The 144,179-nt window shown below is 37.2% G+C and overlaps 1 long non-coding RNA gene and 3 pseudogenes across 1 annotated transcript; all 4 read left to right on the forward strand.

Moving 5' to 3' along the window:
• Window positions 1-5,766: 5,766 nt before the first annotated feature.
• On the forward strand, window positions 5,767-6,314 carry LOC147996493 (ATP synthase peripheral stalk subunit OSCP, mitochondrial pseudogene; annotated as a pseudogene).
• A 9,934-nt stretch (window positions 6,315-16,248) lies between these two features.
• On the forward strand, window positions 16,249-17,051 carry LOC148006746 (large ribosomal subunit protein eL8 pseudogene; annotated as a pseudogene).
• A 25,225-nt stretch (window positions 17,052-42,276) lies between these two features.
• On the forward strand, window positions 42,277-42,337 carry Rnu2-7 (RNA, U2 small nuclear 7; annotated as a pseudogene).
• A 13,455-nt stretch (window positions 42,338-55,792) lies between these two features.
• Window positions 55,793-100,078, forward strand: LOC108350092 (uncharacterized). Its single transcript, XR_015678279.1, has 6 exons — window positions 55,793-56,451; window positions 58,212-58,385; window positions 85,725-85,874; window positions 87,613-87,818; window positions 99,253-99,384; window positions 99,909-100,078. It is a non-coding gene; the product is annotated as an uncharacterized LOC108350092 (long non-coding RNA).
• Window positions 100,079-144,179: the final 44,101 nt, after the last annotated feature.

The following is a 144,179-nucleotide window of genomic DNA, read 5'->3' on the forward strand; positions in this document are numbered from 1 at the left end:
CTGAAGTGTAATAAGGGCAGAGGTGCTCTAGAAGTATACAGAGACAAAGTGTCAGGAGGCAGAGTCAGTTATGTGGATTTTATTTTTCAGGCTGTGGAAAACCTTAGAAAAACATTCCTTAAGAAAAAGATAAATCATTCAGTCACTCGAGCAAACTATAGACTTAGAGACATACAGTACATCAGGTAAGAAAGAAGTGAGGCTGTGGCTATAGATGGAGGACTTGTTCCAGATGGTTAGTCTTGGGTCTAAGAAGAAGGGAGAGGGGATGGAAAAGCCGGGGAGTGAGAGGAGGAAGCAGGGGTGGCAGGGGCAGCAAGGGCGGGGAGGGTAGTGGAGAGGGAAAGGTAATGGAAGGGAGTGGAAAGGAAGAGGTGGAAGGAAAACACATGTCAGGTAAGTATTTCTTAGCCTGATAGATCAATCTAGGTCAGAGGAGAGGGAGGGCTTATTAAGGTAGTTCGGTATAAGAACTGGAATGATCAGAGAGACATAAATCATGAAGATTTGTGTCCCTAGAGTCTTCTATTCTGCTTGGCCCCAAGACAGCACTCACAATCATTCTGGAGAAAAAGTTAGAAAGTACTTCTGAGAGTAGATCGTGGAACTGCCATGTTGACAGATCTACCTGTTCCACCTGGTTTTCAAATATGTCCTAAACTGCCTCTGCCCATGTCTATGACATCAGTTCCCTTCACTGCCTTCTTTATTCAGTTCTTAAACTAATTATTCTTCATTCACATAATGCTTTATTTCATACACCACTCATCTTTCTCATTTAAAACAGGCCTGTGATGATCCTCATTATGTTTTATGGTTAGCATTGTGTTTCAAATGTCTTCACATTTGTGCTTAAAGAATCTACACGTTCCTTGCTTTAGCTTGTAAGCAGTTAGCTTGCACAAGCTGTACCCTACCAGCTTCCTTCCCTCTATCCCAGAAGCCTGAAGACGATTCCTGTAATTGACTGATATTGTAAAGTTTAGCTGCTGTTATTGCAAGATAATCGGTCACAAGAGTGACTATCGGCTCTGCTTTTGTACGAAAATGCTTGCTTTCTCAAGATAACTGAGGCATCCAGAGATATGATTGTATTGCTATTGTCATTGGTGTTGGCTGTTATTGGTACTATTTGTAGATGTTTCACAGAGTAAGACTATATTGAATTGACAGTTAACTAAAAGCCTCAGGACTTTCCCCATGCAGGGCTAAATCAGTTATATTGTGCTTTTATACCCATGAAAAAAAAAATAAGCTCAGCTCTCGCTGTGTTTTTGTTCTTTTGAAGGTAATAGAAAAGTCTAACATGTGCTTAATACCTTTGGCCTTTATCAAAACGCTAAACAAAAATCAAGGAGGAGAGAGAGAGAGAGAGAGAGAGAGAGAGAGAGAGAGAGAGAGAGAGAGAGAGTAAACAATCTGATTCTGGGTTTGGACATTAATGGATTAGCCTTCGTACTGTTCTTTCAACATCTGGTTTTCTGGAAAAAGCATTATATAAATTCTGTAACTGGATCAAGATAGTCATTTCTATTTTTGGTTCTTAATATTTGTTTTTGTTCTTATTTATTCTGTTGAATGTTCTAGGGAGGCAGTAGGAGATATTTACCTCTTAACATAGAATTAGCATGCCGTATACATGATTATGGTGGCCCCACCATTTTCATGTGTATTGCCTAAGTTGATTTTTATTCCAGCTCTATGGGGCCCACTTTTTTTCTCAGCTTACTGATAAGGAAAATAGGTATATTTCTGTCTCTTACACACACACACACACACACACACACACACACACACACACACACACACACATTAGACAATGTCTCAAAGATGCGAGTTTGAGTTTCCTAACTCTAACATTTAAAATGGCGATGGATTATTTACTATAAGGACCTACATCTCAAGCCGTCGGTACTTACACAGAATAATAAACTCTGGATGGTGGGAAAGATGATGAAAGTGGGAGAGAGAGCCAACTGCCTGGAGCATCTCTCATGTCCCATGAGTTATGATATTTCATTCAGTCTCTAGAGGGAAAGCATGGAAATAAGAAAATGAAACATGAGTAAGATAGCAGGCCTCAAACAATGTGCTGGTATTTGACAGGTTTGCCCAGTTTGCTTTAAAGCTTGGAGTAGTTCCAGTGTTAACACTGGGGTTAGCCTCCTGGTCACTGCACATAGTCTGCTCTCAAAAATCAGTTTTACCATTGTTTCTGGAGAGGACAAGTTAGTTGTGATTCTAAGCATGAATGCAAGGAGTAGGAGTATTCTGCAGGAATCGCTCTTTTTTTTTGTTAGGACTCAGAAACCACACAAACATCAGAATAGAATGTTTCTTAGGAACAGTTTTTTCTTTCTAATTAATTCAAGTAATCTTGATCTTTGATGAAGATTCACATATCTCACAGGCCAAACTTGTTCACTGGCTATTTTCAGTAGTTCAAAATACAAATTAAGATATTAAAAAGTGCTGTAATTTTTCTGGTTAAAACACTCAGAAAGGAGAAAAAATTTAAGTGAGTTAGTTTTGCCCATTATTAAAAACATAGACGGGCTCAAGCTTTCTATGCAGACTGAATATACTCTTGAATTTTGGGGAAACACATTTTGAATTCTGTGTTTGTGTAATCCTCACTTCATTTTTCCTGCATATCAAGTTTGCATTTGTGAGGATTAAAGTTATGTGGTTTTAGCTCTCTGTTAGATCATTTCTGTGTATGCTGTTTTTTTTATATCCCTCTTTAAATGTTTAAAGGAAAAGAGAGGAATATCTGTTATTTGTGGTGGGACAGAAGCAGATGAATATTTTATCAGCAAGTTATAGGACCTTTTAGAGACTTATGCAACAGGTACATGTTTATTATTCAGAGCCTTCATGGAAAAAATAGATTTTTCAACTCCTGAGGTTATAGTGGTGAACATAATTTAAAATAAAACCTGAGAAAAGTAAAAGAGATTAAATAAATATTCATGAAAATGCCCTCTTCAGGAAATAGGGTCATTTGAACAGTCTATTCCATTAAAAATCGCTTTATTTCACTTAAATTGGTTACCTCGCAGGGAAATCGAGACCAAAGACATGAATTTGAAATCCCACCACCAGATTAAACACATGGAATGTATCATTAAAAAAATCTATAACTGATCAGCTATTTTAGCCAGTATATTCAGGAGTTATCAAACGTACATTTGAGTCTTATCTTAAAGTTACATAGAAATTAGTCTTATAATTATATATAAATAGTGATAAACTGGAAATTATACTTCTATATATTATTGATAATCTAAAGTTGCTTAAAGACAATGTACTAACAGCGGCTTATAACGATCAATGGAATGTAATTGCCAGTCAGGACACCATGAAATTGTTAACACCCTTTGATTTTTATTTATGAAAATCATTATCAATTAAACCAAATGATCTTGTCAAATGTTACTAAACTTGAAACTTTACTCTTTTAAATTGACTAGGGATGCCCAAGAGTACTAATCTAAAATAATTTTGGTATTTTCACTCTAAATCCTTTATAGCTAGTACCTAAATGGCTTCTCAGACCTCTGCTTCTCATACTATAGGAGTTTACTCTCTTCTCTTGCCCCTCCTTTCTACACTATGTCTCTTTAACTGGCACTTTTACTGTCTACACATGGTACCAAGTAATTTAGGACAGGTTAAAAGAATCCTAGGAAAGACATGACAAATGAGATTTTTCTAGCTCACTGGTATGAATACCTTCTGATAACCGTAAATGCTAGATCCTTCCTAGCTCAATCACACTGTAATCTCTGGTCATATGACATGCATGATAGAAGCTGAGCAGGCCACTGGAGTGCCCGGAATATATCATAAAGTACCAGTATATGCACTGAATAGCTTTGCATTCCTCACCGTATCCATGATCCTGGTCTTCTTGAGTTGGGAGTGTGTTGGAATGGCTCCAGGGTGTCCTGTTCATCTTGTGCACAAGAATGTCCTCCTTACAGACCTACTGCTCCTAAAGCAAAGAACATGGGGCATTGCTACTTTCCCTATAGCCAGGTGTGCACATAGGATTGAATTAACAATTATCTTAGTATTTCAATTAGGTGGCCTGCTCCAGCTTCTAGAACTTTCCAAAAGCAGTCCAGTGAAGACAAGCAAAGAATTTGGGAGTCCTGGTTGAAACGTAGGTTACATGTTCTATTAAGGAAGAAACCAGGCTTCTGTACTTCTTCACTGTGTATAATCCTTTGGGATTTTTATTCATCTTCAGCATTTAAGACAGTTTAACATGCAAACTGAGATATAATATCTTCACGTGGAAAGTATACATTTTAGTCTTAATAAGAATTATGTGGGTGGCTGGGTATGTTTCTCATTGGATAGAAAGACTTGTAGTCGAAGCGTGAGGACTGGAGTTCAAGTCCTCATACTCACATGAATACTGGTTGGGAATGCTATCCCAACTATAATCCTTTTCCTAAATTATATTTTAATTGACTTATAAGTAGGTTTTTATATAACTGTCTTAGGACTCTGGAGCTGAACTGTGGGCTTCCTGAGGTAAGATTGCTAGCTATAGTAGCTGAGTTACTGTACTCAGAGATACTATCCTTCAATACAGATGGTGAAAAATAGTGAAAGCACCTACTGGTAATTTTACGGCTCCGCATGAATGTGGGCACATAGCTATGTGTACCTGTGCACTAAAAATTACATATATATATATATATATATATATATATATACAGTCATATGCAGCAAATGCAAAAACATATAAAAGAAAGAGGTTTATTTAAAAATACAAGTTCCCTCTCCCCACTGTAGGGCTTTTAATCTAAGGTCCCTCCCTTTGAGTTCTGAGAGTCTTGTAGAACTTACCTCCAGCAGAAAGACAGGGCATCAAGTGAGGGATAGGGTTGCCATACCACAGTCAAAAACTCTGACCCATAATTTTTTCTGTCTGAAAGAACCACAGGGATAAAGATGTAGAAGAGCCTGAGGAGAAGGAGGTCCAGTGACAGACCCAAATTGGCATCCAGCTCAAGAGTTGGCCCCAAGGCCTGGCATTATTATTAAGGCTATTGAGTGCTCACAAAAGGGACCTATCATGACCGCCCTCTGAAAGATCCAACGAGCAGCTGAAAAAGTCAGATGTAGATATTTACACCCAACCAAGGGACAGAAGCTGCTGACTCATGTGGTTGAATTAGGTAAAAGCTGGAAGAAACTGAGAAGGAGGACCTCTCAGTAGGAGCACCACCAGTCTAAATTAACCTGGACCCCTGAGATCTCTCCGGATCACCAACCAGGCATACACCAGCTGAGATGAGACCCCCAACACATATACAACAGAGGACTGCTGGGTCTGGGTTCTGTCAGAGAAGATGCACCTAACTCTTAAGAGACTGGATGCCTCAGGGAGTGGGGAGGTCTGGTGGGTGGGGATGGGGTGGGGGGTGGGGGGACATTCTTGTGCAGACTTGGGTAGGGGGAAGAGGAGGTATGGGACATAGAACAGTTAGTGGGTGGGCCGAGATGGGGATAAGATCTGGGGTGTAAAAAATTAAATAAAATAAAAAATATTCAAAACTTATTTCAAAACTTAAAATCAAGTGAACCTATATCAATGGAAAATGGTGAGCAGATATTTATGTTTGTTTAACTTATTTAATGGAAGTTGCTGGTATTATTTATTACTACAAACTCATGAAATTAAAAACTAGGAAGTACAGAAGACACTTACATGAAGACCTACTACTAAAAATTATAATTTAGGAAAAGATGGCCACCCCAGCAGTGTCCAGTCTGTCCCAACACATGCAGAGTTTCAGTACATCTGTTGTCAGGCCCTTTGCCAAGATTATGAGGCCCCCTGTTTAGAAATATGGCACTGAAGGTCGCTGTACCAGTTTGCTTTTTTTCTGCTGCATCTATACAGAATAAGTTAGACCAAATAGAAAGTAATGGTTGCTACTAAGACAACTCCTGAAGGATGCCAAGGTGTCTCTTACTCTTCTGAGTTCTCACATTAAGCACTGCATCAAAGTGAAATCCCCGAATGACATCACAATAAGATAAAGGTGAATTTACTAGCTGAAGATGGTCCCCTAAGCAACCAGGGAGTCATCTCTGCCTTTTCACCATGAGTGTTTACCCTGGAAAAATGAGTTGCATGGTGACCACATCTTCTCCTTTAGATGAAGCTGTTCTCTTTGCGTTAATGACAGTGCTTATAGACCCTCCCAAGTCAAGGCCAAGTATTGAAAGTTGGTGTTAAGACTGACCCATTAATCATGGATGAGATGGTTGCTCAAATTGCAGAGAACTGAGAAGCAATCATTGATGCTTACGAAGACCTCTATTTAGAAGCACAGTTAGGCCAAGTGGGAATTGCTTTAAAGGCTTCATCACCTGTAAAAGTTCTTATACATGGAGCAACAATAAATTGCTTCCTGAACAAACAATAAACAAAGAAACACACAAACAAACAAATAAGTAAAATAAAATAAACAAGTTAGAAGGGAGATACCTGGCATAGCTGAAAAAAAGCTGCTTTTAGAAGGTATGGAGTATTAAATGGAAGTCCCAGTGCTCGGTGGGGGATAGCTTCTTATGAGTTGTTGGACAGAGGGACTCTGGAGCACCCCCACAAACAATACTGACTTTGACCATTTCTTTTTTGCCTACCAGAACTACATGATAAAACCCTATTGTTGAAAAACAACATATACTTTGGTTGCAAGTTATAGAGTAATAAGTGAGACCTAAGCTGGGACCTTCCTTCTTGCTGGCTAGCTTCCTCCACAGTGCTGCATTTTGCTCTGAAGGGCATTGTGGGAGAAAATTCACCAACCTTATTCAACAGCTGTGAACCTGATGAACTATAGCACCAAGTTACTAGTCACGATATGCTCACTAGTGTAATAGTAACATAACTTATGCTGACAACTAACCATTTTATAATTGGATTTGAGGCTTTTATTTACAGCATAGAATTCATAACTACACTATACTCCTGATCAAAAGCCCCCAAATAGAGAGGTGATAGGCTCTAGGGAGGAGAGATCTTATTACTGCTCTTTAAAAGTATTAGCATAGTGCCTTCAAATTACTTATGCTTATACACACATAAAAAAAATGCTACTCAGTCTTAGAGGAATGTACTTTGTAATGAATGGTATGGCTCTCCAAGGTATTGGGGATAAGGCATTGTAGAGTACTCAATCCTGAAAATAATATATACTTCTTCTTTGCCTAAGAAAATCTTGAGCAAGAGGGTCTGGAAAAAATGAAAAGGCAGGAAGATATGGAGAAGCTCACCAAATACTGTCTTGGGCACGGCACAGCCATTGCAACCATAGTCTCAGCATCTGCAATTACCTACACTAAGCCTAAAAAAAATCTGGCCCTGTCAAAAGTCAAGCTTGGATCTAGGGAGGAGCTCCTTGACTATGGATGGCCTGTGAGATGAGACAGGCAGTAATTGCCTTCTGTGTTTTTTACCCACTGGTAAGCTCCTCAAGATCCAAATGATTGGTCTAAACCCATGGCCACACAGATACCTGCGGTTAAACTCTGTGGTTCCCAAAACAAACAGAAAGAGACTATGAGAAGAATCTTGGGCAGAAGAGGGGCATTGCCAGGAGTAGCAAAGAGGTAAGAGAGATTGGGGGTTGAGAGTAATTAGAATGAATTACACATATGTATATATGTGAAAGGACAAATTTAGTAAGTTAAAGAGACCAGGATGCCTGAATGGTGATAAGTGTGATTATCTTTTGGACTTCCAAGCATTTGTACACACAGTCATGGGTGCCCCACCTCATATATATACACACACACACGTATACCTGCACAGATAGAAATACAACACTTACCCAAAAGAAAATCATCAACCAACAAAATTCCAAAGGCATCTGGTATCTTATACATAGTCACCGCCATGATGGCATGAAAAAATATTTTAATAAACCACAGCACAACTCTGTTCAAAAGCTATGAAATTAAAACTTATGAAGAGTTAAGCAGTGATTCTCAATTTTCCTAATGATGTGACCCTTTAATAAAATTCCTCAAGTTGTGATGACTCCAACCATAACATTATTTTCATTGCTCTATCAGAACCATAATTTTTCTTATGTAATAATCTTTGAGATAAATGTTTTCCATAGGAATTGTGACCCAAGGGTTGAGAAATGCTGAATTAGAGAAATAAAAAGCAATTTGAATACTGACTGGAAGGCAAGAAGGGGACAGCTCTAAAAGCAAGGGGAGTGGGCAGGCAGTTTGAAAGGGGAACCCATGAGGGAAGAGTACAATGAAACCCATGTATGAAGATGTTAAGATAAAACCTTTTATTTTGTTGAAGTGATGGATAGTTTTGCCAGTTTGTTAGAATCTAGATCACATGGGAAGAGAATCTTACTAATCATTATCTAGATTAGTGGTTCTCAACCTACGTAATTATGTGACCCCTTAATATAGTTCTTCACTTTGGAATGACCCTGATGCCATAAAAATTATTTTTGTTGCCACTTTATGACTATAATTTTGCTACTGTTATGGACCATAATATAAAGAAATTTGGAGATAGAGGCTTTCCAAAGGGGTTGTGACTCACTGGATGAGAACCACTAGTCAAGAACAAGTGGTATTAGAGGATATCTGTGGAGGATTTTCTTTATAACATTAACTGATTCAGAAAGACCCAACCCACTCTGTAAAAGCTGAGTTGTAAGCATGTATATAGTCACTCTCTCACTGCTCTTGACTGTGGAAGTAATTTATTCAAGTTTATGCCAAAATTTTTCCCAATAAAAGACTTGCAACCCAGAATGAAAGCTGATCAATGCCTTCTTATTTAAAGTTGCTTTTATCAAGTCATTTTACCACAGCCATAGGAAATGGAACCAAGATATTAGCTAAACTAAAATGACTGCAAGAAATATCAGTTCAAGACATCTTTCTGCTTTTTTGTATTATGATTATTTATCTGATTATAATTTTGAAAACACTTTAACAGCATGATTTCTCATGAAAATCTCAAAGAAAATGTTTCCCTCATCTGAAGTTCTATTGGCCATGATGACTATTCTTTTCATAACCTGGTGTCATTCTGTCTTATAGGATGCAGTATCGACAACGTCCAGGCAATACTGCATTTCTACATTCCTTCTCTGACACAAGGGGCTTTGAAATAGTGATAGAAGTATAGTTTCTCTGGATATCTGGGGTTTCGATGATAGTGATTTTGCTTTTCCTAGCATGGAGCTATTATTTCCCCCAAATAATTATTTATTGACAACCTTTTTTTCCATTAGATAAAATTATCTAATTAGATCTAGAGGATGCTGTAAAGCCTAAGAAGACCTGACCTTGAGGAGTTCCTTGATTTTGTTGCATATTAATTTGCCTGCCACACTTTGCATGAGGGTGAGAATGGCTAAAATATTTTCTAAACCATGTGCTGTTTCAAGAACACACTGCATGTTCTTAAGATGAATATTTCAAAGGGAGTTACCAGAGATTTTGGGCCTGTATGAAGCTGTTTGCTTCAAGCTGCTCATTTTCTTCTTAGATGACTGTTTTCGAGACAGAAAAATTTCACACACGTCACTACATTGTTTTCTGCATTTAGTCAAAATGGAAGACAGGAATTTATATCTTTTTGACACTTCAGAGGTAAAAATGGATTATACCATGAATACTTCAGAAGGACAACTTGATGGTCATTGAAAATACAGCTGACTATAAGGTCAGGCAGGAAACTGGCAAGGAATCATGTAATGGTAAGAAAGAAAAGTGGTATGTTCTGAGGAGAGCATGTCCAGTTTAATGGACAGAAGTGCTTTTTACACCCAGCAGGACAGAGTTGCCAGAATGCATGATAGACCCATAGGATTAAAATTTTTGTATGACAGTTGTCAATGTATCAGAATACTTCAGGAGAGTCACTCTACAGGGCAGAAATTTGCTCCCTCTGGAGAAACAAATTTCTACAATATGTTTCAACAATTATCAGTTGCTTCTCTAAGGAATTGTTCCATTCAGACACTATTAAACAGTATGTGTCAATTCTTGCCCTATGTTTTTTGTCTGCTCTATCCTCAAGGAGGAAAGCAATGACTATGAATCGTTCTCTGTATAAAAATGCAATGCATTTGAAGACTTGAACACCCACGGAGAAACTATTAATCTCCTAGTGAAACGGTAGCAAAATGTTCTTATTACATTGCTCACATACAGTTTCCTCAGGACTTCAGCTAAGAGGATTTAATAGGGCTCTGTTTAAGACTAGAGGAAAGAGCTGTATCTTCTCACAGTGGGGTTTCTCTAAATCACTAAAATAACTCCTGATCAAACTGAAAGCTCTTGATATGCTTAAATATGCTTAATTAGCCCTAAGACTGAACACTTAGTCAAAACATATTGTCATTGAGTGAAACAACCTCAAAGACAAATCCTAATAAGGGCAGAGTCTTTGGACAGAGAATGGGCTGAAACCGTCCTGCTTTCTAGGTTCCTGTGCATGTCCAGACCCAAATTCTGATGTTTGTACGTGATGGAACTCAACTCTGTGCTCTCCCCTTGCAAGCAACATTTTATCTGATTCCATTACTTATCGTTATCTCTGGTCTCACTCAACCATTTTAACCAATGGCAACAATTTGAAGGCTTATGTAGATAATCAAGTGAGTGTTCCTGACTTTAAGAAATCAGGGGAAGTTTCACTAGACACTCTGATAAGCAAGGGTGGGTGCCTAAATTTAACATCTTGAACTCTGCTTCACTATTGTATAACCACGTGTTTTCATTTTATATTTATTTACTTATCTGTGTGTTTGTATGTGTACATGTGTTGTGAGTTTGCATGCTTGCAAATGTGTGGGTACAAATGTGTTCAGGGTTGAGAGTGTCCTTGTGTGCTCACTCATGGAGAAGTTGATAGCTGGTGTTAAGACTCTCCTCACTGTTCTTCCATCTAATTCTTTAAAGTGGGGCCTCTCAGTCAAGCCTAGAGCTTGTCAATATGAGTAGTCTAACTAGCTAGTCTTGGCTTTCAGAAGTTGGGATTATTTTTGTAGCTTAGGGGGTTTGCAACCTCATAGGAAGAACAACAATATCAATCAACTAGATACCCCAGAGCTCCCAGGGACTAAACCACCAACCAAAGAGTACACAGGGAGCGAGCCATGTTTCCAACTGCATATGTAGCAAAGGATGGCCTTCTCAGTCATCAATGGGAGGACAGGCCCTTAGTCTTGTGAAAGTTCGATGACCTAGTTATACTTGAATGCCAGGGCAGGGAGGTAGGAGGGAGTGGGGTGGTGGGTGGGGGAACACCTTCATGGAGGCAGGGGGTGGGGGTTTGGAATAGGTGGTTTCTGGAGGGGAAACTGGGAAGGGGGATAATATTTGAAATGTAGATAAAGAAAATATGCAATAAAAATGAAAAGTAAAAGTTGGGATTTCATGTAGGCCACCTTGTTTACTCAACGTTTTTGTGAATTCTAGAGATTAGTATTCTGGGCCTCTTGCATACATGATCAGCATTTTAGCTGATGAACCATTCACATAGAATTAGTTAATTTTTTTCTCCATCCCCCTACACTGTCCACCTTAGCCATCATTTTGGTCCAGTGCCCATTTTACCCGTTCACTCTCATTATTTTCCATCTTTCTTGTTTATGTTTGTAATAATTTTTTGTATATTTTGTATTTTAATCTGTCTTCAAGAAAAAAATGGCTTCCAATCTTTTCATTTTGTTTCTGTTTTTGTGATAAAATATCTTCAAAAGAAACATAATAAGGGGGGCTACATTATCTTAGTTGCAATCCCAGGTTACAGTCCACCACTGGGGAAAAGCTACATGAGGATATCCAAGTAGCTACTCATGTAATGCTGTAAGTCAAGGGAAAAGAGAAAATGAATGCTCCCAAGTTGCCTGCTTACTTCTGCTGATACTCACTTAGTTTTTTGGCTTTATTCTTTGTTTGTTTGTTTGTTTGTTTGTTTGTTTTTTCACTCTTGCATTTCAGGGCCCAACACATAAAATGGTACAGCCCATAGTCAGGACAGGTCCTCTTACTGAGTCAAGATAACTGCCTATATATATATATATATATATATATATATATATATATATATATATGCCAACTTAAGATTAGCACACACTGAGACACTTAGAAATTACTTTTCAGGTAATTTTAGCTAGTGCTAATTTAACAATTAAAAATTAACCACTATCACACTTTTGGAGAGATGAGGCTGTTAAATCCTTAGGGCATTATAAACATGTTTCTTACTCATATCTGATTTGTAGGAAGCTAGGACAGTCTCTATCATATTATAGAAACAAAGAAGGCTAAATGAATGGAGGGATCCCATCTACACTCTGACCAGGTTCCAGTCAAAGCCTCTTGAACCCAATTTGGATTCATAAAACCCTGTCAGTAGGAACTGACCTTCCAAACAATGGGCCTGCTTTATCTGTTATATTTTATTTAATCAAAAATGAAGACCAGTAAAATTCAATGAGATTAAGTATGAAGACACTATATTCAAGGAGACTGGATTTTATAGTTGGTCAAGACATATGACTGAATGGACTCTTCTCCTCAGTTGAAAGCTAACTGTTCTTTCTAAGCTCTACAAGTGGTGAGTTAAACTAACTTTTGTAGTACCACCTACTCATAAATATACTGCAAGCATGGCTATCAACACAAATGGACCTCAAAGGCATCTGTTATGTGACCAAGCACACTGAGTAAGCCATGGACAACCAGTCAGCCAGTAAGCAGTGTTCATACATGGTCTGTGCTTCAGTTCCTGCCTCCATGTTCCTGCTCGAGTAATGGGCTTTCCCTGGTTACAGATAAATTCTAAAATAAATTCATTACTCCCTGATAATTGTTTTTTGTTTCCTGTTTCTATTATAGAACTTGAAAGCATACTTAGACTGAATTCAAGAATTATTTGAATACCAGTGTTTATATCATCTTTAATTATAAAATATTCATAATAAATACCAGGAGATACAATTCTGTTATGTAGAGGAAGACAAACGCTGGTAGGAAAGATTTTCTTTTTTTCCTGGAAGAAATTACATTGTAGTAATATCTCTTCTGTCTCTCTTTGCCTGGAGAAACTCCTAATTGATAAAGACTGTATTTTAGCTGTTGAAAATTTTAGCTTTCTTGGTAATTGCCTTTATGGAATGTGTTCCAATTGTAGAAAATAAATAGGCAGACAGACCAATGTCATAAAATACGTGTCTTCATAACTCCTGCTCCGCTCACTAGGTTACCATTCCACTCACCACTTTTACTTCAGCCATCCCCTTTTTCTCCATAGTTCTTTAAGAAAAAGATAATATTTAGATGCTTGTAAAGATACTAGAAAGAAGAGTTAGAAGAAATGAGAAAAATGACTATATCTGTGGAGTAGACACCTGTTGTCTTCATGACAATAAATGAGACAAAAAATTTAGAGAAACCAGAATTGATACAACAAATTGATTCCCAAGGAAGGAATTGTGTTGAGGGAGACCTTTTGCTGTATAGTCCAATGGCTTGCAAATTCTTAGCAGTAACTTATAATTAATATACATCACTAATCTGAGTTATCAAGAAGCAAATAAAATTTTAAATATTTCTTCATTTAAGAAGTTAGGAGAATTGCATTTCCCTGATGATTAAGGATGTTGAGGATTTCTTTAGGTGCTTTTTTTGCCATTCAATAATCTTCAGCTGAGAATGTTTTGTTTAGCTCTGTACCTCATTATTTAATAGGGTGATTTGGCTCTCTGGAGTCTAACTTCTTGAGTTCTTTGTATATTTTAGATATTAGCCCTCTATCTGATGTAGGATTGGTAAAAATCTTTTCCCAATCTGTTGGTTGCCATTTTGTCCTAATGACAGTATCTTTTGCTTTACAAAGCTTTGCAGTTTTATGAGGTCCCATTTGTTGATTCTTGATCTTAGAGCATAAGCCATTGGTGTTTTGTTCAGGAAATTTTCCCCAGTGCCAATGTATTTGAGACTCTTCCCTACTTTTTCTTCTATTAGTTTGAGTGTATCTGGTTTGATGTGTAGGTCCTTGATCCACTTGGACTTAAACTTTGTACATGGTGATAAGAATGGATCGATTTGCATTCTTATACATGTTGACCTCCAGTTGAACCAGCACCATTTGCTGAAAATGCTATCTGTCTTCCATTGAATGGTTTTAGCTTATTTGTCAAAGATCAAGTGACCATAGGTGTGTGGGTTCATTTCTGGGTCTTCAATTCTGTTCCACTGGTCTATCTGTTTGTCTCTGTACCAATACCATGCAGTTTTTATCACTATTGCTCTGTAATACTGCTTGAAGTAAGGGATGGTGATTGCCCTAGAAGTTCTTTTATTGTTGAGTGTAGTTTTCTCTATCTTGGGTTTTTTGTTATTCCAAATGAATCTGCAAATTGCTCTTTCTATCTGTATAAAGAATTGAGTAGGAATTTTGATGAGGATTGCATTGAATCTGTAGATTGCTTTTGGCAAAATGGCCATCTTTACTATATTAATCCTGCCAATGCATGAGCATGGAAGATCTTTTCATCTTCTGAGATCTTCCTCAATTTCTTTCTTCAGAGACTTGAAGTTCTTGTCATACAGATCTTTCATTTGCTTGGTTAAAGTCACACCAAGATATTTTATATTATTTGGGACTATTGTGAAGGGTGTCATTTCCTTAATTTCTTTCTCAGCCTGTTTATCCTTTGAGTAGAAGAAGGCTACTGATCTGTTTGAGTTAATTTTATACCCCAACATTTTGCTAAAGTTTTTTATCAGGTTAAGTAGTTCTCTGGTGGAACTTTTAGGGTCACTTAAGTACACTATCCTATCATCTGCAAATAGTGATATTTTGATTTCTTCCCTTCCAATTTGTATCCTTTTGACCTCCTTTTGCTGTCTGATTGCTCTGGCTAGGACTTTGAGTACTATATTGAATATGTAGGGAAATGCAAATCAAAACAACCCTGAGATTGTACCTCACACCAATCAGAATGGCTAAGATAAAAAACTCAGGTGACAGCAGATGCTGTCGAGAATGTGGAGAAAGAGGAACACTCCTCCATTGTTGGTGGGATTGCAAACTGGTCCAACCACTCTGGAAATCAGTCTGGAGGTTCCTCAGAAAATTGGACATTTAACTAACTGAGGACCCACCTATACCTCTCCTGGGCGTATACCCAAAAGGTGCTCCAACATAGAACAAAGACACATGCTCCACTATGTTCATAGCAGCCTTATTTATAATAGCCAGGAGCTGGAAAGAACCCAGATGCCCTTCAACAGAGGAATGGATTAAAAAATTGTGGTCCATCTACACAATGGAGTACTAGTCAGCTATCAAAAACAATGTCTTCATGATTCATGGACAAATGGAATGAACTAAAAAATATCATCCTAAGTAAGGTTACTCAATCACAGAAAAACACACTTGGTATGCACTCATTGATAAATGGATATTAGCCAAAAAGTTCGAATTACCCAAGATGCAATCCACAGACCACAAGAAGCTCAAGAAGAAGGATGACCAAAATGCGGATGCTCTCACTCCGTCTAAAAAGGGGGGAAATATCCATAGGAGAGGATATGGAAACAAAGTTTAGACTCAAGGAATGGCCATTCAGAGCCTGACCCACATGTGGCCCATATATATACAGCCACCAAAACTAGATAAGATTGATGAAGCTAGAAAATGCATGCTGAAAGGGACCGAGTATAGATCTGTCCTGAGAGACACATCCAGAGCATGTCCAATACAGAGGCCAATGCTAGCAGCAAACCACCGAACTAAGAACAGGATCCCCTTGGAGGGAATTAGAGGAAGTATTGAAAGAGTTGCAACCCCATATGTACAACAATGCCAACCAACCAGAACTTCCAGGGACTAAACCACTACAGAAAGACTATACATGGACTGACCCGGGGCTCCAACTGCATATGTAGCAGAGAATAGCCTTGTTGGGGCACCAGTGGAAGGGGAAGCACTTGGTCCTGCCAAGATTAGACCCCCAGTGCAGGGGAATATTGGGAGGGGCAATAAGGGGATGTATAGGTAGAATACCCATATGGGGGAGGGGGGGAAAGAGGGAATGGGAGACTTATGGACAGGAAACAGTGAAGGGGAATAACATTTGAAATGTAAGTAAAGAGGCTCTCGTGATCTCTGTGGCTGCTTACTTATCACCCACAATTCCCTCTTCTTTCTCTCTTCTCCAGCCGAGCAAGATGCCCAAAGGAAAGAAGGCCAAGGGGAAGAAGGTGGCCCCGGTCCCCACCATGGTCAAGAAACAGGAGACCAAAAAGGTGGTCAATCCTTTGTTTGAGAAGAGGCCTAAGAACTTCGGCATTGGGCAGGACATCCAGCCCAAAAGAGATTTCACAGGCTTTGTCAAATGGCCCAGCTACACCAGGCTGCAGCAGCGAAGAGCCATCCTCTATAAGCGACTCAAAGTACCTCCTGCCATCAACCAGTTCACCCAGGCCCTGGACAGGCAAACAGTGACTTAGCTGCTTAAGCTTGCCCACAAGTACAGGCCAGAGACAAAGCAGGAGAAGAAGCAGAGGCTTCTGGCCTGCACTGAGAAGAAAGCTGCTGGCAAAGGGGATGTCCCAACAAAGAGACTACCTGTCCTCTGAGCAGGGGTCAGTACAGTAACCACCTTGTTGTAGAACAAGAAGGCTCAGCTGGTGGTGATTGCCCATGATGTAGACCCCATTGAGCTGGTGGTTTTCCTGCCTGTCCTTTGTCGAATGATGGGGGTGCCCTACTGCATCATCAAGGGCAAGGCCAGGCTAGGGCACCTGGTTCACAGGAAGACATGTACCACTGTTGCTTTCACACATGTTAACTCGGAAGACAAGGGTGCTCTGGCTAAGCTGGTGGAAGCTATAATGACAGATATGACGAGATCCACTGCCACTGGGAAGGCAACATCCTTGGTCCTAAGTCTGTGGCTCGCATTGCCAAGCTGGAAAAGGCAAAGGCTAAAGGACTCGCCACTAAACTGGGTTAAATGTACACTTAAGTTTTCTGTACATAAATATAATTACAAAATTAAAAAAAAGAAATGTAAGTAAAGAAATATATGTAATAAAAAATTAAAAATAAAAGAAGTTAAGAGAAGTATGTAACATGCCACAATTATCAGACTGGTTGCTTATAGGGACATCTGGGTAGCAAATATATTGTGCTACATATGGTCATTTAATTTAAACAGTAATATTTAAATATCTTTAATAGTCACTTAAAAACTAGAATTTATGATTTATTGAAAAAATTAGAAGGAATAGTGATACTGAATTCATAGTTTCCCTCTTTATAATCAATTTTAAAACATTTCTCATATGGCTAATAGGAATAAAAAGGTTACTAGTGTTTTAGAAAACATGTTGACAGTGTTTTATAAAATTATGTGTTAAGTTTGGCACAGATACTGGATTCCTAATTTAAGTAAGAGAAGAAAATGTATATGACCACAAGAAGGATTATATTAGAGTGTATATTAACTTGAATCAGAACAGCATCACAAAGGAAATGGCATTAATGTCCATCAATAGAAAAATGCTATAGCAGCCTGTGTATAGTCACACAGAGGGATGCTGTTAGACAGTGAAATGAAACCAAAAGCAAAATACTACTATTATATATGTAAAAGGTGAAAACAGAAAATGGAACAAATGTAACTATATATATGTATACATGTAAATACATACCTGTATGTATATGTATGCTATATGATTCCAATATTATCAAAGTCCAAGAATTAAAAAATGAGTTCATAGTTGGGGGGACTACAATAAAAACTGATTGGCCAAGAATATTTGTGGATAGGCAAAAATATTGCATATTTTGTTATATGTAACAATTCTAAACATTAATCAATTTATATAATTAAAATTTCTAGTTTTTTTCATCCATATTATACTTCAATAAATGCTATTGATGGGCTGGAGAGATGGCTCAGTGGTTAAGAGCACTGACTGTTCTTTCAGAGGACCCAGGTTCAATAATTTCAAGCACTTCCATGGCAGCTCACAACTGTCTGTAACTCTTGTTCCAGGGATCTGACAGCCTCATACAGACATACATGCAGGCAAGATACCAATGTTCATCAGTAGTGCTTGTTGGAGGGAGGGCAGTAACGGGGGGAGGATGGGGAGGGGAACACCCATATAGAAGGGGAGGGGAAGGGCTTAGGGGGATGTTGGCCCGGAAACCGGGAAGGGGAATATTAATCGAAATAAAAATAAGAAATACTCAAGTTAATAAAGAAAAAAATTTTTAAAAAAAGTGGAAAAAAATTAAGAGCTATCAGTATAGAAATAAATGACTGGCACTTCCTTTCTTCTATTTCCTTTAGCCCACATGACTACATCAGGTACTAAGTTTGAGACAATTACGATTTTTTTTTGTATTACTGACAGGACAACATCTTAGCTATCTGGAAAAACTCAGCTCTTCCTCCCAAACCCTTGAAGGTTCTGAACAATGGCAGGTTTTTACTCTCATTTTCTTCTCTTGCATTTTGCTCAGTGCTGCTCTCCCTACTTGCTTTACTTTAGGCATTTCAGTTGAGTATCTGTGCTAATACACGTGATTAACGGTTAGTATTCACATCACTTTAGACATTTTAAATAAATGGAGGAGCTGTTTTACACAGCAGGTAGCAAGCTACAGAGAAATTGTGAAGCTCATTACCTTAAAGCCTTACACGCATTCAAAATAATAATAAAAAAGAACTACATACCCACAAATACAATTAGATTTTTCAGATCTTAGATTTTATATCATAGCTCATAGATCCATAACATTTTTTAGAAAAGGCTATGTATGATTTCAATTTAATGATAAGGCAGTTAGCAAGCTCTATTTCATAACGCATTCCTTGTTACTTCTATCAAAGAGTAAATGTTGAGCTGAATGTATTAAATTTCTGACCAAGTATGGGGCTTTCATATAAATCAAATTCAGTACCCACTCAAATAAAGTTATCTTATAAAAACGGCATAAATATTGATATTTTCAGAAATTTACATATACAAACAAAAATATAGCTCCCTTATCTGCCAGATTCACTTACAATCAGCAGCACATTTATACTTGGCACTTCGTAGATGAGAATATTTGAGATATTCAAGGTCAACTATTGCACTTGATAGCAAACTCCAAAAGTAGCTCACAGGCAACTCATGTTATTAATTAATGATATGGCTAAGTATTGCGATATTGTGATTGAGAAGAATTTATAGAGGTAAGCATAGCTTCCATTTCTTTTACTTGTTAGACAGAAGTCTTATTAAATAGGCATTTCTGGGTATCTTATCCTAATCATTATTCATGGATGCTTCTACGTTGTTTAGAATTCACTGATCTACTGTGGTACACGTAACTGTGATTTGCTTAGTCATCACCAGCAAGCTGAAGCTGACCACAAGTTAGAAAAGTTGTGAGTTTTTTGATTTACAAATAAATCATAAATAAGTCACAATAACAGATTTTATCCAAGTTCTTCCTTAGTACCCCCTTCCAATTAGAAATATTACAATGAAATCCTACTGCCATCTCATTCCCCCACTCTACTGGTGGGCTTTGTTTATTCTTGTGCCCAGGGTATTAGAGCTCATTGCACCCCATGATCTGGCCCCCAGATGCCCCTTCCTCTTTTTTACTTACAATTGGCCTATGGGTATGTCTGTGTGGGATTGTCTTGATTACAATGGTTAATATGGGAAGAACTATTCTAAATGTGGGTAGCACTTTCTGATGAAAGGATATAGAAGAGGTGGAGCTTTGCTTTCAATAACATTTTTATTCCTTTATAATATGTCTAACGTTTGAAAGCAGCATGAAGACCTTTGAAAGGACCCGTAGTGAGTGGCTCCATTAATTGCCTTCCAAGACACAACTGTGCAGAAAGTGTGGCCTGATCTACATATCTGGTTGTTAATCTTGAGATGCTGGCTTTCAGTGTCTCTTGGGAAACACTAAAAGGGTCTCAATAACCTCCCCAGACATTAGCAATACATAAACTTTCAAAAGCAATTAATGGGGCAATAGGGTTGTGAAGCAATGATGTCATCAAAAGAAATTACACTTCGGTCCCCAGCTCCGAAAAAAAAAAAGAACAAAAAAAAAAAAAAAAAGAAATTACACAAAAGGTTTCCACATGCAGAATTATGCTTCCAAGAGTATTTAACGTATAGTTTACCCTTATAATCAGTTCTTTCTGTGTCCATATGTCCAAGAGTCCTAATTTTGTTTGAGATGGAGAGAGACGTAGATGGAGAGAAAGAGAATGAGGGAGACAGAGAGACAGAGAGTCAGAGAGAGACAGAGACACACAGAGAGACAGAGACACAGAGAGAGACAGAGACATAGAGACAGACACAGAAAAACTGAGACATAGAGACAGAGAGAGATAGAAACACATAGAGACAGAGGGACAGAGAGAGGTAGACAGAGGCAGGGAGAGAGCAGAAAGAAAGAGATCAACAGATAGAAGCTTATACACAGTAATATATCTCCGACCACATCTAAATTCTAAATAACCTCTCATATTTTGAGTTTACTCTGATATTTGACCACCATTTATCTATACAGCGAGGCTGACAGGACTCAACTCACATCTACTTCACCCTTTGATCAGTCTCACTCATCCTTTCCCTTTTCCTCATTCATTCGTGCTTGTTACCTTACCAGGAAGTTCTTGGATCTCATCTCTTCCTGCTTCCTTGTGCACACACAAATTCTATTTCTTTAAAATACCCAAGGGAAATTGAAGTCATGAAATTATTGTTTCCTGCTTTGTTATCCGGACACTTCAGCATGAATATAGGCTGTAAGGAGCCAACATGGCTTGGATAGTGAACAGATCAGCTGGGCAGCTAGCACATCCCTTTAGGAAGGAGATTTCATCAATGCTTTCTGTTCATTTTGACATCTTAGTTTACTTTGAGCTTAAGTCAATAATCTTCTGATTTTAAGTCTTGTTGGCTTGTTTCTACAATTTCATGTAGACAGTGAACTTCCACAGTTGTCACAGAAAGTGGATCAGAAACAGATGGAGAATGAGTTATTTTGTAGAGATGAACTTATTTATTTTATATTTTTACTGAGCTGTTATTATTCATGATTGGCTTTGAACTATAGATGAGATACCATGTGCTTTTTGATATTTCTTTTTCAAAATTCATAGCTATATGGATACTTGTGATAACTCTTATTCTTAAAAGGTCACCAATAACTGAGGGCAACACATTTCTTTTAGAACATTGATGTTAACATGATTCTGTGATCAAGACATAAACGAGTTGTGGAATTTGCTAAATATTAACTAGGTCCTTCCATTAGAGGAAGTGAAGAAAGGTATCGTGTATAGGTGGTGGCAATGAATCTAGAACTTCTCATTGCTATGATATCAAACTCAAAGAAAATTGCAAATTTCAGCCTGTTCTACAGAACATGGAATACACAGATGTTTATTGCTTAAAGATTTCTAGAGCTTGGAGTCTTCAGTAAATTGATAGACAGATTCTCTTTCAACTTCTCTGATTCTTCATCATTAAGTCTGAAGCTCTGAAGGGCTTTTCAGAAATAGTGCTACTGACAGTATTGAGTGAGTATGCAGATCTTACAAAGTCATCTGAATGTGTTTTATGATGATATGGTTTGAAAGGATAATGACAGTAAAAAGGATTTCTGATCTTACCTTGGTAGACATAAATACCCCAGAACTGTATACATTAATTCATTAATTCAAATGTGTGTATGATATATATGCATATATATATGATTATATGTCTATTTATCTATATTTATATTTGTCTATCTACCTATCTAATCTAATCTATCTATCTATCTATCTATCTATCTATCTATCTATCTATCTATCTATCTATCTATCTCCGTCTGAATATTTGACAGTCTCACGGCGACTGGTTGCAGATATGCATTTATTTTTATTTATCTCTGGTATTTTACAAAGGAACACCCTGAAGAGTGATTTTTTTTAACAAAAGAAAACTACCCCTATTGCTGATTGACAGCTGTAGGGTTCTGTCATCTTTAAGAAAAAAAATGAATTCTGGTAATAGAGGAACTTATCCATAAATCTGTGTATTACAAGAAGGGAAATCCTTCTATAATCCTGTACAAATGAGGTAGTGTCACCGCAGAGATGGTTGAAATGTTCATCTAATTTTTACTTTAAACATAATTCCAGTCCCTTACAGAATCTTGAATAAATTAAATTACATGATGCAACTGTAACGAAAATGCATTTTTGGACAGCATTAACAAATGTTCCTCCCATCACGCGTGGAGTTGGTGGCTCTCCTTGGAGCCATTTATTATTTAGTCAGTTTGCCAGCAATCAAAAGCAGGTGCTTCTTAAACAGTTGGTTGGAATTACATTTGAAAGTGGAAAAAAAAGAATAGCTAATCATCTGTGTGACTATCAAAGCACTCGGACTTTTCTGTATTAAGATTAAAGGTATTGAAGGCTATGGTCTCTCTCGGGCTACCACGTCCTGCAGTGAAGCAGCTTTTTCTAAAGTTTCATGAGATCTCTCACCTAAATGGCTCCATCTTACTTCTTCAGTAGTCAACTTGAATTGTTCCGGTTTGATGCACTTGGTTGTTTGTTTTTTTGCTTTTGTTTTCTTTTTTGCTTGTTGTTTTGTTTTTCGGTGTTTTGTTTCACTTAGAACATGTGACCACATTTTCCATCAGAAACTCTTCCTAACTGACCTATGACAATACAATAATTTGCAGTGTATTTTACTTTTTTTTTCTGGTTCGTTTTCTGTTTCATTTTCATCCATCTATAGTAGATCCTAGGATGTGGTCATTTTCTTTTTTTTTATTTTTCTTTTATTAGATTTTTTTATTTACATTTCAAATGTTATTCCCTTTCCCTGTTTCCTGAACATAAACCCCCTACTCCTTCCCCCTCCCCAGTAAGGGGGTTCCTCTCCCCATTTACCCTCCCTTTCTGCCCCCTGACGTTCCCTCACACTGGGGGGTCCATCATTGGCAGAACCAAGGGCTTCCCCTTCCATTGGTGCCCAACACGGCCATCCTCTGCTACATATGCAGTTGGAGCCCTGGGTCAGTTCATGTGTACTCTTTGGGTAGTGGTTTAGTCCCTGGAAGCTCTGGTTGTTTTCTATACATTGCTTTTCTTTTTGTGTATTTAGATGTTTTACCTATTTACATCTCTAGTCATCATTGTTAAGAAACTAGGAAGTTAAAGAAGTATGGAAAGAAAGAAGTTCACAAACTACCCAGAGAATTTGTCTTCTAATTTTTTCTTGAATATTCTATTAAGATCAGAAAAGAATCTCTTCTGAACTTCAGCATTTGTGCAATCAATTTCTAATTACCATGAGTTCTTTCTTTCATCTTTTTCAAATTAACACTTACTTCCCACTAATATCACTACCTCCTGCCTGATACTCCATTGTTTCGCATCATCCCTGGGTCACTGCAGTAGAATGGTAGAAGAATCCGCTACTCTCCATGTGTTTATTTCATTTTATTATGACTAGGTAATCAACCATTCCAAGGTACAAATTGCACCATATTATATTCTTGTCCTGTGCCACAATTCTCCTTTCTTGGCTCAGTATAAGTTCCAGAGACATAGAAAATTTTCTACCTCATTATTTCTCTTTTTTCATTTTTTAGATGACTCTCTGATGAACACTTTTTCAATACGTATTGTTGAATACATGAAAAATATAATTAAACTTCTAAAAGTAGCTTGAGTTACATGTTTTTCAATTTCGTCACAGTATATTTCTTTAAGCCTATTTTTTCCCCTCTTCTTTCTTTGACACCTTCCTTCCAGTAAACTAATTTAATCATATTCTCCAAATCTACTGCATAGGTTCATTCAATCATCTCTTTTGAGAATTCTCAGAATAATTACCTTGTCCTAGATTTTTGCCTTCTAAATTATTTTACTTAAAATCCTGAAGTCTAATTTCATTAATATTATTAGAAAACTGCTGCTCATTTTTGTTCTTGTGTCTATTGAAGGCAGTTCCTTAAGTGCTTTTCACTCACTATTCATTTCCTGTTTGCATCCATCCGGGAGGGTCGTATCAGTTTTACCTATTTAGTAGCTAAGGACATCACAGATATAAGGACAACAATTGGAATTTCATATTGGACTAAGCTCTCAGTTCCTACAGCCTTCACAGGCACGATGTGCTCTTCTGAACTCAGTGTGTGCCCTATGCATTGCTCATTTGGCATTCTTCATGTGCCCTTGCTGGATTAATGGAATTTTTTCATGTATGTTAACCTGATTCTAAAGCAGAGGCCATTACCCTTGAAACCTCCTAGAGACAGTATACATAAAACAGTGATGCAAACAATAATTATTGGAAACCACTCTGTTTTCAAAAGATGTCACATAGACTGAATATAGATATATATGTTTTGCCCTGCTAAGCTAATCAATGCACTGATCTCACCTGTTCGTGGCTTGATACAAACATGAGCGTGAAATCCACTTGAAAAAACATATTTTCTGAGCACCAGTAGGTACAAAATAAGAACACCATCTTATTTATGCAAATAATTAAAAATAAATGCCAGGTATGCCTTATTCCTACTCGTTTAAGTCATTTTAATGATACATGAAACATAGAAGTAGACTCTGCCAAAGGTCCCTTAGGAGAAAAGGGCAGCAACACTATATAAGAAGGATGATCATGCTGGGGCAGACTTGAAATGAGTTGGCATTTATACAAAATGCAATTTACTCTGACAGTAATTTTCTGAATTTCCCTGGTTATTATTGAAGATCTATGTGTGTTTAAATAAGAATGCTCCCTCTTTTCTCTCTAGCCAGCTGCTCTGTTTGATCCTGCAGTGAAGTCACCATCCTGTGTTAATGGCTTCACAGTTTGTTCCTAGAGGAAAAAAAATGATTATGATGTCATAGATTTGTCATTTTGACTTCACCGCTGGGTCAGGCTGAGGGAGAAAATGGCTTGTAGGGGATAAAAATCTTTCAGGTAGAAACTTTCTTTTTCTTATTATAACAAGAAGTAGATAGTGTTAGGGCAGGTACTTAAAATCAAATAGATGAGAGAGTTCATGGCTTTCAGTATTCACAAGTATCACTTTAGAAATAATCCATCTAAAATTCTTCTACTTTTTAATGATAACAGGTTAATTCTGTATATGCTTGGGACAATCTTTCTCACTGCTTTTCTAAATTCACCAGAAAGGGATGGATCAATTTCAAAGCTGACTTTTCTTTTTTTTGGAAGTGTGTGCGGGTATATGTGCCTGCATGTGTGTGTGTGTGTGTGTGTGTGTGTGTGTGTGTGTGTGTGTGTGTGTGTCCTTGTGTTTTCAAAGTCTGAACCTGTTTTAGGAAACAACAGAATGTCATCCTTGCATCATTATCAACTTGTTACATTATCAAATCCCTTTTCAAATGTGTACAAGTGAACTTCAGCTTTCCGACTGCCGAGTGGAGGCAGTTTTATCTTCCCCCCTTTTTTAATCTATCAAAAATAGTGGTAAGAAACCTTGAAATGAAGGCATCATAACTTGAGGTAAAAGGAAACAAAGAAATAAGTATAATGTCAAACTATGAACTATTTGCACTTCCACCAAATGAAATGAAATCAGGAACCAAACAGGGCAGGATGCTGAGAGATGGTGCACGCCTCCCTGAACATTAATGGGTATAGATTTTCTGAAAAGGAATGTTATAGTCTGGAAAGTCATATACAATGGTTCTTTGATTAATATTGACAGGTTCCAAGGGGTACAGAGTTTGCTGAAAAGAACAGGCTCTATGTAGATTGCTAATAGCATGAAGTGGTAGGGAAGCTAGCACCAGTGTGGGAATCAAATGGATGCTCCCTGTTGTTATTGATAAGAGTTCTAACTTCTGCCTGGGGAGAAGTGGCCAGGGAGATTTAAGCTAGGTTGATTTCTTATGAGGCACAATGATTCCCTGTGGCGGTTTGAATATGCTCGGTATAGGGAGTAGCACTATTTGGAGGTCTGACCTTGTTGGAATAGGTATAGCCTTGTTGGAGGAAGTGTGTCACTGTGGATGTGGGCTTTAAGACCCTATTCCTAGCTGCCTGGAAGCCTGTCTTCTCCTACTGGCTTTAGATGAAAATGTAGAACTCTCAGCTTCTCCTGCATCATGCCACCCTGGATGGTGCCGTGCTACCACCTTGATGTTGATGGACTGAAACTCTGAACCTGCAAGCCAGCCCCGAGTAACTGTTGTCCTTATAAGAGTTGCCTTGGTCATGGTGTCTGTTCACAGCAGTAAAACCCTAAGACTTTACCTCAACACTAACGACAGGCCTGAGTTCAGGGAAACGGGTGCAATTCATTTGGAATGAGGGTGTTGCGATCACAAATTAGGTCTCTAAAATTCTTATTTGTAGCTCTTTCTCCTCCCTCAGTTTTCAGCAGGTAGGTAGTACTATTTATGTTTGAAGAAAAACTAGACAGAAGCAAATATTAAGTGGAAAAAATAAAGAAATTAATCTCAAGTCTTAAAGGATAGCTAAGAAACACATGCTATGTGAAAGTGTAGTTTCTTTAAACACAGAAAAAAAATCAATAATTTCCTGTTTTCAAACACAACAGAAAAGAAATTTAATAGTTTAAATAATATCTATTTATATGTCACAAGTACCTGAAAACTCCAAGCAGGCTGCTAGTACTCAGAGAAGATGAAACGGATGAATAACATGTATTGGAAATGAAGCTACGTTAAAGGAACTTTAGATAGAAAATGACTAAAAATATAGTTACATGTATAGTGAGCACAGTGGAGAAAATATACACGATTAAGTGGAAGCATCAAAGGGGCAACACTAGGATGCTGGCATGTGAATGTAACTCATGCATATCGAATGTTTCTGCAGAAGAGAACACTGAGGCAAAGGGGAAAGAAACAGTATTCAAATATCCCTATTAAGAGGAAGGCTGTATTTATGGTTCAATAGACAGCTTGCATCTCTATAAATAACAATACAGAACCGTCAATGTGTACCTTGGTAGAAATCATGACTAATTTCTTTATCAAAGAATCATGTAAAAGCACTGGAATAATGTAAGTTAACAAGTATATGTCTCACCAGAAACTTTGCAAAACAAATCCAGGCCAGGAATCATGTTGTTATAGTCACCCTAGGGAGACACCATGGTCCATGCTTCTAGATCTAATCTTGGTGTATTGTACATATAGAAAGTAATTGGCAGAAAGATCTCAGATACTGTAAAAAGAAATAAACATTTATTTATTACTGGCATTTATCTATAAAAAGTTTTTCATGACATTTCCTTACATGTTCACCAAATACTGTGCTCATATTTGTTCCTCGTTATCATCTCTTCTCCCTTCCCTATCTCCTTACTCACTGATATCTCTACTTGACATTTATGCTTTATATAAACATACACATACCCATACCCCCCAACCTCCACATGCAGCCACATATGTATAACTTAAAATCAACTTGCAGTTGATGGAAGATTACAACTTTTAAAATATTTTTGGCATCTTTATTAAAATAATTGAGCTGTTTCAGGAGCTACTGTGTACTGAAACCCCTATGTCATTAGTTCTCATTTTATTTCTCAGTTTTATTCTCAATTCCAAACACAAATTTAATTAATATTCATGATAAAATAATTTATATGGTGTGATTGCTTTCTTCCAATATCCTCATTTAAAGCATTTTTATTTGTGTGCATCTAATCACCAAGAAGTATTCCAATAGGCTGTTCAGACAAGTTTTCTAGCATTGACCTTTCCATCCTTACAATCTTCAGCCATGTTCAGTCAAAAGAAATGACTCAAATTAAATTTTCTAAAATTAATGACGGTTATTCCTAGCCTGGGAGATTTAGAGTGTTGTTTTACTTTCTATTTGTTTCCATCACGGTTTGACCTTTTCTTTTTAATCATGATTTTCTTTAAGCCCACAATGGAGGTGTGGAAAACAGCAGGAGAATGTCATCTCTATTTCTCAAATATGTAGGAAGGAAACGGGATTGTTCAGTTTGAAGAGACAGTCCTGGGATGCTGCTAGATGCAGGCAGGAAAACTGAAGGGATTTTTCACATTGTTTTGTACCCACTGTCCACATTCACCCTGTCTTGGAGATTTCCCGTTTCCCCATTTCCAGACTCCAGATTTAGCAGTAGCTCTCTTTTCTCAAGCACAGATTCCTGCCACTTACATACTTAATTTTGCTCTGTGCGATAGGATAACTGTAGGAAAAAAAAAGTCTTCTAAAACATTGGTTTTCATTTGTAAGGTGATCAATCTTATAATTTTTCCAGCCCTTCTTTTGAACTCTAGTATTTCTTGTTTATCTATTTGGTGCATATATTTATTTTAAACTTTTGCCATTTTCCTCAAATCATATTGGAAGATGCTTAAAATCTAATTATCATTGTTTACATCAAACAGTGAAAGTTTGTACACACACACACACACATACAGACACCCCAATGTACAGCATTAGTGAAGAAATTGTTGCCCCTTTCAAATTATTACTTTTATTAATACTCAGTAATTGCTGAATATTTTAAATGGACCAGTAGCTATTAACACTTAAGTTAGTCCCTTCCCACACAATTCTAAGCTGTCAACAATTTGTGGTTGTTTCTTTTTTTCCCTGAACTTCTGTCAGAGTCATTAAATTTATCTTGTTACTAGTCTGATATCACTAGTTTTAGACCCTGTCCAACCCTTTTTTAAAAACTTGATTAGTAGTTTTCAATAGTTCTTTGAAATCTTCATGCACGTACACAGCATATCTTGAATATATCTGTTGTGGATTTGATTCAACGCTTGTATTATGTTAATTGGGTTCCCAAAAATTTTTAAAAGAGAATCCCGCAGGTAAGATGCCGTGAGTCTCTGCTGCCGGTTAGTTCTAATTAGTAAATAAAGTTGCTAGCCAACTTGACCTGGCAGTAGACAGGCAAGACTTTAGATTTCCGGGGCATGGGAACTGGCAAGAAGGATTGAGAACCACCATGCCAAGGAAGCAGAAGGCCTGGACTTGAGAGTTGCAAAATGAGCACACGTAATCATGTAAGAGTCAGAGCAGAGCGGGGCCCAGCCTCTCTCCCCAGAATTGGGTCTACTGTAGTAAAGACAGAATATAGTAAGTGATATTTTAGTAAATAAGTTTAGTAAGAAATAACTTAGGAGTATCAGAGGGACAGAGTCAGCAAAGCAGAAGTTTGGAAGTGGTTCAGCCGTTGAGTTGATTAAGGCATATAAAAATAAGGTGCGGTATGGGTGTGTGTGTGTGTGTGTGTGTGTGTGTGTGTGTGTGTGTGTGTGTGTGTGTGTGTATTTTTCTTTTTTGTTGTTTTTTTAAAAATATTTTGATAGTTATTTTATTTATTTACATTTCAAATGTTATCAACTTTCTGGTTTCCCCCTCCCAAAACCCCCTATCCCACCCCCTCCTACCTGATTCTATGAGAGTGCGCCCCCATCCACCTACCCGCTCCTTCCTCACCGCTTAGCATTCTTCTCTGCTGGAGTATCAAGACTTCACAGGACCAAGAGCCTCTGCTCCCAGTGATGCCAGATAAGGCCTGCTACATACACAGCTGGAGCCATGGGTCCCTCCAAGTGTATTGTTTGGTTGGCTGTTTAGTCCATGGGAGCTCTGGGAGCTTTGGGTGGTTGGTATTGTTGTTCTTATTGGGTTGCCAACCCCTTTAGCTCCTTTAGTCATTCCCCTAACTCCTTCATTGGGGTCTCAATCCTCAGTCCGATGGTTGGCATCTATATAGGTAAGGCTCTGGCAAAGCCTCTCAGGAGATGTACATATCAGGCTCCTGTCAGCAAGTACTTCGGGGCATCAGCAATAGTTACTGGGTTTGGTGGCTGCATATGGGATGGATCCCCAGGTGGGGCAGTTTCTGGATAGCCTTTAATTCAGTCTCTGCTCTCCTCTTTGTTTCTATATTTCCTTTAGATAGGAACAATTCTGGCTTAAAATTTTGAGAAGGATAGGTGGCTCCATCTCCCAACCAGGGGCCATGTCAAACGTCTGGATATGGTCTCTACAGGTTCCTGCTCCCCTTAGTGGGGCATTTTAGCTAAACTCATCCCTTTTGGGTCCTGGCGACCTCTACTTTCTTGGCATCTGGGACTTTCTGATAGTTACCTCCAGTTTCCCATCCCCCACTGCTACACACCAATGTTGAAATTCCTGACCCTCTGTACATTTCCCCTATCTCCTCCCACACCGGATCCTGTCCCCCTTTTTTCCTCTCCCCCTCCTCTTTTCCTCTCAAGTCCCTCCTACCTTCTACCTCCTATGATTTTGTTCCCCCTTCTAAGTATGCTTGAAGCATCCACACTTTGGCCTTTCTTCTTCTTGAGCTTCATATGGTCTGTAAGTTGTATCATGAGTATTCAGAGCTTTTTTTCAAAATATTGACTTATCAGTGAGTACATACCATGTGTGTTCTTTTGTGATTGGGTTACCGCAATCAGGATGATATTTACTAGTTTTATCCATTTGCCTAAGAATTTCATGAAGTAATCGTTTTTAATGACTGAGTAGTACTGTATTGTGTATATGGAGTGTACATCTTCTATATCCATTCCTCTGTTGAGGGACATCTGGGTTCTTTCTGCTTTTGGCTATTATAAATAAGACTGCTATGAACATAGTTGAGCATGTGTCCTTGTTATACGTTGGAGCCTCTTTTGGGTATATGCCCAAGAGTGGTATAGCTGGATCCTCAGGTAGTATCATGTTCAATTTCCTGAGGAACTGCCAGACTGATTCAATTCTATTCCATTGATCCACTTGTCTGTATCTATACCGTTACCATGTGGTTTTTATTACTATTGCTTTACAGTACAGTTTGAGGTCAAGGATGCTGTTTCCCTGAGAAGTTCTTTTATTGCTGAGAATTGTTTTTGCTATCCTGTTTTGTTTTGTTTTGTTTTGTTTTTTTTGGTTTTCTATATGAAGTTGAGAATTCTTCTTTCCATATCAGTGAAGAATTGTGTTGGAATTTTCCTACCTTTTTAGTTGTACATTTGGGAAGGATATACAATGAAATACTGAATGTATGGTATGAACATTTGAAATTTTATGGGGAACAGGAAAATTTTTCAAATCCCAACAGTGGAATATGTCAACATTTGCAATGGAGCAGGAAAATAATTAAAAAAGAAATGGCAGTTGCTCTAAGAGTCAATGAAAACAATTTATGAAGGCAAGAAAGAATGGGCTTCAAAGATGTCATATTCAGAACGAAGGTGAAACAAGATGGAGCCAAAGAATTTGCAGTGAAATCTTAATTCTCAGAAGTCTCAGTTTCCTTTGCTAGGAATGGCAGTAGATGATTGAAAGGAAACTAGTGTGAAACTGAGATTTAGTACTGAAGAGAAGTCGAGAAAGCTTTATTTTCTGAGAAGATTTAATTTGATTCTTGCATTTGAAGACTACATATTCAATCTTATTTGACTAATTGATGTCTTATTCGAATCAGGGCTCATGGATTTTATAGTTCCAGCTTCCCTCCTCTCCAATTTCTCAAGTAACCTCAGATACAAAATTCAAGATAATTTATATAATCCAAGTTTATACATAAGAGACTTGGTTTTATTAATGAAGTGTCAGCTGTTTCATCCCTTGTCTTCAATGGCAATTTCAAAACATCTCATTCTTACAAACAATTTGCCCATACCTTCCATCAATCTACTCAGTAAGAATACAAACCATCAGACGTGATGATTCTTCCATATTTGTAGAGAGAGAATAAGCAGCTGATTTTAGTGGGATTGCTTCAAGTTTATGTGAGTTTAATATGATTTTGGCTGTTGGTTTGATGTGTATTGCTTTTATTATGTTTAGGTATGTGCTTTGAATTCTTGATCTATCCAAGACATTTAACATGAAAGTGTGTTATATTTTGTCAAAGGTCTTTCAGCATCTAATGAGATGATTATGTGATTTTTTTCCTTTGAGTTTGTTTATATAGTAGATTATGTGGATGGATTTCTGTATACTGAAACATTCCTGCATCCATGGAATGAAGCTTATTCCATGATTATGTTGATCATGTTGAATGATCATTTTGATGTGTTCTTGGGTTCAGTTTGTGATTATTTCATTGAGTATTTTTCCATCAATTTTCATAAGTGAAATTGGTCTGAAATTAGAGGAAGGACTGAAGGAGCTGAAGGGGATTACAGCTCTATAGGGAGATCAAAGTATCAACTAACTGGACCCCTCAGAGTTCCCAGGGACTAAGTCACCAGCCAAAGAGCACACATGGGCTGGTCCATGGCTTTTGATACATATGTAGCAAAGAACTGCCTTGTCTGACCTTAGTGGGAAGATATGTGTTTGGTCCTTTGGAGGCTTGATAGGTGAGTACCCTCTTAGAGGCAAAGGGGAATGGGTAAGGGGTGGGGAATTTGTAGATAGGGGAAATGGGAGGGAGGATAACATTTGAAATGTAAATAAATAAAGTGATTAATAAAAATGTAACAATGTTATTGAGACCAGAAGCATCTACAGATTTGATTCAATCCACATCAAATTTCAAACATAATTCTTTACAGACTTTGAAAAATATCCAACTTTATATGGTAAAACAAAATACCCAGTAAATTATAATGTTATGTGTATATAATTGTATACACACACACATATATATGTGTATATATATATATATATATATATATATATATATATATATCAGGGGTATTGCCATTTCTTATTTACAGCTATACTACACAGATATGGTAATAAAGGCAAAGGACACCATCAATAGAACAAAATGGCAACCTACGGAATGGGAAAAGAGTTTCACCAATCCCACATCTGACAGACATCTAATATCTAAAACATATAAAGCACTCAAGAAATTGAACATCAACAAACCAAATAACACAATTAAAAATGTGGTACAGATCTGAACAGAGAATTCTCAACAAAGGAATCTCAAATTGTTGAGAAAGACTTAAAGAAATCTTTGACCTTCTTAGCCAACAGGGACATGCAAATGAAAACTGCTTTGAGATTTCATTGTACATCTGTCAGAATGGCTAAAATCAAAAACACAGGCAAAGCTTAGGCTGGCAAGTATGTGCAACAAGGGGAACACTTCTTCAGTACTGATGACTGTACTTGTATAGCCACTATAAAAATCAATTTTCTCAGAAAATATCATATTGATCTACCCCGAGACCCAACTATACCATTCTTTGGGAAAATACCCAAAGGGTGCTCCATTCTAAGACAAGGACACTTGCTCAATCATGTTCACTGAGGTTTTATTCACAATAGGTAGAAATTGTAAACAACCTAGATGTTCCTCAACTGAAGGATAAAGACAATGTCATACATGTATACAATGGAGTATTACTCAACTGGTAAAAGTGATGTCATCATGAAATTCACAGGCAAATGCATGAAAGTAGAAGAAAATAATCCTGAGTGAGGAAACCTAGACCCAGAAAAACAAACATGGAATGTACTCACTTATAAGTGGACTTTAGCCATTAAATAAAGAGCAATCATGTTACAATCCAGAGACCCAGAGACACTAAATAGCAACAAGAGGGCTGAAGAGGGTATGCATGGATCGCTCTGGGAAGAGGAAATAGAATAGTTTTTGTGGGTGATCTCAGGGTGGGTGGGGATGGCAATAAGAGATCAGGCAGTGGGTGAGAAAGATAAGTAGATTAAGGTACTGGGAAAAATGACTGGAATTGGGAGTGTTTGGGGGGCAGGGGTAATGTCAAAACCTAGTGCAGTGGAAACTTACTGGGATCTATACTCCTGAAATCTAAAAGAGTGATCATAGTGAAGTAAGGTGTGATGTGGACCCTGAACCTGCCATCTTCTAAAACCAGGCAAAACTTTTGGCTGTGGGCCTGGGACATCAACTCAGACACAAAACTCATCCAATGATCTGTTCTGCCTTCAGGATGTGCTGGGGCAACGGTAGCACCCACACTGTGTGCATGGCAAACTCATGACTGGTCCAACTTGTGGCCTATTCCATGAGAGGGATCGCATGGTTGGCATTGCTTGCATAGTCAGGAACCGGAAGCAGGACAACCCAGAGACCCAGGATAGAACCAAACACAACTGACAAAAAAAGTTAATGAAATCATTCCTAATGATTTCCTGTTATAGCAGAGATCAGTGCCTACCCCAATTGTCATCAGAAGGTTGCCTTCAAGGAATAGATGGGGGCAGATGCAGAGACCCATAGGCAAATACTAGGCAGAACCAAGGGAACCCTACAACAGGAGTGGAAGGGTTGCAGGAGCCAGGGGAGTTGAGGCAACACAAACCGTAAGATCAACTAAGCAGGGCTTCTAAGTTTCACAGAAATTGAAGCAACAAATGTGGACTCGGTATGGGTCTGAGCTCAGTCCTCTGTATATACCATGTGATTATGTAGCTTGGTGGTTTTGTGGGACTTCCAACAATGGGAGAGAAGGTACCTCTGACTCTTTTGCCTATACTTAATACTCTTTTCTTTCTAATGGGTTGCTGGTTGCCTTGTCCAGTCCTGATGTGAGGGTTTATGCCTAGACTTACTAGATCTCCTTAGGCTATGTTGGGTAGGTATGCCTTGCAGGGGGACCTACTATTTTTTTTTAAAGGAAAATAGAACAAGAGTTGACCTGGGGCAGTGGTAACATGGGGGAATGACTTGGAGAAATGGACAGAGGGAAACTCTAGTCAGAATGTAATATATGAGGATAGAATTAAAATTAAAAATAGGTTTTGAGAATTGGAGGAAGGGAAGGAAGGAGAGGATGGAGCAAGGAGAAAGGGAGGGAGGGAGAGGAGGAGGGACACACAGAGAGTTATATTTCAACTAACCTTTAGACCAGTATCATAAAATTAAATAACTAATAAAAATGTTTTAAGAAAACATGAAATCAGTTATTTTTTCTCAAATCCAACCAGTTCAAGAAAATGTAGCCTCTTTCAAGTTGACCTCATTAATTTCATGATCTTTGGATGGCACATAGCACCCCAACTGTGCAGATTAGTTTGTACTTTTGAAATCCACCAGCATCATATATCTCTAAAGATTAGGAAAGAAACTTAACATAGATCTCTGAACTTGTGTAATTAAAATCTAAGCATTTGTTCAAATGTTCTTGCATGAAGCCTGAAAATAATAATTTTAAAACCTTATTAAATACGTGTAAGGTGAAACAGTCATTAAACACCCATTCTCTGGAGATGGCTATTCCTAAAGACCAGGGATGGGAAATGTGTTCTGTATTGTTGCTGGGGTGGCACATGTGCATCTCTCTGCCATGACCTTGACACTAACATGGAGTCACCACTATTTCAAGCTTAATACCCTTGAATTGCCTATGTGCAAAAACTTCCCATTTTGCTTCAGTCGTTCAACAGAGCAATGATTATATGATATTTACTGCAATCCCCTGAGTTGTACAAATTTGACTAATACTGCTCATCATAGATCTTTAATAGGCCTTGTTACAGGCTCATGGATACTTTCCTGTCTTTATATACATTTTATCTTTCATGTTTCTTCTCCAATAGTCTGATTACTGGATTTCTGTAAAATGTTTATACAAGTAAATGTTCCCCCCACACAAGTAAGTGTTTTAATTGAATGTTTTACATTTAGTTCTAAAACATGTTCTCAGGAAAACCAATTTTACAAAAGGCAGGCAATTTGCACGACAGCTTTTTGCCTTTTAAGCCTGAAATGAGTTTGGATATTTTCACCTTATTATATGTTAAATGTAAATGTGGGAAGTAAAATGTGTAAACATCCTTCATGATTTGAGGTTTAAAAGTTGTGGGAGACACCCTTGATTTATCTTCCTAAAAAGAATACCACTTTACTAAAGAAGGTATCCCTAGCCATCATGAGAGGCATTATCTATCTTCCTGGGCTTACGGCCTGGTGGTTTCTGCAGTCCATGGATGATTACAGAAATGATCAGTTAGTTCTGGTATAGAAAGGGTAGGGAAGTAAGAGTTCAGCCTTTAAGCCATGACTCTGGGGTGCCATACCATCAATGCTATACATCAATGTCAGATAATTTTCTGCCAGTGACTATATTGCTAGCAAGCCAATTTTCTCTCCCAGAGTTGCACCCTAGGAAACGACTCCTGATTTTTTTGAAAATCTTGAATTTTTCAGCTAAAGGCTTTCTTTTTCTAAACAAAACCATCATACAGAGTTTGCATATGTATAGGTTGGTAATCTAGAATTATCAGTTCACAAAGAACAATGTAAGTTTTCATTTTATAATAACTCCTAATGAAATAGTAAGTAGGAAAAAGTACTAGTCACTGGTTGACAGAAAGGAAGAATGCAGGCACATACATTCAAATAAACTAAAAATTAAATTTTCATGATTCAGCAAAATGCCAAAATTAACCAAAAAATAAAAAAATAAAAATTAAAAATACATTTGCATCATCAAATTTGCACTGAATGAATTCTGACATTTATATTTCTACCTAAATCCCAGTGATTTGTTACATTGCTATAATATTAATGAGTTTGCAAATGAATAGTCATTGGGATAAGAAAGCTCTGTAGATATTGGTTAATGGACATCCATGGCTTTAAACATGTTAGTTGTTAAGTACACAGAATTGCAAAAATCTTTTCAAGTTATGAATCTGGTAGAAGATTCATATCTAGAATATATAAAGAACTAAGAAAATATAAAGAAAATAAACACTCCAATAAAGAAATATTCTGATAAAATGAAGAGAGAACGCTTGAAGAGAAAATATAATTGCCCAAAACAAGTAGAAAAATACTCTGTCCCTTTAGGTATTTGAGAAATGCAAATCAAAGACATTGAAGTTCCAGTTCATCCTGCCATAATATCAGTCTTCAGGAGAAGAAATAGGAATAAATTTTTGTGAGAAAATGAACAAATGGGAACTTTATATACTGTAGGGATGCAAATGATTGTAATCACTGCCAAAGTCATAATGGAAGTTTTCAAAGAATGACGTCAAATGGTATATAAAACAACCATTTAACTGATGTGCTCTTTTATTCATTAAATTCTTTCTAGGTTACTTATACCCAATACATTATAAATTCTATATAAATAATTTTGCTACATTGTTTAGGGAGTCATTCAAGAAAATGTCTGTATGTGTCTAGCAGGTGATACTTATTTTCTGATTATTTTCTATTCTCATGCAGTTTTTAGAAGTCCATTTTACTCACAGATTTCTGTCATGAGTCATACATGACGTGGTAGTCAGATTAAATGACCTGTTAGGAAACAAAAAAAATGCATCTACTGTCTAAACTTTTTCACATAGCCATATTGAAACACAGAACTGTATATTATACACAAGCATATACACAATCATATTTTACAATATGCATGTTGCATACAAGAAAATATTTTAAATTTATTTTCCTTGTATTTGAAGTTTTGGTAATGTTACCAACCAAAGAAGGTAGAGAACAGTAGCATAAAAAATTCTAAAAGTTTATATAACAATATTATCATGGTTTTTCTTAACTTGACGTAAACCTAAATATATCTAGGATGAAGGAATCTCAATTAAAGAATTGCCTTCATTAGATTGGCCTGTGGGCATGTTCATGGGGGGCATCTTCTTGATTGCTGGTTGATATAGGAGGGCCCAGTCCACTGTGGGTGGTGCGATCCATGGGAACTAATGGGACTGGCATTTTTAAGCTTGAGCCTTGGAACAAGCCACTGAACAGAGTTCTTTGTTTGTTTGTTTGTTATTTTTTTATTTATTGGATTTTTTATTTAAATTTCAAAGGTTATCCTCTTTCCTAGTTTCCTGTCCATAAATCCTCTATCACATCCTCCCTCCCCCTTCCTCTATGAGGGTGTTCTTCTACCCATCCACCTACCTTTTCCTACCTCCCTGCCCTGACATTCCCTATTTTAGGGGGGGGTCCAGCCTTGGCAGGACCAAGGGCTTCTTCTCTCATTGGTGCCCAACAAGGCCATCCTCTGCTACCTATGCAGCTGGAGCCATGGGTCTGTCCAAGTATAGTCTTTTGGTCGTGGTTTAGTCCCTGGGAGATCTTGTTGGTTGGTGCTGTTGTTTTTATGGGGTTGCAAGCTTCAGCTCCTTCAATCCTTTCTGTAATTCCTCCAATGGGAGCCCCGAGTTCTTTGGTTTTATTTCTCTTTTCTGTGATAAGGTCCTCTTGTGAATTTCCTACATGCAGGACGGACCATAATCTGTAATCCAAATAAACCCTTTATTTCCCCAAATTGCTTGTAGTCATGGTAGTTTTGCTGGCAGTTGAAAGCAAACTAGACCAGAAATGGGCCATCTCCAAAATACAATCAAGTTTTATAGCTCTATGAAACTGTGCCTATAAGCTAAGGTGCGTTTCCTAAAACAAAAGTGACTCATGAACATTCTTTGTTTTATAACTTTTGAGTTGAAATATAGAGGATTGAAGAAAAGCCTTGAGAGATGTTTGATTAATCAAGTCTATGTCTGGCCAAAATGCAGAAGAAGCATTCAGTAACTCTCTGGGAAGACATCGTAAGTTCTTTTGACTAGTGGTAAGCTAGTGGTCTAACAAGCAGACCACAGCATTTGAAACCATGTGAATAAGAGTTGTCTTACTGTGGGTTTTGTGTATTTCTTTTTGCTATTTCTTTCTACTTTATTTTTTGGAAAGAATGCATATCAGGTTTAATCCACTTTGGGAGTCCATCTGCAGCCTTCCCTAGCAGCCAAATGGATTCACCTTACTGGAAATAAGATCTCACACAAAGTCTCATCCTCACTTTGGGTCCATCAAGGGACCTTGGGAGATTGTTGGAGTTCAGTCCTAAAAATTTCTCTGAAGAATTTCCTAGGTCGTTTGCATGATCCCAGAATGTTTTCCCTTCCTTACTCCAGAGCTAAAGTGTGGTACTTCTCATATACCATCACATTATGTTGGTTTTCTAGAGCAAGTAAATAAGCTCTGACAGGTTCTAGATTTTCTATATTTTTTAGTTTTAAGTAAATTTATTTATTCAATTTTTGAGATTATGTAATTACAAAATTGATCCTGTTTCTTCCCCCAATCTTTCCAATATATTTCTCCTCATTCTCCTTCAAATTCTGTCTTTTTTCACTAATAGTCATCATATGCACATATATGTGCATATATTCCTAAATACAATACTTTCAGTTCATATAATGTCATTCTGTGTATGTTTTCAGGTCTGATCAATTGTCAGTGGACAACCAAATGGTTTGTTTTCCCTTGACAAAGACTACTTCTAATCTCAGGTTTTATCCTTGCTCGTAGATTTTTTTTTGTGAGGGTTGAGGCTTCCTGGGCTTTTCCCCTTCTATTTCGACATGTCCATTTTTGTTATCTTTTTTGGTAATATTTGTGAGGTTGTGTTGGTGAGACTTTAGGATAGTAGCTTCTGTTATTAGTTGGAGACAAAAATCTCATAATCTATTTTGGCTTTTATAATCTTTCTGCCCTCTCCTTCATGGAGTTCCCTGAATGGGAGCTGCAGAAGTGTTTTGGGATATACCCACTGTGACTGGACTTGGATGCTCTGTGGTAGTGAAGTCAAGGTTATTGGATGGAAATCTAAGACCACTAACTCACTAAACCAATATAATTCCTAACAACAATATATAAACAATTGCCTTATGCTCCCAGATAAGTGTGGTCTTCATTGCTTATAGCCATAGATGCCGATCCAGGTGTGGCCTTGGTGGGGATAGAGTAACATGGTTCCTTTCCCTGGTACATGGTCCCTATGTGAGCCTCCATGAGGTTGGATGGCTGCAGTGGGTGTAAGGCTTGTTTGTGTGATAATATACATATTTTCTGGAACCAGTATTAGCAGTGGAGGACTCTTTCCTTCTATGGAATATCCTCCCTGCTAACATTAATGAATACATGATAATCAGACAGCACAAGTCCAGGAATCAGCGCTGTGGCTATGTCTCAGCAAAATGGTAAATTCTAGGACCTTCAGGACGTCTCCTAAGGCTGTGCAAAAGAACTCTGAAAACATGAGTATAAAAATGTATAATTTCTCAACAATGTGAAAATATAGAGGCAGTATGAATTATGAGAGGTTTCATGAATTTAAAAGAACAAAGACATCTAAACTATGAACCAGCTTGTCAGAGAGCTAAAAGACAGGGAGAAACAAAAACAGGTAGATTCCAGGGTTCAAGTTCAGCCTGGGACACAGCTAGTCTAGGCCAAGGTATGGTAGAAATGATAGTTTCAGGATAGGGTTCCACCCAGCTAGTTTATAGTCTGTGTTTAATGGAGGCAGGAAGATATCTAAATTATTTTGATATGTTAAAAGAAAAATGTGTGTTTGCCTTTTCCTAAGAACTAAGTGGCTGGGTTCATGGGGAGCTGATTCAAGAGATATTCAAAGGGAAACCTGAAGTAAATGACTGAATTTATATGTAAATAAAAACCTGTACTTTTGGTCTACATGAGGTGAGTGATGGCAATTCTTTAGAATTTATTCTAGAGACAGCTGGAATGTCTGGAGATCTTTGGAGAGTGAAAACAGCTCTTCAACAATCTTTTCTAACAGAATTTATGACTAGGTTGTAAGATCCGATTTTTTTTTATAGCAACTTTTTCTGACTTGGTCAGAAAACACATAGCTTTTTACAATTTTTTACGAGGAGAGAGAGCTGTCTCAACCAGAGAGTTCTTAGAATAGCAAGAAAAAGCTGTCTAGAGCAGAACAGAACACATATGAATACACACACACACGCGCGCGCGCAGACACACACACACACAAACACACACACACACACACACACACACAGAGAGAGAGAGAGAGAGAGAGAGAGAGAGAGAGAGAGAGAGAGAGAGAGAGAGAGAGAGATTGAGAGCCAACAGTCTGAATAGCCATCTCAGCAGAACCTAGGCTGCCAGCTTGGACCCACAATTTGACTTCAAGTCTTTCTCAAACACCTTCTCTCAGAAACCTCTCTCCCTGGCAGATAGAGACTGCTACAGAAAATCACAATCAATCAAAATATAGTTTTGATAATTGTCAGCTTCCTGTTTTCAAATTAGCGTCTTAGGGAAGTCATCCCTTAGACTCTGGGATAAGTGATGTCTTTTTTTGTTTGTTTGTTTTACATATTCTCTTCACTTACTATAAGTATCTTTCACAGCACTTAGAAAGTTGGCAATAAGAAAGTTACTTGCATAATTATAATGTTGTCCTCCACTAAGCTGAATGCCTGTGTGACCTGCCCAATTTCCTTTTTACACAAGGTGTTGTGAGGGCTCTTTGTGTAACTGGTCAACATCTTCCCTGTTCAGAACACCCTGCTGCATTTTTTTTCTATGTCCTTTACTGTAATGCTAGATTCTTTAAGGAAAGGACCAGCCACATTCTAACCATTATTTTAGTAAAATGCTTAAAGTTGTCTTCAGTGACTTTGTAAAAAATATGTAGTTAAGTACTAAATACACTCAAGTTGTAGAGTAACTGCACCAGCGTCTGTCTCATCCATTCTTTTTTATTATGAAAAAAGAGGAACTCAATGCTTACTAAAGATTAATTCTCCCTTTGGCTTTCCTCCAGGTTCATGCATACTGGATATTCAGCGTATCCTCCTCTTGAAGGGAGAGCATATGTATATATATATTTTACACTTCACATACCTGCTTATGCCTTCATGCACAATTAGTTTCCACCTTTCGGGTATGTGGATGATGATGCTACCGTGAACTCTAATATACAAATATCTCTTTGAGACCTAGCTGTTGGTTCTTTGGAGTAAATGTTCTTGGGTAAGTGGTAATGTCTTGTTGAGGATTCCTGGGTCCGTTTCCCACGCACAGCTACAGCATGCTGCATGTCCACCATATGCTGTATTGAAAGACGTACCGCACCCTTGCTACTCTATTTTATAATATTTTTATAGCATCCAGTATGATAGGAATTAATTACATCACAGTTCCACTTTGCATTTTCTTAATGATGTAATGTTGAGCATCTTTCATTTTCTTGCTGGCCTTTTTAGCATCTTCTGACAAATGCATATTCAAATCTTTTTTTCTGACTTACATCTACAATTATTGATGAATTTCAGAATTCCTTGGAAACATCTTAATGTGTTTACTTTATCAGAGATATCATCTACTTTTTATTGATTTTTACTTGTTGCATATTAACAGACAATTTAAAAGTCCAACATTTCATCGCTTCTCGGCCTTTTGGCTAAGATCAAGTGTAGTATCAAGTGTAAAAGTCCAACATTTCCCCTGTGACTGCATTGTCATGTCCTCTAACGGATGGCTCTTGCTCATATGTTCTTTCTTTACCCTGACTTATTATCTCAATTAATTGTATAGTTATACATTTTACATTCATTTCTTTGAATCAGCTTGCATTAAAAACTATTTGTAGTATTTGAATTAATGTTCTTTTTACTATGTGGATATCCAGTTTCCTCAGTCATTTTGTAAAACCTGTCAATTCCTCCTTAATTGATCTTTGTACCCCAGTGAAAAACCATTCAATTTTGCCTAACTTTGTTATGAGTTTTCTTATGTATTCTTTTCAATTCTATTAGAGTATTGCATTAGAATAGAATGGTTTATGGGTCTATCCAGTATCATATTGATTTCAAATACTCTAGCTTTGCACCAGATTTTCAAATCAGTAAATTTGAATGTTATGGCCTTTTGAGTTTCTGTTTTACAGGATTAGTTTGATCATTGAGGTCCCTAGACGTTAGAAACAATTTTTATAGTATGTTCTCTCTACCTTTGGAAAAGATGACCTTGGGATTTAGGTGGGATTGGTTTGAAATAGGAGACTACTTTGGAAGATATTAGCACCTTAACAATATTAAGATTTTCAACTAGAAACATGAAAGATATTTTCATTTAGTTATACTTTCATTTTTTAGTAGCAGAAATATTGTATTGGGGGTAGACCATTTACAATCATGGGAGGAGCTTGGCAAAAGGCAGATAGACATGATGTTGGAGCAAGATGTCTCACATCCTGAGATAGCAGTCAAGAGGCAAAGAGAACTAAGTAGGAATACTATGAACTTCTGAAAGCTCAAACACTAACCACAGTCATACGCCTCTTCCAAAAAGCTCACACGATGCTAAAATTCTGCTCAAATGATTTGAATGAGAATGCCCCTCCAGAGGCTCATATATTTGAATGACTCCACCAGTTAGTGGAGCTGTTAGAAAATGATGAAGGTATGTGATCTTGTATTTATGCTTTCTTTAATTTATTCCAGAAATATTATACAATGTTCAAATTTTCTGCCTCCTCAGTTAATTTCTGAAGATTTGATCTTTTTTCATGCTACTAACTTTGGTAACTTTGTATAGGGCTGTCTTACGTATTCATTTCTTAAAATAAACAGGCTTTTTCTGTGTGTCTTTTGAAGAGTTTTCCATATCTAAGACTATATCATATCTGAGCATTCAGGATTTTATTTTCTCTTTTCCAATTTGTGTTTTTAAAATTTACTTATTATTTTCTAACTCATGTGGCTACCACTTTAGGCACATGTTGAAAGGAAGTGGCAAAATTGTCATCCTTGCCTTGTTAGTAAACAAAGAGAGGAAGCCCTCAATCTCTCAACACTCAGTGCGATGTTGGCTGTAGGCATCTTGTGTTTGCCTTTTCTTAATATTGGGTAGCTTCACTTATTCCTCACTGGTTGACATTTTTATCATGAAATTATTTTGAAATTTTATGAAATGTTGCCCCTCACCTTAATGGAGTTCAATAATATCTGTTAATATTTTATGGAGTATTCTTACATGAATGTTTCCATAGGAAAATCAGTCTTTAATGTTATTCTTCTCAGGAAGATTCTGGCCTCTGAGAATGAGCTAGGATGTCTGATTACAATATGACTTCATATGGATCTGTTTGAGTTCATTTTAGGGTTTGCTAAATATATTGGATGCTAATATAAATTTTTTGAAATCAAAGTTTGGAATTATTCACTTTTCTTTCATTAGTTCATCTTCCTCTCTTCCATTCCCTCTCTTACTTTAGGAAATACCACAACATGTTCATAGACCCATGTGTAAAGTCTTGATCATGTAGGTACCTTAGGCTTTACTCGAGTTTCTTCAGTCAGCTCTTTCTGTTTCCTTCTTCCAGGGGACCTTGTTTCATTGTTTGCTCTGTCACATTATTGATCCTTTTCTCTGTCTGCTTGAACAGGCTAGTGGGTGTTTCTCCTTCATTGCTCCTTTCGCATCCCAGAATTGCCTTTGATTTATTTTCAGGGTGTCTTTCTTCATACTGATAGATAATCTTTCATTTATACAATATTTTCTTAACTTCCTCCTTATCTCTCTTTAGTTTTATTAGAATAATTTTTTTCTCTGTAATAGCCCTGGCTGTCCCAAAACTCACTTTGTAGACCAGGCTGACATCGAATTCATGAGATCCCTCTGCTTCCCAAGTGCTAGTAATAAAGGCAGGAGACACCATGCTCTGCTGTGTTAGCATCTTTAAGAGAGGGGTTTTGTTTTGTTTGTTTGCTAAACTCTTGAGTTTGTGTCCTTCTGTAATTAGAACCTCTAATCACTGAACAGACTTCACATTTGCAAGGGTAGAAAACAGAGTTTTTCCCTCCATACACCCAGCTGCTTGACACAGGAAGGAAAAGAGGTAGCTTCTGTTATTTTGAGAAATAAACATCTGGTTATCATGCAAACTTTCCATTGGAGATTGGGATCCTGCCATACACTCCATAGTTCCAAAGTAATGACATCAGACAGATGCTGCCCGGGTAGGCACTGCACAAATGGGAACAAAGATTCCTGTTGTTTCTCACCCTTCTAATCTCTCTCTTCCAGGAATAAACACATTTTAACCATTAAACAGAGTAATTGGAGCATAGCAGAGCTATCCATAAATTCTTGATAAATTAATCAATAAATGGCTATCACATTGGTATGATTTGTTATATAATTTATAGAGTAGATCATGATTCTCGAATTCATAAATATGTACAATACTGGAGGTTTTTAGTATTCTTCTTAATTTTTAAATAAGTTGTCTCCTATTGTTAGTGTCCAATTTCACTAAACTTGCATCAATATTAAATGTATTTGAAATTATGTTATGATTACCCTTTAGATGGAAAAATTTTGACATTGGCCTAAGCAGAGATTTCTCAGCTTTTAAACTAAAGATATGATGTATAAATGAAAAAGATTGATAAGTAAATTTTTATTGAAATAGAGACTTTTATTCTATGCCTAGTACTATTAAAAGTACTACAATGAACTGATTGAAATTATTTCAGTTTCATAAAGAGAGAGGCCTGGCATGCAACTTATGTTAAAAACTTTCATAACCATCAACACAAGTTTTCAAGTGAGCAAAGGGTTTGAACAGACACTGAACCAAATTGTAAGCAGTTGACAAGAGGCATAACATTTTCAATACCTCAAAGTTCACTATGAGAAGCTTTTTAAAAAACCCACCAAACTAATGGTTTCAAGTTCTATGAGAAATGGAGACATTAAAATTACTGCACTGATTCAAAGACCCACAGTGAAAGAGGGAGAGGATGAGAGGGGGAGAGAGGGGGGAGAGGAAGGAGAGGGGAGGGAGGGGTAGAGGTAGAGGTAGAGGTAGAGGTAGAGGTAGAGGTAGAGGTAGAGGTAGAGGTAGAGGGAGAGGGAGAGGGAGAGGGAGAGGGAGAGGGAGAGGGAGAGGGAGAGGGAGAGGGAGAGGGAGAGGGAGAGGGAGAGGGAGAGGGAGAGTGCGCTAAAATTGGAGATCTTCATTGGGTTCCTCCACCTAGAGCTCAGGGAAGCCTGGCAAAAGATGGGGAGGAAGGACTGTAGTAGCCAAAGAGTTCAAATATAGCCAGTAGAACATGGCTCACAGAATCAAATAAGTAAGCAGGACTTACAGAAGCTCACAGAGACTAAAGTAGCAGTCAGAGAGCATGCATGGGTCTGTGCTAGGTCCTCTGCGTATGTTATATCGATTAGCTTGGTGTTTGTATAGGACGCTGAACAGTGGAAGTGGAGTTCTCTCTAACTTTTCCATCTGCCCTTGGGGCCCTTTTTCTTACTGATAAGAGGATTTGTACCTAGGTTGGTGTTTTTGTTTTTGTTTTGTTTTGTTTTGCTTTTATTTGGTTTGGCTTGATTATTTTTTTTGTGTTTTTTTTTTTTTTTGTATTCTGTTATGCTGTGTTGGGATGGTATCACTGGGAGGAGTGTTCTTTACTGAAGGGAAATGGAGGAGTCATGATTCTGAGGAAGAGACGAGGGGAGAGAGGTGAAACTGAGGTCAGAATGTATTGTATGAGAGAGAAAAAAATAAATTAAGGGTGAAAATTAAATAACAACAAACGACCAAACTCCTGCACCCTGTTTGCAGGAATGTGAAAGTGATGCCACTTTTGAGAATAGCATAACATGATTTTAAGAATTCAATGTGCACTTAGATAAGTTTGCAGTACCGTAGGTAGGTATCTCGAATGCACAGTCTATCTACTGGCCAATTCTGTTCGTGTGCCATTTTGGGAAAGACAAGACTATGGGAATACAATTGTTGACGAGGGATGACTCAAAGGACACGTGGAATGGAGTAGCAAGGAAAGGTGAGCTTAGTGCCCTGTTCTTTACATTCTGGTTCCTGTGAGGTTGTGGTTTTAAAAGTTCAAGAGTCTTTAATGAAAAATTATGATTTCACTGTGTGCAAATTGTGAAGTTGTTTATAAAGTTGTTGATAGTGCATTTCAGTGACCAGCACCTTATGATTTCCAAGGCTAGGTGTGACCATTTGTTTCCTTCATTAAAATATAAATAATGTCAGCATGCCTGCGGGTACAGTGAGTCTTGAAGAAGAAGAGACACAGGCTGTGGCACAGATTTATATAGTGCTGGACATTATCTCGATGTCAAAGTCATTAAACGCTATTTGACTAACAGCAGCTTGAAAAAGTTTCTAGAGTCATGCTAGAGTACTGCACTGCTTAGTGGCTAGACTCCAGGTAAAATGATTGATCATGTTACTGAGGTACACATGCTTTACTGGCCTACCTATAAATTACCTTTAGCTCCAGGGCTATAGTAATAGGTTTTCATTTTAGAACATTTCCCTCCATTTATAAGTTCATGATTTTTCAGTCAGATCTTATACTCATTTTTATCTTGTTCATTTGTGGAAATAATTTCGGTTTTCTATTATTCTGTGAGAGAACTACCATTATGTAGACGGGCCTAAAATGCTGGGACTAACTATTTGAATGACTGATTTTTGCAGCAACAAAAAAGAATGTGGAGTTCTTTCTTGGCACATTCTCATTTCCTGGGGTAAGGTCAATAATTCAACACAAATCCTATTTCACATCTCTATTAGAGGGCAAAAAGGGCCAAGCATACTCATACACTGAAAAAGCCTCATTCCATGTTATAGGAAAGAGCAAAAAGCCTCACATGTAGAAATGACCTTTAGCGATTGAGGATGGATCATTTATATACACACGTGTGATGCATAAATCAGAGATAACTAGTCTTCCAAATGATGAAAGTTCATCATTCACTCCCATTTCCTGTAAGATTCCCACATGTTCCCAAGAACCTTTAGCTTTTGGAATGCAGAAGAGTGTTTCTGAGTGACCACCATGCACGAGTATCATATATTAGACAAGTAGAGCAGTAATTCAATTATCTCCACCAAGCTATCGAGCACGTGACTCTTTTGTCATAGCCTATGCCCCCCCCCCCGTAGATCCTTTAGCCCAACCTTCCTATCTAACACGTACAAGATACATATCTATTCAAAAACCACTCAAGATCCTTTCTTTATGCAAATCTTAATCGGTGATCGAACGTCAATATCCGGTAGATATGTATTTGGGCTCGTGGATCACTATCATTTAGAAATCAAAATATTTCACAATGGCTGAAAGCTTGCAGAAATTCTCTGTGAGTGAGCTGACAGGAAACCGTCATCAAATTGTCAAGCAGTTGCTCCAGCTGTGGCAAAGTGAGAACGCTAGATTACACGTGTCAGCATGTGCAGATAACAGCGGCACAGGCACAGTGAGCTGAAGGCTTGATGGGAGATGGAACCGTAGCACCGCGAACTGCATCCTGTTGTAGACAGGAACGCCACCTCAGCACTGCTCCATTCACGTAAGGGATGCTTATAATCAATAACAGCTCTCCGTTCAACCATTTGCAAAGTGTTCTGAAAACTCCCTTCCCCCACCAAAAAAAAGTTCTGTCGATTAATGTGTGCTGATTCACAAGCTAGAGTTAAACAGGCAAAAGTTTTTAAATGGAATCCTATCGGTCTCTTTTCTCAGATTGGACCTGGTTTATTAATGCATTGAATAGGAGGAGAATATTTTGGCAAGAGAAATAATACTCTTCCGCGAAAATGGGTGAAGTTCTTATCAGGTATCCCAGTTCAGAGTACTGAAAGATTTATTACCAATTTCTCCTCTAGCTTCCTCCTGCTTGCCACAGACCCTTAAGGTTCCTGAAAACTCGCCGCTGCAGTTTCCCGGGCTCTAGCAGGGCTCCTGATGATATCCATTATTTAGTGCTTCTGTGTGCGGCTGCTGCCTCCCTTGTGCTGCCCGATCACGATCAGTTGGGTCTTCTCTCCCAGAGGCAGGGAAGCTGAGGAGTTGGAGGTCAAGGTGTGTTGGCTCCCTCACGCTTTTGTTTGTCTTGGCAGTCACGTATTTTTAAGGTGCTGTATTTATTATTCAGTTTCAACACTAGGATGATTTCTTCAACTGTTAGAAGATATCTGTGACGACTCAATGAAATAAGGTTTTGTGACGTTCACTATTTTTATTTTTCATTTTTTATTAGTTATTGTATTCATTTACAGTTCAAATGTTATCTTCCTTCCCAGTTTCCCCTCCACAAGCCCCCCATAGTCCCTCTCCGGCCCTTCCCCTGCCTCTGGGGGTCTTCCCCCACATGCCCACCCACTCCTGCCTGAGCACCCTAGCATTCCCCTACCCGGGGTCATTGAGCCTCCACAGGACCAAGGACCTCCCCTCCCATGGATTCCCGCTAAGGCCATCCTCTGCTACATATCTAGCTGGAGCCATGGGTTCCCCATGTGTATTCTTTAGTTGGTGGTTTAGTTATCAATTGTTCTACTTTTTGGTATTTTTTTTTTTTTGCATTTTCCTTGCCCCTTTAAAACTATCTTCCTTTTATCATTACCATGACTGAATTTCTTTCTGCATATTAGTCTTAATATTCTGAATATCAAAGATATTCTCTAGGACAGATTGTACAGGCTGGGAAGCTTTATTTCAATTTCTGGTTACCATTTAGTAATTGACTGTGTTACTACCCAGAAAAAGCCCTTGACCATCTGCAAGTTGATCACCTCCCTCAAGCACTATATTTCCTCCTAGAAGTAGTTATGTGAGAAGGATTTGAAATCAATCATCCACAGATATCTACAATATACCAACTATATTTAATTTGATGTGTTTTTCATTCTTTGTTATCTGCTCTGGTTTGGGCTTATTTTTTTGTGTATTTATTCATGGCTATGAGTAATTTCATCGTTGAGAATGAATTTGACTTTGGAAACTCTGTTTATGATTTGGTGCATATATATATATATATATATATATATATATCCTATCTACCCTATTCCAATCAGTGTTCTTCTTTGAGGTGACCCAAATGCTTTGAGATATAGGTGATAATCTCTGTCTGTTTTTGTGTTTAAAACCTCATAGGAACACACATTTATTTGTATAGCACTTAGGAAGCCAAGGCAGGGGGACCCCAAGTTTGAGGTATTCAAGGGCTGTAGATGGAGGTATTAAAATGGAACAAATAACAGTTGCAACAGTGATGACAGGAAATCACATATAGGCTATAGTTTTTACATAGAGCCATGGTACCCAGAAGATGATGCTCAACATCCAAGGTCCTCTGATACAGAGGTAACTGGACAGTGCCAAGCTACTGCTCAGGAGTGTGGTCAGGACAGAGAGTCAACTGTGATAGTTAATTATCTGTTGCTTTGCATTCTCTGCTTCCAGTATCCTGCTCTTGTTCCCTCCCCAAGGTCAAGGTTATCATAATTAACATGGCTTTCGCCATCTTCCTGGTGCCTTAATGTTGGTGACAATGTAGTATTAATGAGGTAATAATAGTTTAACTATTTTATAACTGCAAAACAGTTTGGGTTTTGTGAAAATCGATGATTTTTATTCCAGTGAGATAAATATCAGGTACAGAACAGTCATGATTTAGGAAAAAAAAAGATAACTACTTAGAAAATGTATTCTTCAAACATATACCAATTTTCTTTAGAAGCTTTATGGAGCCCTCTTCTTTTTCAACTAGACTACACATGATCTTTGTCCAGGTTATAGAAACAATGTCCTCTACTCTACCTTCATTGTTGCGAGAAAAATTTCAGTCCATTCTTGTAATCTATTGACTTGATTTTTATTTATGCAGGAATCCTCATTGCTTTTGTGAAATATGGAATTTCAGGGCAGAAAACAAATCTTTCTCCTTTGTATTATCTTGTCCACTGCATAAAGAAACTATTTTCAAATGTTCAGTTAATGTTTCTCTGAATTGAATTCTGGGTGATTACCTAATGCAGCATCTCTTTATTAAATGCACTTTAAGGTGAGGATCTGTATTGAACAAATACCCTTTACTTGTATAGATCCTAAACCCATATTCTCAAAAATATAATAGTGTATAGTGATTTGTACTGTTGGGCTAAGAAGCTTTCAACCTGAAAACTGGCTTAATTCATTATGGGTCAGACACCTATACCTTATTGATTACAGCCTTAACCAGCTTTATTTTCTGTGACAACAGATAAATATAAAAATAACAGTTTTGAACATTATAAATTTAAGACTGTGAAAACGTTACCCTCTGCAAATGTGGCATAAAAACCACATTATGAAGCTGCTCACGGCAACTGTGTCAGTGTTCAGCAGAGCATTTGTTCTTTAAGCAAAGTTGTTTATGATAAAGGGAGAAAGATAACAGATACACAAGTCCTCAAAAGGGGATGAATTTGCTAACACAGTGATATAGCTTGAACAGCTTTTGATTTCAATGCTGAAGCAAAATTCCCACCTTTCCTGGTAATATTTTCTTTTCTTCCCACTATGAATCTCCCTTGTGTTTTTCTACCCACTCAGTACAGTTTATAAATTATTGTTTCATAATGTTTACTAGTTATCCTGTGTCATGTATTTTAATCATGTTCACCCCTTTCCCCAGCATCTTCATATTCATCCTCCTCCTTACCTGCCCAATTTTGTGTCTGCTTTCTTTATTCTTTAACCCATCAAGTCCAAATTGTGTTGCACGTATATTCCTGGATAGGCAGTCTCCCACTGGAACAGAATTGACTTCACAGGAGCAATTCTCTTAAAGACAACTGATTCTCCATCTTCCAGCAGCTATGATGAGTTGCTCAAAGCATTTTATTTGGGGCTGGCCTTGGTGCCCACATCCCATCTCCATGAATGGCTTTTGTCTGGTTGTATTTGAGTACCTCTTGCACACGCCGTCATCTGTACAACTGTGTTCAATAAAGTCATCCACCATCCCTGGTTTTTGCAATCTTTTTGCTCCCCTCTTTCAAATAATTTCCAAGCTTTGGGGAAACAGAGGTAATGCAGATGTCCTATAAGGTTAACAATTATTCTGTATTATATTCTCTGCACCTTTACCAGTTGTAGGTCTGTGTGTTAACTGCCACCTATTTCAGAATGAAGACACTGATCAAAGTTGGAAGGTTCACTAGCCTATGAGTATAATGGTAAGTTATTACCACTCAGTTTACTACTATCCCATTTATCACAACACTAGTGGTAGTTCTCCTAGAGCTCACAGGCCGCACAATCACAAGTTTAGGACCCTGAAAATGGTTCCATTTTGTAGAATAGGCATTAAATCCAATCAAAAAATGTCTGGTAAATGTATTACTTTAACATTCAGGCCACTATATATCCTTGGTCAAGTCTTGCCAGGCCAATCACTAGTGTAGCTCACAAGCCTATAGTTATCTAAGATTGGTGATCTGCTTTCTCTTTCAGTAGCTTTAAAGCGCCCTCCAATACTATGAAAGTTAAACAGTATAGGGAAGGTTACATGTAAATACAAGCTTGATTCCCCTTTGGTCTATGACTCAATTCTGTGGTGTCTTCAGCAATAAGGCTTTGCTGTAAAATTCTGGAATATAATCAAGAACACTTGAACTAGTCTGTAATTTTTAGTCAAATCTCACTGGCTAATAACTACTGAGGAAATAACCCATTCCTGACACTAATCGTTTTACTTGTTAGTTTGTAATGTCTAGTGTAGTCATTCTCTCCCTTTTATAGGATGCTTCCATTTAGTCTCTGCTTTTATATGTATGTATGTATATATATATATATATATAAATTAGGAAGCATGTATGAGAGTAGGTTTTCACAGGACTTTTTAAAAGGTCTTTAATGTTAGCTTATACTTTCCCATAATCCCTCCTCTATCCTACCCTCCAATGCTTAAAAATATGGTATATTTACACAACAGAATATTTTCCAGATGTTAAGAAAAAATATTATGAAATTTACTGATAAATGGGTAGAGGTGGGACCATTCATTCTGAGTGATATGATGTAAACCCAGAAAGACAAATGTCATGTTTTTCTCTGTTATAGATATTATCTTTGTACTCTCAGATTTGCATGTTTCAGTTGGAATAGCAGTGGAGGTTAGGGAATAAGTATGTGGCCAGATGGGAGGTCCTTAAGTGGTTTAAAGGAATAAATAGGAACATGAAACAGAGATGGTTACATGAGGCAAGGGATTATTTAACAATATGAATTTCCAGATGATGTGTGAATAATGCTCATCTTTACTGCATTACTTGTATTAGTTGTTGCTCACAAACATCATGCAATAAAGTCTTATGGCCACCACTATACCAATTATAAGTTAGAATGGAGGATGAAAACCTTGCTTGTGTGAAATATAATTACTAACTTATCACTATGTTAAGTAATTCATAACTTAGGGGGTCTTAAAACTCTGGGAACTGCATCTGCTTCTAGTTTGTTTCTCCAGAGACCACTCCACACTTCTCAACCATACCTTTGTAATTCTTCACTCCACAAGATAGGTGCATATCCCTCCCGACTCTTTTGAGAAATGTTTTATTTTCTTTTCCATTCAACAAAGTTAAACTATAACCAACAATGAAACACACACACACACACACACACACACACACACACACACACACACACACACTTTCCTTACATGGAAGATATCATTGAGTAGCCATTTCTGATTTATTTGCTTTTAGAATGTGTTACATAGTTATAAAATGTCAAGAGCCATCTAGGAAAGGCTAACGGCTAGCAGGTGATCTTCCTGAGATGTTTCATCATGGAACTAAAATGAATGAGTCTTTGGAGGCAGGGCCCAAGGGACAAATCTCAGGATTAATTTCTGTAGCTGATATGCCTTTTCTGTCCTTTTAAAATTAATATTATAATCCCTGGGCATTAGCCGACTCTATTGGGCAGATTTCTGCAGATCAATGAAGATGTACTGTCTTCCCCTTCCTTTTAAAAAGTATTTATTTTTCTTTTATTATTTTATTTATTTACATTTCAAATGTCTCTTTTCTCTGGCCCCCATCTGCTAGCTTCCCCACTCCATCACTTATTCCCTTGTAGTAATGCTATATAGACAGATGATTTCTTAATTACTAATGATAATTTTATAAGAATTCCTAAAATTATACTAATAAATATTAAGTTCTTTATAATAGGACTGTTATTAATGTCCTCTTTGATATGAAAATAGCAATCAGTACTCTGCCAGGATTCATGTGTCATGAGTTAATTGCTTCTGAGATAGAAAGCAGGCATTTACAACATAGAATACATTTCTCAAAGCTGTAAAACAAGTAGCCAAAGGTCATAAAAAGAAATGATTTATTGTAGGTGCAAGGATAGAAGATAAAATATTGATAGGGTTTATCCATACAAAACTTCAATGCTAATTTAGACATGAAAATTGTAGTTTTAAACTCTCAATGAACCTATGGAGCTAGTGACAGATAATGAATATCTAGCTAAATAACAAGTCTTAATGTAAACACATGTAAACATCTCTGTTGTGAACTTCTTATTCAATTTATGATTTGAATTTTTGTTTGAACTTTTAGTGAACTATATTTTAAAAATGATGCTTATAAAATATGATCTATTCTTCTAAAAAAGGTACTAAATACTAGGAGTGGTATCATTAGGGCAGAAGCTGAGAGCAGAATGCAGAATGTAGAAAGAGAATTAGAAATTAAGGTATAGTAAAATATAACAAAGCGTGAGAGAGAGATGAGACCAAGAAGTCATAGGGAAAGCAGAAAAAGCTGGCAATTATTTCCTTACCATGGGATGATACATGTCTTAATATCAAGACTCACTTAATCTTACTAAAGAGGACAAGGCTTTTTCCTTACAGACATGGGTTTAATTCATTTAGCAATAAAAAGGAAGGATCTTTTATTTTTCTCTATGCAATAAAAATTGGACTTCATTTTTCATCCACAATAGGTGAGTTCTTCTGCACTGTCCCTTGGGGTTTTGTTCCATATGTACATGTAAGTTTGGATTCATGTGTGTGTGTGTAAATATAAGTAGCTAAACCCAGTACGAATGTATGAAGGTGTATAACTGTGTGTGCATAAATGGATATATGTATGTACATGTGTTTATGAATATTTGTTTGTGTAAAAGTTTTTCCTTCACCTAGCATGTCTCTCTTCTCCTGGCTCTGCTTTTTGCTCCAAATCTCTACCTCATTTGACAAATGTGAGGCTAGGCTTCTGAGAAAGAAAGAAGCCCCAACAATTAATCCTTAACTTAATCCTGCTGTTAAGCAACAAGTGTCAATAGGTCCAGAGGCTTGCAACTTCTGATCTGACTAACTGAAAGTCAAGATGTGTAAACCTTATTTTAGAAAGCAACCTTCCAAAATCTTACAAAACCAAGTTTTCCTCTGCTGACACTCTTTCCCCTCATGTATCTGCAAAAGAGAACTAGAGCTCTGGAGCTTATTCTCTGGCAATAACAAACAAAACAAACAAACAAAAACCCTCCTTATTGCAGTTTTGTTTGTTGGAGTATCTGCCCCAAGTATATTGTTGTGTGTCCTAGTTCTAAAGGTGGACTTGAACATCTGGTTTCATTGTAATTATTAGATACTTCTCTACTTTTCCCTACTCTTTCCAAGCTCAAATTGGAAGACCATTGTCAGTTGCATCTCCTCTGATTTCTTAGGATAGTGCTGCCTTCAAGTAGGTTTGTTCTTCTTTAAAGTTAATTTCTTTCTCACCTTATGTACAATTTAGTTAGTTGAAAGTTTCCTACTATTGGCTGTGATTTTTCTTTTCTCTCTTCCTTAATGCTGTTCACCACAGTTATTTCTCTTTCAAATCCTTGCAAATAACTTACTTCGAGAAACTAACAAATTAAATGGCTAGAGGAATTTCAATAACAATAGCAGATGAATCCATATTCAATAAGAATTTGGATGGACATACCTAAACAAAATGAAAACATAAAAATTGGATTTTCTGAAAATAGGAGAGGGCATCTCTGGGATGACCTATAAACTCAGAACAAGGGAACCTTCCAGGAATCTATGTGGTGTTGCTAAGACTCCTAGCAACAGGGGATATGGAACTTGAACTGGCTGCCTCCTATAACCAGGCAAGCCTTCTAATGGGGTGATGGGGACATCAACTCAGCTATGAAACTTTTGACCCACAATTCGTTCTGCCTTCAAGATGTGCAGGGATAAAGATGGAGCAGAAATTGAGGAAATGGCTAACCAAGTACTGGCCGAATTTGAGACTCAGCCCACGAGAGAGAGAGAGAGCCAACCCCTGACTCTATTAATGATATTCTGTTATTCTTGCAGACAGGAGCCCAGCATAACTGTCTTCTGAGAAGCTTACCCCAGAAGCTACTGGAAACAGTAGAGACCTACAGCCAAACCGTAGGTGGAACATGGGGAATATTGTGGAAGAGGAGAAAGGGTTGAAGTAGCCAGAGGTCAAGGACAGCACAAGAAAACCGACAGAGAAAACTAACCTTGGCCCACAGGGACTCACGGAGACTGATCCAAGTAGCATACATGGAATGGACCTACATCCCCTACCCATATGTAACAGATATGCAACTTGGTCTTCATGTGGGACTCCTAACAACTAGAGCAGGGGCTGTCTATGACTATGCTGCTTGCCTTACAGTCCCTTTTCCCTAATTGGACTGACTAGTCTAGCTTCAATAGGAGAAGATGTGCATCCTCTTACTGAAACTTGATATAGAAAGGTAGGTCGATATCCATAGTAGGCCTCCCCTTCTCTGAGGAGAAAGGGAGGGGCACATCAAGTGAGGTGAGTTGAGATGGAGGGACTGGGAAGAGAGGAGGGAGAGGAAACTGTGATGGGGATGGACAACAAATAATCAGTTAATGAAAAACTTGGAATTCCTACGTTATTCACTCTTAAGAAACTTTTATCTCTGCTCAACTCTAAATACCTCTGTCTTCCTAATTTTTAATTCCTGTAAGTTTCTATTATTTGTTTCAGTCTTCTCAGCTTTATTATATTCTAAGTGAATGCTGGTCAATCTTATATATAATAATTTTTGGAAATAGAATGATACTGAGAGAATCTGTAGAAAATAAATTTGTAGAGGCTTTATAATATTTAGCCTTTATAATATAGATGCCATATTTTCATTCACATTTATCTTTCTTAGCTAAATTTACATAAGTCATGAGTTATTCTCCAAATCCTTGTGGGTGTTATGTCATTGACAAGTTGTCCATGGCCCAATAGAATCCAAGCGAAGTTTTAAAGAGCTGGTAGCTTTGAGAGGTAGATCTTAGGAAGATTATTTGAAATAATAGTAATCATTTGAGTAATGCTCTGAAAGGTATAGAGAGAACTGGTGGGTACAGGAGTCATGGGAATCTTCCATATAACTCTACTACTATGAAAGAAGTTCATGGTACAGAGGAGATCTTTGTGAAGATGCAATGAAATGTAAGATAAATGTAGAAAACGATACTAAGGGTTGTAATTTATTTTATGTGTGTGTGTGTGTGTGTGTGTGTGTGTGTGTGTGTGTCTGTGTGAATTTAGAACACGTGCATTCTAGAACTAAGTTTCATTCATGAGTCACTGATGTGAGTGCTAGGAACTTAGGTCCCTGAAAAAGCAGTAGATCTCATACCCACCGAGCCATGTGTATATATCTTTTATAATCCTTATATAATTTTGAATTAACCACAAGCCACTAAACATTCTTATAAATCATAATATATGCTAAGTGCTCAGATAAGTGCTATAAAACTCAAGGTAAAGAATAAACACTCCTGTAGCAGCTAAATACAAGAGCACTGAGATATCTCTCCCCTTCTGTAATCTTTATTCTTATAGTTGTCAGTGCCTGAGGAATAGAATTTTAATTTAGCACAATGTTTATCAGCATATACACATCACAATGTTAAACAAAGATAAAAACTAACAATAACGATATGCAGAATAAAACATGATGCCTTGTATAGATCAGAGCTTCAAGTAAGATTCCTTATCCAGACTTTCCCAGGTGGTAATGTCATGAATCCTGCATATTAGCAGTGATGATCATTCTTAAAGTGTGGAGAATTTACATAATGTAATGATTATAGACATACAATGATTGGCAGAATATTTGAACCATGTATAATTGCTCATTTTAGGCTGCTGAATAGAATAACTATAGTTTTACTCTTTCATAATTCTAAGTAGTTTCCATGACCATTGATGTCTTAGTACAGACACATTATACCATTTCCCTCTGATCTGACCACCTATAATGATAGTCAGGCTTTGAAAGTTACAGGGAAATCAAGGAGGAAGGAGGCCGTCAGGATAGAGTTTGGTTAAAGCCTCTTTACAAGTGAGAATCAAGAATTTCAGCATAGTTAACAACTACTTAATGCGTGGTTTTTCTTCCTTCTCTCCTGAAAACCAGGAATTTTCTAGAAATATTACCAGACATCCTCTGTACAATTCTAATGGTATTTGGTTTTACCTTAACAGATTTTAATGCCATCCAAAGTATCTCCAGAACTACGCTATAATCTTAGTTATTAAATGAGGGTGAAGAGCACACAAACGTTTCTTACCAACATTTGGAGATTTGCAACTAATGCTAAAACAATTAATTGTGATATTGCCATGAAGAGATATATACTTGGGCATGAATTACATTTCGTGAGTACTTTCCTACCCTTATACCTTGTGTTTAAGATCTATTTTTTCTTCTCTTTTGTTGGATATTTTCTTCCGTCCTTTCTTTCTTTCTTTCTTTCTTTCTTTCTTTCTTTCTTTCTTTCCTTCCTTCCTTCCTTCCTTCCTTCCTTCCTTCCTTCCTTCCTTCCTTCCTTCCTTCCTTCTTTCTTTCTTTCTTTCTTTCTTTCTTTCTTTCTTTCTTTCTTTCTTTCTTTCTTTCTTTCTTTCCACACAGAGAGGTTTAATGAGAGGACATGAGACAAGGGAGAGTGACGAGAGAGTAGAGTAGAAGAGAGGAGTAGAGGCCAGCCATGAGCATGAGGAGAGAAGTGGGGAGGGGAATGGCAAGAGACAAAGGGGAAAGAGGGAGGAGCAAGAGAGAACAAGAGCAATAGGAAGAGCGGATATTTTCTTTATTTACATTTCAAATGTTATACTATTCCCTGATTTCCCCTCCTGAAACCCCCTATCCCATCTGCCCTCCCCCTGCTTCTATGAGAGTGTTCTCCCTCTCACCTACCCACTCTCTTCCTTCCTCCTCCCAATCCTGGCATTCCCCTCACTGGTGCACTAAGACTTCACAGGACCAAGGGCCTCTCCTCCCATTGATGCCCTACAAGGCCATCCTCTGCTATACATGAGGCTGGGGCCACCGGTTGTTCTATGTGTACTCTTTGGTTGGTGGTTTAGTCCCTGGGAGTTCTGGGGTGTCTGGTTGGTTGATATTGTTCTTTAAATGGGGTTGCAGACCCTTCAGCTACTTCGGTCCTTTCTCATTGAGGACCCTGTCAGTCCAGTGGTTGGCTGTGAGCATCCGCCTCTGTAAAATATCTTTTAGTAAACTCTACTTGGTGAAACCCACTTTCATGTTCTCGGGTGTGTTTTGCTTCTTTATCTTGATGCCTTTCTTCTTATTTTTAATAATACTCCAACTCTGTTTCATGTTTTGGTTATTGTTGGATGTTGAAGCCATGAATCCTGGAATTATGCTCCCAAAATATGTCTCAATTAAGGTCCCTAAAATATCAATGAAATTCTTCATGCTACTTAAGGTGTCAACATAGAGCTGTCTTGGGGATGTCAGTGCCCATCGATCCATCTCTAGTCTGTCTAGTTAATTATTCAGCTGTGGTTTCCTTTCAAGGGAATACCCTGGATTGCCCACATGCCAATTGTTTTACATTAGTCAGAATTAGATAATTTCTTTTAATTCCATTTTTTCATCTATAATAGGAAAATAATTAAGTCATCTTACTGGTGGGATTATTGTAAGAGTACATAATCTTCCAAACCCACTAGAAAAATGCCCATTACTTAGCCCTGGCCATACTCAGCAAGTGCCAAGAATTAGGATTATGAATCCAATTATTATGAACACATAAAATTTAATTGATGTACAATATTTTTCAATTGTATTTTTTCTTTCTTGTAGAATGATTAGAATTTTTATGCCAACAGTGAATTAATCTGGTGTTCGATTTAATATTAAAATAAGTTATCTTGTTTCTTCAAAACAAATAATAATGAATCAAGACAAAGAAGTAAAAAATATACTTTGAGTATAAAAGGAAAATAGGTTAAAATAGTTATAGAAATTAATCTATTGTGTTATATGTCAATACCTAGTAAGAATATTTTATAATTTCTCATTTGTTATGGTAAATAAACATCAACATATATAATTTTCTCTTTTATATAACATCTTTATATTTTAATAGAATATTTCAAAAATTTTATTGACAGGTATCAGTGATAATTTTAAGTTATTTTTTCTCTTTCACATTTCCTTTTTTATTGGATATTTTTTATTTACATTTCAAATGTCATTCCCTTTACTGGTTTACCCACCATAAGTCCCCTATCCCATCCCTCCTCCCTCTTCTTCTATGAGAGTGTTCCTGCTTCTACTCCCCAACTACCCCCCCACCCGCCTTGACATTCCCTTACACTGGGGGTCCAGCCTTGGCAAGACCAAGGGATTTTCCTCCCATTGGTGCCCAACAAAGCCATCCTCTACTACATATGCAGCTGGAGCCATGGGTCTGTCCGTGTGTACTCTTTGGGTAGTCGTTTAGTCCCTGGGAGTTCTGGTTGGTTGGTATTGTTGTTCTTATAAGTTTGCATGCTCCTTTAGCTCCTTCATTCGTTTCTCTAACTCCTCAAATGGGGACCCTATTCTCAGTTCAATGGTTCGCTGCTAGCATTTGCCTCTGTAGTTTTCATGTTATTGTTTCTATTTCCATTTTTAGACCCTTTACAGATTTGTTCAATTCCTTCACCTGTTTGGTTGTTTTTTCCTTTAATTCTGTAAGGAATTTTTGTGTTTCCTCTTTAAGTGCTTCTACTTGTTTACCTGTGTTGTCCAGTATTTTGTTAAGGGAGTTATTTATGTCTCCCCTTGAGCTGGATTCCATTTTGGGCCTGTTGCTGAACCTCCTTTTCCCCAGGTTCTTCTCCATTTTTGGACCTGCAATTTTTTCAGACAGTTATAATTATGGGTCAGAATTTTTGGCTGTGGAATGGCAACCCCATCCCTCACTTGATGCCCTGTCTTTCTACTGGAGGTGGGCTCTACAAGTTCCCTCTTCCCACTGTAGGGCATTTTATCTAAGGTCCCTCCCTTTCACTCCTGAGAGTTTCTCACCTCCCAGACCTCAGGCACATTCTGGAGGGTCCCCTACCCCACCTCCTACCTCCAGAGGTTGCCTGCTTGCATTCTTTCTGCTGGCCTTCAGGGCTTCAGTCTTGTGTCCCCCACCCAAGAGGGGATCATGTTCCACTCTTCCCTCCCTGTTCCCTTTCCCACCTAGATCACTCAGTCCCTGTTCTCTGATTGCTTTCTTCTACCTCCGGAGTGGGACTGAAGCATTCTCACTTGAACCCTTTGACTTGTTAAACTTTTTGAATTACGTGGATTGTATTATGGGTATTCTAGACTTTTTTTTTTAAGCTAATATCAGCTTATTAGAGAATACATACCAGAAATGTCCTTCTGGGTCTGATTTACCTCACTGAATTTTATTGAGAATTCTTTCTTTCTTTCTTTCTTTCTTTCTTTCTTTCTTTCTTTCTTTCTTTCTTTCTTTCTTTCCTTCCTTCCTTCCTTCCTTCTGTCTTTTTTCTTTCTTTCTTTCTTTCTTTCTTTCTTTCTTTTTCTTTCTTTCGTCTATTTGATTTTTTTATTTACATTTCAAATGTTATCCCCTTTCCTGGTTTCCTGTCCATAAACACCCTATCCCATCCCACCTCCCCCTGCTTCTATGAGGGTGTTTCTCCCACCCACCCATCCACCCCTTCCTGCCTCCCTGCCCTGACATTCCCCAAGAATTTTTGCATCTATGTTCATAAGTGAAATTGGCCTGAAGTTCTCTTTCTTTGTTGAGTCTTTGTATAGTTTAGGAATCAAGGTGACTGTGCCTTCATAGAATGATTTATATAGTATTCCTTCTGTTTCTATTTTGTGAAATAATTTGAGGAGTATTGGTATTAGCTGTGCTTTGTAGTATGGTAGAATTCTGTACTACAACCTGGGCCTTTTTTGGGTTGGGAGACTTTTAATGACTGCTTATACTTCCTTAGGGTTACGGGACTGTTAAGGTAGTTTACAAGATCTTGATTTAACTTTGTTTTATGGTATATGTCTAGAAATTTATCGATTTTGTTCAGATATTCCATTTTTGTGGAGCTTAGGCTTTTGAAGTAAGATCTAATGATTTTTTTTATTTCCTCAGTTTCTGTTGTTATAGCTCGCTTTTTTATGTCTGATTTTGTTAATGTGAATACTGTTTCTGTGTCTTTTAGTTAGTTTAGCTAAAGGTTTATCTATCTTTTTTATTTTCTCAAAGAACCAGCTCTTGATTTTGTTGATTCTTTGTATTGTTCTCTTTGTATCTAACTGGTTGATTTCAGCCCAGAGTTTGACGATTTCCTGCCATCAACTCCTCTTAGGTGTGTTTACTTCCTTTTGTTCTAGAGTTTTCAGGTGTGCTGTTAAGGTATGCGATTTTTCCACTTTCTTTATGAAGGCACTTAGTGCTATGAAATTTCCTTTTAGCACTGTTTTCATTGTGTCCCATAAGTTTGGGTATATTGTGTCTTTACTTTCACTGAATTCTAGGGAGTCTTTAATTTATTTATTTTTTATTTCTTCCCTGATTAAATTATTATTGAGTAGACAGTTGTTTAGTTTCCATGAGTTTGTGGCGTTTCTGTAATTTCTGTTGTTTTTTGAAGTTCAGTACCAGTTCACAGAAATCTGATGGACTGCAAGGGGTTATTTCAATTTTCTTGTATTTTTTGATGTCTGTTTTGTGATTATACATAGTCAATTTTGAGTAAGGTTTCCAGAGGTGCTGAAAAGAATGTTTATTCTCTTGTTTTTTTCGGTAAAAGAGTTCTGTAGATATCGTTTAAATCCATTTGGTTAAATCCACTTCTGTTAGTTTTATTGTTTCTCTGTTTAGTTTCTGTTTCAATGACCTGTCCATTGGTGAGAGTGGGGTGTTGAAGTCTCCCAATATTACAGTGTGGGGTGAAATGTGTGTTTTGAGCTTTAGTTTCTTTTACAAATGCAGGTGCCCTTGCATTTGGGGCTCAGATATTCAAAATCGAGACATCATCTTGGTTGATTTTTCTTTTGATGAATATGAAGTGTTCTTCCCCATCTCTTTTGATAACTTTTGATTGAAGTCTATTTTATTAGATATTAGAATTTCTACTCCTCTTTTTTGGGGGATCTGTTTACTTAGAAAATGTTTTCCAGCTCTTTACTCTAAGCTGCTGTCTATCTTTGCTGCTGAAGTGTGTTTCTTGTATGGAGCAGAATGATAGATACTGTCTATGTATCCAGACTCTTAGCCCACATCTTTTCATTGAATCCATTGATATTGAGAGATATTACTGACCAGTGATTGCTAGTTCCTGTTATTTTATTGTTGGAAGTGAAATCCTGAAATCCCCCCACCTCTCTCTCTCTCTCTCTCTCTCTCTCTCTCTCTCTCTCTCTCTCTCTCTCTCTCTCTGTGTGTGTGTGTGTGTGTGTGTGTGTGTGTGTGTGTGTGATTCTAGGTCTCTTCTTTTTGGGTTTGCTGTGAGATGATTAACTTCTTATGTTTCCTTGGGTGGAGTTATCCTACTTTTGTTGGAGTATTCCCTTTAGTATCCTCTGTAGGGCTGGATTCACAGAAAGATATTGTTTAAATTTGGTTTGTCATGAAATATTTTGATTTTTCTCATCTATGGCTATTGAGAATTTTGATGAGTTTAATAGTCTGGACTGACATCTGTGAACCCTTTAGGGTTTGCAAGACTTCTGTCCTGCCTCTTCTGGCTTTTAGGGTCTCTTTTGAGAAGAAGGGTGTCATTCTTATAGATCTTCATTTATATGTTACTTGGCCTTTTTCCCTTAATATTCTTTCTTTGTTCTGTCTATGCAGTGTTTTGATTGTTATGTGATGAGATTTTCTTTTCCAATCTATTTGGTGTTCTACCAGCTTTTTCTATGTTTATAGACATCTCTTTTTTAGGTTAGGGAAGATTTCTTCTGTGATTTTGTTGAAGATATTTTCTGGCCCCTTGAACTGGGAATCTTCACCTTCTTCTATTCTTATTATTCTTATGTTTGGTCTTTTTAAGGTGTCCCACATTTCTTCATTGCTTAGATTTAGGAACATTTGGCATTTTCTTTGTTCAATGAATCTATTTCTTGTATGATATCTTTTTCCCCTGAGATTCCCTCATCTATCTCTTGTATTCTATTGGTGATGCTTGAATCTTTAATTCTTGTCCTTTTTCCTAGGTTTTCTCACTCCAGGTTTACATCCATTTGTGTTTTCTTTAATGCTTGTATTTCTACTTTTAGGTCACAGTTATTCATTTCCTTTATCCATTTGACTGTATTTTCCTGGGCTTACTTAAGGCACTTATTTGTTTCCTCTTTCAGGGCTTCTACCTGTTTTATTTTGCTTTCCTGTATTTAAGGGAATTATTTATATCCTCTTTAAGCACCTCTGTTATCTTCAGGAAATGAGATTTATTGTCACAGTCATGGTTTTGGCCCTTCTGGTTGTCTCTGGTATTGGTTGGCCTGAAAATTCCTTGTTGGAACAGGCTACCTGGAAATCAGGTAAGGCTGTGTGTCTTCGGTTTGAGCAGCCCTCCTGTGTGTTACGTTAGAGGCCTCTTGGGATGCTGGCAGAGCCATGGAGAGGAGCATCATCTTTCCTGTTCTGTGAATTCCGCTGGTTCAGGTGTGGACTGGAAGGAAGATGGAAGTCCAATCTTCATGGCAGAGCCCAAAGCTGCTAAGCTTGTTGGGGTCTCTGGTGGCAAAGTGTTTTGGGTAGATGGGTGGGTTCCTTATCTGTGTGTGTCATATAGATCCAGGCTCTTGGAAAGCAGGCAAAACTGTGGGTTGGGTGTCACACCCACTGCTCTGGGGTTGCTGCTGTTGGAGTAGACTGGAAGTCTGAAAACTTGATACTATTAATCAAATGTTTTCTACTATACAAAAAGTTTTTAAAAGTAAATTAAATATTGCAAAAACCTAAATCTTATTTATAGGAATGAAGTGAGTATTTTTTCATTGCACTTTGGAGAATCCTGTGATTTCTCCATTCCTGATCTGGAGTCACAGCTCATGCATAGAACAATAATGCTATTTTTTGCACAGAATATTAGTAATGAATCACAAAAAAATCAAAGAAAATTCTTGGACCTTTTATTTTTTCTTAAATTATTTATAAGTTTTAAAGATTGTTTTACCCATCTATTTCTGCATAACAAATCATAATGAATAAAATGATTCATAACAACAAATGTTTTAGATATGTTTAATTGTGGTATATGGTTTTTGTTTTTAAAATTATAACTTTTTCATAATAAAGGATAGAATAACATACTTTTTTGGATTTTAAATTTTCTTAATTTTTTTCTTTTTTTCCCCATCTTTATTATATTGGGTATTTCTTATTTACATTTCAAATGTTATTCCCTTTCTCAGTTTCCAGGCCAACATCACTCTAACCCCTCTCCCTCCCCTTCTATATTGGTGTTCCTCATCCTACCCCCATTACCGCCCTCCCCTCCAAGAATCCCGCTCACTGAGGGTCCAGCCTTGGCAGGACCAAGGGCTTCCCCTTCCACTAGTGCCCTTACTAGGCTATTCATTGCTATCTATGCAGTTGGAGCCCAGGGTCAGTCCAGGTATAGTCTTTGGGTAGTGGCTTAGTCCCTGGAAGCTCTGGTTGGTTGGCATTGTTGTTCATATGGGGTCTCAAGCCCCTTCAGCTCTTTCAGCTCTTTCTCTGATTTCTTCAACACGTGTCCCGTTCTCAGTTCAGTGGATTGCTGCTGGCATTCGCCTATGTATTTGTTGTATTCCGGCTGTGTCTCTCAGGAGAGATCTACATCCGGTTCCTGTCAGCCTGCACTTCTTTTCTTCATCCATCTTATCTACTTTGGTGGCTGTATATGCATGGGTCACATGTGGGTCAGGCTCTGAATGGGCGTTCCTTCAGCCTGTGTTCTAAACTTTGCCTCCCTATCCCCTCCCAAGGGTATTCGTGTTTCCCTTTTAATGAAGTAGTGAAGCATTCACATTTTGGTCATCCTTCTTGAGTTTCATGTCTTCTGTGCATCTAGGGTAATAGCCACTTATCAATGAGTGCATACCATGTGTGTTTTCCTGTGATTGGGTTACCTCACTCAGGATGATATTTTCTAGTTCCCTCCATTTGCCTATGAATTTCATAAAGTCATTGTTTTTGATAGCTGAGTAGTACTCCATTGTGTAGATGCACCACATTTTCTGTATCCATTCCTCTGTTGAAGGGCATCTGGATTCTTTCCAGGTTCTGGCTATTATAAATAAGGCTGCTATGGACATAGTGGAGCATGTGTCTTTTTTATACATTGGGGCATCTTTTGGGTATATGCCCAAGAGAAGTATAGCTGGGCCCTCAGGTAGTTCAATGTCCAATTTTCTGAGGAACCTCCAGACTGATTTCCAGAATGGTCGTACCAGTGTGCAACCCCACCAACAATGGATGAGTGTTCCTCTTTCTCACATCCTCGCCAGCATCTGCTGTCGCCAAAATTTTTGATCTTAGCCATTCTGATGGTGTGAGGTGGAATGTCTGGGTTGTTTTGATTTGCATTTCCCTTATGACTAAAGATTTGAACATTTCTTTAGGTGCTTCTCACCCATTCGACATTCCTCAGCTGTAAATTCTTTGTTTAGCTCTGAACCCCATTTTTTTTTTTTTACCCAGGAGTCCGACTTTATTAATTTTCCACTGCAGGCCCCTCAGAATATACACCTTTTCTGCATATAGAGAAAACAGAGATTTTCATCACTTCTAGGCAGAATTTTGAATCATTGTTCACAATGACCTTCTTGTATACAAGCAATTTCCTCTGACAATCACAAGACAATTGTGAACTAAAACATTAATCACTCCACATATAACCACAGACCAATTTCAGGTTGATATTCTCTCTCTCTCTCTCTCTCTCTCTCTCTCTCTCTCTCTCTCATTTGAAACATAGTATCTTTATATAGCCTGGGTTGTTTTGAACTCACTCTATAGAGCATGCTGATCTAAAAATAACACAGAGATGTTCCTACCACTCTCCCTGAGGTCTGGAATTTAAATGTTTAACTTCTTTTTTTTTTATTTAGGCTTATTTATATTTTTCATAATGAACTAAATTATTAGAAAACATAATTCATTCTAGCATCACACGATTAATCTTATAAGTTATACATTTTTACCTAAAAAGTATGAAAACACTGAACAAAAAAAGCAGTGAAAGTTTTTGAGACATGGTACTGAAGGGTAAGATCAGTAATGTAAATTCCGCAATTAAATACACAAGAAAATATTTTCCTTTCTTCAAGTACAAACAATTCTATCAAAACATGTTTTTATTTTGTATTGTTTCTAATATGTGATTTGATCTTTTTGTTATTGCTCTGAAACAACCAGATATTCTAAAGGGAATGCATTATTGATTCATATGTGATCTAATACTCAGTAGAAATTCATTTTCTATTGAAAATAAAAGGAAGAGAATGCTAATTATCAATTTATCATTGCTACTCTTAACTTTATAAACGTAACTGTGGAGAATTGATTAAAACTTTGAAGTATAATCTATCCTACAATATATCATTACCAGAAATTACTGTTGGTTTGTTTATATAATTGTCTTTATTTTTTTTTAAGTTTATCTCATATCTTTTTTTAATTTTTTTTTCATTTTTTTCTTTCATATAGAAATAATATATAATTGCTTATACCATAGAGTTGATTTGGAAGCTAAATAAATTAACAAATGCTTAACACTTAAACATAATGATTATTAGCCATTGCTATTACCATTACAACTGGTCTGTGGTCACAGTGGATACCACCCCTTTGTGTCCATTTTGAGTCCAGCTCTGGTGACAAGTCCCAGCTTACTAGTTCTGAACCCCATTTTTTAATAGGGTTATTTGTCTCCCTGCGGTCTAACTTTGTGATTTCTTTGTATATTTTGGATATAAGCCCTCTATCAGTTGCAGAATTGGTAAAGATCTTTTCCCAATCTGTTGGTTGTTGTTTTGTCCTAACAACAGTGTCCTTTGCCTTACAGAAGCTTAGTAGTTTTATGAGATCCCACATGTCGACTCTTGATCTTAGAGCGTAAGCCATTGGTGTTTTGTTCAGGAAATTTTCTCCAGTGCCCATGTGTTCGAGATTCTTCCCCACTTTTTCTTCTCTCAGTTTTTTGTGTATCTGGTTTGATGTGGAGGTCCTTGATCCACTTGGATTTAATCTTTGTACAGGGTGATAAGAATGGATCGATCTGCAGTCTTCTACATGCTGACCTCCAGTTGAACCAGCACCATAGAATAACTTATTTTAGGCCCGGGTTCGATTCCCGGCCAATGCATGCGCTACTTTTTTTCTTTTTTTTCTTTTTTTTTTTTTTTTTTTCGGAGCTGGGGACCGAACCCAAGGCCTTGCGCTTTCTAGGCAAGCGCTCTACCACTGAGCTAAATCCCCAATCCCGTGCATGCGCTACTTTTGATCATGGGCTGGAGAGATGGCTCAGCCGTTAAAGGCTAGGCTCACAACCAAATATATAAGAATAACATATTTTCATCCACAAAATATTACTATATTTTGATTTCTGATCTGTGCTCCTTGGCAAAGAGCAAGTCGTGAAGTTAACTGTAACCAAATTTTGGGACAGTTTTGCTTTCTCATCCATAAATTTGACTGGAGAAGAGTCACTTCAATGTCTAATTTCTTTTATGGGTTTTCAACCTGACACTCTTTTGAATGATTTTTCTGTGTGTAAACTTATGTTTATATCTCTGAAAGGAAACTGGTAACTGATCAAAGCAATGACTACTTTCACATGTAAGTCTTATTTAGGGTTTCTACTGTTGCAGTGAAACACCATGATCACAAAGCAAAGCCAGTTGAGTTTATTTGGCTTATAATTCCCCATGGTTAATAAGGACAGGAACTCAAAAAGTACTGGAGTCTGGGGCAGGAACTGATGCAGAGGCCATGAATGAGTGCTGCTTACTGACTTGCTCTCCATGATTTCCTCAGTGGAATTGTTTCTTTTTGTCTGTTTTTAAATTTTTTATTGATTCTTTATAAATTTTACATCATGTACACCAGTCCAAATTATCTTCCTTCATATTTGCCCTCTGCCTTGCAGCCTCCCTTGGAAAGAAAATAAAAGCAAAAATAAAAATAAAAAACAAACATACAAGAATTTAAATAAAAACAACAAGAATAACAACAACAAAACCCACAAAAAAACTCTATCTCACCTTAGAAGCTACAATGCCTCGTGATGTGTCACGTGGTATACCTATCTGTTCAGACAGCTTTACTTGCAATGGATCATTGGACTGATTTGAGGACTCAGGCTTCTGCTACATAATCAATACTGGATCCTCATGGACTCCTTGTAATTATTCTATTGCTGTCCTATGTCATGGAGATCCTACAGGTTTAGTTGTGCAGGACTGGTCCCTTCATGGGCTCCAGCAGTTCACAGATGGGAAGATGTTTGGGTGGGTTAATTAAATCTCTGGTTTTGGACCTAAGTAATAGCTGAGTTGGTCAGTTTGCTAGCTATCCTGCATCAGTGCTACCTGGGCCAGCTTATCTGCTTTGCCCAGGTGAGGGGCAAGGCTCTCCAGCCTTCTATAAAGAGCTGTGTCTACTCTACCTTAACCACACTGCTCCATGGTCAGTGAGGAGTGGGACCAATTCCCCCACACCTACCTCCCTGGAAGCCAGCTTTCCCAAGTTCACAACAACAAGGCCAGCTCTACTGTGCTGCCTAGGCAAAGTATAGCACCTTAGTTTGCTTTCTCACAGAACCCAGGGCCACCAGTTCAGGCATGGCACCATCCAGAATGAGCTGGGTCCTCCCCATCAATTGATAATATAAAAAAATGTTCTATGTCCAGGTCTTATGGAAGCATTTTTCTCAATTGAGGTCATCTCCTTTCAGGTGACTCTAACTTGTGTCAACTTGACATAGGACTAGCCAGCACAGGCAACACATGTTTTGATTGGTACTTGTTTCAGAGTATGCGTGTCTTAAATGTACCTGAATCACTGCAAAGCTCATCCCAGCAGGCTTTTAAGTAGCCAGAAGTGTTTAATGAAGAGGCAGTGGCCATAGACACTCTCCATTTCATTTATATATTATTGCATGGAAGGAATGTGTATAGGCCACGACTAAGACAAGCTTAATCTGTTTCCATAAACTGCTCTGTAATTCTTTCACACCTTTGGTGAACTACTTTAAAGCCCTCCAGAGACTCATAAATCTATTTGATTTTCTGTTATTTATTTCTTCTGAAATCTTGCTAAATCTTTCCATATTTACCTTTGAGTGACAGGAGAAAGCCCAGCCCTTTTGTGCTACTTCTTGGGTCTGTAATATCTTCTTTAACTTATTATCCCTTTCATGGATATCAAGAAGACAAGCTACCCTGAGACTCCCCAGAAGGATCCTTCATCCATAGATATTTTACCTTTGATTGTACATCTTATTACCTATAGAAGTGGCACCCAACTACTACTACAATAGAAAAGAACAATATTAACCCATCATACACTGGAAAATGCAACTGTATCATGGTTAGATCCACAGGTACTCTACCTTTGTTAGAATATAGTCAAGAGCATGACCCATGGCAGCACAGTGCCTTGTGAAACTGAGATAATAAACTCAGAAGTGCAAGGCAGAAGGCCATATCCAGAATCAGGGTACTCTGATCAGACTGGGTTCTACAGTTATGTTCTGACCTTCAAAAAGAATAAACATGTCTTATAAGTTACATATAAATGTTTAACATAGGAAGAATGAAAATCATATCCAAGAACAATCCAGAGAACAAAATGTACCTGAGGTAAAAGGTCTTCTTCCACATTTCTGCAGCCTCTCTTACAGTTCCCCAAGGCATTGTTCATCATGGGACATCATTCCTTTGACTATGTTCCAACATACCTTCAGTTACTTATCTTATTATCTGTGTCAGAGGTTATGTTGTGATTCCCCCCAAATCAAACTAAGGTTCTGTCTGTTTTAGTTTGGGTACCAATCATATTGACTTGTTTTCATGAGAGACATGAGCATATGCCTATTCACCACAAATAGGACATTGATGACAAGCAAATGATTCTACCCACGTACAGTTGTTAAACCAAAAAATGTATTGGGTTCACTTTTAGGAATATAGATGACTGAAAGGCAACTGTCACCAGACAACCAACATTGGTCATAACTCATCAAACATGCATTCCTATACAAGATGCAGTCAACACTATCAAAGAATGTCCCTTTCCCTATCAATTATTTACTTTTTCAAGAATCTTGAAGAGTTGCCTTCTGAGTTTTATTAGATAATTTTCTAATGAGTTGTATAAACAATGTGAACCTCCCTCTTATCTCCTGGAAAGATATGTAAATCAAGAAGAAACAGTAACACAACAGCCTTAGTATCTTACAGGTTCTGGGATATAGTTCTTTCTCAGTTCTATGCTACCTTAATCTCTCACAGGGTAGTTCATTCTGTCCTAGATAATTTCTCAAGGAAAAAAGAGAATGGAAAAGAATCAGAAAACAAGTCTTAGAATAATATCAATCCTTCTTCAGCCTACTACTGAAGTTGACATTCTATCACTTGTGCTGTAATATAGTTGTTAAAACAAGTTACTCTTGAAACCCATATTAGAAGAAATATTACAAATGAACACAACTGTCAACAGTCAGAAAACACCATGAAATATTTTAGAGCATATTTACAACAAAGGTTATGCTGCAAGTTCACTTTGCCATTAATTTTGTCTCACTGGGTCACCAGTAAATCATTTCCAGCCTCATAATCATAAACCTTTGTATGTTTCTGAGTTTGACTTTTTTCTTTAAATGGAATTCTACTTTGGCAGAAAATCTTGCCTTCACTACAAATATAAATACCAACCTTTAAGGTTTTTCTCATGCATCTTCTCTGTTACCCTACATTTAGATCTTGCCATCCTGTACCCAGATTGTAGAAATACTCCCCTAATTTGTTTTCCCTCTTTGGTATTATTTACCAAAGCCCCTTCTCCTACAGAAGCAGGAATTACCATTGTAGAACTGAAGAGGGTGGCACTGTCTACCTTTGTGTTGGATATCCATTTCACTCAGTACAGGAGCAAAGGTTACACTGCCCCATGGAGCATTCCATGAACTGGCTAAGCACTGATTCTGAGTTCTTCTACTTCTCTCTTTGTCACATATGTCACTGCAACGCAACTGATGTATGCTTTTTTCAGACTCCATGTTCAGTCTCCCCATACGACCTTACAGCATTCCCTTTTTCCTGGAGGGATCTTTCTTGGGTATCTGCTTGCTACCTTTCTGTACTATACAATGCATTATTTAAAAACTCATTTTTGCTATTTTTATTTGTGCATATGTATGGTGTGTGTGTAGATGTGTGTGTTTGTTTGTTTGTCTCTGTGTGCACATGAGTGTGCCAGAGGTATTAGATCCACTTGAACTGCAGTTACAAGGCTGATATTCTAGTTATTATTTTTTTTAGCATGTGACATAAGTCAAAAGCAAGACTTAGTCAGCTGAGGCAAATCATATTGGAGTAATACATACTTCTAATCTTATCGCTACTGTCATTATAAAACAAGAAAATATTTCCCAGCATTGTAGTACACATCTGTAATATCAGGCCTTAGATAATGAAACCTAACCAACCAAGTTTTAGCACAGTCTGGACTCCAAAAGAGAACTGCTGTCAGTAAGTAAACAAACAAACAAACAAACAAAAGAAAGAAAGAAAGAAAGAAAGAAAGAAAGAAAGAAAAGAAAAGGAAAATATAAACTGTGAACAAAGAAAAGTTCAATGTAGATATGCATATGGTAAGAACACTAGATGGAGATTTAAGCAAAGGTTAAAGTGAATTCTATTCAAACCAAGGAACAACAAAATGGCCAAAAATCCATAGAAACTACAGGAAAGGCATAGGGCAGAGTCATCTTTATAGCTCTCTAAATAATAAATGATAAAAAACAAAACAGCAAAAAAAACATTTTACTCTGGATTTATATTCCCCAAAATATGAGAAAAGTACTGTGTTTAATGCACTTGGTTTCAGCACGTCTTTCAGTTTATAATACTTGTTATTACAGAACTTTGTGTCATTCTTTAATGTTATAATAATTTCAGGAGCAGGAATTTTAGATGTGTACGTCATTGGTGAAGAACTGTGCCTGTCATGTGTTAGGCTCAAAGTAAATATTTATTGAGTGAATGAATACAAATTCTTCTTATAAAGTCACTTATGCAATACTAGGTTATACATGAAAACTAATTTCAACATTCTATCATATACAAATATTGATTCCCTCTGTTATTACATACTTGTGTGTTTTTAAATTTTTATGTTTTAATTTAACCATAATTTACTCATTTCTTTTTTCACTTTCTTTCTTCTTATCCCTTCTACATTTGTGCCATCCACTGTCTCCCAAGGTATCTTCTCCCTCCTTTTAACCATAGTTACATATACATTTAAATCACTTGAAATATAAATACAGCATGCTGTGTGCATTCAGTGTTAACTGCATGTACATAATCATAGGGCTCGCCACTTCATCAACAAATCAAATAACTCATCCCAAAGAAGATTAATTCTTTCTCTCTCAGCCACTGTTAATTTTATGTAGGGCTAATTACACGTTTATGGTTCTAGAGTGGGTCTCTCTCTCTCTCTCTCTCTCTCTCTCTCTCTCTCTCTCTGTGTGTGTGTGTGTGTGTGTGTGTGTGTGTGTGTGTGTAAGCACACACATGTATGTAAAAGGACAACTCATGGGAATCAGTTCTTTCACTATTGCTTTCCAGGTATCGATCTGGAGTCCCTACAGTTTATCTAAGTAATTTTACCTGCTGATCCATGTCACCTTTAAAACTGACAATATACTATATAGAATCATTTATACAAAATGCATCAGTCAGCTTTTATTACTCTAACGAAATGTCTAATGTGTGTTATTGAGGACTAAAGAAATAACTTTTCATAGTTCCATTTTGGGGATTCAAATGGAATAGTGTAGAGTCTTGTATTAGGGTTTTCTAGAGTCACAGAATTTATGGAATATCTCCATATAGTAAAGGAAATTATTGGAATGACTTATAGTCTCTAGTCCAAATAACCCAACAATGGGCAGCTATGAATAGGAAGTCCAAGATTCTAATAGTTGCTCAGTCCCACGAGGCTAGTTGTTTCAGCTGGTCTTTTATATAAGCTGGAATCCTGCAGAAGTAGGCTCTAACTGAGAAGCTGGCAAGTAGGTGCAAGCAGGTGATGAAGAAGGCCTTCTTCCATTGTCCTTATGTAGGCCTTCAGCAGAAGGTATGGCTCAGATTAAAGGTTTGTAATACCCTAGCTGGATCTGGAATTTGTTCTGTCCCAGGCTGGCCTTGAACTCAAGAGATCTGCTTGCCTCTTTTTCCTGGGATTAAAAGTGTATATTATCTTTGCCTTGGCCTAAGCTTTTTATGGCCAGTACACTTCAAGATATTCAAAACAGTGTGTTATCCCATGTCAAGATCCAGATCAAAAGCCTCTGTACTCCAGCCTCCAGATCTGGTTCACAGGTGTGCCGTCCGTCTTTCAATTGTAGTTAATTTCAGATGTAGTCAAGCTGACAGCCAGGAAGAGCCACCATGGGTCTGTAACAGGGTTTCCCCTTTCACTTTGTCAAATTAGAGTGGAGAGCAATGTGCAGTTATATTTCAAGCCAGGAGCAGAATGGACAAACAGTTCTTTCATTACTCTCTGGTGAGATCTCCACTTCTGGAAGGTTGCACAGAACTTTCCATTACTTTTTACAGGAACAACTCTTCAATCACATGGACCTTTGAGGGTATAAAATTAAACCATATACAAACCTTACCACAAAAGAAAGTGATATGATTTATATAGCCACTGCACACATGTTAGGTGACCAGAAAAAAATCTCATCAGTAACTTTTCATAGATTGAACACATTTCAGTAATAATTACAAATTTCAAAGATTTTCTAAAGAACTTAATGTGTTCTATAAAACATAAGAATATCTACAGGAGATACACATTTGAAAATCATTGACTACTTCAATACAAACTGGATAATTCATAAATGCTACATATATCTGTGTTCTGATATCTAGAAACATCAGAAACAAAGTGTAAAGGCTTTTGGATGCAATTTATATTAGAAATATGAGACTTGAGAAATTCACTCTTTTCTTCACAGTGTTGTTTTTGATCCAGATATTTGTTGTAGATTGAAGTTTCACATTAAATGATATTATCAAAATGGTGAATCTAATAAAATCCAAGTTGTCCTCTCCTGCCTGTTTTTAGCTGTGTGTGAAGGATGAGATCAGACAACATTCTCTGCTGTTTTACACAGAACTGTGTTGCTCTTCCAAAGATAGACTTTTGTGAAGAATTTATTTGCAAGTTGTGAGAATCCAAAACACTTTCTCCAAATAAATCTTATGTTGGATATTTTTGAAACATGACTATGGGTTTGATAAAGTTTACATTAGTTGAGCCCATAAAAGAATTAGATGAAAAATGACAAAAATCTCATGAAAATGTGGATTGATATCTATGTGCAGGTGAGGGCAGGCAAGGTAAGGCAAGACCTGTGATTGGGCAGTGAAAAAGAAAGGTGGGGACAGAGTTTTTAAAAGTGTGAGAGAGGAAGAGAAGAGAGAAGAAGAGAAGATAGAGGAGGAGAAGGATGGTCCACCCCCCCCCCCGGTGTGGCTTTAATTAGCCACAGGTAGCTATGGATATCATATAAGAGATGATTACAGGACAATTTGTCTTATCTAGGTGGGCAGTTTATATCAATATCAATTGACTCTGAGTTTATTGTATGGATGTTTTGTTGACTGGGAATTTACTGTATAAATCTAACTGAAAAATTATAAGCTCTTTGAGTTTTGATTTTACCAGGACGTTGGGATTGTGAACAGAGTTCATAGCAGAGAGGTCAGAGTTCACAGCAGAGAGCCACAAGAGGGCAGCTGCAGAGGGTAGCAGGTGCTATCGTGGGCTAGCCATCAAGGTGGAGAGACCACTAGGAACAGAGAGCAACAGCATGGTGTAGTGCCTGGTGCCCCGCATCACATCATTTGTTTATTATTTATCGTGACTTAACTATATTCATTTGTGTATGTGTGTGTTTATTCAAAATACATAAATAATCCATGTTTACGCAATATTGTTTCTAGTATCGATATTGTCAGAGCTAGCTGGCTGACTGTTGGATAACCAATCAGAGGGCTCTTCCCTGAAAAGAACTATTTGTCTCACTCTCAGCATTTTCTAGTTCTCTATATTTCTTTGTGTTGGGTGGATGTTTGGAGAGATGCATCAGATAAAGACCAGTTTGACAACCAGAGATACAATGTAGCTGATTTTTGACAGAGTCATTCCCCAAAGGAATGTTTTTATTCCAAAGCTTTCAGCACAAATTTTTCTCATAAAATTTAGTTTTAACAGTTAAATAATGTCACTTTTGGTATGTTTAAGACAAATTATGCAAAAAGTCCCAAGTTCACAGTCAGAGAATGCTTCCTTCAATGTTTTGCTGTGTAAAGTAGTCTTCATGTATTGTAAAAGAAAGTATGCATTTTAAAGATGCCACTACACATGTACAGCGATTAATAGACTTTATTTCATTAATTCTTTTACCAATTTGCAACAAAATTGTGAGAAGATAAAGAGCTTTTCTACAACCCGGCCGAGTTCTGTAGAAATACAGTTTCCATTATTATCAATGTTTTCAATTACAGTGATGTACTTGTTAAAATTAATGGGTAGATATTGACCCATCCTCCTCACCCATAATACATAAGCTATATCAAAATGAACTGTTGGTGCTCTACATTCTATTGCACAAAATTTTAATGAAACTATCTATAGTTATCACAGAATTGTGAGGAATTTCACTGTCCTGAAACTTCTATGTTTCTTTTGTTCATAAATTTTTTTATGAAAAATTGATTATAAACACTGAGTATAATTTATAGATTAAACTGTGTCTATTAAAGTAAATTTAGTTTAATAACTGATAATTTGAAATATTTTACTTAAAATAGTCTTTGTCTTATAAACAAAAATAAGTGAATATCTTTCTCATAAGTCTGACTCCAGGATGAATTGATTACTACTGTGTCTTACCTCTTCAGTATTGACCTTCATTAAAAATTTCAAATTAGTAATGATAATATTACTAAGCACTAAGTATAAATCCATTAGCTTTGTGAACACTTATTGAAAATGTCTCAATGTTCTGTCTAGTATAGGAGTCTTATATTCCTATTTGCCTATACAGGTGGTAAATAGACTTGAGATACCAAAAATTTAACTCATCCATATGGTAGAGCCAAAATATGAATTCAGACTTTGTCTTTGAAGGCTTGGCTCACAAGTATGTGGTACTATGCAGAATCTAAATGAAAAAACAAAAAGAAGAGAAGAGAAGAGGTTTCCATTAGAGGGCAAGTGGACTTAAGTACTTTTCCATTTTCTGTTCTTTTGCACTAAAGTGCAATAATTTATTGAGTTATCAAATATTTTTCTTCCATGTGAAGGACTATATGAAGAAGGTCTCAGATATTGTTTTCTAACATTATTTCCCAATAAAAGGAATCAGACTCCTTGGAAGAATGGCTTGTCTTGGGCTGGGTAACAAGTATGAACTCTGGAAGAAAGTAAGGAGATGTTTTCAGAACAATAGTAATGTCATCATAAATGATAATAGGGCATTTCAAAAGCTCACACAGCCAATGTGAGCAGAGCTTGGTGGACAAACTGATCACTGTAAACCACAAAATAATTAACACAATATTACTCAAATAATCACCATTTGTGAATCTATAATGTTGTTAAGTAAATCAATAGCAAGTCAATCAGAGAAAATTTTGTAATTTTCTATTATTAGAAATATATATATCACATAGCTCCCTTTACTCTAGGAAGTATGAGTCAATCCAGCATTTTCTGAGCATAGGCTAGATTGAATGACTAACTTTTATATAAGACATATGGAATGAAGATCAAATAAAAGTTGATGTAGTCTACTTTGACCACAAGACCAAGGTGAATTTCTCTGGTGATAACTCATTGGATTGCAATATTTTTCCTAACACTGTGGTTGAGAGGGGAACTTATCACTAGAGAGAATTAGAGAAGGGCAAACTGTGTATCAGTCAATTGAATTCAGTAGTCTTCAACAATGGTAACTCAATGGAAAAAAAAAGGACAGACAAAAATGGCATCACAGAGCAGACAAGAGAGAAGCATGGGGAACACATGCACTGTGGGCCTCTGGTTTTATTTTACAGCAGAAAAGCAATACTGGTGTCAAATTGGTAAGATCTGAGGGCAATGAAACTTGCATGATAAGTAAGTTCATTGCTAGTTTAAAACCATACACCATAGTTATATAAGTTCTTAATATTAAGGAAGATGCATGAGAATTTAAAAGAAACATACTAGTTATGTACATACTGAATAAATAAAAAGTATCCCACTTTTTACTATCAAAATAATAATGTAGCATAATATTCATTTAAGCAATGCATTTCCTATTAAAGCAATGCTTACACCAAAGGGGAAAATTGGCTAAAGGGTTATAAGCGCTGGTTATTTCTGGCTTTAGAGATGATAGCTTAATTTTTCCCTTAATATCTGTCTATAGTTTTCAGTAACCTATAATGAACATATTTGACTTTCATAACTAAAAATGTAATGAAGAAAAAAATGTAGTATAAACAGAGCTTGTGAACAGAATTTGTTAGAGTTCTTGGAATGTTAATTAATGCAAATGAGAATGTGAACTTATTTTTTAAGTAGTCAAGAACAAGGACTGTGGGAGCCAGTGCGATAACTGAGTGAGGCATCTGGAGGGTAGAAACGAGTTTCTGTTTCTCATGTTCCGAACTTTTGAGAAAGAAGTCTTAGTATTGTTGATATTCTCTTCTCATTCTCGTGAAACATGAATTAACTTAACAAATTGTTGGGTTAGTCTGACTTACAGGTTCTTTGTCTGGAACCAAATGAAGAATGACAGCTACTAGACAGATGGGAAATGGAATGTGCCCATAGTACATATGTGAGGGGTAGGTAACAGTTAATGATGAATGTCAATTTGACAGAATCTAGCTTCACCTGGGAAACAGGGTCTGAGCGAGCCTAGGATTATCTTGATTTTGTTATGATGCAAGAAAAAGGGTCCCATTGTGGGTCACACCATTTCCTGGGAGGGCGGGTCTGGATAGTGTAAGAGAGGAATCTGAGAAGCAGTATGCATTGCTGTTCTTCAACAGCAGAGAACTTGCTTCAAGTTCCTACTGCCTTGAATTCCACAACATAATGGTTTATACCTTGAACTGTGAGCTAACACAAGTTCTTTCTCCTGTAAGTTGCCTTTGCCAGAGTGTTTTTATCACAACAACAGGAAAAGAGACTATAATAAAGAGGTCATCATTATTATCAATATGACTATTAGGTAGGAGTAATACAGTAATAAATAGATCTAATTCATTAATAAAATGGCTCATTGCATTGTGGCATCTTGTATTGCTCCTCCTGGAACAGAAGACTATAATCGGAAGTTATGTTACATATATCAGTTCCTCTAAAGAGTAATTTATTTTATATTAAACATATTGTTTCTTGAAGCAAACTATAAGGTTCAAAGAACAGTGAACACCTCTCCTGCTTGTTTGTTTTTATAGACTGACAAAAACCATTTACTATTTGTGTCATGCATCACAGCCCGATGTTTTTTTTCTATCAATGATACTGTGTCTTAGAGTTATGCCTATCTAAGCAGCCATTATACTCTAAGATGTTTCTTTGAGTCTTTTTTCCCACTGGTCTTGGTTTTTTGAGGACACCTACCTTAGATGTGATTAAATTCTCATCAGCAACCAAAATATGTTTTTCCAGCATATATTGTGCTCACAAAAATTACTACACTGAGTTATTTGTATATTATTCAGACAGGTTTAGAGTTTTGTTTCAAGGCCCTTGGAAAAGAACCAGATTTTAGAGGGTAATAACATTCTCATATAAGGATAATACATTCCAGAAGATCTATTTAAATGGTGAAATGCTTCTTCTTGACATCATAAAAAGCAAAGTATTTATTAATATTCAGTGAAATGTTGGCAGGAATAGGAAAGTGAACGTACAAATTTCTTGCCCAAGCAGGAGAATAATAAACTAGTATTATTTGCTTTTAACACCAAGGAGCTATGACTTCTTAGGATGTCATTGAGAAAGGATGAGCTATCTGGCCTTAATGCAGTCTTCATCACTTGTCAGCCACACCAGGAAACCCTTGCTGGTTTTCATTTATGACTTCACCTACTCAAAATGGGTTGGTTTAACCTCCTCATATTTCCATTGCAGAAGTAGGTTAAGAAATGTCAATTTGCTTAAGGTCACACAGAGGCACATAAGGTCAATTTGACTTTTCATAGTAAAATAATCAGCTCTGTGTGTGTGTGTGTGTGTGTGTGTGTGTGCGCACGTGTGTGTGCGTGTGTGTATGTGTGCTAAAACTCTTGGTTCATAGCTCATGAAACAAAGTAGTAGCAATATTTGCCAATAAGTTAGACATCTGTAGTGTTAGACACTACTACTGGGGAGACATGAACAAACATCTACTCACACAGATAGGGAACTGATGATAGCCCTAAGTAAGGATACCGTCCCAGTTTCTCTTGGTGAGCTAATGAGAATAAAACACATAAGGATAAAGACTCACAGGAGCAGAGATGAGTCAAAGATAGCTGCATCACAAAATATTACTCCAGCATGAGTGACAGCTCATGAAAACTGTTAACCTGGAGCACACTGCACAACATTCATCAGAACAGGCTGGACAGTGTCCTTTATGCATGTCTCAGTTGGACTGAGCCACTTCCAAATAGCTCTACTGGTTTCTATTATTTCCAGGTGCCTCAATGGTCTCAGTCATACTAGCAATCTCAGCATTTCTGATAATGTATCCCAGCTGTAATTACTGCTGTTATATTCTTAGCAAAGGAGAAGCCCAATGAAGTTAATGAGTTTTAGGAACTTCCTGAAGCCTTCAAGTTGTATATTTCCCAAGCTAAAACTTTTTCCATAGGCTGGAATATCTATCTACTCTATCTATCTGTCATTCTGTTTTTTCACCTTCATTCTAACATCCTATGTGTTAAGAAGGTTTCCTCCAAGATTGACAGTTTTAATCTCAAGTAAAATGTTTGTACAATATCATTTTTGTTATTTCATTTTAGTGATAGGAAATATAACATGGAGTCCATTCTTATCTCCCAAAGCTTCCATGGGTAAATATTATCATATTGGCTGTTAGAGGAACAACATGGATTTTGGGAAAAAAACAGACATTCCATACATAAGACATAATAATGGATTTATATAGTATCAGCATTTTGTTTAAAGATGTGCATCTTAAGACTTTCAGATAGGCACTTTTAAAAGTTCTACTTTTAAAAGGGTACAGTCAAATATTTCAATGGAGGAAGTAAGGTTCTCGTAAATAGAAAGAAAAAACACAAGGGCCTTATGACTTAAACTAAAATCAGATAAAAAGCAAAATTTATAATAGCAGATTTGAAAGTTTTTTTTTAATTCTTCTAAAACTTGGGCTTCTTACCAACTTGTAGCTGCTTTCATTAGTCAATTTCTATTCATCCTGTTGACTGTCTTAGAGTCTCCCAGGAGTTGCTGGCTCTATGCTCCTTGGCTAACACACTGAGTTAATAAAAGTGTGTTGAGTATTGAACTTAACAACTTCAGCATTTGGCCACTTTCATGTATTTTCAATGATTAAATAGGTAATTCCCAGTGGTAGATCTCAGTGTGCTCTCATATTAGATGCAGAATAAAGTAAAATAAAGGAGCCAACATGACAATTTAGCCTGGGCTGGAGACTCATCACTGGGGTTTCACTTCCTTACATCTATAGTTTTTGTATAACACTGTACTTCAAATTATGTTATGAGTGTTACATTACCATTGAATATCTTGTCTTTTAAAAGGCTTTGGAGTATATGTGTGTGTGTGTGTGTGTGTGTGTGTGTGTGTGTGTTTGTGTGTGTGTATGGTGTGTGTTTGTGTGTATACACATGTGAGCATGCACATGCGTTTGCATATACATGCATATGTGTGTGTGCATGCATGAATACTCACACATGTGTTTGTACTTACCTATGTGTGTCTCTGTGTATCTATGTCTATATGTGTATATGTGCATCTCTCTGTGTGTTTCTATGTGAATGTATGTATGTGTGTGTTTATGGGTATAGGAAAAATGATTGGAAATTGTTCCTTGTGACTTTGTATGGATGGAGTGAATGACTCTCTACAAAATTCATAAGTTTGTGACTACTATTCATTTGACTCTTGCATATTTGGTTCCATATCTCAAGATAGACTTAAAGTGGGAAACTTAATGAAAGGAAATCCTCACATACATCTATTATTCCTTCTCTAATACCCTATAAATGAAAACTCACTGTAAGCCATAAGCTTAATTTTTGTGTTGGAAGAAGAAATCATACTGTTAATAAAATATTAAACCTTACATAACAAATTTCCAAAGCATTAGAAAAAAAAGATTCAAGCACAGAGTTAGTTTCAAGGCCTTTGATGAAAATTCTGTTCATCTTTCAACAAACTAGCCTACAATACTCACTGCTTTATGAAGCAATTAGACGAAAGCATCATTTAGGGAAAGAATGCTGCCAAATATTGTGTAAGATGACTCTTGTCTTAATTAAATCTTACAATCCAAATTTCTACTCTCATAGCTACATAAATGAGAGTATACAATAGCCCCCAATGGAAATAACAAAACAATGCTTCAGGTTGCACAATGGAAAGATTCCAGAAATATCAGAAAGCAACAAGTTTTTTAAATGATTAAGAGTGATTAAGTCTAAGCAAGTAAAACATTTAAAACCCAAATAATTAGTTCAAACATAAACCATATTTGAGCCAGATGATGTTAAAAAAAACTTCCCACAGTGGATTATAAGTGCCATACATATTACAGTCTGCTTCCAGATCTTGCCCAAATAGAGAATTTACTCGAAAAAACAAATCAATGGAGATGGTTTGTATGAAAATACCCCCCATACATTCATATATTTGCAGGCTTAGTCCTCTTTCCTTCCCCTTCTCTCTTCTCTTCCCTTACTCCCTCTCCCTCTCCCTCTCCCTCTCCCTCTCTCTCTCTCCCTTCTGCCTTTAGATCAGGATATAAAACTCTCAGCCACTTCTCCAATGCCGTGACTACCAGCCTGCTCCCATGCCTTCCACCATGATGATAAATTGACCAACCCTCTACAGTTGTAAGCAAGCCCACAATTAAATGCTTTCTTGGATAACTGTTGGCTTTGCCATGGTGTCTCTTCACAGCAAGAGAATCAAAAGTAAAAGAAAAGTCAAAACTAAAACCTGGTCCCTGGCCAGAGCAAAAGCTCCTTACTTAATTTGGTCATGATCTAAGGCTTGATGCTTCGCTTACTCAGTGTTCTTATTGTCAGTGTTACCGGCTGATTTTTGTTCCTTTAATGCTTTTAAGTACATTTGGCTAATTCTCTATGCTTGAAAAGAAATAGTTCATGGAGTTTTTTCACTAGATTGGTACACTATGTACTCTAGATACTAAGGCATTGTGCTTAAAGCTGATCAAGTGACTACTCTGTGAGTAATGGTTTTGGACTCATGCTTTACACTGTGGGTTCCGAGGAAAATACAAAGTTGACAATGAGATTAACATTTCATATTGAATATAAAAAATAAAGCCATCTATTAAAACAGCAAAGCATAACAAAATTCCTTGAAGGCATTTCTAAAACATTACAAAAAGTAAAGATTAAAGCTGAGGAAAGATATTAACCAGACCAATGCATGGTAGCCTATAATCCTAGAGCTGGGGAGGAAAGGCAGTCAGATTCTTGAGGTAAGGAGACTAGTCAGTCCCACCTAAGTCAGTGACCTCCACACAAATAAGAGAGACCTAATCTCAATATCACACTGAACAACACTATAAACGGAAAAACTTCATGTTTTTCTCTGTCTCTCTTTCATATACATCAACCCATATATGATCATAGACATATGTACAAATGTAATACAAAATATTATATTAAAAACAATCTAGGGTTGGGGATTTAGCTCAGTGGTAGAGCGCTTGCCTAGCAAGCGCAAGGCCCTGGGTTCGGTCCTCAGCTCTGGAAAAAAAGAACAAACAAAAGAAAAAAAAACAATCTAAGATACAAATATTTAATGCATTTAGGTATAAATTCCAATAAGCATGATATTACTTATTCATTGAAAACTAAGTTTTGTTATACTCTAATGACAATGTTACTTTAAAATCCAACAATTTTTTCTTGATTAATTAATTAATTAATTAATTCATTCATTCATTTTATATCCGGATATCTTCCCCTCCTCCCAGTCTCCCATATATAACCCCTCTACCTTCCCTATTCTTTTCTACTCCGAGAAGGTGCCCTCTACCCTGGCAGATCAAATCTCTTCAGGGCATGTTGCATCCAATCACACTAAGGCCAGCCAAGGTAGCCCAATGAGGGAACAGAATTCACAGACAGGCAACAACTTTAGTTGTTGGGGGACCCACATGAAGACTGAGCCACGCATCTGCTACATATGTGCCAGGGGCCTTGGTCCAGCTTGTGTATGCTATTTAGTTGGTGGCTCAGTCTCTGAGAGGCCACAAGAGTCCAGGTTAGCTGACACTGTTGGTCTTCCTTTGGAATTCCTATCTCCTTTGGGACCCTCAGTCTTTCCCCTAACTGGGCCATAAGAGTCCCTGAGCTCTCTCCGATGTTAGGCTGTGCGTCTCTACATCTGTTTGTCAGCCACTATATGGAGCCTTTCAGCAGACAGTTATGTTAGGCTCCTGTCTGGCAAGCATAACAGCATATCATTAATAGTATCAGGGATTGTGAAGCAACCAAGACCCAAACAAACATGCATGGTATGTAGCCATGAAGTACAGCATACCCACAATACATTCTCCAACTCCACAGACCCAAAGAAACTAAACAAGAAGGAAGGAAGATGCTTGAATCTCACTTAGAAAGAGGAATAAAATAGTCAGAGGAGGCAGATGAAGGGAGGAAAATGGGTGGGAGAAGGGACAGAGAAGGGAATGGGAGGATGGGGGCTGTAAAGATCAAGTGTGGGGAGAGACAGAAGAGAGGTCAAGAGGGCAAGGAGAATGAGTGGAAATCTGCAGCTGGCAGGTCGTGGAGATCACCTCAAGGACATGGAAGAGATTTAGGATGGTGGAGGCTCCCAGGAGTCAATGCAGGTAACCATAGTGAAGACAAATAACAATGAGGTATGGTACCTAAAGAGTCCTCCTGTTGCCAGGCAGGACCCCCAGTGGAAGGATAAGGACACCAACCCTCCCACAAAATTTCCAGCCCAAAATTTCTTCTGTCAACAAGAAATTCAAGAACAAGTATGGGTTAGAGACTGAGGGTATGACCAACCAAAAAACTGGACAAAATTGGGACCCATCCCATGGGCAAGGACTTCTGGTTTCTTTTAACACAGTAGTAACACAAGCCCTTCAGGAACCATGGAAGACAGAACAAGGTTTCCTCCTTCCTGGCCTTCACTTGGATTCCTTATGTAAAATATTTTACTTATAACTTATTTTTTCTTTTCACAGTTTTATTTTCCAATATCATCAACAGACTACTTAGCTGGAAGTTTGCTCAGAAGGAAAGCTGTAGTCATTGCTGCAGTTTCTTGGTTTCCTCCCAGTTTCTGTTACACTGAATCTTTTTGACATCGTCAGAAGACTACAAAGCAAGTTCATGTAAGAAGGAAATCTCACATGCAAAAAGTGCCTTTTGAAAGTGGGGCTGGAGTGATGACTCAGAGGTTAAGAACACTGCTCATTCAGAGGACCTGAGTTTGAATCCTAGCATTCATGTGATAACTTACATACTTCTGTGAATCTAGTTCTGCACTTCTCAGACACCAGATGTACATGTGATGTACAGATGTACACACAGACAGGATGCTTCTATTTGTAAAATAACAAAATAATACAAAAAAATTAAAAAGAAAATCTTCATTCTTGAAGTTTAAAAGACCATTGGATACACATTGTTTCAATTAGACAATATTTAGCAACTAATTTTCAAAGCATGAAAATCACCAGAGTGTATAATTTTTATATTGAATACTAACATTACTAATACCTGTTCTCAAAGAAATGCTATAACCACAGAAAGTATATATTTAAGGGTCAATGAAGACAAAAATAAAAGTAAAACTACTTAATTCTTTAATGGATGACAGAAATCTTGAATTTGATTGCAGTTGATATGAAATTAAACATGAATATCCATACAAGTGAAATATGCTTATGTTAGGTTTGCTTAATTTTTTCTTCTTTCTTCTTCTCCTGCTCTTTTTCTCTTCTCACCTTTCACCCACCGAGTCCCCAGCTTTCTTTACATTTACATGGAAACTTTAAAATCTGGACACTTGTAGACAATTTGATTGCTTCTTTAAAGGCTACCAGACCTTCTCTCTCTCTTATGGCTAATCTGACCTAATGCAAGGTCTTGGCTAATTAATCTCAGGAGAGTCAGGTGGATGAGTTAGTAAGGTAGATATGAGAAGAAAGCTGGTGGGCAGTGTCCCCAAGAGCAGAGAGGCTGCCCTGAATTCACTGCCTTTGAAGTAGTTTTCTGCTCCAAATGCTTGGTGCTACTAAAGTTTTCTTCAAATTAAACTTGAAAGTTACATAAAACTCTACCTTTGGATCTTTACTGGGTTGAAGTTATAAACCAAATTTGAAACTTCCTCTCTCTAAACATCTTTCCACAAAAATATCATTCAGTGTTTTTAAGACCAAGGTGGTAGATTTCTGCATCAAAATTAAATTTAAAAAACTCAGTTTTTTCATCACATAATGATTTTATTGTTTTTATTGGATTTATTTCTAGTATGTAAAAACACCAGACATTACAATGTACATAAACACATCCAAAACATCCCAGAAGTGTTTATTTAAAAATAGATGGCAAGAGTGGAGAAGGGACTCAGGAGTGACAAATACCTGGTTGTGCCATCCTGAGAACAGCATCTAGTTCCACACATCCATATATCAAACTGGGCATCTAGCAAACACTTGCAGTGCCAACTACAATGGACCTGGTGCCCACTTCTAGCATCTGTGCACATAGTTACTTCTACCTCTTCATACACATTACATAATCTCATAAGGACAAACACATATCCATGCATTTTAAATATAATTAAAGGTAGATGAGAATAATTCACAGACTTCTGAGTGTGTATATTAACATAACATGAAATGATATTTAATCACAAACTATTCTACATATTTTTTCTATAAGAGTACCAAATATACAGAATATGAAAGAATTCAAAGCTAAAAAGTATACATTTTTTAATTTTTGAAATTTCATATAAGAAAATATAATTGTATCTATCTAACATTCCCTTCCTCCAACACCTGCCATGTCTTCCTCCTTATGCCCTGCTTCCAAATTTCTTTCCATCTCTTTCTCTTTCAATAGGTCCAGTTATTGCTGCTCAAAGGTCCATGTGTTTGGGTAGTAACTGGAGTACCTGAATCCTACAAGTTGCCATATCCTCATAAAAGAATGATTCTCTTTCATATGCAACTCTCTGCTGCCAATATTTCTCCAATAGGGGAAGAGCCTGGGAGAATATTGTCTACACAAGAATTTGAGTGGCTTAATCTTGTCCAAGTCTCATAAAGGTAAGCATAGCAGCGGTGAGTTCATGAGTGCAATAGCTATGCCGTGTCTGGAAGACAGCACTGGGCCCTGTCCTCTTGGTTCATACATTATTCCGGTTCCCTTTTACATTGTGTTCTCTGAGCCTCGGTGGTGATTCTTCTTGGGGCTGGATAGCTTGTCTTTTGTTCTTAGTGTCTGACAAGTTACATATCACTCTGCTAACCTCTGCTAACCTTGAAAGCAGCTTTTCTGTCTACAATCTTAAAAACAGCCAAAGTTTATGAATAAGAACGTAAATATTTACAAGTGAATTTGGCAGCGTGGGTAAGTTTCAAAATAACACTAGCTTCTACCTTATGACCTATGACCTCTCCAACCATGGGCTTTTGCAAAGGATGATAGTACCAACTATGAAATTCCCTCCCATGGAGGAGTTCTCACCACAACTAGAAAGAAGAAGGTTCACTGTGTTAGTCAGGCCATTATTAGACCAGAGGAACTTCTTATGCAGCAGGCCTTTATTGCAGCATGCAAGTACAGCTTTGAGTAACCACATTGATGTATTCACTTCCCATCAGCCTGATTGATTTGTTATTGATTTCTCAATTTTCTGAAGTCTAATTGTGCTGTCTTCAGCAATAGAGGCTCACCATGTAGCTTTGGTGAATAAGGAGAGGTAATGGCATTAGCCTGTGTTCTTTTGTACCTCCCTTAGACTTTTCTGACAAAAAATTCATAGGAAATAATCATGCCTTGTGCTATGATCTTCATTTTCCTCTATGTTTTCTGGAAGCAACCTGTCTACCCATGCATAGAAATTTGGTTTCAATTCTTTATTTGAAGTTGTTTTGAAAATATGTTATTAATTTGTGGGTTTCCATAAGGGTTTTCACAGCTCTTTAGTTTTAGTCAGTTCACCCCTACTCCACTCTCCCATACCCCCATTCCTGATTAATCCTTTAACTCTCATTTCAAATGTATTCTCTAGCCTTATACTTTTTAGGTTAGGTTGTAAGAAAGTAAGCTTTCACAAGAGTTTTTATCCATTTTCACATTTAAAAAATTGATTTTCCTCCCTTAGCTGCAGTCTTGGGTTTGAAAAAATATAATTAAAAAGTTTACACCTCTGTAATATCATCTTACAATCTGGATAGATTGGAGAACAATGTTCAGTGTCCACTGAGATGGACAGAAATTCCTGAGCAAGCTGTGCTAGCCTGGCAAAGTACTGAAGGATAGTTGTTCACATGTCAGTCCTTGTCCAGGTTGGTCTTTCTTTCACATTCTTCTCCTGAATTCTTTCAGGATATGATGTCTTTCCTGTAAATTTCTCCCCTACTTCACCTATCTACAATCTCCCTATTCTTATAGGCAAGAACTTTATATAGAATATCTATCTCTCTATCTTTCTCTCTATCTCTATCTATATATCTATATCATCTATTATCTATCGTTTTATCTATCATCTTTCTATTATTTATCTCTCTACTACATATTTATGTATCTATGTATCTATCATTTATCTACCATCTGTCTGTAATCTATTCTAACTATATCCATCATTATCTATCATCTATGTATGAATCTATTATCTATCTATCTATCTATCTATCTATCTATCTATCTATCTATCACCTAAAGTGTCTATGCCCTATCCATCTGTCATCTATTTATATATTTCTGTTTATTACTGTCAAATAATCAATGTTTAAATTTACTATTCACAAAATCTGATAGGAGCAACAATATTTAATTCCTATTTTCTTCTCTTGTCATGGAAGGCATTGCCTATTCAGTGACCATAGTGTTATACTTAGACTGATTCTCTACTATTTGCTTGCAAAGCTACTAGTCAGTGGCTTTATGGTTTTAATATGGAATGTACACGATAAACTCATCCATTTGAACTTCATCTCCAGTTGGTGGCACTGTTTTGGGAAGTTAACATTTGGGTAAGGTGTTAAGGTCTTAATCCTGTATTCCTTTTAGATCATATTAGGCCTCTCTTAATCCTTGTACCTCCTTCAGCATAAGCCTTGGCTTCAACTTTAAAATTTTTGATGTGTTTGTTCTCTTTTATTTTTTCTCTTTAAACTGTATTTTTGAACTTCATTTGTTTCATTTGGTCTTTTTCATTGTAGATGAGCATAAGAGTGATTGACACATGGCAAGAGTCAATTCTAGGCTATCTCAAAGTTTCTTCCACCAAAGATAATATTCCATTACTGTTAAATTTACCCTCAGGCAAATTTCAATGACAATGGCAGAAATCAGCCACATTCTTTATCAAAGTATGACAAGAATGGTCTATAGCTCAGTTGCTAATGCTTTCCCCCCTGAAATGTCTTGAGCGGGGCCTTCACAGTCTGCGTCCCTCTCAGCACTACAGTCTTCTAAGACTCTACTAGGATGGCTCATTAAGCTCTGCTACAAGGGTTTAACTACTTTCCTAATGCAGTTTCCATATTACTCCAAAAATATAGCATAGTTAGGTCTTTATCATCAAGAGTCCACTTCCTGGTTCCAACTTCTATCTTAGTTACTTTTCTACTGCTGTGATAAAACACTATGACCACTATAACTAATGCAATCTATAAAAGAAATGGTTTAAAGGTGATTCTAGTTTCAGTTTTTGTGTCCATGATGGCAGACTAAAGAAACAATTGAAAGCTCACACATTGATCCTTTGACAAGGCCACACAATCCTAATTTTTCCTCAATATTTCAAACTGGTGACTAGGTATTTAAATATATTAGGCTATGGCGGCAGGGGTTAACATTCACACAACCATACATATGAAGGTTATTTTTATCCACACCATTTATAAAACAATATTTTTGGCAAACGTCTGATGAATCCTTGGTTAATAGGGATATTTGTATATGATATTCCCCCTTTCTGGTGTGTTTGTGTGTGTGTGTGTGTGTGTGTGTGTGTGTGTACTCACTTGCCCATGTTGCCTTGTGAAGGCCAGAGGTTTACCTCAAGCTTTCTTTTTTGAATTCGTCTATAACATAATAATAGCAGTTATTTTGAGTCTCTCACTGAACCAGAAGATAGTTATTGTGGCCAGACAGTTTAGCCAGAAAGTTCCTGATATAATCCTGTTTATGCTCTTGAGAACTACTGTCAAGGGACACACAAAACTTAGATTTTCCTGGGGTTCAGGGGAATCATATTGACTTTCAGATATTTTATTTTTCTTCTTTCCTTTAAAGACTTTAATGATCAAATAAAAATATATAATAATTTGAAATTTTTCAAATTTTAATAATAATGTACTCTAGCACATTTTGCAAATCCTATATAATACACAGGATTTTAAACTCATTGATCGAATCCATCAAGAGATAATACAAGTAAATAATTTCCTTTTTAATTTGTTGTCAAAGAGATTTTTTTTATTATTTTATAATTTAAATGGGGTTTTGTTGAGGTTTGGTCTGTTGCTATGTACTGCAATGCTAAATTCTATACCTGAAAGTCAAGACCTTGTGACTTTTTATGTTCATAAGCTTTTATGGTGTGTAAACCTTCCTTGATTTAAAAATATTGGTTAACCACAGTTCACTGCACCCAAATCTCATGGAGAAAAGAGCTGAACACCCAGAAGTGCAGACCTCCTGAGACCGCAGGACAGACTGCCACCTCTGCTCACATCCCTGGTCCAAGGGGAAACTGCACAGTGCCTCTGGACACAGGAATATAGGAACAGTCAGCCGCTGGTACCCACGGTTCTGGTCTGTGCACAGGACCGAACTGAACCGGCCAAACAGCTCCTGCACCCAAATTCTGTGGGAGAGAAAACTGGACCCTAAGAAGTGTGGACAGTCCTGAGAAGTCAGAGGAGACTACCCTCTCCCCACAGTCCAGACCCAAGAGGAAATTGCCTAGTGCCAACTGTGCCCCATGGGTGCAAGGACCTAGTCGCAATCACGGGCAGGACCCTTTGATTCCTGCCCAAACCTAGAGCTGGAAGACAGTCTCTAGGAGCACCAACACACCTAAAATCAGAGTACATGTTCTCAGAAAAGGCTGAAAGAGAACAGGAAAACAGTTCTACAGGAGTGCTGACACAGAGGCCTACAGCAGGGTCAAGTCACTCTCACAAACAGTAAGACAAGCAAACACCAGAGAGAACCCAGTGGCTAGAGGTAAGTGCAGGAATCTAAGCAACAAAAACCAAGACTACTTGGCATCATCAGAGCCCATTTCCCCAAACAAAAAAAAAACCATACTGGATACCCAAACACACTGGAAAAGCAAGATTTAGATTTAAAAATCACATTTTTTGATAATCATGAAGGACTTTAAGAAAGACACAAAGAACTCTTTTAAAGAAATGCAAGAAAACACAAGTAAACAAGTAGAAGCCCTTAGAGAGGAAATAAACAAACAAACAAACAAAATCCCTGAAAGAATTACAGGAAAACACAACCAAACAGGTGAAGGAATTGAAAATGGAAATAGAAACAATAAAGAAAGCACCTTGGGTATAGAAAACTTAAGGAAGAGATAAGGAGCTGTAGATACAAGCATCAGCAACAGAATACAAGAGATAGAAGAGAGATTCTCAGGGACAGAAGATACCATACAAAACATTGACACAACTGTCAAAGACAATGTAAAATGCAAAAACTCCTAACCCAAAACATACAGGAAATCCAGGACACAATGAGAAGATCAAACCTAAAGATCATAAGAACAGAAGAAAGTGAAGACTTGCAACTTAAAGGTAAATATATTCAACAGAATTATAGAAGAAAACTTCCCTAATCTAAAAAAAGAGATGCCCATAAACATACAAGAAGCCTACAGAATCCCAAATAGATTGGACCAGAAGAGAAATTCCTGTCATCACATAATAGTTAGAATACCAAATGCACAAAACAAAGAGTATTAAAAGCAGTAAAGGGAAAGGTCAAATGACATATAAAGGCAGACCTATAAGAATTACACCAGACTTCTCACCAGAGGCTATGAAAGCCAGAAGATCCTGGACAGATGTCATACAGACCCTAAGAGAACACAAATGCCAGCCCAAGTAACTCTATCCAGCAAAACTCTCAATTAACATAGATGGAGAAACCAAGATATTCCATCACAAAATCAAATTTATACAATATCTTTCTACAAACCCAGCCCTACAAAGGCTGATAGATGAAAAACTCCAACATAAGGAGAGAAACTATACCATACAGAAAGGAAGAATATAATTTCTGTGCAATGAAATCAAAAGAGAGACATACAAACATAATTCCACCTTTAACAACAAAAATAATGGGAAGCAACAATCAGTATTCCTTAATATCTCTCAACATCAACCGACTCAATTCCCCAATAAAAAGACATAGACTAACAGACTTGATATGTAAAGAGGACTCAGCATTTTGCTGCATGCAGGAAATACACCTCAGAGACAAAGATAGACACTACCTCAGAGTAAATGTCTGGGAAACAACTTTCCAAGCAAATGGCCTGAAGAAACAAGCTGGAGTTGCCATCAAAATTGTCAAATAAAATTGACTTTCTACCAAAAGTCACTAAAAAAGATAATGAAGGACACTTTATATTCATCAAAGGAAAAATCCACCAAGGTGAACTCTCAATCCTAAATATCTACGCTCCAAATGCAAGGGCACCTACATTCATAGAAGAAACCTTATTAAAGCTCAAAGGACACATTTCAACTCACACAATTATAGTAGGAGATTTCAACACCCCACTCTCATCAATGGACAGATCATAGAAACAGAAATTAAACAGAGACAGAGAAACTAACAGAAGTTATGAACCAAATGGATTTAACAGATATTTATAGACTATTCCATCCTAAAAAAAGGGTATACCTTGTTCTCAGCACCTCGTGGTACCTTCTCCATAACTGACCATATAATCTGTCACAAAACGGGCCTCAAAAGATACAGGAAGATAGAAATAATCCCATGCATCCTATCAGAACACCACGGACTAAGATTGGTCTTCAAGAACAAAAATAATGACAGAAAGCCCACATATACATGGAATTGGAACAATGCTCTACTCAATGACAGCTTGGTCAAGGAAGAAATAAAGAAGTTAAAGACTTCTTAGAATTTAATGAAAATTAAGATACAACATTCTCAAATATATGGGTCAGAATGATAGTGGTGCAAAGATGAAAACTCATAGCTCTGAGTGTCTGCAAAAGAAACAGGAGAGAGCATATGTTAGCAGCATGACAGCACACCTAAAAGCTCTAGAACAAAAAGAAATAAATAAACCCAAGAGGAGGAGAAGGCAGGAAATAATAGAAATCAGGACTGAAATCAACCAAGTAGAAATGAAAAGGACAATTCAAAGAATCGACAAAACCAGGAGCTAGTACTTTGAGAAAATCAACAAGATAAATAAACCCTTAGCCAGACTAACCAGAGGTCACAGAGAGTGTATCCAAATTAACAAAATTGAAAATGAAAAGGAGACATAACACCAGAATCTGAAGAAATAAAAAAAAAACTCATTAGATCCTACTACAAAAGCCTATATTCAACAAAACTGGAAAATCTGAAGGAAATGGACAATTTTCTAGACAGATACAAGTTACCAAAGTCAAATCAGGAACAAATAAACCATCTAAAGAACCCTTTACTGCTAAAGAAATAGAAGCACTTATTAAAAGTTTCCCAACCAAAAGAGCCAAGAACCAGATGAGTTTAGTGCAGAATTCTATCAGACCTTCATAGAAGACCTCATACCAATACTATCCAAACTATTCCATGAAATAGAAACAGACGGAGCACTACCAAGTTCCTTCTATGAAGCCACAATTTCTCTTATACTGAAACCACACAAAGACCCAACCAAGAAAGAAAATTTCAGACCAATTTCCTTTATGAATATTGACACAAAAATACTCAATGAAATTCTTGTAAATTGAATTAAAAACACATCAAAATGAGCATCCATCATGATCAAGTATCATGATCATGCAAATTGATTCATTCTTATCACCATGTATAAAGCTTAAGTCCAAGTGGATCAAGGACCTCCACATCAAAACAGAAGTCCTAGCCAGAGCAATCAGAGTGTGAAAGGAGGTCAAAGGGATATAAATTGGAAGGGAAGAAATAAAAATATCACTATTTGCAGATGATATGATAGTGTACTTAAGTGACCCCAAAAGTTCCACCAGAGAACTACTTAACCTAATAAACAACTTAAGCAAAGTGTCAGTGTATAAAATTAATTCAAACATATCAGTAGCCTTCCTCTACTCAAAGGATAAACAGGCTGAGAAGGAAATTAAGGGAATGACACCCTTCACAATAGTCCTGAATAATGTAAAATATCCTAAAAAATATAAAATATTTTGGTGTGACTTTAACCAAGCAAGTGAAAGATCTGTATGACAAGAACTTCAAGTCTCTGAAGAAAGAAATTGAGGAAGATCTCAGAAGATGGAAAGATATCCCATGCTCATGGATTGGTAGGATTAATATAGTAAAGATGGCCATTTTGCCCAAAGCAATCTACAGATTCAATGCAATCCCCATCAAAATTCCTACTCAGTTCTTTATACAGATAGAAAGAGCAACTTGCAAATTCATTTGGAATAACAAAAAACTCAGGATAGCTAAAACTATACTCAACAATAAAAGAATTTCTGGGGGGATAAAAACTGTATGGTATTGGCCCAGAGACAGGCAGATAGATTAGTGGAACAGAACTGAAGACCCAGAAATGAACCCACACACCTAGGGTCACTTGAGCTAAAACCATCGATAGTATTTTCAACAAATGTTGCTGGTTCAACTGGAGGTCAGCATGTAGAAGAATGCAAATTGATTCATTCTTATCACCATGTACAAAGCTTAAGTCCAAGTGGATCAAGGACCTTCACATCAAACCAGATACACTCAAACAGAAGAAAAACTGGGAAAGAGTCTCGAACACATGGGCATTGGGGAAAATTTCCTTAACAAAACACTAATGGCTTATGCTCTAAGATCATTAATTGACAAATGGGATCTCAAAACTGCAAAGCTTCAGCAAAGGATACTGTCATTAGGACAAAACGACAGCCAACAGATTGGGAAAAGATATTTGCCAATCCTATGTCTGATAGAGGGAAAATATCCAAAACATCCAAAGAACTCATGAAGACTCCAGCAAGCCAAATAACCCTATTAAAAATATGGGTACAGAGCTAAACAAAACATTCTCAGCTGAGGATTATGGAAAGGCCAAAAAGCACCTAAAGAAATGTCCAACATCCTTGGTCATCAGGGAAATTCAAATCAAAACAACCCTGAGATTTCACCTCACACCAGTGAGAATGGCTAAGATAAAAACTCAGGTGACAGCAGATGCTGGCGAGGATGTGGAGAAAGAGGAACACTCCTCCATTTTTGGTGGGATTGCAGACTGGTACAACCACTCTGAAAATCAGTCTGGAGGTTCCTCAGAAAATTGGACATTCCATTACCTGAGGACCCAGCTATACCTCTCCTAGACATATACCCAAATGATGCTCCAACATACAACAAAGACACGTGCTCCACTGTCTTCATAGCAACCTTATTTGTAATAGCCAGAAGCTGGATAGAACCCAGATGCTCTTCAATAGATGAATGGATTCAAAATATGTGGTACATCTACACAATGGTGTACTAGTCAGCTATCAAAAAACAATGACTTAATGGAAATCATAGGCAAATGAAATGAACTGGAAAATATCCTGAGTGAGGTAACCCAATCACAGAAAAACATACTTGGTATGTACTCATTGATAAGTCGATATTAGCCCAAACTTCTAATTACCCAAGATGCAATCCACAAACTACAGGAAGCTCAAGAAGGATGACCAAAATGCAGATGCTCCCACTCCTTCTTAAAGGGGAAAAATATCCATAGGAGGGGATATGGAAGCAAAGTTTAGAGCAGAGACTGAAGGAATGGTCATTCAGAGTCTGCCCCACATTGGCATATATATACACCAGTACTAGATAAGTTTAAGTAAGCTAAAATATGCATGCTGAAAGTGACTGGATATAGTTCTTTCCTGAGAGACACATCTAGATTATGTCCAATACAGAGTTCAACGCTAGCAGCAAACCACTGAACTGAGAACAGAGCCCCTTGTGGGGGGAAATTAGAGGAAGGATTGGAAGATTTGAAGGAGCTTGCAACCCCATAAGAACAACAATGCCAACCAACCAGAGCTTCCAGGGACTAACCCACTACTGAAAAACTGTAAATGGACTGACCCAGGGCTCTAACTGCATATGTAGTATAGAATAGCCTTGTTGGGACACCAGTAGAAGGGGAAGCCCTTGGTCCTGCCAAGGTTGGACCTTCAGTGCAGGGGAATGTGGGGGCAGTAAGGGGGATGATGGTGGGAACACCCATATGGAGGAGGGTGAGAGGTGGGAGCTTATGGACAGGAAACTGGGAAAGGGAATAACATTTGAAATGTAAGTAAAGAAATATATCTAATAAAAAATATTGGTTAAATAAAACTGGCCACAGTCAATTACTGAAGGGAATAGAGGTAGGTGGACTTGGAGTGACCATGTTGGAGGAGAAAGAGGATAGAAAAAGAATAGGAGAGAGAGAGAGAGAGAGAGAGAGAGAGAGAGAGAGAGAGAGAGAGAGAGAGAGAGAGAGAGCAAGCAGGAAGCCATCACGAGGAGAGATGGATCATAAGCATACGACCAGGAGAAACAGCAAGTATCTGGGGTATTGTGCTTGGTAGGTAGCCAGGCTAGCAGTTAGAAGAGTAGATTAGGGTTACCCCACACACACAGATATTGCCAAAGCTGAACAAAATAACCATAGTCTGAGTCTCATATATTTGTAAGCTAGTTTGGGATAAGCTTAAGTTGGTTGTACTACAGGATTTCTTGAAAAACATTACACATTCTAAATATTACTTCTTTTATGTCTATCAGGGAAGAATGTAGTCTTAGGAAAGTATAAACTGGTGGTAATTAGAATAGGACAAACCAAAACTGAAATAAAAGCCCAAATGTTATGTTTTTATCAGAAAGAATTTTGGTTTTATATAATTGAACTTTTCAATTTTGTTGGGAAACTTACCAGAGTAACTCAGGGAATGAAATATTACTACCTAATGAATAATCAGCCATCTGAAAAGTGAACCTGTTTATAAATGAGAGGCCTTAATGTCACTAATAAATAGAACAAACATCTTTTATTAGCACTGGGGAGGACTTGCCTTGTGTGTGAGTTCTTTTTAAATGCTACTTCTCAGTGCTCATGGTGGTCCAGGGAGGAGTCTCTGACAGCCCCTTCATCCTCCCATCAGTTAGAACAGGTTTGTTGTTAGTTTCATATATTCTTGTTCTAAGTGAAAAGTATAAAAAAGTCTCCTACTGATTTAATAACATTTGGAAACTGCTAGTCAATATTTCATGACTTCTTGGGTTTGGCTGTGCATCAGAATACCTTGGAGACATTCATAAAAGTACTAATTTCTGGTTTCTTTCCATATCTACTAAATCTAAATTGATGGGCTGGGTTGTAATATCTATATTTTTACCAAGCTCTTGGGGCAAGTTTTATTCAGCTGGCTTTTCAATGTAATGACCTCTAAGGCTCTTTCCAAATTTTAAGGTTCTATAATTCTTACTAAGTTAAGTTAGATTTATAACTAGAAAATTTTCACAGTAACAAATGACATCTACTTTCACATTGTAGATCATCAGGACAAGTGAATTAAAGCAAATATATGTATTTGTGTGTGTGTACGTATGTCTATCTATCTATCTATCTATCTATCTATCTATCTATCTATCTATCTATCTACATATATGGCTTTATATATCTTATAAGCAAATATAATTTAGCAACATACAAATATACTGATTGCTTATATAAATAATGATTGCTACAGAATAAACAATCCAGTCATATGTGTTCATCGTGTGTGTTTGTTTGTGTGTGTATGTGTATATGCGTATGTGTGTATGTGTGTGTGTGTGTATGTATGTATGAAAAGGAAAATCACAACCTAAATAAAGGAGATGTCACCATATGATTGTAGAGTTTCTGAAAGTACAAAACTCAATGTTAGGATTATAAACTGAGTATTATATGAGAAGTTGTCATATGTTTAGTTGATTAACAGCAAAGGTAAAAAACATTAGAAAACAAAATCTAATCTCTTTATTTTGTATGTCTGTGTCCTTTCCTTTGCCTTTCTGTGTCCATCTCTGTCTCTTTTTCTCTCTCTACACACACAGACACAGAGACACACACACAGGCACAGATACAAACACACACACACACAGACACACACACACACACACACACACACACACACACACACACCTGCCTCTTTGCCCCTCTTCTTCTCTCAGAAATCATATAGAAATAAAATGCAGGAAAAGAAAAACATAAAGTCAAAAGAGTTTAGAGTTCCTCTAACGTTTATACTTCTTCCATTTCAGCACCACAGATACTGAGAGGCTCAGAGTCTCATTTGGACGAAAGAGCAAGGGATTTGGGCAGAAAAATCTCAGTGCATGCCCTGTATGTGACTTTGCTCATCTCCACGATGGGGAACAACATGACAGCCACAGGTATTATGAGGATTAAATGAGCTATTTTACTCTTTGTTTTGCAGCAATGAGACATTCGAGATGCGAGCAGTGATACCAGATAATGTGGAAGAGTGGCACTGTGCTCTCTCCTTTTGAAAGGAATAATGTCTGCCCAAGGCAAATCTAAGAAGTAGCAGGTTATGCATGTAGTGTGCAGGCAAATGTGGGTGCAAGGTTTTCTCTCATTCACCAATTCACCCTGCCAGTCACGCATGACTTACGTTACTGTACACATTCTTCGTACTCAGGCATATTCCAGTACTCAGGGCTGTACACAAAACAGAGAATGGTTCCCACATTAATTCTAAGTTGGATAAATGAAAATGTATAAGAACTTTTAAAAATTCACACTGGGAATAAAATAAGGAACATCTCAGAGCAGAGAGTGTGTTTAGGGATGAAGTTTTGAGAAAATGCTATTTGAACTTATAAAAAAATTTTAAAATTGTTGTTTATTCAAAATGTTCTGTTCATATTCTTTTCTGTCTTTCAACTTCTCCCAGATCCTCTCTATCTCCATCTTCTCCTAACTTCATGATACGTCTCTCAGCAAACGTCATCAAGAAAGACAACAAGGATCCCAAAATGAAAATTGAAACAGACAAAGAAACAAAAATAAAACCATGAAGATAAAATACACAAACACAAAATTAAAAGTGAACAAAAAAACTCATGCAATCCACTTTGTATTGGCCAACTAACTGGGCATAGGGCCTGATATGTCTGCTGCTACTTCACTGGAGAAAACCTTGGTCTCCCTTTCCCAGCAGCTACCAACTACACAGAACTTGTCAGTGAGGACAACTGGTACAGTCAGTTCCCTTTTATTTTGGAGGTTCTGGAAATCACACTTAGGTCGTCTACTTGACAATTTATCCACTGATGAGCTATTTTACTTCTTTTGTTTTTCACTTTAATTGAACGTCTAATGTCAACTCAACTTCTAATCATTTTTTTTTTGTGATTAGACCTTTAATATGTAGCTCATACTGGTATTGAATCAGTCTCCTGAGAATACTAGTCTGAACTTTGGTTACCCACACTGTCTTTTTCACTATATTTTAGTGTAGTTTGTGGATATTAAGAAAATTTATATTGCTGGTGCCTTAATTTCTTTTCATGTTTCTGTGACAAAAGCAACTCAATGATAGTGGTTTATTTTCTCTCATAATTCAAGGATACAGTCCATTATAGAAGGGGAGTTGAACCAGCAGGGCTAAAAGCAGCTGGTCACCATGCATCCAGAGTCAGAAAGCAGAGAGCAGTGATCAGTTCTGTGCTCACCTAGCTTTCTGCCCTTTAGACAGTTCTGGACCCATGACCAGGGAATGGTGCCACCCCTTTGAAAGTTAAACATTCTATACTCCATCCTTTCATTTTTTTCCATTTCAAATTTATTATTCAAAGTGCTTTACATAAACTCTCTTAAATCTAAGAGCAACATTGTTTGTTTTATTACATTCTAATAGTGCAGAAGAGCTATGCTTATATCTGTCAAACACAATATTCAAAATATCCTGGTTTGCCATAGATACATATCCATGAAGGACATAGGAACATAGGAGAGAGGAGAGAGAGAGAGAGAGAGAGAGAGAGAGAGAGAGAGAGAGAGAGAGAGAGAGAGAGATATCAGAGGGTGGATGGGATGCTTACGAATATATCCATACATATATATATATGTATATAAACAAAAACTATATTTTTCTCATTGCTTAGGATCCAGACTGAAAGTGTCTTTGTGTACTTTAAGAATAAATAAAAGGTCAGAGTCTCAACTTATGAGGATTACTAAAAAATAAGAATGCTTAACCCAGAAAAGTATGAATCTTCTTCAAGTATTAAGTACTGTATGAATTGTAAGCATTCTAATTGTTGCCATTGACTGACTGACATAACAATAGTATTAGCCAGAAAAGCATGTAATGAAGATGTCTTCATTGGTAGTCGAATGTAAATGACTCTAGGAAAGGTTTTGGTGGTTCAAGGGAACAATGCTGGGAAGAATTATTCTCTGAATATGAAGTTTATTAGAAATGTTAGCACTGTAGACTACTTCTCAGGGGCTAAGAGGAAAATTTAATCTCATAAGGCAAAGTGGGGTTTCCTCCTTTTAGCTAGGTAAAGAAGTCACAGGCTATAACAATTAACAACTAGCCAATCCTACTGCTAGAGTTAGGTTGCCTCTGATTCTGAGGAGGCAAAGAAATGGAGGAGGGTCTGTTGAATTTGCAGTGTCACATTGCCTGTCTGCTCCTACCTACCTATTGAACCATCTTCCCAGGCTGGTGCTTTTTGGAGTATGCAAGATTTTCTTCAGTGTGGCATAAAGGTAGGTCAAGGATTCGTGCAGTTCTGTATGGCCACAGAAGCCAGCATGGCAGAATTTACAGGGACGTCAGTTTCTACTTGCAAGTGTTTTCAACTGTTGTTAGTATTGAACACTGGATCAAGGCTGCCTCCTGAGATGGTTGTCCCTCATCAACTGCATACATAGGTAAAATGAACCCCAGAAAGTGAGGTTTCAAGAAGAGTACTGTGTGACCCATTGTCTTTTTTACAATCTTTTTAACATTTCCCCAGAGATCTGAAAGTATGTGCTAAGGACCTAACTGAAGGCAAAGTGTTTATGTGGAAGCTTGTTTTGCAGGGCCACGGGGAAAGTGACAACTAGTTAGTCTTGAATGTGAACAGTGGGTCAGAGCTCATAATTACACATCCATAAGTTCCATTACTCATTTGTTATTGTTAGATGCTGGTACCAGTCAGAGGCAGAGTCTAACGGCTGCCCTTAGACCATGGGTCTGATTAGCCGCATTAAGGCTTTGGTTCTGAATTTAGGATGCTGCTGAAGGCAAGTTGGGAGTGAACCTCAAAGAGAAGCAACAGAGCTGCACAGATGTAAAATGCTTTATGCCCAGCAGGCTAGTTCCTTGCCCTGACTCTGTCTGGAGACTGGGTGTCCTGAGACATATCCACTTCCTTCAAGGAAGCTGCCTGACCTCTGCCTGGCACTTCAGTGTTTAATGCATTCATTATGTCTGAGGTCGGCTTTAATTTTTCAGGTCCTCCTCTTAGCTGCCTAGGGATAAATGTATAAAAAGCTTATCATCAAACATCATGCCCTCAGTCTCTGAGTCATCGGGTACCCTCTTCAGAATTTTAACAGCACAGACAACATGCAAGTCGTATTTTCCATCCATTGTAAGCATTTTTTCTTTGCTTTATAGTAGGTGCCAAATTTGATTCCTGTGACAATCCGTATTGCACAAAGTGAAAGGAAGTGTTTCAACCATATTTTTTCTTTTTCTCCCATATGGCTGAATTGATTCATCTCCCACTACAGACCCTTTCTCTTACTAAAATGTGATCTTTGGTGCTTTAAATGAATACATCACGTCTTAAATTGTGCTGCGTAGCATGGTTTCCATTTCAAAGCACAGGCCACAGGATCAGGAGACATAGATGGAAACATGACCCTGCCTTCTTCCCAGCTATAAAAAGAGGTCCCTGGAATTCTCTGGACTGTCATTTCCTTAGCTATCATATCAGAGTAAGTCTGACACAGCCAAGCCAACATTTATCAAGCAGTCTTTATTTGACCTAAGTATTTTATATGTCATTATTAATTTGCAAAAATTTACTTTTGTGTTGCAGTCATGTACTAACTACAAGTGATTAGTGGTGGATGAGACACAATAAGCCTTGCAGTTAGGGACCTTAAACATTATAAGAAAATTTATCAGGCCATTATCTAATTTATCATTTAATTATTACCATGAGTCATGTCTGGGAAGAGAAGCCTGGGAGCATGAATAAATGATTGACAGGAAAAAGCACATATGATCATGAATTGGAGGGGACAGGTGTGACAAATTATACCTAAGTTTGTTTCATCCATTCATGTATTTATTTAACAAATATTTACTAAATACTGTCATGGCCCAGGCATAATGGCAGGTTTTAAAACCACGTGGAAAGAAAAAGAGAGATAATTCTCTGAAAGAGTTTAACATCTAAGTGATTTTTTCCAACTTCATTTGCAGTTCAAGATACATTGTTGGAGACTTGAGTGGAATTTGTTATGAGAAAATAAAATGGAGAAGGCACTCTGAGGTGAAGGCAATGGCATTTATTTTATGGGAGAAAAGAAAAACAGGAGAGAAATTTAAAGTAAGTTAGGATAAAGCTTTGGCTAGGAGGAATATGGAAAAGAAAAATTTATGTGTGAAACTCGGTAATTTGTCTGGGGAACTTAGCTTGATGCCAGAATGCGTTCTGATGAGAATATTACTGAGAGCCATTACTCAGCCTTCTGATTTGGTCGGGTGCTTATTTCTTCCAGAATAAATGGCCACATTGCTCAATAGCTTGCAGACTCAATGACAAAGAGAGCAAACCACATGATCTGTGAATCCTTTTGTCAAATTCAAATAACACCCGTAGCCATTTACAAAGTCAGAAGAAATTTTCCTCATTGTGGATATTCAATCTCTGCTTAATGACAGAGGCAATTCATGCTGTACTTGGTAGGCAGAACTTTGTTAACATGTAAATGGGGCCACAGTATCTGTACTTACAGATGCAGCAATCATCAATTTGCCTGCCCCATCAAATGAGTGCCGCATAAGGATGCTCAATTTCTCAAAAGCTTGCCACCTCTACATCTAAATACCAAAGTATTAACTCCTTTCACTAAGGCAATTTTCCCTAAGACACAGCCACCACTATACTGAAAAAACTGCAACGTTCTGTCCATCTGTGCACTCCTTTCTCTCAATGTGTCACCTTCTCCCAATGGGTCTTCACACTATAGCCAGAGAGACCTGTTCAGTAGCACAAACCTTATCAACTATTTCCTGCATACCGTCTCCTAGGCATTGACAGCAAGTCTCTTTAAAGATTTTGTGTGTATGTATATACACACAAAGTCTTTAAAGCACATTCTAGAATTGTAGTTAATACATTTTGTTTTTAAATAGTTTTAATTCATAGTAAAATTGAGCAGCAGTCAAAGATAGGTTCCATATATCTGCTCTCTCACACATGTTCTTTCTTCTGGTACCAGTGTCTGTCTCTAGAGTTTCACATTTGTTACAGTCACTCACTCCATCAACAAATAATCCTGTAACCTCTGTGGGTCACATTGCAATGCAGCGTTGATGCTGTGCAGTGATAAGCTTGTCACCACTACTGTAGTATATGGAAGAGTTTCACTCTCAGAAAATCTCCCTGTTACTCTTTCCACAGCTACCCTGCTGCTCAATGCGTTTACTTTCCCTGGTCTTTGCGTTTGTCAGATTGCTGTGAAGTTGGAATTACATAACATTCAGTCTTTCCATCTCTCTTTCTTTAGCTTACTGGATTTGCTTAAAGTTTTCATCAAGTCCTTTCATGGATATTTAGCTCCAGTATACATGTGTGTAACAATACTCCATTCTGTACGTGTACAATGGCTCACGTATCTATTTACCATAAGAAAGAGCATTCTGGCAAACTTACAAGGTTGAGAAAATATATTTAAAAGCCTCTGTGAACTTATCAGGATAGGTTTAGATATAGGCATATGTTTTCAAGTTGTTTGAGCACAGGTCAGGCAGTGCGATGGTTGGGCTACCTGACAGGAATGTGGCTGGTTTTCTAAGAAATGACTAACTTTTTTCCAAGCAGCTGTGTCAGCTGCATTCCCATAACCAGTGGACACTAGTCTGTGTTTCTCATCCTCTCCATTATTGGCAGATGTAATGTTCTAGACTTTGGCCATTTTAGAGGATATGTAGTGGTATCTTATCATTTTTATTATATTTTAATTCACATCTGCTAATTTGTCTAGAAGCCCCTTGATGCATATCTATTATTTTGGTGATGTATCTTTTGAGGACTCTGTTCTCTTTTCACAGTCTAGCTTTCCTTTGACAATGTTTTAGAGTATATACTATTGTTCATTTTAATAAGGTTCTAGATATTAAATCTTTCCCTTTTGGAGTAAGCTTTGGATATTTTATCTGAGAAAGCATTACTAGGAAAATGTTTCAGACAGTCAAGTAACTTCTCTTACAAGTTTGATGACTTGAATTTGATTCCAGAACCCACATGAAAAGTTGGATGTGGGCTCAATTACACATCTGTAATTGCCAGCATCTCTACAGTAAGACTGGAGTTAGAGATAAGAGATTTGTCCAGAAGCTGTCAAGTTAGTGTGGAGTAAAAACTAAGGGGACAGGAACAAGAGAAAGCCAGCTTCCCAACAAAGCAGAGGGGAGAGAATCAACTCCCAAACATTTGTCCTTTAACCTGCACATATGTGCTGTGGCATGTGAATGCCTGGAAACACGTAGAGGGATTCTCTCTCTCTCTCTCTCTCTCTCTCTCTCTCTCTCTCTCTCTCTCAACCCTCCCTCATATTCTCTTTCCAAATAAATAAGTAAATGGTTAAGATAAAGCATAAACAAGATTCAGATTGTCTCAATATTCTTTCTGTATTGTTGCCTCAAAATTGTAGAGTTCTGTATTTTACTTTAAAATATATTGAACCTAATTTTATGAAAATAGAAGTTCTGTGACTAGATAATATCCTGTTTTGGTTTTTGTTTTGTTTTGTTTGTTTTTTTAACATGAGGATGCCTAGTTGCTTCATCCTCATTTGCTGAAAGCTTCTTTTATTTATTATATTTCACTTGTTAAATATTAATGGATTATTTTTATGTGAATTAGATTTTGGATCATTTCTTCTGCACTATGGATCAACTCATCATTTTTTTGCTTCTGTCGCAGTCTATTTTTGTCTGTTTTTTTTTAAAATGTTTTGTTTTTGGGTATTTTATTGAATTTTTTATTTTTATTTCAAATGTTATCCTCTTTCCCAGTTTCCCATCCATAAAAACCCTATCCCATCTGCTTTGCTGCTGATTCTATGAGGATGTTCCCCCAACCACTCATCCTCTCCTGCCTCCCTGCCCTGACATTCCCCTACACTTGGGGTGGGGTCTTGGCAGGACCAAGAATTTCTCATTCCATTGATGCCCAACAACTCATCCTCTACATGGACCCATCTCATGCATGGAGCCATGGGTCTGTCCATGTATATTCTTTTGTGGGTGGTTGAGTCCCTGGGAGCTCTGCTTAGTTGGTGGTGTTGTTCTTATGGCGTTGCAAACGCGTTCAGCTCCTCCAATCCTTCTTCTAACTCCTCCATTGGGAACCCTGTTCTCAGTTCAATGGTTGGCTGTGAGCATCCACCTCTGTATTTTCATGCTCTGGCAGAGCCTCTCAGGAGACAGTTATATCACGCTCCTGTCAGCATGCACTTCTTGGCATCAGCAATACTGTCTGGGTTTGGTGGCTGTATGTGAGCTGGATCCCCAGGTGGGGCAGGCTCTGGATGGCAATTCCTTCAGTCTATGCTCTAAACTTTGTCTCTGTATTTCTTCCTATGAATATTTTTTTGTTTCCCCTTTGTCCCAGCCCATGGGAACATTAACAGAGACCCTGGAGAGGAGAGTGGGATGGATGGGACAAGAGGCAAGAGAAATGGAGACCATACATTATTCTGATCAAGTCTCATTTAATCAAGCAAAAAGCACTTGCTTTTAAGCAGAAAAATCACACAACACAAACTGGTAGTAAGGGTAATGATAAACATACATCACATCAGAAACCAATGGCATAAGTTTTGATTTCCCAAAAACTTCCTACCTAAAATAAGTTTCAATTTCTTGAAGTTTCTAACTAACAATAGAGTAAAACTCATTCTTGTTCAGAAGCAAGGTACCAGGAAGTCTCCAGTATTCTTGGCTGGTGGAAACCCCCCACGTATGATATTTGGAAACAAGGGCCCATGAAATGGAAAGCACCTAGCTCAGGCAAAGAAAGGCATAAGCAGGCCAGATGGCCCGGGCATCCACACTTTGGTCATTCTTTTTCTTGAGTTTTATGAGGTCTGTGTATTGTATCTTAGTAATTTTAATCCAAGCTTTTGGTCTAATATCCACTTATCAGTGAGTGCATTACCATGTGTGGGTGAGTGGTGGTTTTTCTTTTTTTCTGTGATTGGGTTACCTCACTCAGGATGATATTTTTCTACTTCCATCCATTTGCCTATGAATTTCATGAAGTCATTGTTTTTAATAGCTGAGTATTATTCCATTGTGTAAATGTACCATATTTTCTGTATCCATTCCTTTGTTGAGGGACATCTGGGTTGTTTCCAGCTTCTGGCTATTATAAATAAGGCTGCTATGAACATAGTGGAGCACGTGTCTTTGTTGAATGTTGGCCATTCTTTTGGTTATATGCCCAGGAGAGGTATACAATGTCAGGTAGTACAATGTCCAGTTTTCTGAGGAACCTCCAGACTGATTTCCAGAATGGTTGTACCAGCTTGCTATCCCACCAACAATGGAGGCGTGTTTCTCTTTCTCCACATCCTTACCAGCATCTGTTATCACCAGAGTTTTTTAGTTTTAATCGTTGTAGTTCTCTGGTCAGTTGTGAACATTTGCTCCTCTCAACTGTCCAAATTTACTTGTTCTCCTTCAACAGGTTATGCCCTTTAGATCTGCCCTATTCTAATGGTGAGAAATTATATGTTGAAAACACAAGTTTCTATATCTTTTTTGATTTGAGTTGTACTCGTTCTTGTTTTACAGTTTGTTGTTTTATTATTATATTCTTGCACATTAGTGATTGATATATTCTGTGATAAAATGCAGGCTTTCATCCTGTATACTATATTTTTCTTCATAACTATAAGTTTTTATGACTCCATTAACTTTTAGTACTCTCAACTCAAAGACTACTTTAAATTTGCTCTCTGTATCAGTTTCAAACTTCATTTTTGTTTATATACCCTTCTATCTCTTCATATTTCAGTTCACTAATGATGTACTCCCAAAAGATTTTAATAATGTCTCTCATTTCTCAAAAACTCTTTTTTATTTAAATTATCATAGAATCCTTTGCATTTTCCTTAATGAATTTTAAACTCTTCGTATTTTACTTTTTAGCATTTTATATCCATTCTCTTTTACTTCTGGCCAATGAAACAGAGAATTTCTGAAAGTTTGCAAGCTTTGGCTAATTTATTTTAACTTATGGTAGTAAGATGGAAATAACAAGTTAACTGCACAATGGTTATCTACTAAAATGTGTTGATACATAGATTACTCTTTCTTTTTAATGAGCCCAGAACTTGCAACATGTACAGCAGAATCATGAATATTACATAGTCCTATTGATCTGTTCTTAAAAGGTGTATCATTCTGCTTCTACCATATTTTCACAATTATTTCATTCAGTTAGATGTTACTGTCCTCACAAATAATAGACTTCAAACTAAAAATAATCAGAAGACATGAAAGTCATTTCACATAATTCACAGGAACAATCCACCAATAGGACTTTGTAACTTTAAGCGTATGTCTTTAAAACAGATTTTCCCAACTTCATTAAACATACTAATAGATGTAAAGGAATGGTAGTAGTAAGAATGTTCAGTTTTCCATTTCCCACTCTTGAAGCAGAAAAACATCCCAGTAAAGTAAAATTGTAGATCCAATGAACTAAATAACTAAATAACAATAACTAAAACTAGAAATCCACAGCAAGAGAAACTACAGAAAATGCATAAACTCATGGAGATGAAACAATTCAATATTGGACGCTGAATGAGATAACAAAGATACCAAGAATGAAAATTTAAATATTATAGAATCGAATAAAAATGAGGCACCAGATACTGAAATCTATGGAATATAACAAAAATTTTCCTAGGAGGAAATTTTATAGTTAAAAATACCTATATTAAAGAGATAGGAGAATTCTCATGTAAATTATGGTGTAACTCATGCCTCACAAATATAAAAACAAACTAAATCTTAAATCAATAGCTGGAAAAAAGAATTGAGTTCAAGTAAACATTAATGACATGCCGTAACACACCAACACACAGACAAACATAGATGCATGCATACAAACACACATAGGCACTCTAAAACATACTCACACAGAGACACACATACACACACACACACATGCACACACACACACACACAGAGAGAGAGAGAGAGAGAGAGAGAGAGAGAGAGAGGAACTACTTAACAAAACAGATTTGTTTCTTTGATAAATAGAATTGAAAATCCCTTAGACAAAGTAGATTTAATAGAGGGAAGAAACGATTAATACAATTTGTGGTAAAGATAGAGAACTATTACATTAGATACCATTGAAATTCAGAGAAATCATTAAGTCACACCTCAAATAATACACCCCCTATACAGAATAATCTTTTTAAAAGGATAAAATTCTAAATGTAAGCCACCTTCAAACTTAAACCCATTGAAGCTTATTTATGTCAGGCAAGCAATACTACTAAAGCAGTAATTATAATTAAAAAGTACCTGCCATCTAAAAATCACAATCTCGGACAGACCACTCCTGAAACCTAACAAACCTTTTAAAGAATGGGTATTTCTCAAACTGTTGCATAAATAGAAGAGAAGGTTACCAAACTGTCTGTACAAAGACAAAGTCAGTATTACCTTCAAGTTAAGTCAAATGACGACAGAGCAACAACACTAACAACGACAGAAAGAAAACAACGTGTATGGCAGGAGGCTGTGGTGGCCTGCCCGGTTATTTACTCTAAAGGCAGAGATAAGGGAGCAAGCTGACTACCTAGACGAGCCACGTCAGAGGAATCTGAAGTCCTCAATATGTAAGGAAGAAGCAAGCCAGAAGCCCCTCAGAAGCAATCTCTGGCCTCTGCATACAAATAAGCACAAGCTACTTGCACACATGAATGCCCAGTAGTTGGAAATCACGAGCGTAAGAATTATGCTGGGGTATCACCATGCCTGGATTCTAAGTTATATTCTAGAACCACAGCAACACTGGCATCATGTTATTGGAAGAAAATAGACAAGTAGGTCAGAAGAACAGAATGGAGTACCCAGACTGCCCTTGTAGCCAAAGCTACCTGATTTTTGACAAATACATCAAAAACATACATTGGGGTCTTTTCAATGAATGGAGCTGACAAAACTGGATATCTATATGTACTCTAATGAGTGATTATCTCCTTCTTGCCCTTACCTCAAATAAACTCCACATTCCTGAATGCATTTAACGTAAGACCTGTACATCTGATATTGTTAGAGGAAAAGCAGTTCACTACATAGCCATAGACATGGACTTTCTGAATAGAACTGTCTTTGTTCATGAAATAATTTCAACTTCTATCAAACCGAATTTCATGAAATTAAAAAGCTTCTGAACAGCAGAGAGTTATGAAAAGGGACAACCTACAAAATGGAAGAAAGTCTTTGTTAATATTACCTGTAACAAAGAATTAGTATCTAGATTATAAAAAGAACTCAAAATAAAAACAAGAAAATGAAATTAAAGTGGGCTGATTAAATGAACAGACTTTTTTAAAAATGAAATATATACAGCAAGTAAACATGGACTTCTAATTAGTGCTTCTAATTAGTCAACATGGAAATGCAGGTTAAAACATGTTGAAATTGAATCCCCAGTCATAATAATACTCATTAAGCAAGCAGATAAGAACAAATGCTGTTGGGTATGTAGACCTACAAGAGCACTTGCATACTGCAATGGAAATTATTCTAGACATTTTAGAAACCGGAGTGGAAGTCTCTAAAAGAACTAGAGAGACTCCTCCTGTGAGTGAGCTTTACCACTTCTGAATATTTTCTCTGAGGAATTCATATACAAGAGATACTTGAACTTAGTGTATATAGCAGCCCCTATTCAAAACAGCTAAGTTATAGACAGAGATGGTTTTAGTCAGAGTTCCTGCTTCTGTAAAGAGGATATCATGGAAACTCTTATAAAAGAAAGCACTTATTTTGGGCTAGCTTAAAGTTCAGAGGTTTCGTCCATTATCATGGCAGGAAGCATGGCAGCATGCAGCCAGACATGGTGCTGGAGAAGGAGCCAAGAGTTTTCTATCTGGAGCAGCAAGTAGCAGGAGGAGAGAGTGAGCCACTGGGACTGGCTTGAGCTTCAGAGACCTCAAAGACAGTGACACATTTACTCTGGTAAGGCCATGTCCACTTCAACAAGGCCAGATGTCTAATTCTTTTAAATAATGCATTTGAGATAGAATTATCTCCTTATGAGATAACGGGGGTCATTTTCATCCAAGCCACCACATTCCACTCTCTGGCTCTCAAATCACATCACATATCATATCATATTATATATAACATATCATAACATATCATATATATCATATCATAATGGAAATTTATGGCAAATGTAACCATAAGAGAATGCAAATTGCATTTAGTACAACTTCAGAGGTTCCCATAATCCCAATTCCCATGTTCCATAAAAAGTTGCAGCACTTTTTAAAGGATCACAGTTCATGTCTCTGATACACGTAAAAATCTTGTATCTTTAACCACCTGTAAAATCAAAATAAAACATCAGATCACATACTTAAACTACAATGGCACAGAATATATTACTATTCCAAAATGGAGGAAAGGAGAATAGTGGGGCAATGCTGTGACATCACGCAGGCAGATGGTGCTGGAGAAGAAACCAAGAGTTCTCCATCTGGATCAGCAGGCAGCAGGAAGAGAGAGTGAGACAACGGGCCTGGCTTATTGTTCTGAAATCTCATATGTCCTAATCCTTTCAAATAACACCACTGGCTATGAGTCCATGGGGCCATTGTCAATGGAACTATCACAAATACCCAATCCAGCAATTCAACAGCAGAAAAATAAAGAAAATATGTCATGTGTCTATACACAGAGTGGTTTTTTGTTGTTATTATTAAATGGTGTGGTTAATTTTGCCATAGAGAAGGTATAATGTTTCAGGAAAATGAAGATAGTCTTATTAAATGCAGTAAATAAGCATCAGAGAGGCATGTGTATGTTTTCTACTATTTGAGAGGTCCTAGTTTTAATATACATCTATACAGTCATGTATGGTTATGATATGTCAATGGAAGCAAAGCTATATTTAGGGTTATTAGATGAGGAGAAACCAGAGCAAGCAGGGTATATGAAGAGAGGGAACTCAATATACCATATACATTGATATGAACATATCCTTATTATCATTTTAGAATATACAATGAACACAAGCAATTAAAATTGTTTCAAAAAGAAAATTTGATTGCATGAAGCAGTGAAAAGAGAGGCCATTCACTTAAAAGTAAGGGGGTAGGTAAGTGGTCTGCAGGTGAGTGTAGGGAGAAAAGGAAAGGGAGAAATGATGTAATAGTATTATAATCTCGAAAAGTAGAATTCTCTTATACTTATAGCCATTATTTTCCTATTACTATGTACTTTATTTTTCCCGAGAGAGTATTTGTCTTGTCAGTTTATACAAATTATTTATAGTATATGCATAGTGCACATGCATACATGCAGCAAATACTCACAAAATAAATAAATCTAAAAGAGCATTTAAAAGTAAAGAAAATATAAAATTAATAACAAGCTGCAGAGAACACTGGAAACCATCCCGTCCACCTTCAACTGTGATCTACACACACACAAAGAACCAGCTTTGTTCTAGGAACACTCTTAGCAGCAGACTTCATATCTAGGAAGAAATGTTAGAATTACAACATAGAGTTACTGCATCTGGTTCAATAAATTCCTTCCCAATTTCTTCACTTTCAACGTATGTTTTCATTCTTCTTTGCAATTTATGTCAAGCTATAATTAAAAATTACTACTCCTTCAAAACCCCATAACTATCCATCTTTTCACATTCTCTTAGTCATTGTAGTTCAGTATACTTTATTTTATATGCATCTCAAATAAAACTTGAATATAATTATTCAGGTTTGTTAGAATCCTGTTCCTACACATAACCTTGACACCCATGATTCACACTTAGTTACCTTGTATTGGTATGTCTATCTCTGTGTTGGTGATGTTTACCTAAATTAAGCTTCAGTTTTGAATTTAAGATGTGGTTAAAATTTGTGGTTTCAAAATTCAAGTAGGAGCCAAAGATACAGGAGTCCTAGTATTCTCATGGTCTAGATTCCTAACACAGGGCTTTAGCTCCTAAAAGCTTCCCTCTGAGGCAGTGGTGCTGTCACTTTAATCAACTTTAATTTTCACTTAAAGCATGTCATATAATTAGCCTTAGAATTTGTAGAACATTGGCGTGCTCAGTCCAATCAGGTGAAACTATGTGTTGTGGTAATTGCAATTATTAATATATCCTCAACCATGCTCCACTTCGAGATCTATACTTCTCTTTGGCATAGAGTATAGACAAAGAAAACATGGTCATTCTAACTAAGACACATGATAATTAATTTATAGTTTTTTTAGGGTTCCATGTGATATTATCCAGACACCATGATGAGTAGCCTTTCTAAATCAGAGTGCAGTGGGTTAGGGGAAAGGGAAGGACAGTGTCAGGGGCATGTACCTTTAAAGATGGAATGATATGCATAAAGTAAGATCTAGAGTCATAATATTTGTCATAAATTTTAATATTGACATCAGTTCTGAAATTTTCAAAGCCATTTTGTCTTTCTAAAGTTCATTTCCTACATCTAAGAAATGATGTTAACAATAGTACCTCTCTCTCTCTCTCTCTCTCTCTCTCTCTCTCTCTCTCTCTCTCTCTCTCTCTCTTTCTCTCTCCCTCTCTCTCTCCATGTGTGTGTATTTGTAAGCACCTCTGGACATATAAAATAATATAAACCTGTCTATAACACTAAAAATCATCAATAAATATTGGTCATTCCAAATTTACAGTTCCATTGTATACTGCATTTTAAAGAAAGACTCCTACCAACTTGACTCAGCTCTTGACTCAGATGAACTATATTGTTAAATAATTATTTTAGTCTTTGAAAGTTTCATATGCTTATAAATTGTATATTGTTCATATCCTTCTATTACTACTTATTTTAGTAGAGGCTGTCCTTGTAAAAATGCAGAGTCCACACTGAGAGTAATGTTGTTATGTTATCAAGGATTCTAAATAATTGAGATGTTAAAATGATTTTATAGCTGGTTACACTCTTCATGTTACAACTTTTTCCATATATTTTTGATTCAAACTTATACTGATTAGTGTTGAAGTTTTTAACCTGCTGGCTGTCTTGCTAAGTTCAGACTTGTCAACACTTACCACCATGTGACATAATTCACTACCATAGATTTCTACTATGTTTCTTTTGCAAATGAAAGCATCATTCTTTTCTTTTTCTGTGTTATTTGTTTCTGTGGATAACCATTAGTTATAGACTATGTTTTTGGTCAGAATGTCTACATGACCAATTTATAAAATCTCACTATGTTTGCTTTGAAATACAACGTATTCATGTATGTAGATTTTTGCCAACTAATTAAACAGATCACTAGATGTTATGATAGCATCTTTGAATATACCTGTGTTGCTGAGCTTCAGACTGTTGAAATACATAATTTTTATATAGCCCAAGGGTTTTGCAAGCCACATGTTGTAGTGCACACCTGTGATCCTGGAGCTTGGAAGGCTGAAGCAAAACCATGCAAGTCCAGTGTCATACTGAATGATTTACGTAAACTCACTCACAAATTCCAAAACTTTCCCCCATGAGATTAAACTTCCAGTGATAGAAAATTTATTCTAGTTTTTATGAGTAAGCCCACCATAAAACACCTTATCCTAATAAGAGGAAGCTAGAGGGATGACAGAAAATGCCATATGACGAGAGAGACAGGATGCAGAGACAATATCTATGAGGCCACAGAGGGAGCAGTAGTTTAGAACCTGGAAGAAATGAGTGAATTTATTCTAGAACATCTAGAATGGAAATTCTTCTTTTTTTTTTTTTCGGGGCTGGGGATCGAACCCGGGACCTTGTGCTTCCTAGTGGAAATTCTTCTTAACATCTTGATTTCATTTTTAAAAATATAAAATGATAAGTATCTGCTATTTTGAATTAGTAAATTTATTGCATTTTGTTATATTGACAACAAGGAAACCAGTGCATTAAACATATCTCTAGTTCATCTCTGTATTGAAATAGAGATCTCTGACGCACATATGAGCAATTAGAATTATGGTAGATTCCAGGCTCCAGATAATGCCATATGACCTGTCTTAGCAGAATTACCTGGGTAGAGTAGACCAGACTTATCAAAACTTCTTTGCAGACATTAAGCATCTATGTGAAGGGTGTGATTTCGCAGAGAAGTATAATAAATGATCATAGTTCTGCATTTTTTCCAATTTTCTTCTCATTGTTTCTTTAAGGAACACAGTAAAGGATGAGGAATGTAAGTAACGTGTTGATTTAGCAAAGACATTTTGAGGAATAAGCCGTTTGGTAACATCATTGTGCAAGCATTACAATACTGTTACACAAACTAAGATAGCTACACCAGCATGGGCCATATCACCTTATGGAGTGCTCTGTAGCAATTTCCCCTAAATTGAAACATTCCCCCCAGAATGTCCACAAAGTGAGGAGGTCAAGGGTAGTTGAAATGTTCAAGATTTAAAAGTTCGATTTGCTGGGAAGAGGAGAGTTGACTTACAGGGCAGCCTGTAAGTTGCATGCAGCTTTTAAGAATCATCACCCATGAGGGATGGATCTTTCGGTGCTCAACTATCTTTGACTACATACACTTCTGGAACCAACGTGATAAACTCACTCAGGGACCATTAGGTGGGCTCCTTTATTTGGTCTCTTATTGATACCTTATCTAGGGTAAATAGATGCTTGCCCATTTTTCTTCAGGAAAAGTCACACAACACTGGTCTATAGCGAGATGTGTGATACATCAATACTTTCCCTGTTGTATGGCCCATGGCTTAGAGGCTGAACCTTAGATTTTACTTAGGAGCTGTTTTTAAGTTTTGAGAAACATTTGTCCACTGTTGTGTCTTTACTAGACGCAGTACCTTAAACAGCTCATTACCTTTCTCTATACCAATATTCATCCTTTATTTTTTTGATAATAGCAATAATAAGGGATGTGAGGTGAGATCATTTTTGTTTAATTTGTATTTTTCTGATGTTAAGCACCTTTCAAATACCACTGGCTATTTATTTGTCCTTGGAAACATGTTTGTCCAGGTTATTCATTCATGTTTTAAGAAGTTTTCTTTTTTCTTTTTCTTTTTTACATTTATAGAACTGTTGGGTTGATGTCAACTCTTTATCCATATGCTTTGCAAATATTTTCTACATTCTGTGGACCACTATTTCATTTCATTTCATTATTTTTTTTCCATTGAGAATAAAATCTTCTTAGTCTGACAAAGTCCAAGCTGCTTATATTTGAATTTTTGCTGTCCTCATGGCGTCATACTCAAAAATTTGGTGCCAAGATAATTCCCTAGGAACCTTTATCTTTTTTTCTAGGAGTTCTAAGTTTTCAGATATTACTTTGAAACATTTATCCATCTTGAGTGCATTTCAATTATCAACCCAAGTAGAATTTAAAATCATTAATAGAAAAGCTTTTTTTAAAAAAAAATCACCAATGTAAATTTTAAACTTTCAGAATTCAATTAAAAATCATGAGATAACTAGAAAGTATGACTCATTACAAGGAACAAAATTAGTTAATGGATGGAGATCTGGAAATAACAGATGTTAAAATTATTAGAGAATGATTTTAAAACAACGATGATAAGTATGTTAAAAGAGTCACAGTGGAAAAAAACACTAAGAAGGCAGAGTTAACTATGAAAGAAAACTCTACCTGAATTTAATTAAAGAGTTCAAAACACAACTCATTAAGTGAGCATGTGAAGAAGGAGGAGTAGCAGAGTTTAAGGACTGCAGAGAAAAAGACCAGTGATTCTGAAGATCTAATTAAAATGCAAGTAGGGCAACAAGCTGAGGTAGAATGAATGACACCAAGTGGTCTGATATAAACAAAGGGAATCTAGTACAACTGAAGAGAAGCTGAGCATAATGGCACCTACTTGGGATATCAGCACAAGGGTTTGAGGCAAGTGATCCCAAGTCAAGATTAACTTGTAGTACAAATGGAGATCCCATCGCTAACAACAACACAAAGGGGCAGAAACAATGCGAAACTTTAAAACCTACCTAAGAAATAAACTGTATAAATTCCACACTCTTTTCTCAAGTAATGAATAGAACAAACACTCAACTCCACAGATATCAACCAAAGAGAACTGACAAGACAACAGATTATATGAGATTTAGAAAATATTACAAAGCTGATGAAAGAGAATGACAAAATGTAATGATGCGACTTCATTGGTACACATTGGAAAATTATACCACTAAACAGATTACCTTAGAAGAAAAGGAAAGCAATCTAAGCAAGATCATCTAAACTTCAACGGAAATTAATAAATGTGAAACAAATTAAGTAAAACAAATCAAAAGGCAATAGTGGAGAGAGTAAAGGTAAATATAGCAATAATGATAACTAATCAGTAACACCTGAGAATGAGGTAATAACAGAGCAGACCATGATCGAAGGAGAAAAACAGAGGAGGAAATTAGTTACATCAAGTGTTTCTTCTTATAATAACGCAGAAAGCATCAAGCTAAATAGAAAAAGAATAACTGATTTCAGTCACAAACATGGAGATATTGCTGCAGATTCTACTAGACCAACAAAGTTGGAAAAGATGCAATGGATAGATTTCATGAGGGCTACAATATTTAAAACATAAGTAGAGAGAAAACACTTTAGTAGTAGCATAACTATCCAAGAGGTTAATATTATAATCACACCTTCCTCATGAGGACACATCCATCCAAGATAGCTGTGCTTGTGAATTATAGGCCTGTTTAAAACACACTAGCAGTCATCACTCACAAACTTGTGTAATGCTTAAGGAAAGATGCTCCTAAATTGTTTTGTTGTGTGAAAATGACAAAATTTAATATTAGAGATTCATACCATTTCTTAACACAACAACAACAAAATCCTTAAAGAATGAATTATCAGAAAAGTCAAGTCCAGCAGTGTAGGAAAAAAAATATGATACAAAATAAAGGCAAAGTTGTGTTACAGCATGAAAAAGTGATCAGAATATTTGATCACATTAGGAGAAAACATTTATAAAATAATCTCTGTAGATAAAGAAAAGTAATCTAGCAAAATCTCAATAAAAATTTATAAAAGTTCCAAGGAGACTAGAAATAGTCAGGAGTACCTTCAAAATAGGCAAGGAAACCTACAAGCCCATTCATCTAACATCACATACCGTGACTCTAAGAGTGGTTGAAAGGTTGAAGACTTTCATTCCCACTCCTATGTTTGCATGCTTTGGAAACATGACTAGAGGTGATATTGAATCAAAGAAAGAACAGACAAAAAAAAAAAAAAAAGAAATGACAGACTCTTGAGCCTAGAAAAGCTGTGCTCTGGTAAACCGAGCTATTGCATGGAAAAGCCAGAGTACCCAGAAACTTAAGAACATTTATTATATACAGGTTAACGGGGAGGCACATTTAATGCATACAGCAGCACTAACAGGAAGGGTTATTATACACAGATGAACAAGGAAGCCATGTTAACTAATATGAAGCATGTTTCTGTAGGAGAGCCCTCTTGAGGCCACATATTTGGGGGATGGGAGAGATTATTTTCTGCGTCAACATTCATACTTGGACTGAAGGAAATCTTTGCCAAGCCTCTGAGCCTTACCCTGGGAAGGCTTTGCCGATCCCATGTGCCTGAGTCATTATGGTCCTGGAGATGGCTGTGACCATGTCAATAACACAAATTTGCTTGCTCACCACACCAGTACTGCTCTTTGTTCCCATGCTGGAGACCACATTTTCATAATGGAAAAGGAAAATATAAGCTCTAACAGTAAGTGCACTTGGAAAGACTGAGGTAAGTGAATGTTTTATTTACAGATGACATTACAATGTACAGTGAAGGTTGCAAGTCTATGAACAAAGTATTAAGATATCACTGGATATAAACTGGACATGGAAAAATCAGTTGCATTTCTCCATATCAACAAAGAACAATTGAAAAGAAGACTTTAAATGCTACATAAATGTGCCGTCTCAAAACTGACATATGAAACTATTTAGAAATGGGCTTAATTAAATATGTACAAGAGTTGCACAGAAAAAAATGGCATAAATTTGCTAAGAGAAATTAAATATCTAAATTAAATATCTAAATAAATGGAGAGTCATGTTTACTTAACTTTCGTAATTAAAACTTCCTTGTGAAGAAAAATGTAATCCAAGATAGTGTTGCTTGTGAATTCAAGACAAGGTTTAGGCAGAAATAATGGTCATCGCTCACAAACTCATGAAATGCTGAAAGTAAAAAGGATCACTCTAAATTTATTTTGTGATGCTAGAATTACAAAACACAAACTTGATTACAGCTGCATCCCTTTTAAGAATACAAATACAGAATTTGAGAAAAATCAAGTCCAGCCATCTAGAAAAGTTTTCTACAATGTAAATTAGACTTTTGTAAACTTGATTTATAATGCTGTGTGCCCACGAGTATGGCTCACCAGTTTAGACACTTGTGATGTTAACTGTCTCCACCCTGGAGGTCCTGGGAGCAAATTCTGATCACTGGGTATGCTAACATACATACTTACACACTAAGACATCTCACAGGCCTAAATAAATGAGTTTATTTTTACATATTCTTTGGTTTTAAATATTAGTTTGTCTTATTCCTTTACTTTTGTCTTGCTGAGGAAGGATTCTGAGAATTATGCATGCTGGATCACAAGTGCACCACAGAACCAAAATCCCAGCTACTTATTTTTGAACATTCTTTAAAGACATGCATCACCTATGAACTCAATACTATGTCAAGCACAATATGAAGACTTGCAGCATACATTTATTCTATGAATTGGTCTTGTGATGTAGTTGACATCGATAATGAAGGTTTAGATTTTTACACAGCAACAAAAACTAGGGCCTACAGCCTTCTTTTTACAAGTTCCTTCTCTGATTCCCCGAGAAAATAACTAATTAGTAGTTTGGGGATAATATGAGAAGGAGATCAATTAAAATGTTGTTAGTGTACTGTGAAGTGCATATGTATCTAAGACAACTGCCGTTGCAACCTACTTGTCTTCAGCCTTTTGCCAGAGGGGAGGCTTTGTGTATGTTTAAGAGCAGCTCCGGATTTCTTGCTGGCAGAGTTCACAGGTGGAGAGGTGACTCACAGGTGTTTGCTCACAACACAGCCAAGCTCTGTGTGCATGACCGATGGCTTCTGGAGAAGCAGGCAGGCTTTGATGCTCTCTGGGACGTAAATAATAAACCATAATGATGGCTCATCACAACAGCTTCTGAGTGAGCTATAACCAGGCATTTCATCTCTGTTTATTAAACACTAAACAGTGCATTTCTGGATTCAGGGAGATTTTGTTAGTCTATTTCAGATTGTGTCCTCAAAAAAGGAAGATGTATACAGACACAAACACACACACACACACACACACACACACACACACACACACACACACAACGAAATGAAGTCAGATGTAGAAACTCTCTTTAGAATAGATTAGTCACACTTCATTTAATTTTTCTTAAAGAAAGGAAAAATAATTAGTTGAACAGTACATGCAAATGTTCTCATATTCTTTAAAAATATTTCACCAAGAGTCTCACAAATTTTTTATTCAAAATGTTACATTTATTATTGGACATATGAAAAGAAAGAAAATAGCAATGAGATAAGAAACCATTACTTCTGGTGTGATGACTTTCTTCAACTATGCAGACATGCTTGTAGGTTTAGGCTTCTTTTATTTCCTATGTCTTCTGGGTTGGATACTCCCTGTAACAATTCAACGTCATTGGTCTGTTAACTTTCCATTTTCTATTTGTAAGCCATTTAAGAATTTAGGATGTAACAAAGAGGTTTAGGATGATGTAAGTGTGAGAAAAGGTGTTAGGAGGAATACTTTAACCTACTTGAGATAACATGCCTTTAAAAGATAGCAATTTTAAATTAATATTTTCACTGTGAAAACAGTACACAGAGAGCATGCAGCTTCTTCATTTGCAACTATGTCTCTTTTTTGTTCTATTCTTGTTTGTCAAGCTCTGAGCAATGTTTTCAGTTACAATCATATATATATGTATATATTTATATGATTATATATGTGTGTGTGTGTGTGTGTCTTCATTACCCAAGGATACAGTTCATGAATATCATTAATGTACCAACATTATTTAAACTCTTCAGCTTCAGCAATGAGCAAATTGTATCATGGAATATGCATTCAAGTGTGTCAGAGAGAACATAAACTTAAATATATGAGAAAACAAACAATGAAGTAGAAAACAACAGAACCCCAAATAACGACAGGGTGAAGGGTCAAGTAGAGAGGAACTGAAAAGGAACTCACCAAGGTAAGGAGAGTTAAGTGAGGGAGGAAGGGAAGGAGCCACATGGATACATAGACCAAAGACAAAAGCATCCATGATTTTGCTCAATCACCTCTACCATATACAGTAAATAATTTAGAACCATTTCAGCTATTATACTACTATGACAGATCTGGAAATTTAAATAGATTTCTCTGAAATTCTATTTGTCATTAGAAAATATTTAATCAAAACAATCATCTCACCATGTATTTGAATTATTGTGAGTTGATGGGATCAGCATGTACAAAGGAACCTGAGTTGACAAAGCTCACGCTGAGTTCAGGAAGAACCTGGATGGTCAAGGTGGCTTCAGATATTTTAACAAGAGGAGAAAGGTTGAAGAGTGATTCTTTTTTTTTTTTTTTTTTTGGTTCTTTTTTTCGGAGCTGGGTACCGAACCCAGGGCCTTGCGCTTCCTAGGTAAGCGCTCTACCACTGAGCTAAATCCCCAGCCCTGAAGAGTGATTCTGCATAGACTTAGAGGATTCTGACTTTAACTCCTCCAGCAGAAAGAGGGGGATATAGTGATTCAGGATTGTACTTGCTCTTAATAAATTTACTTTGCTGAGTAGAAACAAGACACGTGAGGAAAAGTGCAAGGAGAGAAACAAGCAGAACACTAGCTCATAATCTAAGTGGAAAATGACAGACAGTCTAATTTGGAAAGGCAGGACTGCACAAATCTATTTGTATTTTCTCTGGCCCAGTGTGTTACTCAGTGCTCAGATCCTGAAACAGGAATGGACATCTAGAAGCTATGAACTGGACCCATGCGTGCTTCTTAATGATGAGCATGGTGTATTGTCACTGTTTCTATGCAGATAGAAACGGGAAAAAGCTGTAATAGCATTATTACCTTAAGATTTCATGAGATCACATGGAAACTTTCTATATCATTTCTAAACATATCATTTAATCTTTCCTTTATATGGTCTCAAATTATTTCCCATTCTCTCATAGTATGTTTGGGCACAATATATCTTATTGTTTTGCTCAATCAACTCAAGCATGTACAATAAATAAATTAGAATCATGTAGACTCTTATACTATCATGACAGATCTGGTAATTTAAATAGATTTCTCTGAAATTCTATTTGTCATTAGAAATTATATAGTCAAATCTCACAATGTATTTGAATTATTTTCTTGTGCTTATATAACCTATTTGATGCATATTATAAATATTTTGTTTTTATTTGTATTCAAATTTAGTTTGCCTAAGTTAATTTTGCTTCTATTTTACTTTTTGAATAAAATAATCCCCTTTAATCTAAAAATTTATTGACCTGAAGTTAAATGTGTTTCAAAACATCATCTGAAGTGAATGTGTCTTTTGAACATCTCTCTATGATGTAGTAAAATGATAATAATGAACTGGTGCATTATATCTTAAAGACCACAAGATCTTTAAAAGGAAGACCTGTTATTGCTAACAAAGCACCTTCCAGTCAGAAATGCTAACATATTCACCACATTTTTTTAAATTTTCATATGGAGAAAGGAAAATTTCAGTGGATCCTGTTTGAAACAACTCAACAAAGTTACTGCTCAAAAATGAAGAAAAATTAATTGCCATTTACAGACTGTTAATTCTGTGCAGTTTTAGCCACTTTTAAAATGTTTCTTCTCTGAACATTGGCATTTCCTTTTCTTTGCTTTCAATTTGATTAACCAGAAATAGAGACAAACTCTTTGCCGTACCTCGCTAGTGTGTGTGGATCTAAAGACCTTAACGCTTTCCTACTTCTGTGCCTGAAGATTAAGTATCCAGAAAAGGTGCTCTAACGGATCAGGCAACAGCCACTCTGTGGAAGCCAATCGGTGTTTATATTCATCAGCTTAGGAAATAAATTAGTAAGTCTCTTGTGAAGGGTAACCAACAATTTAAAAACTAGTGATTACTTTTTTTTTTTTATTAACTTGAGTATTTCTTATATACATTTCGAGTGTTATTCCCATTCCCTGTTTCTGGGCAAACATTCCCCTCCCCCCTCCCCTTCCTTATGGGTGTTCCCCTCCCCACCCTCCCCCCATTGCCGCCCTCCCCCCAACAGTCTAGTTCACTGGGGGTTCAGTCTTAGCAGGACCCAGGGCTTCCACTTCCACTGGTGCTCTTACTAGGACATTCATTGCTACCTATGAGGTCAGAGTCCAAGGTCAGTCCATGGATAGTCTTTAGGTAGTGGCTTAGTCCCTGGAAGCTCTGGTTGCTTGGCATTGTTGTACATATAGGGTCTCGGGCCCCTTCAAGCTCTTCCAGTTCTTTCTCTGATTCCTTCAATAGGGGTCCTATTCTCAGTTCAGTGGTTTGCTGCTGGCATTCGCAGTATTCTGGCTGTGTCTCTCAGGAGCGATCTACATCCGGCTCCTGTCGGCCTGCACTTGTTTGCTTCATCCATCTTCTCTAATTGGGTGGCTGTATATGTATGGGCCACATGTGGGGCAGGCTCTGAATGGGTGTTCCTTCTGTGTCTGTTTTAATCATTGCCTCTCTATTCCCTGCCAAGGGTATTCTTGTTCGACTTTTAAAGAAGGAGTGAAGCATTCACATTTTGATCATCTGTCTTGAGTTTCATTTGTTCTAGGCATCTAGGGTAATTCAAGCATTTGGGCTAATAGCCACTTATCAATGAGTGCATACCATGTGTGTTTTTCTGTGATTGGGTTACCTCACTCAGGATGATATTTTCCAGTTCCGACCATTTGCCTATGAATTTCATAAGGTCATTGTTTTTGATAGCTGTGTAATATTCCATTGTGTAGATGTACCACATTTTCTGTATCCATTCCTCTGTTGAAGGGCATCTGGGTTCTTTCCAGCTTCTGGCTATAATAAATAAGGCTGCAATGAACATAGTGGAGCACGTGTGTTTTTTATATGTTGGGGCATCTTTTGGGTATATGCCCAAGAGAGGTATAGCTGGATCCTCAGGCAGTTCAATGTCCAATTTTCTGCGGAACCTCCAGACTGATTTCCAGAATGGTTGTACCAGTCTGCAACCCCACCAACAATGGAGGAGTATTCCTCTTTCTCTGCATCCTCGCCAGCATCTGCTGTCACCTGAGTTTTTGATCTTAGCCATTCTCACTGGTGTGAGGTGAAATCTCAGGGTTGTTTTGATTTGCATTTCCCTTATGACTAAAGATGTTGAACATTTCTTTAGGTGTTTCTGTGCCATTCGGCATTCCTCAGCTGTGAATTGTTTGTTTATCTCTGAACCCCATTTTTTAATAGGGTTATTTGTCTCCCTGCGGTCTAACTTCTTGAATTCTTTGTATATTTTGGATATAAGGCCTCTATCTGTTGTAGGATTGGTAAAGATCTTTTCCCAATCTGTTGGTTGCCGTTTTGTCCTAACCAGTGTCCTTTGCCTTACAGAAGCTTTGCAATTTTATGAGATCCCATTTGTCGATTCTTGATCTTAGAGCATAAGCCATTGGTGTTTTGTTCAGGAAATTTTTTCCAGTGCCCATGTGTTCCAGATGCTTCCCTAGTTTTTCTTCTATTAGTGTGAGTGTGTCTGGTTTGATGTGGAGGTCCTTGATCCACTTGGACTTAAGCTTTGTACAGGGTGATAAGCATGGATCGATCTGCATTCTTCTACATGTTGACCTCCAGTTGAACCAGCACCATTTGCTGAAAATGCTATCTTTTTTCCATTTGATGGTTTTGGCTCCTTTGTCAAAAATCAGGTGACCATAGGTGTGTGGGTTCAGTTCTGGGTCTTCAATTCTATTCCATTGGTCTATCTGTCTGTCGCTGTACCAATACCATGCAGTTTTTATCATTATTGCTCTGTAATACTGCTTGAGTTCAGGGATAGTGATTCCCCCTGAAGTCCTTTTATTGTTGAGGATAGTTTTAGCTATCCTGGGTTTTTTGTTATTCCAGATGAATTTGCAAATTGTTCTGTCTAACTCCTTGAAGAATTGGATTGGAATTTTGATGGGGATTGCATTGAATCTGTAGATCTCTTTTGGTAAAATGGCCATTTTTACTATATTAATCCTGCCAATCCATGAGCATGGGAGATCTTTCCATCTTCTGAGGTCTTCTTCAATTTCTTTCTTCAGTATCTTGAAGTTCTTATTGTACAAATCTTTTACTTGCTTGGTTAAAGTCACACCGAGGTACTTTATATTATTTGGGTCTATTATGAAGGGTGTCGTTCCCTAATTTCTTTCTCGGCTTGTTTCTCTTTTGTGTAGAGGAAGGCTACTGATTTATTTGAGTTAATTTTATACTCAGCCACTTTGCTGAAGTTGTTTATCAGCTTTAGTAGTTCTCTGGTGGAACTTTTGGGATCACTTAAATATACTGTCATATCATCTGCAAATAGTGATATTTTGACTTATTCTTTTCCCGATCTGTATCCCCTTGACCTCCTTTTGTTGTCTGATTGCTCTGGCTAGAACTTCAAGTACTATATTGAATAAGTAGGGAGAGAGTGGGCAGCCTTGTCTAGTCCCTGATTTTAGTGGGATTGCTTCAAGTTTCTCTCCATTTAGTTTAATGTTAGCAACTGGTTTGCTGTATATGGCTTTTATTATGTTTTGGTATGGGCCTTGAATTCCTATTCTTTCCAGCACTTTTATCATGAAGGGGTGTTGAATTTTGTCAAATGCTTTCTCAGCATCTAATGAAATGATCATGTGGTTTTGTTCTTTCAGTTTGTTTATATAATGGATCACATTGATGGTTTTCTTTATATTAAACCATCCCTGCATGCCTGGGATGAAGCCTACTTGATCATGGTGGATGATTGTTTTGATGTGCTCTTGGATTCGGTTTGCCAGAATTTTATTGAGTATTATTGCGTCGATATCCATAAGGGAAATTGGTCTGAAGTTCTCTTTCTTTGTTGGGTCTTTGTGTGGTTTAGGTATAAGAGTAATTGTGGCTTCGTAGAAGGAATTCGGTAGTGCTCCATCTGTTTCAATTTTGTGGAATAGTTTGGTTAATATTGGTATGAAGTCTTCTATGAAGGTCTGATAGAATTCTGCACTAAACCTGTCTGGACCTGGGCTCTTTTTGGTTGGGAGACCTTTAATGACTGCTTCTATTTCCTTAGGAGTTATGGGGTTGTTTAACTGGTTTATCTGTTCCTGATTTAACTTCGGTACCTGGTATCTGTCTAGGAAATTGTCCATTTCCTGCAGATTTTCAAGTTTTGTTGAATATAGGCTATTATAGTAAGATCAGATGATTTTTTGAATTTCCTCTGAATCTGTCGTTATGTCTCCCTTTTCATTTCTGATTTAGTTAATTTGGACACACTCTCTGTGTCCTCTCGTTAGTCTGGCTAAGGGTTTATCTATCTTGTTGATTTTCTCAAAGAAGCAACTTTTGGCTCTGTTGATTCTTTCTAAGGTCCTTTTTGTTTCTACTTGGTTGATTTCAGCTCTGAGTTTGATTATTTCCTGCCTTCTACTCCTCCTGGGTGTATTTGCTTCTTTTTGTTCTAGAGCTTTTGGGTGTGCTGTCAAGCTGGTGACATATGCTCTTTCCTGTTTCTTTCTCCAGGCACTCAGCGCTATGAGTTTTCCTCTTAGCACAGCTTTCATCGTGTCCCATAAGTTTGGGTATGCTGTACCTTCATTTTCATTACATTCTAAAAAGTCTTTAATTTATTTCTTTATTTCTTCCTTGACCAGGTTATCATTAAGTAGAGCATTGTTCAATTTCCACGTATATGTGGGCATTCTTCCCTTATTGGTATTGAAGACCAGTTTTAGGCCGTGGTGGTCCGATATCACGCATGGGATTATTTCTATCTTTCTGTACATGTTGAGGCCCGTCTTTTGACCAATTATATGGTCAATTTTGGAGAAAGTACCACGAGGAGCTGAGAAGAAGGTATATCCTTTTGCTCTAGGATAGAATGTTCTATAAATATCTGTTAAGTCCATTTGGCTCATGAATTTTCTTACTCTGTCTACGTCTCTGTTTAATTTCTGTTTCCATGATCTGTCCATTGATGAGAATTGGGTGTTGAAATCTCCTACTATTATTGTGTGAGGTGCAATGTGTGTTTTGAGCTTTAATAAAGTTTCTTTTATGTATGTAGGTGTCCTTGTATTTGGGGCATAGATATTTAGGATTGAGAGTTCATCTTGGTGGATTTTTCCTTTGATGAATATGAAGTGTCCTTCATATCTTTTTTGATGACTTTTAGTTGAAAATTGATTTTATTTGATATTAGTATGGCTACTCCAGCTTGCTTCTTCCGACCATTTTCTTGGAAAGTTGTTTTCCAGCCTTTCACTCTGAGGTAGTGTCTGTCTTTGTCTCTGAGGTGTGTTTCCTGTAGGCAGCAGAATGCAGGGTCCTCGTTGCGTATCCAGTTTGTTAATCTATGTCTCTTTATTGGGGAGTTGAGGCCATTGATGTTGAGAGATATTAAGGAATAGTGATTATTGCTTCCTGTTATATTTCTATTTGGATGTGAGTTTATGTTGGTGTGCTTTTCTTCTCTTTGTTTTGTTGCCAAGATGATTAGTTTCTTGCTTCTTCTAGGGTATAGCTTGCCTCCTTATGTTGGGCTTTACCATTTATTATCCTTTATAGTGCTGGATTTGTAGAAAGATATTGTGTAAATTTGGTTTTGTCATGGAATATCTTGGTTTCTCCATCTATGTTAATTGAGAGTTTTGCAGGATACAGTAACCTGGGCTGGCATTTGTGTTCTCTTAGGGTCTGTATGACATCAGTCCAGGATCTTCTGGCCTTCATAGTTTCTGGCGAAAAGTCTGGTGTGATTCTGATAGTTCAGCCTTTATATGTTACTTGACCGTTTTCCCTTACTGCTTTTAATATTCTTTCTTTATTTTGTGCGTTTGGTGTTTTGACTATTATGTGACGGGAGGTGTTTCTTTTCTGGTCCAATCTATTTGGAGTTCTGTAGGCTTCTTGTATGCCTATGGGTATCTCTTTTTTTAGGTTAGGGAAGTTTTCTTCTATGATTTTGTTGAAGATATTTACTGGTCCTTTGAGCTGGGAGTCTTCACTCTCTTCTATACCTATTATCCTTAGGTTTGATCTTCTCATTGAGTCCTGGATTTCCTGTATGTTTTGGACCAGTAGCTTTTTCTGCTTTACATTATCTTTGACAGTTGAGTCAGTGATTTCTATGGAATCTTCTGCTCCTGAGATTCTCTCTTCCATCTCTTGTATTCTGTTGGGAAAGCTTGTATCTACAGCTCCTTGTATCTTCTTTTGGTTTTCTATATCCAGGGTTGTTTCCATGTGTTCTTTCTTGATTGCTTCTATTTCCATTTTTAATTCCTTCAACTGTTTGATTGTGTTTTCCTGGAATTCTTTCAGGGATTTTTGTGATTCCTCTCTGTAGACTTCTACTTGTTCTCTAAGTGAGTTCTTCACGTCCTTCTTGAAGTCCTCCAGCATCATGATCAAATATGGTTTTGAAACTAGATCTTGCTTTTCTGTTGTGTTTGGATATTCCATGTTTGTTTTGGTGGGAGAATTGGGCTCCGATGTTGCCATATAGTCTTGGTTTCTGTTGCTTGGGTTCCTGAGCTTGCCTCTCACCATCAGATTATCTCTAGTTTTACTTTGTTCTGCTATTTCTGACAGTGGCTAGACTGTCCTATAAGCCTGTGTGTTAGGAGTGCTGTAGACCTGTTTTCCTGTTTTCTTTCAGCCAGTTATGGGGACAGAGTGTTCTGCTTTCGGGCGTGTAGTTTTTCCTATCTACAGGTCTTTAGCTGTTCCTGTGGGCCTATGTCTTGCGTTCACCAGGCAGGTCACTTGCAGCAGAAAAGTTGGTCTTATGTCTGTGGTCCTGAGGCTTAGGTTTGCTCGTGGGGTGTTGCTTATGAGCTCTATGAGGAGGGAGCAACCAGGAAGATCTGTGCGGGCCTTTCCGGGAGCTTCTGTGCACCAGGGTTCCAGATGGCGTTTTGTGTTTTCCTCTGGCCTCTGGATGTGTGCAGAGTGCAGTCTCTTCTGGTTTCCCAGGCGTGTCTGCCTCTCTGAAGGTTTAGCTCTCCCTCCCACGGGATTTGGGTACAGAGACCTGTTTATCCGGTCTGTTCCTTCAGATTATGGCGGTGTCTCAGGCGCAGTGGTCCTCCTGCCACTGGGCCCTCCTCTGTGGGAACCCAGAGGCCGTATACAGTTTCCTCTTGGGCCAGGGATGTGGGCAGGGGTGGGCAGTGTTGGTGGACTCCTCGGCTCAGCAGTCTCAGGAGTGCTCACCTCGTGATTACTTTTTGAATGAGGTTTTGTACAGTGTGATTTGACTTGTACTGTCATGTGAAGACTTGTACTTACAGAACTCATGGTAATCCCCAAAAGGCAAATAATATTATTTCTTTAATGAAGTTATGGAAACTTATAACAAGAAAAGCTGAATATAACTAAAAATTAGTAATCTACTGAGTGCCAGAGTTAAAACTTAAATTCCAATGACTGAAGATGCAGAAATAAGGTAAAATATCTTGCTTCTCAGGCAAACATGATCTAAAGATGAGCGACAGGCATGGCAGCAGCCTCGTGCATCCCTAGGTGGCCTGAAAGTTCTTTGTTCGTGAAGAAGGTTTTCCTTTGTGAACTTACACTGTTTCGTACTTACACAGAGAATATCACTTCAATAGAATGATTTGTGCTAATTACCCACTGGGTACTTGTTGTCTATAAGGAGTTTAAGTCAAATGCTATGTGGTATCACTGAGTCCTGGGAAAACTTTATTGGCCTTCTGTCAACTCACAATATTTGGTTTACAAAGATAAAATCTATCTAGTAAAATATATTTCTATTTCTGAAATTCTTTCATAAAAAATGTAGGATGGTACAATTAAAATGTATTCTTGAGACAAGGTAGCCCCATCTTTTTGTTCCAGCTATATTTTAGGCTCAGTAGCCTAAAGTCACTACCTGATCGGGGCCAGCTCAAGCACCCAGGTGCAGTCACTTTAGGCAGACCAGTATTGTATTTCTGCTACAAATAGACTCAAAAAATCTCCAGGCCATCAGCCATAGAGCACAACTCATCCATGTAAGATATGATACCTGCTACAGTATAGAGTTTGATAACAACTGGGGTAATGCTATAAAACTTGTCATGATTTTTTTTCCATGACATAAAATATTTGGGCTAATGTCTTTGATTTAATACAAAATACTAGATCAAATAATGCCTCACTATATGAATTAAGACCTACTCAGCAATGCCCTGTATGGTTTTAATTTTAAAACATCCAATTTTGCTTCAAGCTGTTATGAAAATTAAAATGCATTATTTTTCAGTTTTACAGCAATTTCAACTACTCTGTTGTCATGAGATGAATATTGCAATCTATCTAGGTTTTTTTATTCATGATGCTATTTAAATAAATATTAGGTTTTGTATGTGCTTCTCAACTTCTCATTATCATGCAGCAAAGCTGCTGCCAAATTGCCCCAAGGTTAGTCCCTTTGTTAGAATCTAGAGGACTGGAAACCAAACCTTGTATCATGAAGAAGTTAAGAGACCCACGGTGTATGTGTACATATTTGCAAGAACACACACACACACACACACACACACACACACACACACACGTACATGCATGCTTACATGCAAAGTTTTCAAATCAAGGTCATATCTCATTATTCAGTCCTTGTCAGAATTCTATGACTAAAGATCCTGCTGCTTAACTCATGGTGATATAATCTCTCTCTGTGTGGTTCTCTGTTTTCTGCCTCCAGTGTGAAGACGTGAGATTTAGACATGTTCTGGGTCCAAGTGAATACTAGGGGTTACCTGAGTTTACAGATACTTTAAAAAGAGCATGACTTACACCCACAATCATTTTTTTTGAAAGTAAAGGATTCAGATGTTATGCCTCTCCCACCCCTCACCCCCCCAAGTTCAGTATATGCCACTCTGCTCTTGCCTGAGTAGTAAGGTTTATGACTCATTTAGAAGTGCCTGCTGCTGATGAATAGAGCTTAGAGAAGGACATTTTGATGATCAGTTTGCAAGCATCAGTTTATCCACTCCGCTTGCAAATGCAGAGAAAATGCTTTGCTTCAGCTGTTCCATGTGCATACCAAACGGTTAAGCAAATTATCCCATAACTCTCCTAGCAATTCTGCATTGGAAAATATGAAAAGCTCAACACATTTAGCTTGTTAAGGAACTACTGCACTCGGTAATTGACCAGGCACATTTGACCTCTTTGGGTGACAGCCCAGTCACACGGTGCTGCAGCCTGGTAGTCTTTCTTTCTCATTTTAATTAGTTATATTTTTATTATTTTGAGATTATAATACAATGGCACCATTTCCCCCTTACTGTTCTTGCTGTAAACTCTCTCGTATGCATACCACCATTGCCTTCTTTCAAATTCATGGCCTCTTTTCTTTTGATTGTTGTTCCATGTATTTACCTATATACCTATGTAGTTCTAAATACATAAGGCATACAACCTTCTGCCTTCAAGTGTCTGCTGAATCACATTTATTGTCATGATACAAATTTATAATCCCTTACATTAGTGGAGAAATTTTAAAGATCAGCTGTTTCTGGGAAGCCCCTGTGGTGACTTCGATTGATATAAGGCCATTTATATTTCACATGCTCTATCATTTTATTAATTCATTATCCCATTTTCCCCATATCATAGTCTGTGGACTAGATCCTCTATCACATGCCACATGTCTAGGCACAAAGCTGAGCTAAACAGATACAAAACTATAAATCTGTGCTCCAAAGGGATTCTGTTTTAAGCACACGAGTAAGCACTAGAAGCAGGTAGGGATCTGCAAGTCACAGCCTATTTCCACTATGGCATCTCATTTTATTGTCTTGACAATTTTGGACAGTCATTATAGCTAGTGAAATTAGTTTTACAATTAGGAATGTATATGCTAGGAAGTAATTTTTCCTCACATACAGGCTCTTGGTGTTTAGAAGACTATTTACTGGACATGAAATCCCTGCTCATCTTTTCACAGTAACATTTAAATATACAGGTTGTGGTTTTCCAATTTATTTTGGGGTAAGCATCTGCAGAAGTTTCTCAGTATTCCTGTTTTTCTAGTGGGAAGGCAGACATGCTACACAGGTATATAAATCTTACACATATATTCATTTATTGATCCAGGGGAAAGTATTCTTGTTCCACCAGAAAAATCTTTTATATAATACAAGAAAATGTTCTGATTTTATTGAAAATAAACTCTTTTATTCTATAATATATAGTGATTGGCATTTTTCTTTCTTCACTCCTCCCAGTTCTCTACCTACTTTCTCGTCTGGATCCATTCCTTTTCCTTCTCTCACTAGAAACAAACAGATTTCTAAGGGACAAGAGTAAAATAAAACATAAGTTAGAATAAACAGTAAACATCAGAATAGGACAAAGCAAACAAATAGAAGGAAGAGATCATAAAAAGGCACACAAAACAAAAACAAACACAAAGACCCACTTGTTTGCACAATCAGAAATCTCACAAAAGCATTTAACTAATACACACACACACACACACACACACACACACACACACACACACACGTACACACCAAATATGGAGGTCCATGTTCCTAAGATAGAAAGAAAGAATATATATATGTGTATATATCTATATCTATATCTATATCTATATCTATATCTATATCTATATCTATATCTATATCTATCTATCTATATCTATATATATATATGTGTGTGTGTGTGTGTGTGTGTGTGTGTGTGTATTCCTTGAATTTTCTGGGCTTACTAGAGCTGGTATATTGACCTTGTGAACATACCATTTCTTTCAATATATGTCTGTATACACAAAATTAATAGTATGTTCAGAAAACTAAATGACGTGTAGTTTATGTTAATAAGTTTTAGTTTATAGGTAGCATATATGTGGAACAAATTGTTTGAGTCAGACAATTACATTGTATTTTCGGAAAGTGTTTCTGCTTGTTAGATGTTTGTGTAAGTGTGCACATAGGTGTCTTTTTTCCCTCCCCATGCCTCCTCCCTCCAGATTCCCTCCTTCCAAATGCCTCCTACGATTACTTAGTTCCCCTTCTAAGTCAGATTCAAGTTCCTCAATTGAGCTTTCCTTCTTGTTTAGATTCTTTGAGTCTGTGGAGTATAATATGGTATCTGTATTTTAGGGCAAATATCCACTTATAAGTGAGTACATTACATGCATGTCTTTTTGAGACTGGATTATCTCAGGATTTCTGAAGTTCCATTCATTTGCTGGCAATATCCATGATGACGTGGTTTTTAATTTTTGAGGCAAGGTATCTTCCTGAACCTGGAGCTGACCAATTCAGCGAGGTGAGCCAGCCCCCGAGCTTGAGAGAGCCTTGTGTCTCTGCCTTCATGGTTCAGAGATTACAGCCACAAGCCATCACATCCAGCATTTATAGGGTATTGTGGATTTAAGCTCAGGTCTTCAGGCTCAAAAGCAAGCAGTTACTATCATTGCATTATCTATAAATATTTTTAGATTAGTTTTATTATTTAGTTAATTACATGTATGTCTGTACAGGTATGTGCCCATATGTTTAGTTATCCTGAAAGGCCAGAAGAGAGTATATTTTCCCTGGAATTGGAGTTGAGGCAGATGCGAGCTCCCTGACATGAGTACACAGATCCAAACTTATGTCCTCCACAAAAGTGGTGTGGCTTTTAACAGTTGAACCATCTCTTCTGCCCAGGCATCATCTATGTTTACTATGCATTTTACAAGACAAATCTCTCTCGGAAGGAACATGTACCTAAAATAGAAAGAAAGATTAAAATGGAGGTTAGGAAAGGAGTACAATGGTGGCTAGTCACATGTTCACAGGAAAAGAAATTCAGAAAGAAGGGATATAAATGAGAAAGAAAGAGGATAAATAATTACGGAGAGACCCTGAATGTCAGAGAATTCAGGGATAAGGGCGAAGACAAGTGGTACCCTTCCTCACTGGTCTCAACAACAATGAGGCAAAACTTCTGTCTGACTGTGTCGAGCTCCTGCCTAAAAAGGCCCAGACTCTGGGGTACAACAGACATTGAATACAATCTCTGTTTGTCAAATGCTCTTTCATTAAAAGAAAATCTCTGAAGATTTCATATGAATGATCTACTATTTATTTGTTTACTCTGGAGAGAGTCACTTAAGTCACCTTTAGCCTAGAACTCACTATACAGCCCTAGCTGGTACAGTGACATGACAATCCTCCTGTTTTAGTCTCCCAAGTGCTAAGGCTATACTGATGAACATACAAACGCACATCTATAAATGATGTTTTTGGCTTACAGGTCTCATTTCATTGTGTCTGTGTGTACCTTTGTAGAAGGCTGGGGTAGTGAGAGTCTAGAACATTAAAGTGATATTTCTTTTTTTTTTATTAACTTGAGTATTTCTTATATACATTTCAAGTGTTATTTTCATATCAATACAGTGTCATATATTGTAAATATATGCAATAAAACTGAAAAAACAAATGTCAAAGCAAATAAAACCATCATTGTTTTTTACCAGAAAAATAAAGGATCCAGGAAAAGGGGATCTGTATTGTTAAATACTGAGGAACCATGTCTAGCTGGGTTTCAGGAAGCTAACTAAGGACCAAGTGACACATAGCAAGAAACTGTCTGCAGAAGAGCCATTCTATCACACCTGACTTGAGTGCTTTTTAATCCAAGTGAGTTTTGCAATTTAGTTTGTAGATTTCTTTTGGATATAAAGTGGTATGCTGTTGCATTTTTTTGACCTTGGCTGTTATTCTATCCCATTCTCTCATGAAGATGATCTCCCAAGAATTCCTCAAACCCTATGAAATTGCTAAGAGTATGACAGTGATGCAGGGTTCTTTTTGAGATTTTCTAACCATTTAATATGTTACAGCTTCACAAATCATCTTGGTAACATAAAATATATAAGCATTATACATTTAGAACTCTGTTTTTGATGGAGCAATATATGAAGAATTACAACAGATTAAAGGGGAAATACTGGGAGCTAGACAGAGGCTGATTATTAAGATCTCTGCACATCCACTTCCTAGCTCGGTGACCTTGAGTATGTTGCATAACCTCTCTAAATCTTAGTTACATCATTTGTAAACTGGGGAATAATAAAACTACCTACTTCATAACACCGCAGTGATAGTTTAATGAAATAATGTTTGTAAATCACTCACTACGGTGGCTGGCTCATAATTAGTGCTCAATAAATATAGACTCTTATTAAAGTGATGGCACACTTTGTGAAGTTGATTTACTTTTCTGAAGTGAACAATGTCACTCTTTTCTTACTGGCAAAGATAAGCTCACCAATACATCCCTACGGTGCCACTGATATCCTGGCAGAAGTTCAGGGACTGGGAAGGAGTAGAGAGAAGATGACTCAATATACCAAGAGCCTAGTGTTAGATAATGGGTAGGTGGTTTCTGACATAACCCCTCCTGCTTGATGTAGAGGGAATATTCTCCTCAATGAATATACCCACTGTTCAAAAATGACACACTGTAACCCAGTATAGGTTTACCCAAGACCAAATAAATACAGTGCCAGATGTTTGTGTGGGATTACAAACCAATTTACAAAGACATATCAGACCATATAGAGAATACCACCCATTATATAAATTAATTAATAAATAAATAGAAATTATTCATCAGCATTATCATGATACTTATTGTTTACAGAGAAAAAAGTGAGTGAGAATATTGAATGTTTGAAGAAGTAAGCAGTTTTAGAGAGAAATAACAAAGAGAAAATATTTTTATTGTTTCCATCTCTTATTTTAATATCACCACATTTACTTTGTGGTTCTGTAGTGGGTATTAGACCACAAGTAATTATTTGTTGACTATTTACCTCAGTGGTCTTGATGTGAGCTATTATAATCACTTTATGCCCACAAGCCTCCACCAATTTTATGTACATCATTAATCTTGTCACTTAACAATGTCAGCCTTGGTTTTTTGTTCTCTTCCACCTTGATTGTCCTTGATCCTATAAAGAAGGAGTTTTCATGCCCAGCAGAGGTGCAAAGTTCTTTCCCTGCCTAGGCTCAGTGTAGTCCACCTGTCTATGCACCATGGATCCGTTTTCCTGTGAGTTTCACTAAGTGCTCAGAACTAAGGCAGTTTCCTTTTTTGCACAAACATTCTCTCTATGACAAATTCTCAAATTGAAGCCTCAGGGTTTCCTCAAACAAGAAAGAGAACAGGGAGCTCAAAGGAAAAAAAGTGGGTCACGGATAATAAAGTTTTGTGGGTAAAGGTTAGGGGTCACAAAGTAATTGTCAGTTTTATAGCCCTTAAATTTGAACAGTGAGTTTGCAAATGTATGGTAGGCACAATTGTTGGTAAATGTAGACATAGCTGCTATAGCCCTTCCTTGTTATGCATTTGAATATTCAATGAACAGCTACTGAGTTCCTATTATAAGAGGACTTCACAGCAGTGAAGAACAAGGTAGGAGTTTGTATCTCTGTAAGCACCTTGGCTCCAAAGGCAGACAGACATAAACATTATATACAAAACGATCACACATATACACACATAACTCTTCCCCCTATCTCTGTGTATATATTGTTTCAAATGGGCACACACACACACACACACACACACACACACACACACACACACACACAGAGTAGGTTAGCTACCTAGCTTTGGTATAAGAGAAAGAAAGGACATTAAAGTGAAGAGGTTCAGCTGTTGTCTATAGCCCCACCATGTGTAGTGGGCTGGTGACAGCCTCAGAGTCACTAGAAGAACAGGGTCTCCCTCATTAGGTGATACACACATTATCTTTTCCAAAGAACATCTTGTTTGTACTTTCAGTTATTGTCGTAGTTAACCCAGTTTCTTTCCCATTTCTACTGTGTTACTCTCTTACCTGAAGCTCTTGAGATAATTTTGGCACTAGGACCTCCTGTCATCTCTTGTTTATTCTCTGGCTCTATCCATACTGGCACTGTCATATCACAAAGACAGAAGTATAGTTTATGATTCAACCCTGAAGCTCTAAGGTTAGAGGTGCCTCCTGACTAAAAAAGAACATTGCAGAATTGAGGCATGGAGCTAAAGGATGGCTTTGCGTTGAGGGAAGGCCTGAGGCTGCAGTGCCTCCTCTCAATGGTTGCCCAGTTAGTGTTAAGTGAAGAACTTAGGCAACATTTTCATGGACAGTTCATGAATAAAGAAAGATTCGGGGTCATTTATGCTTACTAACAGATGTATCAAGGAAGGATAAACTGATTCCCTTACTCTAAACTGTACAGACTTTTAAATGTTCAGTCGACTCATAACTTCTATACAGAGAAACCCACAGCTACGGCCTGGAGAGACACAGGCGTAGTCTGTGCATAACCCTATTTATAAATGGGGATTTTCGGAAAAAGTTTCAAAATAACCACACTGGTCCCTATAAACTAACCTTACGAGAGAATGGGGAGTTCTGAGCTTTTTCACTGGCTGTTAATCAGTCATCGTTGTTGGACTTTCCACTGGGGATTTCCATTACCTGCTACATGTCTTTGGTGCTTTACTTGTTTTATATTGAATGGTCAGAGGGTTTGAAATTTATTTACATAAGGAATTCTTTTTTTATAAATATTGCATTTTTTAAAATTTACATTTCAAATGTTATTCCCTTTCCAAGTTTCCGGGATATAAGCCTCCTATCCCATCCTCCTCCCCTTCTTCTCTTTTTCCCCCTCATTATATCTTTTTTTTATTAAATATATTTCTTTATTTGCATTTCAATGTTATTCCCTTTCAATGTTATTCCAATGTTATTTCCTGTCCATAAGCCCCCATCCCCTCCCCCTCCTCCATAAAGGTTTCCCCCCATCCATCACCCTTACTGCTCACCCACATTCCCCTGGACTGGGGGTCCAACCTTGGCAAGACCAACCTTGGCAGGGTTTACACTTCCACTGGTGCCCCAACAAGGCTATTCTCTGCTACATATGCAGTTGGAGTCCTGGTCAGTCCATGTATAGTCTTTTGGTAGTGGTTTAGTCCCTGGAAGCTATGGTTGGTTGGCATTGTTGTTCTTATGGGGTTGCAAGCTCCTTCAACTCTTTCAATCCTTCCTCTAATTCCCCCCCCAAAGGGAACTGTTCTCAGTTCAGTGGTTTGCTGCTAGTGTTGACCTCTGTATTGGACATGCTCTGGATGTGTCTCTCAGGAGAGATCTATATCCAGTCCCTTTCAGCATGCGTTTTTAGCTTCATCAATCCTATCTAGCTTAGGTGACTGCATATATATGGGCCACATGTGGGGCAGGCTCTGAATGTCCATTCCTTCAGTTGTCGCTCTAAACTTTGCTTCCATATTCCCTCCTATGGATAATTTTTCCCCTTTTAAGAAGGAGTGGGAACATCCGCATTTTGGTCACCCTTCTTCTTTAGCTTCCTGTGGTCTGTGGATTGCATCTTGGGTAATTCAAGTGTTCCCCTCCCCATTCAATCCTGCTTCATACCCCCAACATTCCCCTATACTGGGGTCCAACATTTGTCCTGCCTTACATATGCAGTTGGAGCCCTGGGTCAGTCCATGTATAGTCTTTGAGTAGTGGTTTAGTCCGTGGGAGCTCTGGTTGATTGGCATTGTTGTTATTATGGGGTTGCAAGCTCCTTCAGTTCTTTCTATTCTTTCTCTAATTCCTCCAACGGGGGTCCTGTTCTAAATCAGTGGTTTGCTGGTAGCATTCTTAAGATCACTACCATTTTCTTCTGAAGTAGGGATGAATGTTAAAGGATTCCCAACTCTATGTTCAAATCTAACCCATTCCTTTCTTTATAAGAAGGGAAGTGACAACCTCTGTGTGTCTCAGTTCCAACTGAAAAGGTAGAAGAAGCACAAAGGACTGAGCAGTTAGACTAGAGTAGATTCAAGGTAGGGCTATTTATAGTGTGCTGCCACACAGTGTATAGCCTTTATGTATTTGATATAGGATACAGACTACAAAACACTCATCTTGTTGAATCATTGTCACAGGCAATGAAATAGTCACTTGAGAGCAAAATTGCCTGGCCGCCACCTATTAAGTAAACATGGGAATTGAGAAAGGCCAGTAGACTTGATCAAGCATGGCTATACTTGAGTTCTTATCTGTGACATGGGGAGGATTTCTAATAATATTTTTATGTGTTAATATGATAGTATTGAGGTCAGATCTGAAGGAAACTTGGCTTTTAATATCTTTATTTTTCTAGCATTTTTATTTTGTAGTTAAGAAATACAAGCCCTGTGATAGGAAGTGAAGATTTCCATCTTTCAAAAAAAATGATTTTAGTTTTTGGTCATAAGTGGCATTGTGTGGATTGTTTGAAGTATTGTCAATGTGGGGCAGTAGAAAGTTTCTCTGTAAGTGAGTCCAGACACCTATCCTTTGGTCTGTCAACATTCCCTGACTAGGGATATGTGACAGTCACTGATCAGGCATGTGACAATAAAAGCATTGGAGAATGCTTTTCTCTCTTAACAAAAATTATTGTCTGCTTGACTTACAAATTTTCATATTTTAATATGGTTTTATATTATTTTCACTGTATTAAAGAATATTCTAGAACAACAAAGATTTGTGTCTGTGAATATAGAAACCACTGTATGTATGTGCTTAAGCCCAAATGTGTGTGTTTGTGTGCGTGTATGTGTGTGTGTGTGTGTGTGTGTGTGTGTGTGTGTATGCACATGGACCAGTTTTCAGTGTGATTCCTCAGGTTACTATTTTGTTTTTTGTGATTGTTTGAGATAAGACCTCTCATTTATCCTACAACTGGGCTAAAAGAAGTACTCCATCATGTCAAGTGGCCTTTTGGCATGGTCCTGGGAATCAGATTCTTGTCCCCGCTCTTATAAGCTAAGAATCTTATAGACTAAACTAGTTCCCCAGCATACAACAATTAGACAATTTTATTTGAAGTAACTGACATGAAGGAACCATTGAGACCCTCAAAGTTGCATTCCTACTAAGCTCCTTAGCCCACAAACTTATTTTAGAAAATCATTCTGCTTTCACGTATACATTCCTTTTAATATTCAAAATAATTCATGGCTGTTGATTTCTCTTATACACAGGACTCAGATTTTACTGAGGAGAGTAATGTGCATTCCATAAGATCCCTGTTTTCCCAGACCTAACAAATCTGGGTCAAATGTAATGGGAATCAGTATGAAGCCATTGGAGGATGGAGGGGAAAGACTGAACATACTAATGATCACTCTTCTCCTTCAAAGCCCTCTCCCATAACAGATCAAGCCATGGCCTTTCTTTAATTTTACTGAGCAATCTCAGAATATATGTAGACAAAGAGATCACACACAGATTCATGAACCACTGAAGAAACGTAAGGGGCAGCCTGCCACACCTAAGCCTTCTACCTGCTTTGATTTATTTTGTCTTTGTACCTGAGGGGCAAAAATAGATAATTTTTCTATATGATGGTCATTATCCCAGGCTAGTCACACTGTGAAAGGACCTCCTAAAGCTCTGACTGACCTTGGGACGTTTATCTTTTATTTTATGCCAAAGGACGGGGAGAAACCTTGCATTATAGAAATGTGTTACCTTCTTTCTCACTGACTTGCTTAGGGTCACTTTTTTCCTCCCAACGTTTTCTTTTTTCTTTTTCTTTTACTTTTTAAATAGAAGACAGAGAAGTATCTAGTAAAAAAGAGAAGGAAAGAACAGCACACACACACACACACAGACACAGACACACAGACACACACAAAGACACACACAGACACAGACACACAAACACACGTAGACACACAGACACACAGACACAGACACACAGACACACAGACACACACACAGACACACAGACACACACACAGAGAGAGAGAGACAGAGAGAGAGAGAGAGAGAGAGAGAGAGAGAGAGAGCCTAGTACCTAGTGTTTAGTTAAGCTAAACTGGAATTCTCGTGGTATACTTTGTAGCTGAAATCTATCGTCCACGTAGACCTGAGTGACAGTAGCTTTCAAGCCTTAAAATTGCCATTTGCTGCTACTCATGGTCTAAGTGGCTAGAAAATGTCAACCTAGATTAGTGAGGAGAAACTTAGTCCTAATGCCCACATGTAATATCAGTAGGGAGGATATGAAATTATCCATTCCCTGCTAAAGGGAGGTTCAGGGAGAACCATTTTTTTTGGTGGATTCTCAGAATCTTGCAGCTCCCAAACATAAGAGAATCCTTTCTGTAATCAGTTGGAGACATGTCAGAGAGTTTAAGATTTCCTCATTTTCTTTCTCCTAAATTCGCGTTTACCCTATTTCTGTCTTTTTAGCTCTATTTTAAACTGATACACATGGAACTGTCAGCATACACACTGCTCAGTGAGTCATTCCTCTCATGGACTGGTGTTTGGATCATCTTGTCCCTAGAACAGTTCAGTGCTTATATGTGAAATTATCTGTGTTTGTTCTCCAGTTTTGCTCCATTTGAGTTGCGTGATACTGAACAAGTTATAGTTCTTTTCTGTGTTCTGGTTCCCTCATGATCACGCCTTATCTGTCACTTGGCAATGACAATTTAAGGCATTTGAAACTGACAACATACATAAGTGTATGTGCATATAACTCTCATACCTAATAAATAAGTAGGTGAATATTATTTAGTGGTGCACTAAAATTTATACATTATTATATAACTGATAGTCATTAGAGTTATTAACAGTCTTTACTTATAGAGAGTATCTTTTTGAATGTAATTTTGTGCTCACTTAGGTTCTTCCTTGTGAAGACCATTTTCTCCATTGCCTACATCACCATCGCTTGATAACTCGTAAGTTCTGCAACCCATCTTTAACTGACTGAACCAGAAGCCCAGAAAGTAGGAGTCCAGAATTCTTTCCTTAACCTTCCAACATACTTATTTTTTTCCACCAGTATTTGGTAACTACTGCATCATAATATAGTACCTAATAAATTGCAATGAGTGAATTCAAAGACATAATTAACGCCACAAAGTTCAAGGACATGGAAACTGGAATTCCTTGAGAGGAATTTAGCTTCTTTGAGTCATGGCAGTTGAATGACGGAGTGTTTTCTGTAATTCCGTCATCACTGTTTCCTCATGTATGCAGTTAAAGTTGTAGAACATGAAAGCAGGATAGATAGTGTCCAGTCCTAAGAAAATGTCACATTTAAACTTAAAGAAATGAGCAGAAGACTATGGACAAACCTGAAATTATAACTCTCACTGTGAAAACCTGACCTTTTCCAATGTCCCTTATAAACAAAGACCTGCTCCCTCTGCCATTACCCGATGAAATGAGAAAATATAAGGCAATTGCGTTATTAAATTAAGCAAACATAATGAGATCACTTAGCTATGCCAAAACATATAATGTATTCATCAGTTCAGTGTCCAAGGGAATTGGAATTTTTGCTCATGTGTATTATTTCTGTCATGCCTAAGTACTTTTAGCTCCATAATCAAGTATTGAATGTATACATATGTACGTTGGAACTAATTGGTATAATTAATGTGTGTGTAACAACTTTAGCTGGCTAATGTCTGAAGGGAACAGAAAAATAAGAAATTCATGAAATAAGATTTAGATTAGCTTCAGACTCAATATAATATTTTTTTCAAAAAAGAAATTCAGCTTTCACTAGTGCCTTTAGTTATTAAAGCGATGGCTGTAGTTCCTACACGAACTTCCTTTACCATAGAGTCCAGTTTAGCATTTTATATAAACTACAAGCTGAATAAAACAGAAAACTTTGGTTAAATGATACCTTGATAATGTAGGGTAAATTGAACATATAATTCCAGAAATGAATTCACCAATTACCTTTCCCTCCCTCTGTGAACATTTTGAATTAACTTACATTATTTCTTCTATTTTTTATATTCTACCTTATTCCAAAGAATTGTGAAGCTATTTATAGAAGTGCTCAATAATTAAAAAATACTTGCACAGAAACTATAGCGAAAGTTACATTGTTTAAAAATTAATATCATTGTTCTTGCATTAAGCAAACTTACACATTATAGCAAAGTTCAAGTTTAAAAAATATATATTACCTTACACTTAGTGTAGTATCTACTCCAAACTATCCCTGTACTGCCTTGCTATGGAGTCCAAATGGAAAAGAGATGCTCAACCAGGGCATTTTGATTCTGTAAAGTGCCACAGAGTTCCCCTTGCTTATAAAGATTCAAAGACTGAAGCTGGCAAAAGAAGTTGCATTTATTTAAAATTTGGTCAAACCAGTGGGAGAAACAGACTCCTAGTATTTGCTGTTTCTGTAGCCAGTGTTACAATTTTATAGAAGAAAAGGGAGAAATGGAGCGAGGAGATGAGTACATGTACATCTATCAGAATTGATGCTCTATACTCTTCCCAGACAGATTCAGAGACCAGGGATTCAGCCTTCCTTTACTAGTAATGAAGCATTGGATTCTTGGAGATGTGCTTACTTCTG

This window comes from Rattus norvegicus, chromosome 2, assembly GCF_021556685.1.
Source record: "Rattus norvegicus strain SHRSP/BbbUtx chromosome 2, alternate assembly SHRSP_T2T, whole genome shotgun sequence".
In the NCBI taxonomy this organism is placed as follows: Eukaryota; Metazoa; Chordata; class Mammalia; order Rodentia; family Muridae; genus Rattus; species Rattus norvegicus.